Genomic DNA, 144179 nt, shown 5'->3' on the forward strand with positions numbered 1-144179 from the left:
AAAAAAAATGAACTGACCTGCGTTTTATAACCAAAAATTCGTTCTTTTTTTTTTTTAATAAAAAGGATTCGTGGTCGGTTACGTTTAGGGAAGGATTAGCACCCTACAACGCCCAAAAATTGGTACTTTTTAATTATAAATTGTCTCTATTATTAAAATTCAAAAATATATTTAATTTATAATCCTATTATTTCAAAATTATATAAAAAATATTTATTTATTTAAAAATATCAGAAAAGAACTTCTAGGTGCCTTAAGACAGCTCTTTTCTTTGATATTAATTTAAATAGAGAAAATCGCCTCAGTGACCAAAAAAAAGTTATAATATACGATTTTAACCAACTTTTTTTGGATTTGCCAAAATGACCAACAAAATCGCAACGCGAAATAAAAATCGCAACGCGATCCCCAGAATCGCAAATCAGTTTCCAGAATCGCAAATCAGTTTCCAAAATCGCAACGCGATTCTTGAAAATCGCGATGCGATAGTACAAATTCGCATTGCGATTTTCCATAATCGCAACGCGAATATGAAAATCGCAACGCGAACACATAAATCGCAACGCGTATCCGTAAATCGCAACGTGTATCCGTAAATCGCAACGCGTATGGGTAAATCGCAATGCGTATCCGTATATCGCAACGCGTATCCGTAAATCGCAACGATAATACATAAAATCGCAACGCGTATCCGTAAATCGCAACGCGATATTTAAAGCGCCATTATAATCGCTACGCGTATTTTATTTTCAAATTACAAAAAGAATATTAAGACAAAATCCCGTAATCGCAACTCATAACCTAAAACCTAAAATCACAACTCAGTCCCATCTCCATCTCTCACTCTCTACGGCGAAGAAATCCGTCCCCATCTCCGAAGATTTCCGTCCCCATCTCCGGCGAAATCCTCACAACCATTCACGGTCAGAAATCCCTCACAATATTCAGAAATGGAAAATCAACCTCCGAGGGTTAGTTTTTTAATTATTTTTATTTTGAAATGTTTGCATTATTGTAGGTTTTCATATTGAAACTGATGATAAGTTTACTGGTCATTTCAATAATAGATTAACCATTTCACTTAGATTTCATTTCGCGTTACGATTCTGTCGTTGCGATTTTCATTTCGCGTTGCTATTCTCTCGTTGCGATTTTCAAGTTAGTATTTGTCTTTGTCTTTGTTCTGTCTTTTGGTGAAGTAATGCAATCCATTCAAGTTTCAATTTGCAGAAGAGTCGCAACGAGATAAATGAAAATCGCAACGAGAGAATGACTGTCGCAACGAGAGAATCGCAACGCGAAATGGAAATCGCAACGAGAGAATCGCAACGCGAAACCAAAATCGCATTGCGATTTTCATTTCGCGTTGCGATTCTCTCGTTGCGATTGTCATCTCGCGTTGCGATTCTCTCGTTGCGATTTTCATTTCAACCAAAGACAAAACAGTGTTGCAAATTTTAGTTTAAAGAATAAACTACTACTTTTTATGTTTATTGTTTTGGTATATCTTCACAGTGTAGTTTTTGGTATATCTAACTTGGTATGTTTATTGTTTTTGTAGAAATTTTTTTCGGCTCAATTGACCTTGAGAAATAAAGTCAGCCTGGCCACTACAATTGCAAAGAAGCTTTCACCTGCTCAAGACAATTGTTTGAGGAAACCTGCTTCGGGCCATGGCTGAGAGTACAGCATCCGGGTGGAGATGCTAATTTGACCCATTTGTGGCTTCAGACCATGACATCAAATCTACCCGACAGTATACAACGTGGTGAGGAAGAGATATGGTTTCATTTTCCACCAGCGTATACTTGCTTTGGGCGGAAGGAGTTCTGCTTAATCACTGGTCTACGATTCGGACACGATGATGTAGGCCGGTACACTCGTCATATCGCCCGCCCATCATGGTTATCCCGGGTTTTTCCGGATGAGTCAATGGAGAAGCCGAACCTACATGTCGACGACCTGAAGAAATTATTTAATAAGAAAGCTGGTTTCACTCGGATGGAAGACGTCGATGTTGTCCGAGTATGCCTTCTACTACTTGTGTATGCCGGCTTTTTAGGCAGAGAGGCCAGACAACCTATTCATCGGGAGCTAATAATATTGGTAGAGGACCTGAATGCATGGAATCTGTTTCCGTGGGGTTCGTATATATGGAAAGCTACCTGGACTAAGTTGTCGTCTGCCTTTGATGACCGCAAAAGTTTGCGGGGCGATGGGTCCAAATACACTTTGTCAGGCTTTGTTTGGGCCTTTAAGGTAAGAATTTCTATATAATGTTTCTAAAATTATAATTAATTATTAACAATTACTAATTTGTTATTATATTGTTTGTAGATTTGGATATTCGAGGCTTTCCCCAGCATGCGTACATATGCAATAAAAACGTCAAATGATATTCCCAGGGCTATTTCCTGGAAGAGGAAAACTCTGTTGGATTGGGAAGACTTAATACCATATGCCACAATAAATAATGTAAGTTAACACAAATACTTTCATATAATATAAACAAGTTATTAATAGTAGACGTTTAACTTTGTTTGAGTTTTTATATTTTAGGAGGCCAACATTCCATTACAAAGACTGACACCCACGGAGGAAGAGCTTGCCACTGATTGGTGGCAAGCTAGTCAGAATTTTTTTGATGGCACGGATGATGCAGCATCCACTTCCTCCAATTCGAGAGCCATCACCTCACCTAGAGCCATCACCCGATCGACCCGACTATACATCTCTAGAACGAGAGCCATCACCTATCCCGTCACATCATCGAGCCTCTTCTCCACCATCACCTCATGATAGGCGACCGGCAAAGATGCCACGACTCCTATCTCCCTGTTCTCCACCTCCACCTCAACGGGATGAGTCAAGGGAGTTACGTGATGAGGTCAATGCCTTGCGTGAGGAGATCGGTACTCTACGCGATAACGATGGTGCATGGCGTGTGGAGGTGTCAACTTTACGTGGTGAGGTTGCCGCTCTACGTGAGATGATAGTATCGTTGCAGAATGAGGTTCATACTCTACGCAACGAGGTAAGTTTAAGATTTTCCATATTTAACTTAATGATAATTTACTCGTAATTTCACTTAGATTAGCCATTTCACTTAGATTGCTTAGTAAATTTGTTCGGTTGCTGCCAATTCTGCTAAACTGTGTATTCTTTAACACTGTGAAATAGTATTTGTCTTTGTTTTGTCTTTGGTTGAAAGTAAATTTGTTCGGTTGCTGCCAATTCTGCTAAACTGTGTATTCTTTAACACTGTGAAATATATTTGTCTTTGTTTTGTCTTTTGGTTGAAAGTAAATTTGTTCGGTTGCTGCCAATTCTGCTAAACTGTGTATTCTTTAACACTGTGAAATAGTATTTGTCTTTGTTTTGTCTTTTGGTTGAAAGTAAATTTGTTCGGTTGCTGCCAATTCTGCTAAACTGTGTATTCTTTAACACTGTGAAATAGTATTTGTCTTTGTTTTGTCTTTTGGTTGAAAGTAAATTTATCCATTCAAGTTTCATTTGCAGAAGAAGAATAGTTTACTTTCGCAACACGAAACTTAAAATCGCAACGCGAAACCAAAATCGCAACGCGAAATGAAAATCGCAACGACAGAATCGCAACGCGAAACCAAAATCGCAACGACAAGATCGCAACGCGAAACCAAATCGCATTGCGATTTTCATTTCGCGTTGCGATTCTTTCGTTGCGATTTTCATTTCGCATTGCGATTCTGTCGTTGCGATTTTCATTTCGCGTTGCGATTTTGGTTTCGCGTTGCGATTTTAAGTTTCGTGTTGCGAAAGTAAACTATTTCTTCTTCTGCAAATTGAAACTTGAATGGATTGCATTACTTCAACCAATAGACAAAACAAAGACAAATACTAACTTCAGGGTATTAGTTTGAAACATATTTTTCTTTGTTATCTGATGCATTTTGTGAACTATGATAGAATAATGACTTGGGTGAATACAATGCAAGTTTGAAACATATTTGTCTTTGTTTTCACTGTTTAAATATCATGTCTGTTTATTTACTGATTTTTGTATTTAATTATTAGCGGCCCGATAGAGTGGATGCTTTACGTCGGGTTATGCTTGCACGACGGAGTTCACGCATCAGACAGCGTGCACGTGCTATTAAGTCTCCGTACACCCCAATAGTGCGAAGACACCGCAAGAAGAAGCCCGACTCGCCTGTCATCCCTCAAGAGTCCACTCCTATCGTTGAAGAGGCCCCCCATATCATTCCTCGAGAGTCCCTCCCACCGTTCAAGAGGCAACTGTCATCGTTGAAGAGGTCCCTCCCACCATTCCAGAGCCCGATTCACATGGGTAATATATCGAAGTATTGAGAAACCCCCACCGGTTCCGGACATGATGGATGAGAGTTGGCTCTCGTATGAGTTACCGGCCAGTACCATACCGGTATCTGAAGAGGAGAGGGAACAACTACCGGACACAATTTTGGATAACACCCTTTGGGCTAAGACCGCATTTGATTTTTCTACATGAGCGGAGCAAGGGTGTTTCACTGACATATGCAAGCTCACCGATGATATCTTTTTGTTGCTTGAACGGCCTTGGTGGGGCGTATTATTAGGGGTCGAAGACATGGCTATTTCGATGGGGGGTAAGTCTTATATTTTTCTTATATTTCAATTTGATTAATTTTTTTTTAAATTTATAAGTCACTAATATATGTCTTTTTTGTAAAACAGCATATCGATGCGTGGGTGACACGTCTTCTAATAATAGAAAACTTAAGAAAAATAAAATATACGATATACAATAATGCCGACGTCTTTTCACGCCGTTCACTTGAAGAATGCACGAGATGAATCATTTGATTTGGGCAATGGACAAGCTAAACTTTATCCTGCATGGTGGGAGGTCGATAAGGTTAGTATTTATTTAGATTGAGTTTAAAGGTTTTATGAAATAAGTGCGCAAATGAATGAATTATTACTTATGATTGCAGGTGTTTATCCCTGTTTTGGAACGTAAACATTGGATTCTCGTCGAGCTTCAGCTCCCATCCCTTAAGACAATAGTGTATGACAGCATGATAAATTACATATCATTGGCTGATTTAAGAGATGTTATTAAGGGATGGAGCTCTCATTTGGCTAAATTCTTGGATGCGATCAATTATTGGACTCGTTCTGGAAACAAGAAGCCAAAGAAGCTCAATATTACAGTTATTAGAGACGAGACCGCGCCACAACAAACGAGCGGAGCCAGAGGAGATTGTGGTCCTCTCGTATGCTTGGCGTTGGAGCGTTTGACGACGGGAAGCATCAAGTATCTACCTCCCACCGATAGAGATAAAGCTGCAGTAGGCTTGTGGTTTCGGCATTATATGGCTAAATCGATATATACGAGACGCTGCCTACCTGCATCCGCGTTATAAAAATGTCCATAAACAATTGGTAAGTTTATATACTTATAAATGAAAATGTTTGGTTAAGTAATTAGAATTCAATAATTTGCGTAGAAAGTGTTGTTTGAACAAATGTTTGGTTTCTGCAGGTTAATCTCAGAAGTGAACTGCGTGAAAATGATGTCGAGCTGCAAAGTTGATTCAATAGTTTAATTGATTGTTTTTTGATTGTTTAATTGATTTGTAAAAGTTGATTCAATTTTTGATTGTTTAATTGATTTGTAAAAGATGATTTGTAAAAGTTGATTTGTGTAATTGATGCGAACATAATTCTTATTTGTGCTTGTTTAATTGATTGAAATGTAATGGTTGATTTTGTTGATTTCAATCTGCATTATGTTGAAGGCAAAAATGACTATCGCAATGCGAAATGAAAATCGCAATGCGAAATGAAATCGCAACGAGAGAATCGCAATGCGAAATGAAAATCGCAATGCGGAAATGAAAATCGCAATGCGTTTATAATTTCGCATTGCGATTATCTCGTTGCGATTTTCATTTCGCATTGCGATTTTCATTTCCGCATTGCGATTCTTTCGTTGCGATTTCATTTCGCATTGCGATTTTCATTTCGCATTGCGATTTTCATTTCGTATTGCGATTTTAATTTCGCATTGCGATTATGTCGGTTCGATTTTCATTTCGCATTGCGATTTTCATTTCGCATTGCGATTCTCTCGTTGCGATTTTCATTTCGCATTGCGATTTTCATTTCGCATTGCGATTCTCTCGTTGCGATTTTCATTTCCGCATTGCGATTTTCATGTTGGGATTTTCATTTCGCGTTGCGATTGTATTTTCCGTGTTGCGATAGTCAAATGCATGCCTAATAGTGATAACAACTGAATAACAAGAGTTGGTTAAGTCAAAATGGTTGGCCTGAGTCATTAATTCAACTGAAAATGTTAAAAGTTCACACATAAAATCCACATAATACAACGTTTGCATATGAGCTTTTGATGGCAACGTTTACATAATACACATAAAATGTTAAATGTTAAAACGTTTACATAATACAACTGAATAACAACGTTTACATAATACAAAGTTCACACCATATGAGCTTTGGATTTTGATGAGGATCCATATTTTGGTAGAGGAAAAGATGATTTTGATGGCACTGGTGATCCACATGTCAACCTTGTATGACCACTTTCCTTGCACCGACTACATGTCGATCTCTTCTTCTCTTCACCCTTAGACGGTATACGATCGTGACTTTTTGGTCGGCCAGGTAGCCTTCTGTCCATGGCTGGTGGCAAAACTGTTTGTAAGTCATCTGGTATGTCCCACTCAAAGGATGTGGAATAGGGTAGACAATCTCGGCATAAGTCTGTCGATAAACTTCTGTAGTGTAGCAATCCATAGCGTATGCGCTTGAATCATCTTGGTTTAAATGAAGAGCAACTTTTATAACATGGCCACACGGATAACCAGATGTTTGCCATTTCATACAACTACACGTCTTTGCATTTAGATCGACTAGCCCATTTAAGTTATTATCCAGTACTTGAAACAAAGTGTTTGAACATGGTTCAACTCTCCATGACGTTGACTTCACAACACGTTTCGTTATCTTTTTTTCAGTCCATGGTGTAACACGATGTTCCAATGTTCCTGTAAATTTAAATAAACAATACTTAGTAAAATATATAAATATGATAAGTTACGAATTCAAAGAAATAATACCTGCATGGTTTCTTTTCTTGTAGTACCACTGTTGAATAGAGGCTCGAAAAAACTCCATTAACATAGTAATGGGTAATTTCCGGGAATGACGACTTAGAGCGTTGATTGATTCTGCACTATTAGACGTCATGAAACCATATCTTGCTCCAAGTTGATGTACTCTTGACCATCTTTCAAACCCGACATCTTCTAGTGTTTGAGCACACTGAGGCAAAACACGTCTTAAACAATTTATATGCTTATTGAAATCCACTTCCCGATAAGCTTTTACAGCCTTCCAGTATGTCCATTTGTGCTTTTTATACCAGCAGACCTTGATTTAGATTTCTATACAAATGAACACCACAAAGTCCATGAAAAGCATCTGGGAAACACCTTCTAACAGCGTTGTCAATTGAGTTTGCCCTATCGGATATGATTGTCAGATTGCTAATAGGACCTATGCAATCCCTAAGATGCCCCATAAACCATGTCCATGAATCAGAGGTTTCAGATTTGCCAACCCCGTAAGCTATTGGCAATATCCCATTGTTAGCATCCATGGCTACTGCTAATAAGTTTACTCCAAGGTATCGACCTTTCAAATGTGCTCCGTCAACTATAATAACTGGGCGCATGCAAGTAATAAACGAACGAATCTACAAAATAATATACACAAGAAATATAATCATTTAAATGTGAAATGCATGTAACTAACAAAAATGAGTCAACAAAATTATATTGATTTACTAACCGTAGCACCAATGGCGATAAACAGCAACTCAAAGCGTCCATCTCTATCTGTTTTGATATGAGTTACCGACCCAGGATTTTTCAGCTTTAAATTGTGACAATAAGCCGGCAGTTGGGCAAACGATGCTTCTGGCGACCCCCTCAACAATTCCAAGGCATAACATTTGGCTCTCCAAGCTTGAGAATATGATATACTAATCTTGAACCGAGCATTCATGTCAGTCATAATTTCATGTCCCCGATATACCCTGCCATTCAAAAACATTAACTCAGCCAGAAAACCACCCAACACCTTTTTGTTTGCCTGTCTATGGTGAGGAAAAACTTGGGTTCTTGAACATGTATGTTTATCAATAAAAGTCCTAACTTGAAACATTTTGCAATCTTTTATTCTCTTTGCAATCATACGCCACGTACAGTTTTTGTCAATCATACACCTTGTTTCGAAACGATCTTTGCTTGATTTGTTAACTTTTAGTTGATAGCCATCTTCCACACATTTCGTATATAAAGCTATCTTCAAGTCTTCCTTTGTATCAAAACAATCATCTTTCTTGATACGAATAACTTTTGTGTAACAATCAACTGCTTTCTTTATCAACTCTTCTTCCGGTATCTGAAGTAATTCTGGCATATTCCAGTTATACGCCCGTGGCATTTTCTTTTCTTCGGGGACTTTTTCTTCTTCTTTTTCTTCTTCAGGATTATATGAATTACAGAATGGATGTTCAACATGTTCATTCATAGTCGTAACTTCCTCCTCATTATCATCAACATTACATTCTTCGGCAACGGCTGTTTCATCATCAAAATTCGGGTATTGACCAATATCAATATCATACACGCATGGTCTGTTTCTTCTTCTGAAACATCATCAAAATCCGTGTATTGACCAATATCAAAGTCCGGATATTGACCAAGACCAAATTTCGAATACTGACTAGTACTCACAATTTTTTCTGTTGGCTCATCATCGTCTAACTGGTCAATACGAAAACCGGAATTTGGTGCTGAAAGTTGATTGGGATTTGGATTAGAGAAAGGTTGTGGTTTTGAGAAAAACTTAGTTGATTACTACCCGCTACTGACCCAACAATACTACTTCTAGGTTCAACAACATACAATGTAACATCATCTTGTGAAACACTAATGTAAGCAATGAATCGTTCAACATCTTCATTGTCGGTTAACAAATAAACTTTACCATTTCTCTGATAAGATAGCCTAAATCCACTTAGGGGCTCTAAATTCAATTTATTTGAAACACGTAGCATTAGAGTTTCATAAGTTAACTTTTGTAAAGACAATTTTAGTTGAAGATTTATGGGTAAAGGCATATATTGTAAAACACCATTAACATTATCCCATGACCCTCCAAAACACAAATCTATCCAAACATGATCAACATTAGATGATTTCATGGTTGTAACTAAACAAACGAGATGCGAAACTAAGACCTGTTGCCGGATGGGGAAGGATGTCGTTGGATATAGGAACGGATGTCGCCGGAGAGAGTGATAGATGGAGATGGAATGAGTTGCGATTTAGGGATTTAGTTTATGATTTCAGTGTTATATACCCAAAATTTCAGTGTTGTGATTTACAGATTCTCGTTGCGATTTACGGATTATCGTTGCGATTTACAGATTCTCGTTGCGATTTACGGATTATCGTTGCGATTTACGGATACGCGTTGCGATTTACGGATTATCGTTGCGATTTACGGATACGCGTTGCGATTTACGGATACGCATTGCGATTTACGGATACGCGTTGCGATTTACGGATACACGTTGCGGTTTACGGATACGCGTTGCGATTTACGGATACGCGTTGCGATATACGGATACGCATTGCGATTTACGGATACACGTTGCGATTTACGGATACGCGATTTACGGATACGCGTTGCGATTTACGGATACGCGAATTTGCGATCGCGTTCGCGTTGCGATTCTTCATATTCGCGTTGCGATTTTCGCAATTTTGTACTATCGTCATTTTGGCAAATCCAAAAAAAGTTGGTTAAAATCGTATATTATAACTTTTTTTTGGTCACTGAGGCGATTTTCTCATTTAAATAATATTGTTTAATTTTAAAATATCTGAATAGGACATCCAGTTGTTTTAAGACTGTCCTGTTCTTTGATATTGAAAACTAAATATTAAAATAATTTATTTAAAATAAATATTTATTTATTATATACTTATAACAACATTTAAATATATAAACAAGTAAAAGAATACAATTCTAAATATATATTTAAAAGAAATAAAAAATACTTAAAATAAATGACTAAAATATAGTGAAATTAAAATTGACAAACCTAATTCATAATTAATCAAAATTACAGGGATTAATCAAGCTATTTTCTTATTTCATAATTTAGTGACTAAAATAAAATTATCTAAAATTCGGATATTATAATAAAATAAATTAAAAATATAAACTAGGGATTAAAATATTATTTATCAAAATTAAGGGATTAAATCTGTTATTTATCCTAAATATATTATTTTAATATGAAGGACTAAAATAAATAAAATTAAAATTTCGATATCAAATTAAAAGTATTATAAAATCGATTTAGTGACTAGAATGTAAAAATTACAAATTGGAATGGCTTCGGATGGGATTTACCCTTTGTGAAATTACAGAAATACCCTCCCCGAAACGACGTCGTTTGGGAGAGGGTATTTATAACCCAAACCGGCTGGCCCGTAGGGCCAGCTTCTCATTTCATTTTCCCTGTTCTCTCTCTAACAGAGAGAACAAATTTGTTCTCGGCCTTCTCTCTAGCTTCCCTCATCGGAGGGAAGCCGGTCACCAGACGGCAACCGTCTGCCGCCGTGACTGTCACCGCCGGCCACCGCATCCGGTGGCCGGAAAAATTTATTTTTACACTAATAGATAGATCGGACCGTCCTAAGGACGGTTCCGGTGGTATTTTCTCCTAAAAAGCTCCCAATCGGAGCGAATCTACAAAAGTACCTTCGGTGTTTCGAAGGTTCCGGTGAGATCCGGTGGTCGGGGCTTCCTCGGTAAGTTTCTCTTCTTCCTTTTTCCTTCTTTTTGTTTCTGGTTGTGGGATGTTTGACTGAGATCGTTGGTTAGTAGTTTTTTTTTTTCCGGTTCTGTCTCTCTCTTTTTTCTCTGTCTCTGTGTGTTTTTTTTTTCAGGTTGGGGTGGTGGCTTTTATAGCCACCACCGGTGTGGCCATCGGACCGGTCCGAAGATGGGGTCTCGGTGAGTCACCGGATACCAGTGGTGACTCACCCCGTAGCCATGGCGTGTGGAGGGCATCTGGTCTTCTGGAGTCTTCATTTGAGACGTGGCAGCGGCGGAGGCGGCGAAAGAGTGTCGGCAGCGGTGATTGGAAACTGGGGCGCGCCGCGTGGCCCTAGGGTAATGATACCCTAGGGTTTCTTCTGGCATATCTGAGGACCGTTGGATCTCTCAGATCCAACGGCTGTGATGAGGCGGCCGGCTAGATTAGGGTTAGGAAACCCTAACTGAAACCCCCAAATATTTAGGGTTTCTGGTTTGTTCTGGACCGGTTCTGGTTTGTTTGTAACTGGGCCGGTCCATTTGTAATTGGCCTGTAATTAATTATTTATATATATATTTAATATATATTTAATAATAATAATAATAATAATGATAATAATAATAATAATAATATAATAATAATAATAATAATAATATGGATAAAAAAAATTAGTATCTTCAGCTGCCCCTCTTTGCTCATTCTTATGTTAACAAGAATAGGACAAAGATGAAAAGATAATAAAATTTTTTATCCATTTGGCTTTACTTTGATCATAATGGATATATTGAATAAATTCTTCTCTCTCTCCAGATGAGTTCTTCTTATTATGAACTTTCTGCTGGGGATGATGATGACCTCCTTTCTGTGATAGAGTCATTCAAAAGGTTGAATAAGCTCTTGATGAGTTCTTCTCATTATGAACTTTCTCTAGAAAGGCTGATGCTAATCTATCTCATTCTGTGATAGAATTATGCAAAAAGTTGAACAAGTTCTTCTTATTATGAACTTCTTCTTTCTTCTTCAGATGAGTTCTTCTCATTATGAACTCTTCCTGGCAATGTTGATCCATCAAATGATGAATTCAAACCAAAAAGTTGAACAAGTTCTTCTCATTATGAACTTCTTCTTCCTTCTTCAGATGAGTTCTTCTCATTATGAACTTTCTCTGGAAAAAATAATCCATCCAGTGATGAATTCAGATAAAAGGTTGAACAAATTCTTCTCATTATGAACTTCTTCTTCCTTCTTCAGATGACGAGTTCTTCTCATTATGAACTCTTCCTGGCAATGTTGATCCATCAAATGATGAATTCAAACCAAAAGGTTGAACAAGTTCTTCTTATTATGAACTTCTTCTTCCTTCTTCAGATGATGAGTTCTTCTCATTATGAACTCTACCTGGCAATGTTGATCCATCAAATGATGAATTCAAACCAAAAGGTTGAACAAATTCTTCTTATTATGAACTTCTTCTTCCTTCTTCAGATGAGTTCTTCTCATTATGAACTTTCTCTGAAAAAAATAATCCATCAATTTGATGAATTCAGGTAAAAGGTTGAACAAATTCTTCTCATTATGAACTTCAATAGCCCTGGAGAAATGTGGTCCAGATTCATCAATTGCAGAATTGGCAAATTTTATATGTGCTGCTTAAATGACTAAGGCTGCTGATGCACTTCTTCTGGTAAAAGATAGGAAGTCATTATGCAATGATCCCAATTACAAGCAAAGGCAAAACTTGGGCTATGATTTTTGAAAAGGAAGAAGCAGAAGAAACTTGAAAAGAAGCTTCTTAATGAAGACAATCATGCATTTCATCTTTCAATTACAATGATTGGTTCTGTAATTCCTACCAACCCAGATCAGATAACTCAAAGAACACTTCCAGAAGATGCTATTGGCAAATTCATCTTCCAAATTCAATGATTGGTTCTGCCAAACCAGATCAGATAACTCAAAGAACACTTCCAGAAGATGCTATTGACAAATTCATCTTCCAAACTCAATGATTGGTTCTGCCAAACCAGATCAGATAACTCAAAGAACACTTCCAGAAGATGCTATTGAACACATTATTCTTCCAAATTCAATGATTGGTTCTGTCCAACCAGATCAGATAACTCAAAGAACACTTCTAAAAGATGCTATTGAGCACATTCATCTTCCAAATTCAATGATTGGTTCTGTAATTCCTACCAACCCAGATCAGATAACTCAAAGAACACTTCCAGAAGATGCTATTGGCAAATTCATCTTCCAAATTCAATGATTGGTTCTGCCAAACCAGATCAGATAACTCAAAGAACACTTCCAGAAGATGCTATTGACAAATTCATCTTCCAAACTCAATGATTGGTTCTGCCAAACCAGATCAGATAACTCAAAGAACACTTCCAGAAGATGCTATTGAACACATTATTCTTCCAAATTCAATGATTGGTTCTGTCCAACCAGATCAGATAACTCAAAGAACACTTCTAAAAGATGCTATTGAGCACATTCATCTTCCAAATTCAATGATTGGTTCTGTAATTCCTACCAACCCAGATCAGATAACTCAAAGAACACTTCCAGAAGATGCTATTGAGCACATTATATTTGTTCCAGTTAATGTTTGGACTAGGATATCATAATGCTTATTCGATGTAGAGCCAGAATTTGTAGATTCGAAGCATTTCCATCATACTACACTGAAAAGGACTATATTCATAATTCTGCCAATTAAGAACAGAGTTTCTCTTATTCTGCTTCCTCCATGTGCTGATGTTTTTCCATTGACAAAGAAATGATGGCTTTCATGTGATCCAAGAACAAAGTTGAATCGTTTATAAACATGTACAAGAAGTACCAAATTGACAGAAAGGATCTGTAAAGCTCTTGAAGCTTATGACAATGAGCCAACTTCGAGTGTTCAGAAGTATGTTCTTAATGAGTGCTGAAAATGGAATCTAGTATGAGTTGGAAGGACTAAAGTTGCTCCACTTGAACCTGATGAGGTGGAAATGCTTCTAGGTTTCCTTAAAAATCATATACAAGGATCTGTATAGAGACATGTTTCCCAGTAATATCAATGTCTTGTTTCTTTTTGCTGGAATCAGTGCTGCAAAGATCGCCTTCTACTGTCTTAGTATATCTTTGAAAACAAATGTGCAAGAACTGAATGGTGATCGGTTGGAGCAATTGATGAGTAGATTTGGCGGATTCGACCTTGTTGTCGGTAGCATCCCGTGTATCAATCTTAATTTTCATGGTTTTAAGATGGTGATGATTTGCTTACTTTATATTCCATGCTTTTAAAAGGTATTAACATAAAGTAATATTCAAAAATCTTTAAATTATTTCAAAATTATGTTAATTCAATATAACAGAATAAATTGAATTTTCAAAAATAAATTGAATCTCAAATAATTGAACTTGAAATAGATAGAATTGTATTCAAAGTTCTGGCAAGCATAATAATGATAAAAATTCAATGTCTCAAAAATTATAAGCATAAGTATTTCTAAATTAATCAGTTGACACAATTTAGAGAAATGATGTAAGCTTTTGTCTGGAAGATCTCAAACGTTGTCGAAATGCTTGTAGATGCGAAGTTTCTTCCAAACTGTCAAAATCTTAAGAGGGTTCAATTGCCAGATGCCTAATATCAACCTGTATTTGAGCCGCCTTTTCAGGTTTTCAACTCAAATCCTCCCTTTGGTTACAAGATGCCCTTTGCGGGTTTTCACCTTGACCCCCCTTTTTTCTTTTTTTTTTCTTTCTTTTTTTTTTCTTCATTTTTTTCTTCAAGCATAATATTTCTTGACAGAATCCGAGTTTATTGGATTTTTTAGAATTTTTCCATCCATTTCTGCTAAGATCAATGCTCCTCCGGAAAAGGCCTTTTTTACAACGTATGGTCCTTCCCAATTAGGCATCCATTTCCCACGGAAATCTTTATGTATAGGTAAGATCTTTTTTAGTACTAGATCACCCTCTTGGAATTCTCTTGGATGTACTTTTTTGTCATGAGACTTCATCATCCGTTTTTGATACATCTGTCCATGGCAAATAGCTTTCAATCTTTTCTCCTCAATAAGGTTCAATTGATCAAATCTAGCTTGGATCCATTCAGATTCATCCAATTTTATTTCTCTCAATATTCGAAGTGATGGAATCTCAACTTCAATTGGTAAGACTTCCATCCCGCTTCCATCCCGTAGACTAAAGAAAAAGGCCCCAGTAGATGTTCGAACAGTAGTTCGGTATGCATATAGAGCAAAAGATAACTTCTCGTGCCAATCTTTGTAAGTTTCAGTGGTCTTTGTAATGATTCTCTTGATGTTCTTATTTGCTGCTTCAACTGCCCCATTCATTTTTGGACGATATGCCACTGAATTTGAATGTTTGATCTTAAACTGTGCACAAAGTTCAGTCATCATTTTGTTGTTCAAGTTCAGAGCATTATCTGTAATGATCCTTTCTGGTAGGCCATACCGGCAAACTATCTCTTTCTTTATGAATTTGCAGACTGTGGACCTCTTAATATTGGTATATGAAGCAGCTTCAACCCATTTGGTAAAATAATCAATTGCCACAAGGATGAAGCAATGTCCATTCGATGCTTTTGGTGTGATTGCCCCAATGACATCTATTCCCCACATAGAAAATGGCCAGGGTGCTGTCATTACATGTAAAGGAGATGGGGGTACATGAATCTTGTCTGCATATATCTGGCATTTATGACATTTCCTTGCATAATCAATGCAATCTGTGTACATAGTAGCCCAATAATATCCATATCTCATTATTTTTCTGGCCATGGAAAGACCATTTGCATGTGTTCCACATATTCCACTGTGTACTTCTTCAATGACGTTTCGAGCTTCGCTGGTATTTAAACATCTCAATAACATTTGATCATTGCTTCTTCTATACATAATCTCGCCATCAAGAAAATATCCAGCAGCATTCTTCGCAAAGTTCTTTTATCAATTTCCGATGCATTGGTGGATAACTTTGATTTTTGATATATTGCAGAATATCATGATACCATGGTTTACCATCTACCTCTTCTTCCACACTATAACAATGTGCAGGAATTTCATAAACTTGCATTTTGATTGGCATCATATCAACTTTCTTAGTTGCCTGAAACATAGCAGCTAATGTAGCCAAAGCATCTGCCATTTGATTTTCTTCTCGAGGGAGATAATTGAAGGTAACTCTCTCAAATTCTTTCACTAATTCGAGGGTAAAATTTCGGTATTCCAACAATTTGGGATCTTTTGTTTCCCATTCTTCTCGCAATTGATACACCACCAAAGATGAATCTCCATATATCTTGAGAAATTTGATTTTTCTTTCTATAGCTGCTTTCAACCCCATGACACAAGCTTCGTATTCCGCCATGTTATTGGTGCAAAAGAACTCCAGTCTGCTTGTAAAGGGATAATAAATATTTTCTGGAGAAATTAACACTGCCCCAATTCCTCGTCCCAAAGCATTAGATGCTCCGTCAAAATAAAGCTTCCAAGTTGCAAATTCATCATTTGTTATGACTTCTTCATTCATGGATATGCACAACAGATCTTCATCGGGAAAATTGAAGTTCAAAGGCTGATAATCATTTGATACACGACTGGCCAGAAAATCAGTTATGACACTTCCTTTTCTCGCTTTTTGGTTGACATATACAATATCAAACTCAGATAATAACATCTGCCATCTAGCCATTCTGCCTGTCAAAGCTGGTGATTCCATTAAGAATTTCAAAGGATCAAGTTTTGATATCAACCAAGTAGTATGGTATAGCATATATTGTCTGAGTCTTCTAGTAGTCCACACTAAGGCACAACATAATTTTTGTATTGGTGGGTATCGAATTTCACAATCGGTAAATTTCTTGCTCAAATAATAAATAGCTTTTTCTTTCCTTCCTGATTCATCATGCTGTCCTAGTACACATCCCATCGAATTTTCGAAGACCGTCAAGTAGAGAATTAATGGTCTATCAGGCATTGGTGATACTAAAATTGGGGGCATTGGATAAATATTTCTTAATAATATCCAAGTTTCTTGACATTCTTCATTCCAGACTTCAGGATTGTTCTTTCGAAGTAATTTGAACACTGGATCACATTTGTCAGTTAATTGAGAAATGAACCGAGATATATAATTTAATCTTCCCAAAAAGCCTCGAACTTCTTTTTTTGTATTGGGTGGTGGAAGATCTTGAATTGCTTTGACTTTATCTGGATCAATTTCGATTCCTTTTTTGCTGACTACAAATCCCAAAAGTTTCCCGGAAGTTACCCCAAAAGTGCATTTAGCGGGGTTAAGCTTTAATTGATACTTCCTCAATCTCTGGAAAAGCTTCCTCAAATTTTGAATATGTTCTTCTTCAGTTCGGGATTTGGCAATCATGTCATCTACGTATACTTCAATCTCATTGTGCATCATGTCATGAAACAAAGTTACCATGGCTCTTTGATATGTTGCCCCTGCATTTTTCAATCCAAATGGCATTACTTTATAACAGAATGTGCCCCACATGGTTATAAATGTTGTTTTTTCCATGTCTTCAGGATTCATTTTTATCTGATTATATCCTGAAAATCCATCCATAAATGAAAACCATGCGTCCCCTGCAGTATTGTCCACCAGTGTCTATGTGGGGTAATGGAAAGCTATCTTTCGGACTAGCTTTGTTGAGATCTCTGTAATCCACACATTCGAACTTTCCCATTTTCTTTGGTACGGGAACAATGTTGGCTACCCATTCTGGGTATTTAGATGCCTGTAGGAAACCTGCATTGATTTGTTTCATCACTTCTTCTTTGATTTGCAACAACATTTCTGGCCTCATTCGTCTAAGCTTTTGTTGGACCGGTTTATATTCTGGATTGATTGGAAGCTTGTGTATCACTATATCTGTGCTTAAACCAGGCATATCTTGATAAGACCAGGCAAAGATATCTTTGAACTCTTGAAGGAGATTTATCAATTCTTTTATCTGGATTGTCAGAGTAGTACCAATTTTACCTCTTTTATTTCTTCATCTGTTCCCAAATTCACATTCTCAACCTCTTCTTTGTGGGGTAGAATTTGTTGTCTTCTTTTTCTACCAATCTTAATAGTTCAGTAGGAACATCACATTCCAGTTCATCCTCACCCATTGATTTCTTCCAGACATATAGGCTGCTCTAAATTTATCACTGGATTAAATCTAGGAATAAACATGCTATTAACACTGTGACACCTGCAAATTTAAGTCGGACATATTTCCGAAAGAATATAGTAAATTTATGAAATAAATAAATGTAAAAATGTAAGAAAATGTAAAGAATGATTGCCATCTGAAAATTTTAAAGAAAATTTCTTATATTTAACATAATTTCTTTTACAAGATAACAAAAAGTTTTCATATTTTTGAGCTAAACATAAAGATTAGTTCTGAATATTACTCTGCATTAATATTAAAAACTATAGGAAGATCTTCAGTGGTCCAATTGGTGAGTGTTTCTCCAGGAAGACATGGGCGAATCCTATCCAAGTATTTGCCAGTTTTGTTGTCATTCATGATCATGTTGATAAATAATCCATTCATAGCTTCTTCAACTATGTCTTGATCTTTCGTCAACTTTTCTTCTTTAAAGGCTTCAACAAGCTGCTGTTCTACATTAATTATTCCCCCTGATCTGAATGTGGTCTTCAACTGTGGGAAAGACATGTGTTTCCAAAGGATTTCTTCCCCTTTCAATTTTGCCTTTCTGTCTTCACATCTTCTTTTCATCTCTTTGTTCTTTTGCTGAAGATTGGGCTTAAACCCTAGCCCAAAACGGTCTTTTTTCATCTTTATACTGATATGAACTGAAATCCCCTGAAGATTCTTTCCTAGACCTTTCCCAGCTTTAGCTCCGATGCCTAAAGTTTGTTGTACCGTCATCTTGGTGCAATCAGACAATCTGGAATATGGAATTTTGCTTCTTTCTGCAATAAAGGTTGCATTTACAAATTCAAGAGCTCGGAAAGAGCATTCAAGAGCATCATCATTGGTGTCAATATATGGAACATCGCTTGTTACAGACGCAATGATTTCTTCTTCAGCACCGACGCATATTAGTTGTCCATCAACAACAAATTTCAGTTTCTGATGTAATGAAGAAGGAACGGCTCCTGCTGAATGAATCCATGGCCTCCCTAATAGACAATTATATGTGGGGTGGATGTCCATCACCACAAAGTCAATATTGTACACTACTGGGCCAATTAACAACGGTATTTCCATTTTCCCAAGCACTTCTTTTTGAGTACCATCAAATGCTCGTACTACATTCTGATAACTCTTCATGTGTGATTGATCCAGAGGCATTCTTTGAAGTGTGACTAGAGGCATCAAGTTGAGAGCAGATCCATTGTCAATCAATACTCCCGGCAACACATGACCATGACAATGTGTCGTGATGTTCAAAGCTTTTACTGACCCCATTCCGCCTTCCGGTATTTCATCATCTGTGAACGTTATGTAATTGTCGGCGACTATATGCCCCACAATTCTGTCAAGTTTATTGAGGGATATATCTTCAGGGATGAATGTTTGATTGAGAATTTTCATCAAAGCATTTCTATGTGCTTCTGAATTCATCAAGAGATCAAGAATAGAAATTCTCGCTTGTTGTTTGTGTAGTTGTTCAACCACACTATACTCACTATGTTTCAAGAATTTCAAAAATTCTTGAGCTTGTTTTTCTGTCACATACTCATTGAATGCTGGAGGGGATTCATCATCAAATACCTTCTGAGGTATTACCATGGCTTTTCCTTTTGCTTTAACTTGTTCTGAAGCATTGGATGTTTCGGGAGAGTAACATCTCCCACTTCTTGTAAAGAAACCGACCTCGCTCACTGCTTCAGACGTCGATGTTGTACTCAGACTTTGTATTTTCTCTTCTGTTTTTTCTAGAGAAACAGATCCTCCTACCATTGAAATATTGGTAGTATAATTCCAAGGTACCATGCGGGTATCTTTGTATGGAAATGGTAGATGAGTGGTGATAACTACTTTCGGCTTTATTGGTGCAGGAATCGCTGTAGATGATTTCACATTAATGATCACAGGATCATTTATTCTTTGACTTGGTTTAGAATCCTCTGATGAGCAAACATCATCTTCTTTTTTTTCCTGGTTCTTCTTCAAAGAATTCTATTTCTCTGTTGTTCATCAATTTTTGCACCAAATCCCTAAACTCAGGACATAGTTGAATTTTATGCCCTTTCTCCTGATGATATTCACAATAATTCTTGCCTTCATTCTGCTTTGGCTTGAATTGTTGTGGAATTATACCGGCTAAAGAGAGTTGTTGGAATACCCAAACAAACGGAGATTTAATTTCAGAAATGTCAGTCTTTGCTTTCTTTCTGTTCTCTTCCTGAATTGCATTTACGTTTTTATCTCCATGATTTGGCAATGGATGATTTGATGCAGATGGTGTATTGAATTCCAACTTCCCAGTGTTGATCAAATTTTGAACCACCCTTTTGAATGCTAAACAGTTTTCAATAGAATGACCTGTAATTCCTTCATGGTAAACACAGTGTGCCTTTGTATCATACCAAGGAGGAAATGGTGGTTGCATGGGAACCAAAGGATAAGGTCTTATGACATCTGCTTTTAACAGTGAATCATAGATCTCCGCATATGGTACTGGTAATGGTGTAAAAGACAACCTTTCATTTTCTTTTCGAGATCCTCTGGACTCTGTTCGATTAGTGTTTGTTTCCTCTTTCTTAACCCTTGGCTGGGTTATTGTAACACTTTTCGATGAATCCTTGCTGTAAGAATTTGCATTATTGACTTTATTCTCCTTTTTCCGGTACGTAGGTCTTTTGGAACTAGACCCATCATTTGATTCAATCTTTCCACTTTTCAAGACATTTTCAATGAGTTCTCCAGAAATGACCAAATCTGTAAAATTTCTGGTTGCATTCCCCATTAGATGATTTAAATAAGGAGCCTTCAAGGTATGAACAAATATTACTGTGGCCTCTTTTTCTGACAAAGGTGGTTGAACTTGGGCCGCAGTGTCACGCCATCTCTGGGCATACTGTCTGAATGTTTCGTTATTCTTTTTCTCCAAATTTTGGAGAGTCCATCTATCAGGGACCATGTCTGTTACATGGCGATACTGCTCTAAAAATGCTTTAGCCAAATCTTTCCAGGATCTAATGTTGGCTTTGGTCAATTGAGTATACCATTTTAAAGCTGGTCCTGTCAAACTATCCTGGAAGCAGTGAATTAACAATTTCTCGTCCTTCACATATCCTGTCATTCTTTGACAAAACATAGTCATGTGGGATGAAGGGCATGTAGTACCGTCATATTTATCAAATTCGGGAGCTTTGAACTTGATGGGGAGGATTAGGTCTGGAACCAAACTTAACTCACTAGCATCAAACCCATAGAATGATTCAGTTATTTCCACGGATTTCATTCGTTCTTCTAAGTTCTTGATCTGTCTGGTCAGTTCTTCATTTACTTTTTGTTTCTCATTCAGCTCATTCAAATCTGGGATCAAATGCTCAGTATTAAGATCCCCTATTTTCACATCGGATATAAGCGGATTTTTGCTTGAAGATGCAGGATCCACTTGTTGGTTTTCATGTGGTTTGGCTTCTTGAAATGCAGATGTACGAGCATTGATTTGTATAGATGTAGTACCAGAATGATAAATTGGTTCTGGTGGAAAACCTAGAGGATATATGGGTTCTTGGTCGAAAGATACAGGATTTTCATGCATTTTTCCACTGATAGCCTACCTTTTAAACAAGTCCTCTATTTTCTTCATCATACTGTCTTGTGAATTTGCAATACTGGCTTCAATTTTTTCCAGCTTCATTCTCATTTCTTCTTGTTCTTTATGATGTTGTTCCTCAATACGCTGTATTTTATCCTCCATAATTCTCTTAGTAGCTTGTCTAGTACCGTAGTGATGTTGTATTTCTCTTTTGGCCAGAATAACTGCGATTGAAAAATCTTTTAATATTATTATTTTTTTCTCAAATTTTAATTAATGAATTTTATCTTAATAAATAAAATAATAAAATTATTCATAAAGAAAATTATGAAATGAATGATGAATGTATGCAAAATGTATGTAAAAAACATTGATCCCAAAAAGTTAACTGTCATAGAACAACTTTCATCGGCATACAAAAGTTTCTTTATAATATTTCATAACTACATATAGGGCATAGCTTTCTTATTAAGCTCTATAACTTCTTTCATTAACCATGACACCTTCTTTCCGTACTTAGAAACTGGATCAACTTGATGCTCAATTATTTTGGCTTCAACAGCTAGTTCCCCAACATATCTAGCAACTTCGCTCATTTGAACCATGGCCTCGAACACCATATTGCTTCTTTCTTCACTTCTTTCCACATAGAACTCAGTTGACTTTTGCCACTGTTCATTCATTTCTTCAAGAGTCTGCTCTAATTCAGTGATTCTGACTTGACAATTGTGCAGAATTTTTTCAAGATCTCTAATGCGTCTTCGCAGTGAAGCATTTTCCTCATTACTTTCTTTGAGATCATTAGGCCCTAGACGAACCTTTTCTTGAAATAATGATTCTTCAAGTTGCAAAATGTAAGCGTTAAACTCTGAGTTTTTGTTTCTAGACTGATCCAGATCTTCTTCAAGTTTTGTTCGTGTTTCTTGCGTTCTTTGATTAAGCTTCTGGATTTGAACATCCTTGTTTCTGCATCTTTGCATCCAATTGCTAGCCACTTCCTGCTCCACCTCAAGTCTGGTGTTGAAATTTTTTCTTTCTAACTCCCATTTTTCTTTTTCAATATTGGATTCTTCCATCTTTTGGCCTCTGACTTCAAGTTCAGCAATTAACTGGTTCATTTCAGATTCAAATCCCTTGAACATGATATTTTTCTCACCTTCAAATTTAACAAAGATGTCATTCTTTATATCTTCTAAATCTTTGGCTCGATCTCTTTCTCTTTGCATTTCATTCATGATCTCGCGATGCTCAGCCTTGTGTTTTATAATTCGCTCTCTTCTGTCGACCTCAAAATCTTCCATTTTTTGCTTTCCTTTCTCAAGGCTTTTGAGTAGACGGCTATTCTTTCCTTTCAGATCTTCAACTCGTCTTTTCTCGATGTTCAACTCTCTAGTCATCTGTATTGTTGCTTGGCTTGATCCTGATGCTTTCCGGGATTTATATAACTCCTGGTAATTTTTCTGTAAGGCTCTATACTCATCCTCACCTTTTTCTTTATCTTTTCTCAACATTGCACATTGTGATGAATGAAATTCAATGTCAACCCCCAACATAGCTTTATCTTGTCTCATTTGCTCTAATTCTTTCGACCAGCCTTCTCTTTCTGCTTCAAACTCAGCTCTCAAGATTTCAATCTCTGACGGAACCACCTTAATGCGATCTTCCATAGAGATATCCTCATTTTGATCTGGTAAAGGAATATTTTCGTTTTTTCTGACAGATCTCCATTCTTCATAATCAGGAGTTAGCATTTCTTTTGCTGCTTTAGCTCGGATACAAAAAGTTGTTTTCCAAGCTGTAACGGCTTCCATAATACTTCTTTTATAATTTTTGCTGTGGAATGTGAATTCAGATGACTGTAATCCAGCAGTGACAGGTACAAATTGACGACCTTCATACTGTCTTATGACCAGAAGTGGTGCATATCCAATTCCTCCCCATAATCCGAGCAACATTATCCAGTTGTAATTTCCACATTTGTAAATGAATTCCCTTTGTATTTGCCACGGGGCTCGCCAAACAATGTCATTGCTTTGCAGATTTCGAAAGGGATTAATCCACATATCTTTCTTAATTTCTTTCGGCCATTCCTGCTCTAGAAATTCTTTTAATGGTGAGTAATCCGTATTAAAGCGTCGGTATGAAACCTTTTCTGTCCTCCAGAAATGACTACGGATCCAAACATATAACAACTGGGTACACCCTGAGAATCGTCCACCTCCTAACTTTCTACAAGCATTTAACGATCTGAAGGTCTCTGCTAGGATTGCAGAAGCAGGATTAATCTTTTTCGGTAGCTATTCAAACAAATCTACCACTGCAGCTTCAACATATCCCAATACTTTTGAGAAAATGACCATACCATATATACCCAGAGCAAATAAATCGAATCGTACTTTAATATCTGGATGGCTTTGAATAAGTTCTCTAATGTTGGTCCAAGCAATGCCTTCGCTTTCACCTTTTTGTTTTGTACGGGATGCCACTCATTCTTCTCGTACCCCAGCAATCTTTGCTAATTTAACTCGAAAGGGTTGAGTTTTAATTGACTTTGAATAGATTCGATTCTCCAAAGCCCCATCTATATGTAGCAAAGTTGTGTATTCTTCAATAGTAGGGACCAAATCCTCTTTATTGAGAGTGAAGCAATTGTACCATGGATTCCAGAATTGAATTAGGGCTCTGAGTAATTCATCATCAACTTCTACATAGAGCAAATATGGGATGTCTCCGTAAGTCTGATAAAACTGTAATTTTTTGTTTGAATCCCAACTTTCCCAAATGCTTCGCAAATCTTGCATATCATTTCTTTTTAGTGAAACTGGAGCATAAAACTGTATTTTCCATGGATCTGCCTTCAATTCCGGCGTAAAAATCCGGTCGACCGGCGGAATGCCCCGATGCCATTTCTCACTTGAGAGATCGGATTTAGAAACGAAAAGAAAATAAAAAGAAAGGAAGAGTTAACGAGAATCAGCTTTTTACGAAACGCGTCACATTAGATGAGAGTTTATGGCGAGGGGTTTGTCGTAACCGGTTTTCGTCCGGGCACGAAATATTTATTTGACGGAGAAATTGATGTGAATAAATAATTTTGAAAATAATTTGTGAGTCGCCATCGGCCTTTTGGATCAGGTAGGTCGAATACCTAAAAATTATTTTTTTTTAAAAGAGTTTTAAAAAACATCCATTTTAAAAAAAAATGAACTGACCTGCGTTTTATAACCAAAAATTCGTTCTTTTTTTTTTAATAAAAAGGATTCGTGGTCGGTTACGTTTAGGGAAGGATTAGCACCCTACAACGCCCAAAAATTGGTACTTTTTAATTATAAATTGTCTCTATTATTAAAATTCAAAAATATATTTAATTTATAATCATATTATTTCAAAATTATATAAAAAATATTTATTTATTTAAAAATATCAGAAAAGAACTTCTAGGTGCCTTAAGACAGCTCTTTTCTTTGATATTAATTTAAATAATATTGTTTAATTTTAAAATATCTGAATAGGACATCCAGTTGTTTTAAGACTGTCCTGTTCTTTGATATTGAAAACTAAATATTAAAATAATTTATTTAAAATAAATATTTATTTATTATATACTTATAACAACATTTAAATATATAAACAAGTACAATTCTAAATATATATTTAAAAGCAATAAAAAATACTTAAAATAAATGACTAAAATATAGTGAAATTAAAATTGACAAACCTAATTCATAATTAATCAAAATTACAGGGATTAATCAAGCTATTTTCTTATTTCATAATTTAGTGACTAAAATAAAATTATCTAAAATTCGGATATTATAATAATAAATTAAAATATAAACTAGGGATTAAAATATTATTTATCAAAATTAAGGGATTAAATCTGTTATTTATCCTAAATATTATTTTAATATGAAGGACTAAAATAAATAAAATTAAATTTTCGATATCAAATTAAAAGTATTATAAAATCGATTTAGTGACTAGAATGTAAAAATTACAAATTGGAATGGCTTCGGATGGGATTTACCCTTTATGAAATTACAGAAATACCCTCCCCGAAACGACGTCGTTTGGGAGAGGGTATTTATAACCCAAACCGGCTGGCCCGTAGGGCCAGCTTCTCATTTCATTTTCCCTGTTCTCTCTCTAACAGAGAGAACAAATTTGTTCTCTGCCTTCTCTCTAGCTTCCCTCATCGGAGGGAAGCCGGTCACCGGATGGCAACCGTCTGCCGCCGTGACTGTCACCGCCGGCCACCGCATCCGGTGGCCGGAAAAATTTATTTTTACACTAATAGATAGATCGGACCGTCCTAAGGACGGTTCCGGTGGTATTTTCTCCTAAAAAGCTCCCAATCGGAGCGAATCTACAAAAGTACCTTCGGTGTTTCGAAGGTTCCGGTGAGATCCGGTGGTCGGGGCTTCCTCGGTAAGTTTCTCTTCTTCCTTTTTCCTTCTTTTTTGTTTCTGGTTGTGGGATGTTTGACTGAGATCGTTGGTTAGTAGTTTTTTTTTTTCCGGTTCTGTCTCTCTCTTTTTTCTCTGTCTCTGTGTGTTTTTTTTTCAGGTTTGGGTGGTGGCTTTTATAGCCACCACCGGTTTGGCCATCAGACCGGTCCGAAGATGGGGTCTCGGTGAGTCACGGACTACCAGTGGTGACTCACCCCGTAGCCATGGCGTGTGGAGGGCATCTGGTCTTCTGGAGTCTTCATTTGAGACGTGGCAGCGGCGGAGGCGGCGAAAGAGTGTCGGCAGCGGTGATTGGAAACTGGGGCGACGCCGCGTGGCCCTAGGGTAATGATACCCTAGGGTTTCTTCTGGCATATCTGAGGACCGTTGGATCTCTCAGATCCAACGGCTGTGATGAGGCGGCCGACTAGATTAGGGTTAGGAAACCCTAACTGAAACCCCCAAATGTTTAGGGTTTCTGGTTTGTTCTGGACCGGTTCTGGTTTGTTTGTAACTGGGCCGGTCCATTTGTAATTGGCCTGTAATTAATTATTTATATATATTTAATATATTTTAATAATAATAATAATAATGATAATAATAATAATAATAATAATAATAATAATAATAATATGGATAAAAAAATTAATATCTTCAGGGTTAATGGACATTTCAAAATATATCCAAAGGGCACGTTTTCTTTCTTTCTTTTTTTAACCAAATTATGTTGACATCATGACGTGTATAATTTATTTATTTATTATTTGATATTTTTATTAGTATATGATTATTATAAGATAATATGAATTTTATTTATTAATTTGAGGTGAGTAATATTTATATTCCTGATATACATGGTGTTCGAATATGTGATCTTAAAAATATAATAATTCTTTAATTATTAAGATCGTTTAGTGTAATACACTTCATTAATTTGAATATAATACAATATATATTTAATATAAAATTGTTTTATAATTTTATATGTTTTGTTTATAAGATTAATTTAAATGTAATCTAGACTCGCGTTTATTCACCGCAAAGAATTCTCAACGCTTATGGGTATCTCATTTTATTCAGTTGAAAATTTTAAGTTTTTGTACACTTGAACTGTAATGAGTAACTTTTAATATTCTTATGGAATCTTGAAACCAAACGCGATAGAAAATGTCAATACAATACTCTTAGGGTGTGTTTGATTCACGGAATGTAAGATTATCAGTATGAATGTAAGATTACCAGGGAATAGGATTACTGGGAATATTGTATTTTGTGTTTGGTTGGTTTAGCAGGAATGTAATATTATCATGTTTGGTTAAAGGAATAAAAGATTATTAGAATGTATATTTAACCAAATTGTCCTTATTTTATAATTTTTTTTAACAAATTGAAAAATATTTATATATTTTCTTTAAAAATTTAAATTCATAAAATTTATATTTTTTTATAAAATTAAAAATATAAAAAGGTTTAATAAAAGGGTAAAATTTTATTTTAACCCCTGAACTTCATATAAAATTTTAATTAGACTTTTTTGTAAATTTAAAATAGTTTAAGGATAAATTTATGATTTAACCTTCATAGAATTTTTATTATTCAATAACAGAAGAATGATATTTTTGAAAAAAAAAATTAAGGGCAATCTAGTCCAAAACGCCGGTAATCCAACAATACCTAAGGAAATGGAGGTAATGACATTCCCGGTAATATACCCCAAAAAAATCTACTATTGATAATAAAACATTACCGGGAATGAGATTCCCGGCCAACCAAATATGAGAATGTAGATTTTATTCCCATTTGAATCTCACATTCCTTGATCCAAACACCCCCTTCGTAATAAATGGAAACGTGGAAAGAATATTTTTTATAAAACACCCGACTTAAATTATGCTAACAACACTTTGTATGTTCCATCATGTTGTTGATTAGAATTTAGAACAATAAATCCAGATAAAAATGTAAAATAATTCTAAGGGTACTCTACTGTAGCAACATGATGAGTAGTTAAGGAGGTAGTTTATGCTCCATCCATAGGCTGAAGTAACGAAAGGGAATGTACAAGTGAATTAGAAGATGCTTGTTACAGTAAAACTTCACACGGTAGTATGTAGAGATTTCAAGCATAGGATGATATTTTCTACATTGCCTTAGTTTAGCTGGATGAAGGAACTCAAACAAATTCCACATTGTAGGAGCAATATGAGAACCGAAACCTGAAGGCAATTTAGAGGTTCGAAAAGGTAACAAGTAATTAAGTTTGTCATGGCAATATCAGAACCTATGCATTCATCCCATTATTTTCTCATTTTTTGTGAGCAAAATACATACCATCAAAGCCCATGAAGCATCCATTTTCAATTAGGTCAGGATGGCCGAGTGGTCTAAGGCGCCAGACTCAAGTTCTGGTCCTCGTGAGAGGGCGTGGGTTCAAATCCCACTTCTGACATAGATTTTCAATGGGCCGTCATAATAATCCATTGAGCTTTTATTCTCATTGTTTAACTTGAGTTAAACACATGGCTTAGTTCAGCTAATTCGTGTAAAATTACATTTAATGATCAAATTTGAATCTAATAATTGTAAGAAAAACTACTTTATATATCATTAAACTTGACCTATTAACTCATTTATATCACCAAAATTTTAATTTTATCAATTACAACACTAAACTTTAGTTTTACATTCAATTATATCACTCCGTCACTAAGCTAGTAATGGGATGATGGCATGACTAACGGTTATTGATGTGACATGCCACACTAAAACGATGTCATTTTGATACGACTGTTCTGATGCCCAAATGATGTCGTTTTATACACTGAACTTTAGGAGTGTATCAATTTTACCATGGAAGTTTTAAACACTCTTCTTTTTTAGTATTGCACTTTCTAGCCGCTATCGGCGACCAAGCACCACCAATCATTAGTCAATATTTTGTGACAATATCAATACCAAAGCGTTCGTATTTCACTTATCTTTATTCTCATATGATTGATTTTCCATGAAATCTACTCATAATTGATGACAATCCATTTAAAAGTTCGACGTATTAATACTTCGATATCTTTCAATGACCATACGATACGACTAGTTTTGAGGAATGTTGCACGTCTTCTCGAAATAATGTTTTACATCGTTTGGATTTTCGAACAAACATCCAAATCCTGTAAATCTAAGAAAGTCTCTAAACATCTAAAAATGATAGATTTTTTGTTTAATTTCATTGATTTTGAGTGGGTTTCGAATAATACTAATCATATGAGAATAATGAGAAGTGAAATGCGAACATTTTGATACTAAATTTACCGCAAAAGATGATTAGTGACGAGAAATGATTGGTTGTCGGCGACGGACGGAAAGTGTAATGTCAAAAAAGTAAAATGTTTAAAAGTTCAACGGCAAAATCGATACATACATAAAGTTTAATGTCTAAAATGATGTCATTTTAGGTATCAGAACAGTTGTGCCAAATTGATGTCATTTTGGTGTGTCATGTCACATCAATAACCGTTGGCCATGTCATCATCTCGTTAGTGACTTAACGATTAAGTGACATAATTAAATGTAAAATCGAAAATTCAGTGTTACAATTGACAAAATTAAAAGTTTATTGATATAAATAAATCAATATTTAAAGTTTAATGATACATGAAGTAATTTAGATGTATGATATATGGAGATGAAAGTGGGCACAAACCTTTTGGGTTCCATCTCCCCCAAACTTCCATATATGTTGATGTTGACGCATGCAAACCTTTCCCATTATTCTCTCATTTTTGTAATTCAAATTCTTTCAATTAAAGCCCCTCGTTTATAGAACCATTCAGTCAGGATGGCCGAGTGGTCTAAGGCGCCAGACTCAAGTTCTGGTCCTCGTGAGAGGGCGTGGGTTCAAATCCCACTCCTGACATTTCATTGTACACTCCCTATCATCAACAATTTACATGAACCTGCACGACGCTATCCTGCAACACTTGGAAACCTTTCGTTGCTGTTGGCAATCTTCATGAGTGGGAACTGTTTCGATGGCGATTTGCCATCCGAGTTGGCCAACTTGCATTGCTTGTAACTCGTTGACTTGAGCCAGCTCAACATTTAACTTTGATGATATATAATTAATTTTTAAGTTACTATAGGTTTGAAACCATTACAATTAAGGTTTTGTCCCTCCCAATTTTTTTTGATATAATTATTTTTTAGGACACTGTCGATTTTAAAATTGATAAAATTAAACCTTGACCTCAAATTTATTTGGTTTAAATAATTATTTTTTAAGATATTTGAATTTTAAAATTAGTGAAATTAAACTCTTAATCTCTTAATTTCTTATGGTTTAATTATATTTTGAACCATATTTATTTTAAAGTTAAACAACTTACCCTCTAATTGTTCAATCCTAACCCTGTCCTTGATAGGAAGAAAACCTCATGAGATTTGTCAGCTTCAAATTTTCATGAGATTTGTCACCTGGATAACTCTATATATATGTATTTAGGAAACTAAGCCTGGTAACAACTGGACTTCTTTCCAATGTTGCAGACTTGCAGTCATAGATTATCTGCTCTTGAAGCCGTCGGAAGTTAGTTTCACCGGGATAACTACATATATGTAGTTTAGTCACCACAAATATTTCCTCTCAAAAAGTTCAGTCAAATATTCTTCTACTAAATATATACGAATGGTCTAAATGTCTTGAAGACTATCATTCCAACTGTTATAAATCATGTCAAAAAATACATAAAAAATCATCAATTCAATTATAATCATCAGTATTTTCAATCTGTGTAGAAAGAAATAATAATATGAGCAAGGTTTCTAATGTTTTGTGCGCGGTTGCACTATTGGTGGTGGTGTTTTCAGGTGTGGAGGTAGCAGCGGAACCTTAATGTGATAATGCGTTGGATTGATGAGTCCATGTTTGAATGAGTACAAGAAACCAGCCCCATCAGCTGCTTGTTGCGCCAAGACGAAGGAACATGTGTGGAGTTAAATTTTCCTCATGTTAAAAAATTAATTCGTTTCATTACCATCTTTGGATCAATGATTGATCTAATATGGTTGTGTACTCATAATTTGAAGTAATTATAATATTAGTGGTTTCTTATATTTTTAAAAATTTAGTGATTCTTTTAATATTTATTTTTATTATACTGATTTTCTTAACTTAACAATTGTCGAATTTTATCAAAGTTAAGTGAAAAAACACCTCACCGTTGAGGGCAATGGAAGCACCGATTTTATAAATTAATTAGGGTATAGTATGTAAATAGTTTTTTAGATTATAAAATATTTGTGTGGATTTTTTTAATATTAAAAATTATAAAATAATCAATCGAGTTAAAAAAATAAATCAATATTTGCAGATGATATTGTGATTAATAAGGGGGAAAAAGACAGTTTATATAGAATTGATATATGTTCTCACTCGATCAAATCGATTCTCGAATTTCCGGGTGTTACAAATCAAAGGTATTTAGTGTTTAGGAGTTGTTATTAAATCACGCGGACTTTATATGACCAACATGCCTTGATGACTAAAGTGCCTTATGTGATTAGGAGTATGACAAATCTTTACACCTTGAATAAACCTCTCGTATCATAAGATGAGTCTTACATAATGTACTAAAAAAGGGAACATGTTAAGATTGAGAATAAGTCCGTAAGGATTTGTGGGGGGAAGACATATGCCCTACATGATGTGTAATCAATATAATTGTGTAGTAACCTACAATGTTTGACATAAAGAGAATTTGTTGATATGTGTGATATACAGACATTTATATATGTATAATCGCAAAAACGATAAATTATTCAAATTGGTACATTTTTTCAGATTGATATATTCTTAATTAATCTTTATGGTCATTAGACATGAATTACAACTATTAGAATTAAGATTTTAAAATTCTATAAATGGAGCATACATATATTAATTTAATATTTACATCAAAGGTCAAGCTATTTATTCGGTTTAATAGACACATCTCATATTTTGTTACCACAAATATTTCCTCATCATATGTTTAGTCAAGTAGTCCTCCACTAAATTTACATGTATGGTCTAAATCTCTTGAAGGCTACCATTTCAGTTGCTATAAATTGCGTCAAATCATACGTGAAAAAGCATCAATTCAACTATATCATCAGTATTTTAAATTTGCGTAAGAAAAATAACAAAATGAGCAAGGTTTCCGTTGTCTTGTGTGTGGTGGCACTGTCGGTGGTGGTGTTTTCAGGTGCGGAGGTAGCAGCGGCACCGAAATGTGATAATGCGTTGGATTTGATGAGTCCATGTTTGAACGAGTACAAGAAGCCAGCTCCATCAGCCGCTTGTTGCGCCAAGACAAAGGAACATGTTGACTGCTTTTGTGGGTACATGAAAAGTGAAGATCTTAAACGAGTTTTTGATAGAATCGAGATCGAAAAGATGGCTAGCACGTGCGGAGTTACATTTTCGTCGTGTTAAAAAATATTCTTTTTATATTATTATCTCTGGGTCGATGATATCGGCATAAAAATGATTGTGTACTCATAATTTGAAATAATTATAATATACTGGTGATTTCTTTTACTTTTAATAATATTAACGATTCTTTAAACGGCACCGTTTAAGCTTTTGAGCTCGAGTCACTTTGCTTGAGAAACAACACGAACATCGTGTTTTGGCAACCAATGGCGCCCCTACTATTCTATCCTCCAGTGATGATACAACCTCCTCGAGCCCCTACCCCACTATACTATTGGTGCTGATCTATGAGTCTGAGCAGGGGTGACATTAACATCCTTTGGTTATTCTTTGAGAAAATGTTAAGGAACCCTATAAAAAGGTCATGTTCCTCTTCCAGCACCCCCTCCATTGTCTTTGCTTGCAGTACTCGTAAGTTTTCCGTAAAGAGGCTCTCATAAAACCTCTTGCACTTATCACCAAAGTGGTAGACTGTGGTCGTAGCTAGAATCTTGAAACTGATATTTGCATTCATCTCTAAGGTTGTGGCAGCATAGTGCTCTTTGTCGATTGGAGTCTCCTATGGTGCAACAAGTGGAGCAGGCTGGGCCCATAGGATAACTTGAACTAAGTTATAACAAAATAGAGTTTATAGAAGAATTATCAGTAAGAGTCCTACAACTACATATACCCAAAACTTAGAATAAATCAGTAAGAATCCTGCAACAAAATAGAGTTGACAGATTCATAAAATGTAATTTTTTTTTAATTGATACATTCTTAATTAATATTTGCGATCTTTGAAAATGAACTACAACTATTAAATTAATATTTTATTATTGAACCATATATATATATATATATATATATATATATATATATATAAATATTTACAGTGTTCAAAGATGAAGCTATTTACTCGGTTTTATAATATTTATTAATGTTTATATATGTGCAACAAAATTATCTAAAGTAAAAATGAGTTGTCTAGATCAAATTATTATATTTCTAAGATGGGTAAAATATACTATTTCTTATTGAACTTTACTCTCTCTCTTATTTTACTCACCGTACTTTTAAATTTTCTAATTTTCAACATTGAACTTTTGAATTGTTTCTGTGTTGTTCACTCTAAATTATTTTATTATTATTTTCGTATGACGTGATATTTTTATTATTATTTAATATAAAAATAATTTAAAACATAAAAAAAATTGATGGTGGTCGTTCGTTGGTTCGCCAGCGTTGGATGCCACCAGCAACAATTGTATATGGTAGTAGTTTCAGTCCCAAATTTCATAAGTCACTTCGCCTCGCCCTCTGAGTCCGAATCCAACCTTCATTTTGTCAGAATATGTGTCGAAGTCCACGAATTAGATATCAAAAGTGGGAAACCAAAATGTTTCCGTCGAGATTCACAGGTTTTGAGATATTTTCCGATAAAACATCCACCATATTTTTACTCATGGGACCGAGGCGAAGCAACCCATGAAATATGGGACCGAACAGTTACAACCTACGATGGCCGATGATGGCATCCAATGCCGGCAAACAGTGAACTACCATCGTTTGTTTTTATTATATTATTTTTATATTTTAATAATAATAATTCAAAAGTGAGCAAAACATGAACAATTTGAAAGTTCGGTGAGAAAATTGAAAAAATTGAAAGTACAATGAGTGAAATAGGAAAAAGCTCATTGAGGAATGGTGTAATTTACCCTTCTAAGATAAACTTTTTGTTATTTTTGTAACCCTAAATTTGATCCAAATATTATAATCAAACCTTAAATTATGCTAGTCACCGAAATGACCCATAAAATAATTACATATTTGGTTCTCAATATTTATACATTCTATCAATTTGATCATAATTTAATTCAATTAAAATAAATTTATTTTCTAATTAGATGATGACACATGTCACTACTTGATTATATGATATTTTCTTAATTTTTATTTATTTAATCGAATAAATTTTTTATCGAATGTCACCACCTTATTAAAGATAAAATAAAGAAACAACCTGCACTCAATAATTTAACCCATCCTGCCACCTTTGAAAAACAAAGCAACAAGACAAGAATTAAATCCACGGATAACAGCAACTAGTGGAAATGTATCAGATTGACCCATTCCATCACGCTAGCAACGCAAAATAACCCGCAGCACCAACATCTTCGCTCACTAATGCAAGCAGACGATCAATTTTGAATCTACAGCTAATCCTTGAAATATTTCCAGCCCCACAAACAGAGCAATCGGAACTAGAACACAAATCTGAAACAGTTTAAACCAAAACAGCGAGAATAACAGACCAACAGGCGGGCAACAGCCCAGCACGAGCCAAATCACCAACATTTACAGCAAGGAAGTCTAAGTCTACAATCCTCGATGCCAGAGCCCAACAAACGAACGCCTGCCTTACACTATACCATCGTTTCGAGCTATAAAAGAAACATTCAAACACTCCCGCAGGCCCCCATCATAATACTCACATCCTGCAAATAGAGACAGCATTCGGACATCGAACAAAATCTTGAATCGAAGGCAGACACAGTGGCCATTTACTTTTCATCCAGACCCCAATCCTAAGGGCAGCTAAAATAGGTTGTCAATAAGTAATGCAACAGAGTAAAAAATTAAAAATAGTTTATAAAATAAATTATAAAATATACTAATATTTATGTTATAAATATATTTATTAAGGGTTAGGATCTACTTACACAATGTAAAATTCTTTTAATATTACACAGATTTATGACCGTCTGACGAGTATTAAATTTTCATATTGAAATCTTTAGTTTTTAATTTTTCATAATGTATCATCATCTCGTTAGAAGAAACTAATTTAATAAAAATTTAGTAATATTAATTTAATAAAAATCATGTTGGATATATAGCAATACTACGTAAATAATTTGAACATGTGTCATGTCATCACTTTTCTCTTGGATTAATCTAGGATAAGTACAAGATAGTATATATTCAAATATAACTCTCAACCATTTGATATTAATCGCTCACCCCTCTGACATTCATAGTGCCCGAACCTGGGATCTAAAGGAATAACACTAATTCCTTTACCACTAAGGTCGCTTGGTTCGTTCGTGTCACGTTATCACTTATATACATATGATAATGTTATGCAAGTATTGTAGATACATAAGACTTTTCACATTAATGAAACATGATTTTTATTTATATACGCGTCATTTTAACTAAAAATGAAATGTTCAGAACTAAAGCGCTTCCAACAAAAGAATGAAAATGAAAATAATTATTAATTAAACATTAGTAGTTAAATGTCAAAATTCAATTAGTTATAAAAAAATACATTTTTTTTACTTTGTATATAATATACATGATCAGAATATAAATTTATATAGTTGCACTTATCCATATATGTATGTATTATTTATAATTATAATCAAACAACTTAATATTAGTAATGCCATTATATAAATAACATTAATATACAAATTTATTTACGAACAAACATATTAATATACATTTTAAGGCTTAAATACAAAAACCCTTATAGAATAAGTAAAAAAAAAAAAAACCAATTGAGTCCCTATTTAAAAACTTAATCAATTGAACCCTTCTTCTAAAGTTTTGAAAGTGTCAATTGTTTATTAAATAAATGTAATTATAATTTCAAATTAAATAAAAATTCAAAGGTCAATTAAAAATTTCATTTTAAATGGTCAATTTATGTACGAAACTTTCAAAGTTTTTATGAGAAGTGAGAACCTCTTTTGTATTTAGGAAACGAAATGGGTAAAAGGGTGTAAACCAGTAGAGTAGAGTTCGAGTATTGCTGAATTCGACTCGACTCAAACTCGAAATCCTGAACTGAAGCTCGTGAGCAGCTCGAAAAGGATGGAAATGAAAAAAAAAACTTAAACTTAACAAGATTAAATCCTCAAACTCAAACTCAAACCTGAACCTTAAATACATGAAAACCTTATTGTATTTTTTTAAAAAAATCAACACATAAATGTTAATATTATTAATAATTTATTTTAAAAAAATAAAATCTTAATATATTATATTTTTGAGTTGCTCACGAGCTTTTCGAGTCGAGTATCAAGTAGCTCGTTTCGGCTCGTTAAGAATTCAAGTCGAGCTCAAGTTCGAGTCGAGCTCGAGTTCGAGTCGAGCTCGAGTTCGAGTCGAGCTCGAGTTCGAGTCGAGTCCATTCGATCTTAGTATTTACCGAGCCTTGACCGAGTCGATCTCGAGTAGCTCACGATATGTCTCGTCTCATTTCCAACCCTAGATAAAGGTATATAATAGGAGGGCTAGAAAGATCATTTCACAATGTGAGAATCGTGTGAGCACTAGTTTATTGAATTTCATGACTTTTAAAATTTACAAAATGATCATCTCCTTACATGACATTATTTTGTTGAATCTCCAACTATTAAAAGTTACAAAATAATCATTCAATTATTTATATGTTTCAAATTCATCTTTTTCTACTAAGATATGATAAAATTATATTTTTAATGATTTCTACTAGTACCGTCATTACTTTCAAACATTGGATCGTCAATATAATATTTTAAACACTGACTCGACTACATGATATAAACATAGAACCAATCCAAAAATATTGGTTAAACGGTTTTAAGATCATATTTTATCATACCTCAATCGATATGTTAACATCCAACTAAGACTATCATCAATATTTTAATAAAAAAAGTATGAGTTTAAAACATATAAATAATTGAGTGATAATTTTATAACTTTCAATAAATAGAAAACTTAATAAAATAACGTCATATAATCAAAAAAATATTTTATAAATTTTAATAATTACGAGACATAACGAAGAAATATCTTATATAATCAGAGGTGATAATTTTTGTAATTTACCTCAAAATAATTGCGAGTGACGACGTGTGGGTACCTTACCCAACCAGACAGTGCCCTTATCGTAATTTCTATCAACTTCCAAGGGACATTTCTAAATGCCCGTCATTTTCAGTTTCCACTATGATGTCCGTGTTATTGCATAATTAACCGAAACTCCCGACAATAACAGTTTTCCGGTCCAATTTTTTGAATTATTGAGAGATTCTGCGATTTGGTATTTTCGGTGCCAAAAAGGAATTACTCCTCACTATTATTATGACTGCTATTTGTAGATTAAATTTCCAAATTTGAGCGTAAAAAGCAAAGTGCGAAATAGCGACCAAATTTTTCTAAGCCGGAATTGAAACGCTCGATTTTGAAGCTTAAAGAAGAGTAGGAATTAGGGTTTTTCGGTGTATGTGTGTCTGGGGAAAGATTCGAGACGAGAGAGAAAGAGAGGGGTTAGAGTTTTATAGAAGAAGAAGAAAGAATGGGTTTACAGAAAACGGATTCTTAATTTTCATTCATCGAGTTCATTTTTCTTCCATTACATTCTATATATTGCTAGATAGACCAATTATTTAGTTACAGCTGTAATATTCTTTCTAACAAAATAACTGTCTCTGTCCAGCTCAGTTTTGGCCCGTTTCATCCCTGCTTACTGACTTCCTTCAGCCCACTGGCACTCCTCAGCCCATGCCAATATCAGATAAAAATCAGGTAACAATTTCTAAATCCCCAATTCGTTCCTCATTTCCCCATTCTCTTCGTCAATCCCTAATTTATGATCCAAATTCCCTAATTTTCCTTCCAGGGCCATGACAATACCTCCTTCTACAGTCGATGCTTGTCCCCAAAGATCGAAGTCAGGAAATTGTGATTTCAACACTGTAAAGTCTTCCCAGGTAGCATTTTCTGGTCCCAAATTCGCCCATTGTATTAACTGTAACATCCTCAATACCGGGTTAGTGATCAAATTGTAAAGTTTCAGAATTTGATGACTAAAGTAGAAGGATGGAATAATTCAATGATTATTTGAATATATTATGAAGGTTATTTAGTAATTATTAAAGGAAATTAAGGTCTTTTCCTTTAAAAGATATTCTTCCCCCTTTTATAAGAGTGAAAAACGTAGGAAGAGAGCTATCTGGAAGCTTTCTTCTTCTTGCTTTCTCTTCTTTACGTGGAGCTTAGCTACAATAGGTAAGTTTAATTTCAGTTGGTTAATTCTTGAGTTTTAAGCTTAGTTTTGATTCTTTGGGTATTAAATAAGCTTAAGGAAAGCTTATATGGGATTTAAACAATAAGATAAAGGAATTAAGAAGGAATTTGTAATATGAATTTTAAGATGAAATTTTGATATGGTATGGTTGTTGAAGTTTTATGGATGAATTTGACTTGTCATCAATCTAATTAAGAAGTATGAAGTGTTAGAATTGGAATTAGAACACATTGAAAATTTGGTATGATTCTTGAATCTCATATGGAAGATAGGATTTTGAGGTTTAAGATGAAATAAATGAATATAGATTGGTTTAAGTATGTGTACTAGAGTTAAGAATGAAAAGGGGATGATATATGAAGTGTTTAAGAGGAAATGAAGTAAATTTCGAGTTAAAAATATGATTTCTGGGCAAGGGGAATCGGTACCCATTCAAGGGGAACCGATACCCCTTCAAACGAACAAAAATTTCCAGAATGTCATGAGGGAATCGATACCCCTTAGTAGGGAACCGATTCCCCCTAAAGGAAAAATGTGAATATTGGTTTAATAAGTTGCTAGTATCCAATTACAAGGTGTAGGTATCTAACGATTGCCTCAAAATGTACATTTATGTAGATTATGCGCGTAAAGCAATTCCGGAACATTTGGCAAGTAAGATCGATCAAGAGAAGATAAGAGATTGAAATTGACTAGTGAGGCCAAGGTGAGTGCATACTAGTGACATGTAGTTTAATGGAAATAAGACTTGCGATGAGTCTATTTTCTAGAGTAATATGCATGAAGTCATAGACATGATTATGTGGTTATAACTATATGTGATTATATGTATTACATTGATTGTATGTATGCATGACTAAAGATAATGATATGATTTGTATATGCTATATGATTTATGTAAGACTTTATTATGTAATAATGGAAGAACATGAGATAAGTTATATGATAGAGTCATAAGAAACGAAATGAACATGAGAGAATAAGATAATCAAGTATAAGTTATATGATATGGTATAAGTGATTATACGAGAAATGTTAGGAGACTCTAAGAGAATAGTATGAATTCGAAGGCATAAATAAGGATACATAAGTAATATAGGGAAGATTGATAGATTAAAGGAAACTATGATTTATGTATTATAGTGAAGAGCTACAAAGTTTTATTAAAGAGTATTGTGGAAGTCATGAGAAATTGAACTAAATAAATAGATGGTTAATGTGAATAAAAAGGGAAAATGATATAAAATAAGTTATGAAATTATAGGAATATAGAAGATAAGTCGAGAGATGTAGGGAAATAGAAATAGATGTTTATTAAGGGTCATAGGAGAACAAATATATGTAATATGATAATGAAATATAAGACTATGTGGATACATGGTTATGAGATAAAATATGTAATAATAGGAAAATATGATGAAAGTGAGTTTATAAGAAGTGATATGAACTAGGTAAACATGGGTAATAGTATATGCATAATGGAAACATGAGTTGGACAAGTACCTAGTGGTATGATTTATATTGGGAATTAGTATAATGGAGCTATATGAAAAGATTATAATGAATATATGAAATTGAATTAAGTAAAGAAATTAAATTAGTACCTAAATAAAAATACTATTAAATGATATAGTTTAGAAATACGGCATAATTTATAATCTAAGGGAATACAAAGAATAGAGCATAAGGTAGATAATATGATATCCGTTATTATATATCTATATATATGTCATCAGGTATATGAAAGGACTCTGAAATTGATATAAGCTAGGAGAAAGTGTTCTATGTGTTATATGAAGCATATATGATCATATGTGAACAAGATATGATATGTATGTTTATATGAATGATCTAAGCTATAGGATATGATATGTGTGATTATGTGCACTTTGTGATATATGTTATATGATATGGATCTATGTAACTACGTGAGAAAGTATATAAGCTATGTGACATGTAAATGTGACTCATATGAAAATGTTCTATGAGTAATTGAACTATGTGTTATGTGAAATGATAAGTATAAAAGAAAATGCCCATGTTATGTGTCTTGAGAGCTAGGGGTATAGTTGGCATGCCAAGAGTAGAGGGTCTACGCGGTCCTTCGGGACAATATTCTACGCGGTCCTTCGGGATATATATATATTCTTTGAAACATGTGTGAAGTCTGGTGAGACACATATATGATCCCTAGCATATGTATATGATTCTTAAGGAATTATATGTGGTCCTTATGGACATCATTATATGGCACTACGGTGCAATTCTACGCGGCACTTCGGTGCATTTATACGAGCTGTGGTGACAGCATAGTGCACAACCTCACAATACTCAGATACCTTAGGTTCTCAATATGATATCATGGGCCAATAAACTCATTGATACAAATTCATGAATGTTAAAGTAATATGCTTACAGGTATGGATATTGGTGATATGAGAACAATGTATGTGATATATGTATATGATTTGTAATATGATGTGTGCATGATATGATATATCTGTGATAGGGGTAATGGTATATGTTACATAGTATGCATGAATATATGTTGATGTATATGTAAATGAGTTGTATAATTTGATAGCATAAAACAGTCATGCATGATTAGTGGGTATGAATTCCATTAGATGTGTTTTCTTTATGCCTCACTAAGTCTTCGACTTAGCGTGTGATTGTTTCACACGTAGGTTTCGAGAAGAGTAAAGAGTAATGCGGAGCAAGACAGGTCAGTTCTCCTTACCAAATGTCAGATCAGAAAATATATGTCCTGTTTATAGAGTGTAGTTGGCATGTAGTCTAAAGATATAAATTGTATGAACTCTGATATATTTTGTAAACGTTTTGAATAAGTTAAATGTTATCAAAGTTTTTAAATTACTCACTATTTTATACGAATAAATATTTGAAAAGTCAATGTGACACTTCGGACTCGTATCCGGGTCGGATACGGGTTGGGGGTGTTACATTTAATGGTACCAGAGCTAAGGTTTAGCCGATTCTCGGCATAAACCGAAGTCCAAAGTGTCATAAAATGTGTACATGCCAACATAAAGTGAAAAAAAAAATCTGATCTGATTGTGTAAGGAGTATGTTGTCTTGCTAATAGAATAAGAACAGTTTAATACAGTAGAAATCCGATCGTGATAATTTCGAAGTAAGTGAAAGGTGATATTCCTGATTGTGATAGCTATTCACCTGCCCTGGCCAGGCAGGATGAAGAGCGGACACCTCAGGAAATGCCTAGTAAGATCAAAAGTTGATTTCAGAAAGCTGAAATCATATCTGAATAATGATAGAAAGTTTTCATCGTTTGGAATCGGAAACACGATATAGAGTAGTTTTGTTATTATGTGGATAAGATAGAATATGGTGAACATGTGTCACCATAAGAATGTTAAAAAGATCTAATGACGTGATGAGTATGTATAGAAGAACTCAAGGATAAGTGCATCAGTGACAAGTGTATAAGATGTATACAGTCAGAGCTTATGAGTTTGAAACGAAGTGATAGTATAGCGCATAAACAAGAGCAAGTTTATGATAAGGGTTTGCAGTGGAGATGGAAAGAGTTAGCATTGGCTAACTAGAGTATGTGATAAAAATATACTGGAATTATAAGATTATAAGATATTGTCAGGATATGATAACCAGATCTGCAATGGATCTGGATATAGTTGCATATTTGGATCATAGTAATGTGGTATAGTAAAGGAAAAGGAAGTAAGAATTTGTATATTTAAGTAAAGCTGAGGATTGATAAGAAGAGTTTGAGAATGTGTATATCGATGATCAGATTATAGGACACAGGAAGTCAGAATGTTGAGTTTGAGCAAAAGAAATTTCAGGATGTATGAGAATAGAGGTGAAATTGATAAGTTGAGTAAGCGAATGTTGAGATAATTTAGATTGGAAAGGATGTATATGATTGGTATAATAGGGCTTGTGCCCTAGATTGAACAAAAGTTATTATCTAGCTGTTAGAGTAAAGGTGCTAGAGTTATAAGATTGGAGGAAAGATAAAGTGGAGTTAATTGATTATGATGTGAATTTGAATATAGTTGTATATTCTGAGCAGATAGCTATGATGTAGAAACTGAGATAAGTATTTGCATGGAACCTTCAGGAAGGAAAATACAAGTATAAGAAATGATAAAGAATGAAGTTATGTATAAGAAATAGGTTATTAGAGTAATGAGGATGCAATGAAGATTGGTACATAAAGATGAGTATAAGTGATAAGACAAGAGTATGCGAATATGAAAGGAAATATATGATTTATGTATAAGGAAGAAGGAATAAAGAAATGAAAGGGATTGATTTAAAGGATCAGATACGATAAATATGGAAGTACAGAGGACAATTTTGATATAGAAATAAGACAAGTGTGCAAGGTGATGTGAAAATATTGTTTGACTCCTTAAAGTATATGTTTAATCACATTGAAGAATATTTAAAGTTGTGTTTTGGTCAAATGATGACGAAATACAAGTTTGGTATGGTTATAAGGTAATTAGAGAGTTATGAAGAAATAGATGGATTTATGATATAGAGATGAATGTATAAACGAAAAAGATTGTTGGAAAACTAAAGGATTGAAAAGTAAGTTTCTGATGATGACAAGAAAGAATAAGTCAGGGAAGCAACATAAGAACATTAGAAGATATGTTCCTATTAAGATGTGCAGTGAAAATTCGAGGACGAATTTTCTTATAAGGAGGGGAGATTTGTAACATCCTCAATACTGTGTTAGTGATCAAATTGTAAAGTTTCAGAATTTGATGACTAAAGTAGAAGGATGGAATAATTCATTGATTATTTGAATATATTATGAAGGTTATTTAGTAATTATTAAAGGAAATTAAGGGTATTATGGTCTTTTCCTTTAAAAGATATTCTTCCCCCTTTTATAAGAGTGAAAAACGTGGGAAGAGAGCTATCTGGAAGCTTTCTTCTTCTTGCTTTCTCTTCTTCACGTGGGGCTTAGCTACAATAGGTAAGTTTAATTTCAGTTTGGTTAATTCTTGAGTTTTAAGCTTAGTTTTGATTCTTTGGGTATTAAATAAGCTTAAGGAAAGCTTATATGGGATTTAAACAATAAGATAAAGGAATTAAGAAGGAATTTGTAATATGAATTTTAAGATGAAATTTTGATATGGTATGGTTGTTGAAGTTTTATGGATGAATTTGACTTGTCATCAATCTAATTAAGAAGTATGAAGTGTTAGAATTGGAATTAGAACACATTGAAAATTTGGTATGATTCTTGAATCTCATATTGGAAGATAGGATTTTAAGGTTTAAGATGAAATAAATGAATATAGATTGGTTTAAGTATGTGTACTAGAGTTAAGAATGAAAAGGGGATGATATATGAAGTGTTTGAGAGGAAATGAAGTAAATTTCGAGTTAAAAATATGATTTCTGGGCAAGGGGAATCGGTACCCATTCAAGGGGAACCGATACCCCTTCAAACGAACAAAAATTTCCAGAATGTCATGAGGGAATCGATACCCCCTTAGTAGGGAACCGATTCCCCCTAAAGGAAAAATGTGAATATTGGTTTAATAAGTTCGTTTAAGTTGCTAGTATCCAATTACAAGGTGTAGGTATCTAATGATTGCCTCAAAATGTACATTTATGTAGATTATGTGCGTAAAGCAATTCCGGAACATTTGGCAAGTAAGATCGATCAAGGGAAGATAAGAGATTGAAATTGACTAGTGAGGCCAAGGTGAGTGCATACTAGTGACATGTAGTGTTTAATGGAAATAAGACTTGCGATGAGTCTATTTTCTAGAGTAATATGCATGAAGTCATAGACATGATTATGTGTTGGTTATAACTATATGTGATTATATGTATTACATTGATTGTATGTATGCATGACTAAAGATAATGATATGATTGATATGCTATATGATTTATGTAAGACTTTATTATGTAATAATGGAAGAACATGAGATAAGTTATATGATAGAGTCATAAGAAATGAAATGAACATGAGAGAATAAGATAATCAAGTATAAGTTATATGATATGGTATAAGTGATTATACGAGAAATGTTAGGAGACTCTAAGAGAATAGTATGAATTCGAAGGCATAAATAAGGATACATAAGTAATATAGGGAAGATTGATAGATTAAAGGAAACTATGGTTTATGTATTATAGTGAAGAGCTACAAAGTTTTATTAAAGAGTATTGTGGAAGTCATGAGAAATTGAACTAAATAAATAGATGGTTAATGTGAATAAAAAGGGAAATGATATAAAATAAGTTATGAAATTATAGGAATATAGAAGATAAGTCGAGAGATGTAGGGAAATAGAAATAGATGTTTATTAAGGGTCATATGAGAACAAATATGTAATATGATAATGAAATATAAGACTATGTGGATACATGGTTATGAGATAAAATATGTAATAATAGGAAAATATGATGAAAGTGAGTTTATAAGAAGTGATATGAACTAGGTAAACATGGGTAACAGTATATGCATAATGGAAACATGAGTTGGACAAGTACCTAGTGGTATGATTTATTATGGGAATTAGTATAATGGAGCTATATGAAAAGATTATAATGAATATATGAAATTGAATTAAGTAAAGAGATTAAATTAGTACCTAAATAAAAATACTATTAAATGATATATGTTTAGAAATACGGCATAATTTATAATCTAAGGGAATACAAAGAAATAGAGCATAAGGTAGATAATATGATATCCGTTATTATATATCTATATGATATATGTCATCAGGTAATATGAAAGGACTCTGAAAATTGATATAAGCTAGGAGAAAGTGTTCTATGTGTTATATGAAGCATATATGATCATATGTGAACAAGATATGATATGTATGTTTATATGAATGATCTAAGCTATAGGATATGATATGTGTGATTATGTGCACTTTGTGATATATGTTATATGATATGGATCTATGTAACTACGTGAGAAAGTATATAAGCTATGTGACATGTAAATGTGACTCATATGAAAATGTTCTATGAGTAATTGAACTATGTGTTATGTGAAATGATAAGTATAAAAGAAAATTCCCATGTTATGTGTCTTGAGAGCTAGGGGTATAGTTGGCATGCCAAGAGTAGAGGGTCTACGCGGTCCTTCGGGATAATATTCTACGCGGTCCTTCGGGATATATATATATTCTTTGGAACATGTGTGAAGTCTGGTGAGACACATATATGATCCCTAGCATATGTATATGATTCTTAAGGAATTCTATGTGGTCCTTATGGACATCATTATATGGCACTACGGTGCAATTCTACGCGGCACTTCGGTGCATTTATACGAGCTTTGGTGACAGCATAGTGCACAACCTCACAATACTCAGATACCTTAGGTTCTCAATATGATATCATGGGCCAATAAACTCATTGATACAAATTCATGAATGTTAAAGTAATATGCTTACATGTATGGATATTGGTGATATGAGAACAATGTATGTGATATATGTATATGATTTGTGATATGATGTGTGCATGATATGATATATCTGTGATAGGGGTAATGGTATCTGTTACATAGTATGCATGAATATATGTTGATGTATATGTAAATGAGTTGTATAATTTGATAGCATAAAACAGTCATGCATGATTAGTGGGTATGAATTCCATTAGATGTGTTTTCTTTATGCCTCACTAAGTCTTCGACTTAGCGTGTGATTGTTTCACACGTAGGTTTCGAGAAGAGTAAAGAGTAATGCGGAGCAAGACATGTCAGTTCTCCTTACCAAATGTCAGATCAGAAAATATATGTATTGTTTATAGAGTGTAGTTGGCATGTAGTCTAAAGATATAAATTGTATGAACTCTGATATATTTTGTAAACGTTTTGAATAAGTTAAATGTTATCAAAGTTTTTAAATTACTCACTATTTTATACGAATAAATGTTTGAAAAGTCAATGTGACACTTCGGACTCGTATCCGGGTCGGATACGGGTTGGGGGTGTTACATTTAATGGTATCAGAGCTAAGGTTTAGCCGATTCTCGGCATAAATCGAAGTCCAAAGTGTCATAAAATTTGTACATGCCAACATAGAGTGAAAAAAAAAATTCTGATCTGATTGTGTAAGGAGTATGTTGTCTTGCTAATAGAATAAGAATAGTTTAATACAGTAGAAATCTGATTGTGATAATTTCGAAGTAAGTGAAAGGTGATATTCCTGATTGTGATAGCTATTCAACTGCCCTGACCAGGCAGGATGAAGAGCGGACACCTCAGGAAATGCTTAGTAAGATCAAAAGTTGATTTCTGAAAGCTGAAATCATATCTGAATAATGATATAAAGTTTTCATCGTTTGGAATCGGAAACACGATATAGAGTAGTTTTGTTATTATGTGGATAAGATAGAATATGGTGAACAGGTGTCACCATAAGAATGTTAAAAAGATCTAATGACGTGATGAGTATGTATAGAAGAACTCAAGGATAAGTGCATCAGTGACAAGTGTATAAGATGTATAAAGTCAGAGCTTATGAGTTTGAAACGAAGTGATAGTATAGCGCATAAACAAGAGTATGTTTATGATAAGGGTTTGCAGTGGAGATGGAAAGAGTTAGCATTGGCTAACTAGAGTATGTGATAAAAATATACTGGAATTATAAGATTATAAGATATTGTCAGGATATGATAACCAGATCTGCAATGGATCTGGATCTAGTTTCATATTTGGATCATAGTAATGTGGTATAGTAAAGGAAAAGGAAGTAAGAATTTGTATATTTAAGTAAAGCTGAGGATTGATAAAGAAGAGTTTGAGAATGTGTATATCGATGATCAGATTATAGGACACATGAAGTCAGAATGTTGAGTTTGAGCAAAAGAAATTTCAGGATGTATGAGAATAGAGGTGAAATTGATAAGTTGAGTAAGCGAATGTTGAGATAATTTAGATTGGAAATGATGTATATGATTGGTATAATAGGGCTTGTGCCCTAGATTGAACAAAAGTTATTATCTAGCTGTTAGAGTAAAGGTGCTAGAGTTATAAGATTGGAGGAAAGATAAAGTGGAGTTAATTGATTATGATGTGAATTTGAATATAGTTGTATATTCTGAGCAGATAGCTATGATGTAGAAACTGAGATAAGTATTTGCATGGAACCTTCAGGAAGGAAAATACAAGTATAAGAAATGATAAAGAATGAAGTTATGTATAAGAAATGGGTTATTAGAGTAATGAGGATGCAATGAAGATTGGTACATAAAGATGAGTATAAGTGATAAGACAAGAGTATGTGAATATGAAAGGAAATATATGATTTATGTATAAGGAAGAAGGAATAAAGAAATGAAAGGGATTGATTTAAAGGATCAGATACGATAAATATGGAAGTACAGAGGACAATTTTGATATAGAAATAAGACAAGTGTGCAAGGTGATGTGAAAATATTGTTTGACTCCTTAAAGTATATGTTTAATCACATTGAAGAAGATTTAAAGTTGTGTTTTGGTCAAATGATGACGAAATACAAGTTTGGTATGGTTATAAGGTAATTAGAGAGTTATGAAGAAATAGATGGATTTATGATATATAGAGATGAATGTATAAACGAAAAAGATAGTTGGAAAACTAAAGGATTGAAAAGTAAGTTTCTGATGATGACAAGAAAGAATAAGTCAGGGAAGCAACATAAGAACATTAGAAGATATGTTCCTATTAAGATGTGCAGTGAAAATTCGAGGACGAATTTTCTTATAAGGAGGGGAGATTTGTAACATCCTCAATACCGGGTTGGGGGTGTTACATTAACAATTGAGTTACTGCCTTTTTATCTTTCTTCACCATTCGTTTTTCTAATACCACATCTGGATAAACACGAAGTTGTCCATCCGCATTAACTTCTGGAGGATCTCGAGAGGTAACTATCTTGTTCCCAATCTTCTTCTTTAATAGACTAATATGAAAAACATGGTGTATCTTTGAACTGTCAGGCAATTGCAATTTATAAGCCACTGACCCAATCCTTTCGATGATTTTGTAGGGTCCATAGTACCTCGCAGACAATTTCAAATTTTTCCTGAGGGTCACTGAGGTCTGCTTATAAGGCTGTAACTTGAGGTAAACTTCATTACCAACTTGAAATTCTCTATCACTTCTCTTTTTTTCAGCATAATATTTCATGTGTTGATGTGCCTTATCTAGTTGGTCTTGTAAAACAGTATTCATGTTGTCCCTCTCTTGTAATAATTGCTGCACATCTGCTACTTTGGAGTCTGTTAGCCATGTCATAGTAGGGGGAATATATCCATACAAAACTGTGAATGGAGTTGTTCCCAAAGCAGTATGGAAACTTGTATTATACCACCATTCAGCTTGTGATAACCACTTACTCCAATTAGTAGGCTTCATAAAACACATTCCACGCAAATACTGTTTTAGGCACTGATTTAGTCTCTCTGTCTGACCATCAGTTTCTGGATGGTAAGCTGTAGTGAATAGGGCAGTAGTTCCTAGGAGCTTCATTAATTCTGTCCAAAAAAGGCTAGTAAAAATTTTGTCTCTATCAGATAGAGCTATCTTTGGTTGCCCATGTAGTTTATAAATCTGATCCAAGTAGATTTTAGCTACATCTGCTGCATTGAAGGGATGCACCAAGGGTAGAAAATATGCATACTTGGTAAACTTGTCAATAATAACCAGGATGCAATTATACCTGTTAGAAGTAGGGAGACATTCAATAAAGTCTATTGTAACAAATTCCCAAGCTTGTTGAGGAATTAGAAGAGGTTGTAATAGTCCTGGTTTTAACACATGTTCATCCTTTATTCTCTGACAGATATCACACTGCTGCACATAGCTTTTAACCATGTTCTTCATTCCTTTCCAATAGAAATAAGATTTCACCCTGTGGTAGGTAGCTTGTATACCTGAATGGCCACCTTGTGGTGAGTCATGAAGAGCTTGTAGAATCTGTTATCTTAAGGAACCAGTTTCCCCAATATACACCTTACCTTTATATCTCAAGATACTTCTGGAATAAGACCAATCTGATGCCTCTTGCCTGGAAATATCTAACTTAGTAACCATTTCAGCAACTAGGGAATCACCTTGATAACTTTGTTCAACCTCTTGAACCCAAGTAGGAATGACAATAGTAGCAGTCATTTGTTGTAGCTCTCCTTCCTCCTCATCTCTTCTGGATAATGCATCTGCTGCCAAATTGTGTTTGCCCTTCTTGTACTGAATAACATAATACAGTCCCAATAATTTTGTAAGCCCTTTTTTCTGTATTGAAGTAGTGAGCTTCTGTTCCAGCAAATGCTTAAGAGCTTCATGGTTTGTTTTAATAATAAATGGCCCTCCTTCTAGGTAATGTCTCCATTTAGAGATAGCCATGAGTATGGCTAGGTATTCTTTTTCATAAATAGATAGATCCAATTGCTTGGGTCCCAATGCTCTGCTTAAATAAGCCACTGGTCTGCCTTCTTGAGACAAAACTGCTCCTATTCCCCTAGAACTTGTATCTGTCTCCAAACAAAAACTTTTATTAAAATCAGGTAATGCTTGGACAGGAGCATGACACATTGCACCTTTTAAAACTTCAAAAGCAGCTTTACTTTCCTCTGTCCATTGAAACTGATTCTTCTTTAACATAGTAGTTAAAGGCTTAGCAATCTCTCCATATCCTTTTATGAATCTCCTGTAATACCCTGTCAGCCCAATGAAACCCCTTAAGGATTTAAGAGTTTTTGGCAGCTTCCATTGTTGCATTGTCTGTATCTTTGCTGAATCAGTAGCCACTCCCTGCTTAGATATAATATAGCCCAAATATTCCACCTCATGTTGACCAAAGAAGCACTTTGTTCTTTTAGCAAACAGTTGATTCTGCTTAAGGACTTCCAAAACAGTCTTAAGATGCATGGCATGTTTCTTTAGATCAGGACTGTAAATGAGTATGTCATCAAAGAAAACTAATACAAATTTTCTTAGGTAAGGACCAAACAACTTGTTCATTAATGCCTGAAAAGTGACTGGGGCATTTGTTAATCCAAAAGGCATAACCTTGAACTCAAAGTGACCATGATGAGTCCTAAAGGCTGTTTTAGGAATGTCTTCAGGAGTGATTCTAATCTGCCAATACCCTGATCTTAAATCCAACTTAAAAAAATAGGTTGCTCCAGTCAACTCATCCAACAAATCTTCCACTACAGGAATTGGAAATTTGTTTTTTATAGTTAAGGCATTCAATTGCCTATAATCAATACACATTCTCCAACTTCCATCCTTCTTCTTAACCAACAAACAAGGAGAAGCAAATGGGCTTTTACTGGTCTGTATTATGGAAGAGGACAACATTTCCTTAATTTGTTTTTCCACTTCTGACTTCTGATGATAGGGCATCCTGTAGGGTCTAATGTTCACTGTTTCTGTACCCTCTTTTAGTGTAATAGTTCTCTTAGAGGTGGCATCCCTTTTGGTTCCTCAAAAATAGCTGAATATTCCTCTAATAAACTCTGTAATTCCACAGGTACCATATTAGTTATAACTTCCCCACTTAGCATAAAAATTTCCCCTGTTATATCATTGTTCTTCCCCATCAATTTCTGCAATTTACTGTCTGATATCACTTTGACAGTAGGTGAATTCTGTTTTCCTCTCAAAGTAATCTCCTCCCCATCTTTTTTAAAACTCATGGTCATATTATTGAAATCTATCAGTAGTGGACTATACTTTTTCATCCAGTCCACTCCTAGCACCATATCACTTCCTTCTAGAGTTAAAACTCTGAAGTCATGTTCAAACTGAGAACTCTGCATTCCCCATTTTAACTTTTTACTCATGGCTGAACTGTACAACTTTTCACCATTAGCAACTGTAATGGTCAAAGGATGAGTTTGCTCCAATTCCACTCCTTCTTTGGACCATTGACCAGTTATAAAACTGTGTGTGCTTCCACTGTCTATGAGAATGCTTAGAGGTCTCCCAGATATGTGTCCTTGAATCCTCAATGTGTGGTGACCTGTCTGCCCTGTTATAGCATTTATAAAAATTTCCAGCTCTTCTTCTACAGGATTTGTTGCAATAGCCTCATTATTTCCTATTTCCAGAGTTTCAAACTCTCATGTATCCTCCAATTTCTCCATTAAATTTAACTGTTTGACCTTGCATTGATGTCCTGGACTAAATTTCTCTCCACATTTGTAACATAATCCATGTGTCCTTCTATACTCCACTAATGATTGTTTACTCTGATTCAAATTCTGAACAGCTCTTTTTTGTGATTGATTTAAATTAGTGTATGGGACCTTGTAGTTAAAGCTCTGTCCTGTAGATACTGCTCTAGGCTGGAACCTCAGTTTCTTGTTTTCTACTTCCCAAGTCAATTCCACTAATTTAGCCAATCTAAAAGCAGTGGCTAAAGTTATGGGATTATGAATTTTAACCCTGTGCTTAATTTCTTCTTTCAATTCACTCAGGAAACTAGAAACAAAATACCCCTCCTCCAAAAATGGACTATACTGCAGCATGTAAGACCTAAACTCCTCAAACTTCTCATGATAATCTTCTACAGAATTCTTTTGAATCAGCTTATTAAACTCTTCCACAATGTCATTACAATTTTGATCACAGAATCTATGACATATATCTGTTGTAAATTCATGCCAGTTTACTTTATGTTTCTGAGTTATATAGCCATCAAACCAGGTCTCAGCCTTTCCTGTTAAATACATGGTAGCTAATTCTACTTTCTGACCTTCAGGTACTCTAAAGATTGAGAAATACTTCTGACATTTTTTTACCCAACTTCTAGGATTTGTTCCATCAAACATTTGCAGTTCTATTTTTGGTCTGAAAACATAACCTGAATGAACATCTTCCCCAATGGATGATTCTCCCATTTCTGTTATGTTTTCCCCTATTTTTACTTTTTGCACATCCATTCTAGCATGAGGTTGATTTTCACAAAGTGGAGGTGTGTTAACAGGTTTAGGAGCTAATATTCCCGGTTCACCAGTCTTAAATGTATACTTCTCATGCTCACCAAGAACAGTAACCAAACATGGAAGCTTACATTCTTCTTTATTTTGTTTTGCAGCTGCTGGTGGTTGACTCCTTTCTGACCGAGGTGAATCTTTTTCCTCAGCTGCTTGATTGACCAGCTGTAGGATTCGCTGCAAATAACCTCTATTTTCAATCATCCCCTCTTACAATGTTTGTATCCTTCCCTCCAGCTCTGCCTTCTGTCCATCCCACCAAGATGGTAAGGCCTCTTCATCCTTAACCTCTACTGCTTGTTCTTGTACCTCCACGGTTCCAGTCTTTTTCATCTTTTTTGTTTTACCCAGCGTATAGATTTGTTTGGGATCACTGAATTGGCTCTGATTACCAATTGTCAGGTTTGCACCTGAAATTTGTGGGAAAGGATTATAGAAGAAGAAAAAAGAATGGGTTTACAGAAAACGGATTCTTAATTTTCATTCATCGAGTTCATTTTTCTTCCATTACATTCTATATATTGCTAGATAGACCAATTATTTAGTTACAGCTGTAATATTCTTTCTAACAAAATAACTGCCTCTGTCCAGCTCAGTTTTGGCCCGTTTCATCCCTGCTTACTGACTTCCTTCAGTCCACTGGCACTCCTCAACCCATGCCAATATCAGATAAAAATCAGGTAACAATTTCTAAATCCCCAATTTGTTCCTCATTTTCCCCATTCTCTTCGTCAATCCCTAATTTGTGATCCAAATTCCCTAATTTTCCTTCCAGGGCCATGACATTTTGAGGTTGAAGATGACGGATGTGATATTACATGTATATGATGTGACAAACAGTGAGTCCGATAAAACGAATAGCATCATTGTTCAAATCAACAAGATCTTCAAGGATGGAATCGGCCTCGGTGGCATCTTCCACAGTGCCATTCAGGTACCTTCTTTCTCACTCTCTTTTCTTTTTGGAATTTTAACATTTCTTGTTGCATTCTTTCTTGTTGTGATTAAATGGATCAAGGGTTTCTGGTTTAGAAATTTAGCCCATGTTTTGAATTACTAGAGTTTTTCCTTTTTATTATAGTTGGTATTAAACCCTGGACATGGGGAAGGGTAGGTGAACCTCTGCCACTAGGCCACTATGAGGGTTCAGGATTTTGCTTATTTTATCATTGCAAATATGGTCTGATGTTTTGATTGGCACATTCAAGGTATCTGACAAAGGGGGGGGGGAAATAACACTACTAAAATTTTGATGGTTACTGTGCACGAAGGCTTATAGTTTCAATGTTTCTTTTTCGGCAAGAGAATCATATTATTGTTTCTGAGTAACCTTACATAGATTAGTTGTTACTTGTTAATTTATTTTTGTCATTTTAATATATCAAGATTTAGCTATTGAGTTCTGATAGTTTTTGGAGTGTCCTCGTCAACACCTCACCGGCCAAAGTATTTTAGAGACTGAGGGCTATTTTAGTTCTTTTATACAAAGTTTTATGTGAAAACTCTGCTTCTATTTTACCATTTGGGTTTGTGTAACTAGATATTAGGTCTTCCTGGATTATTTATATCAATTTTTAGTTCTACTTTTTGAAGAATATATAGAAAATTTACCACCCTATTCCTCAATCTTGCAACTAAATCAGAAAGAAAAGAGAACGCGTTTTATACCAATTTCTTGTAGTTAGGTGTACTGGCAATGATTGTCATCTCATTTGAGTACTTTGGGTTTGTTTTGCCATTAATCTTGTTGCTCACACTTTACGTGTTCATTGTTGTTGATACTATACCCGTGGTACATCAGATGAAGATACCTATTTTGTTTAAGTATTCTTTTTCCTAAATATCATATTACATGTTGATTCTCCTAAGTTTTCAAACAGTATCAGATTTTGGGCGACTGAATAATGGGTATTCATGTTTATTGTCAACTTCTAAAGACTCTTTTGTTATTGTCTGATGCCATTTATTTGTCAAGCATAATAATTTTATTGCCGAGCTGACAGTTGTATGGAGAAGATGAATGGTCTTTTGGCTTCTGTGAGCAAGGGTCTGGAGTTTTTAGTTGTCCATCTGGCAGAAATCCAATGTATTCATATCGTGAGTCCATAGTCCTTGGAAGGACTAACTTTCCAATATTCAAGGTAAAACATATCTTGCGGGAACTCAGTAGAGAGTGGCCTGGAAGTTCATATGAATTGTTATCCAAAAACTGCAATCACTTCTGTGACGACCTCTGCGAAAGGCTTGGTGTCCAAAAGCTTCCAGGTAAACTTAAGTGCCATGTTCTTTCAGGGTTGAACGGATGTAGGTATCATTATTGATTACTGCTTCATCTATACCTTTTAAATTTGTAGCCTACTGGCAAATGGCCAAAATATTTAATATATCTTTTGAGTTGAATTTAAAAGAAAAACTCTTTTCATTCCTGATTCTCTTTTATTAATAGCATTATTCCGTTATTGGATACATTATTCAAATCTTCAGTGAACATTAAGTATGATCTAAACAGAACCATTTTCTCATCTCTTGAAATTTATGTCTGGTGTTGCTTGATATAAAGTAATTTAAAATTGTGATTCATACCAGCTATTAGCTTGTCAATGCTAATATGATCCGAGTTCTTTTGCTGCACTCTAGCTCCATCATCTATGTGCTTTGGTGATAAACCAGAACCTCTGACAGAAAACTATTTTAAGGTTTGTCTTGGGCTCTTGGCTACCGACCTTATGATGTGAAGGCTAAAGGCAACAATATCATTTGAATTCCACCAGAATGCAAACCAATGGCTGGCATTACTTGATGATATAAAACTTAGTCCGGATGAATGAATAGGCCATGTTTTTTGTCGCATCATTTCAGCTTATAGCAACTTTCTCATTCTTACAGTTTTTGTAACAGGTTGGGTTAATCGTTTTGCCAATACTGGTGATATTGCAATAGAGATAGCAGAAAACATTGCTGTTCGGGTGAGATTCCATTTCTTGGTTCATGATCATCATAATCTGCTAAAAGATCCTTCTTAGTATTCAGCAAGCAACACCTCTAAAGCTATAATCATCTGAACATTACAGAAACAGCTTTATGTGTATTTTATGTGTGGATGCATACATTTTTGCAGCTAGGCATGCATTATTAAGCTGTATTTCTGACATCACGTGATTCTTTCTATATATTTCTTAACTTGAGTTTGATCATTGCTATTATTTGTTCAGTTGTTATCAGGATTGTTGTCTGTTATCTTTTTGAAGGTGTTTGCCTTGAGACATTGTGAAACTATAAAAAAAGTTATTGTGAACTACGCTCTTGTCCAGAAGGATAGAAAGATACTAGCAAATTGAAATTTGCATTATTGTTCTTTTCTGCTTCTTTGTCACCCTTCCTGCTATGTTATGTTTGTGTTAAAATTTGCATTAAAACTTCCCTTGAAATTGGAACTACTTATCATGCTGAAAATGTGAAATATCCTAAAACTTAAAAGTTTAAACCCTAAATATGATGAGTGCTTAAAATTGTTGTGTTGGTCATTGCAGTTGAGACAAGCCAAGACTGAGATAGTGTCGGCTAGCAAAGTGGTATATCGTTTCCTTGTGGGCGTTACCTCTGTTTCTGGTGGTGGAAAGGACTCCCCTAGCAATTCAAATAGAGGGGGCCCCAGATTTAAAGCAGCTTGGTTTAAAAACATTATCAATGTCTGCGATAAACCATCGATCAGATCTGAAATTGAGACTCTAGGAAACAATGCCCTTCAAAAGCATCATCCACAGAATTCTGCGCTGACAAAGCTACAAAATTTTCAAGATCCAGAAAGACAACGGCAGAGTGTACAAGATTTCAAACAACCAATGGTCCCGTGTTCACCAGAATCAGAACAACCTCTGCTACAGAATTAATGGCTGGATATTTGATGGAAATGCTTACCAGGAGCATCCTCTATGTTGTGGTACTACTTGGAAACTCTGCACAGCCAATCAAAGAAGATATTCATTGTGCATGAATGTGAAATTGTTAATTTGTTCTCCCGAACAGATATTTACAAATCTTTATACCCCACTTTGAAAAGACTCAATCCAACATTGTTTTCTTCAGCATTCTCTGAAATCTCTCATGTGGTGCTTAGGGCAGTCTTAGATTGTTAGGTAATATTGAATACTTTCTATGGTGAAACCTTTTAATGAACTGATTTTGATTCTCTCTTTTTTTCCTTTGTATGTATATTTGTGTCATGTGTGTATATATATGTAGGGCTTGATCTTCAATGCCGGAAACTATGTACATGTACTTGGATTCCGGTTACCAATTACTTACGTATCTCGTGCAACGAATGCTTGGATCAAGCACCCCCAAGGTTAGGGTTAAAAATTAAGGAGTAGATTACTGTTGATATATTCTATTTGGTGCCTAAAAGATTTGTTATGGAAAATATTTCTTCAACTGTGATGTATAAGTTCTTTACATTTATGATATTTTACTCAAAGTCAACACCTTTTTCTATTGGCTAAAGTTTCTAATAAATTGATCAAAATGGTCCGACGCATTAAACATGAGCAAATTTTAGTTGAATCAAATCAAATTGGAGTTAATAATTACGAAAATTATTTGATACATCGTTTTGGGAGGATTGTTCAGATCTAAAATGTCATTTTACCAGATTCAACCCATGTCCTGGGGCAACAAATACAGGACTTGCAGCACAGTATGTTTCAGCACTCCAGATTACCGAGGATACAGCGGTAAACACGATTGTTCTCGATGTTATGTTGAGGCTAAAAATGAAAAAGAGATGAGCAAATACGACTAACGGTCATTGACATGGCAACATAACTATAATTCCATTTATAACGATATTGTTTTGTACCAAATCGGTCACATACGTTATATAACAAATTGGTCATTCGGCATTAATAGCCATTAATATGGGTGACGGAAATGTGATTTTGATTGTTGACGGCTTACATAGTCCGTTGACTGATCACTTCTTTGACTTTAAATAAAAATTTAATCTCATTTTATTTATTTTTATTTTAAAGTTATCTTCAAGCTCCAAAACACCATGGATCTTTTCAAACTCCACCGCCCGCTCTCCTCTACCACTGCATCGCTTCTCTTCATCGACATGACACTAACTTGGATCATTATAAGAAGGATGGGCACTGTGTTTAGGCCGATCCTTTCCTATTAATGTGGTTGACAGATCATTACCTGCGCTAGGACCATTACCAGCATGCTCGGACATACAATCTTCATGAGCAAGATGCAAACTTTCAGACTTAATTTTCTTGAACACCTTTAAAGAATTTTGATCAGAGGTCCTTCTTCTTTTCATCTTTGAAGTTTTGGCATCACCTAATTGGATGTGTTTAATAAAAGCAACATATTATATAATTTCAAAAAGAAATTCTAGATGTACAAGTTACAACAAATGTATGTTTAAAAAAACGTACCTCCATTAGATCTGTGTTCTGCATGTTCTTCTAGTAATTGGCTCGTCTTTATATATTGCATTTGATATTTCTTTTGAACCATATTTCTTCTTCAAGGAGGAATAGCATGTGAACCAAAACATTGTTGGTTTCGTTCAGGTTGCAGAGCATCAGCTGATTATAATCTGGACATAGTACTGTCGAGATTACTTTGCATATTCTTTCGACTTGCTACATTAAGAACTTGATACAACGCAAAAACAACTTTTGTAGTTTCCTCCTCGTCAACATATTAGTGGTTCATTGCAAAGACAAACAATATCAGAGAAGAAAAGGTACCTCTCCACAATCCATCACAAAGTTGACCACCATAACCATTTTAACAATGTATATGTATGAAAATTTTGGGAATCTGAACTATGAACCATTAAATTATATTGAATTTTTTTTTAGAAGGGATGATAAAGAAATTTACAGCCAGTTAAGTATACTGCATGACCACTTCTCGGGTAAATTAATAGGCTTTATGCTTATTGGAAGAAGGCAAGCACCGGTGACATTCACATCGTATTTCGGAGCTTGAAGATGACTTATTCTTTGTCCTTGGATACCGTCCTGTCAATGAAGAGAAGCGATGTAGTGTTAAAGGAGAGCAGACGATGAAGTTTGAAGAAATCCACAGGGTCGGGATAAGACGTTGTAAGCCCTGTGCAAATTCTTAAAAATATGTCATTTTTCGTAAAGTGAGTTAGACAAAAAAAATGAGATAAGCTTTACAGCTGTAGCATAGTACTAATTATTGGTATTTCTCATATCTTCCTTCGAATAAACTTTTTGGGCTCCCTTTTGATAGTTTAATTATCTACGGTAATACCAATAATCTCATTGTGAACTTTTTGGGGCCCTTGCTATTCCGAAATCATGTTCCTTTGCGCACATTGCACATGCCTAGCCCCGCCTCTGGAAATCTATCGTGTTTCAGGGATGTTTTAGAGTTTAAAGATGGGTTTAAAATAAAAATGAATAAATTAAGGTTGAATTTTTATTTAAAATTAAAAAGATAATCGGTCAACGAGCCATGTAAACGGTCAACAGTCAAACTTAACTTTCTCACTCATGTTAACAACTATTAACATTGAGTGATCAATTTGTTACAAATCGATAATATTAATAATTAATTTATTATAAATCGATAACGTTAATTACCAATTTATTATTTTAAAAACTTCATTGGAAAAAAAATAATAACTTATTCAAACATTAATGATCATTTGTGTAATTTACCCTAGTTTTTATTATAAATTTCCAAACGTATTTAAAAACAATTAAATTACTAAAAAAATAACTATTAATTAATTTAACTTTTAACTGACTAATGAAATAAAAAATGATTATACTAACTCTTAGAAATATTAAATTACCAAAAATATTAATTTCCAAACGACTAATAAAACTCTAAATGATTATACATAGTTTTATAATCACGACGCTTTGCTTAATTTGATTCTCCTATTGATCTCTTTCTCCAGTTCTTCAAGTCCTCCCACCTCCTCTAGTTCCTGCATTTGCATTCACACACTAATTCATATTATTTTGACGGATTAAACAAGGTCACGAGTTTAAATCTTGATATCGTAAATAAAATAAATTAAGTATAATAAATAAAATAAATTAAGTCGAGTGTCCCCGTAAATAGATATCTATAATACTCGATCTAAATTAATTAATCAATAGATGAGACGTGGATAATTAAATTTTAAAAAAAGTTGAAAACAATAAATCACCTTAGGCCCTAGAAACAACCCATACGGGACACCGTTGAATTTTTCTGAATGGTGGAGCTGAAAAAACAAAGCATGGCCATTGGACACAGTTGGAAGAAGACAACCCCCAAATGTGCAAAAACTGTGTAGTATATTATTAACCTGGTGAGCCGCAGCAACCTTCCTGAAGTAAGGCACGTCGGCGATCGGCCCTACGGGGAACCTCTTATGGACGAGACCATCATGCACGAACATGTAAGCCATTCCGAACAACGTAATGCCAAGCCCCTGCTCATCGAAATGAACCGAAATTAGTACCAAAAACAAGCAGACAATATAGTTAAGGAGACTAATACTGTGTCCAAACTTACAGCACCGAAACATAGACCAGGAACAAGGCCTTTGTTGAAGAAACCATAAGACAGAAGTGCAATTGCTGGGACTGCGTTGATTACGGCGAACACATCGTTTAGCTCGAACGCTCCTTCCCTCGGTCGATGGTGAGACTGCATAATTATAACCAGGACAGACACGAGATTTACGAACAGATTATCAATACAATATACCAGAATTATATGAAAAATACCTCGTGCATGTCCCACAAGGAAGCATGCCAGAGAGCTCGATGAGCCCATCTAGCCCAAAACTCCATGCCCACCTGAAAATAAAACAATACCCAGTTTCCGATTCAACACTCGAATTAACTTTCAAAAATGCAATGATATAAACGTCGATGAACGAAATCGAACTTACAGCGGCACCGACTGATAAAGTAAATGTACCAAACATTTCAGAAAGAGGCACTTCTCCTCCCTTTTGAAAAAAAAAACCCAATTTCAGATATTGTTCATACTGTTAGAACGAAGATAAATTGTGGGGGGGGGGGGGAATGGTGAAAAGGGGGGAAGAAACGAACCTCCATTTGCCACCAAAACCTGTAATAAACGGCCATGACGGACATGGAAGTGATCCCAAAACTAGACATGACAGCAGCGACGAGGTAAGTAAACCTCTCGGATTTCTTCCTAGCTAACTTCTCCGACACACGCGCCGGTATCAAGATCTGACGGTCGATGACATCATCGGATCCTTGTTCTACGATCTGGGGAACAGGACAACCACTATGCTTCTGTTCATCTTTCTCAACCACAAAGCGAACGGTGAAGCTCTTCTTTCGTCGAGCTCCGAACGTTGTTGTTAGTAAAGGGCGGGAAATTGGGGTTGGCTTCGGCGCGTGGTGTAAGGATGAGAATGGACGGAAGGGTTTAGGAGCTATGGCGGCGGATAAGCCTACCGCCATGGAAAGAAAAGAAAAACTCAGCTGCGAGAAGCTAAACTTTGATAATCGGATGCTTACAACCTTAAAATAAGCTCCCGGAATGGGGACACGGACAGAGGAAAACGAAGGAGGAGGAGAAGATGGACCTCGAATTTTATGGAGTGGTTGGTCGGTTCAGCGGGTTAACGCACTGAGACCACAATTATTTCTGCAACTTGTCGTGGCCTCCTGAGATGGCTTTAGAATCTATGGAGTTGTTTAAAACACCTTGGTTGATGCTAACAGTAAAAGGTAATTTTTATAGGGTAAACTATATGTTTACTATCTCGATTATTACTTTTATTTCATTTTAGTCAACTAATTATTTTAAAAAAAAATTATGACTAACGTTTAGTTTTGGTTTATTTTAGTCACCCGCTATTAAAAAATTAATGGTGATGCTGACGTATCACTATAAGGTAATATCACGTCATCATTAAAAAAAAATATCACGTCAGCGGATTTGTTAATTTTTTAATGATGAATAACCAAAATAAAATCAAAACGTAACATTATATATGATTTTAGAAACAAATATAGTTAATTAACCAAAACAAAACAAAAATAATAGTAGAAATACTAAATTTATAATCTATCCTTAAATAATGTTTAATTTTGTACTTAAAAGTCTTGAAGTTATTGTAAGGGCAAATGTGAGAATTAAAAAATCTATTTTTATTAAGGTAATATTGTGGGAAAATTAGCATTTAATTATATTTATTTAAATAGCACTCGAGCAATTTATTTAATAGAGTGCATCTTTTCGATATAGTAAGTTTTTCTAGCGAAATTTTCTCTGTTAACTTCGTCTAGGAACAAAAATAAAAGAAATGAGATATATTGATTGTGAATATAAAAAAATATAAGTTATATTAAAAATAAAATATAAGTAAGGTACATAGGTATTTATACGAGCATAAATTGATCGGATGATATATAGATATTGTCCTCAATCACTTGATAAATATATATTTAGAAAGCCATATTTAAAAATTTAAAGAAACTTATATATAAATAATATGGGATTTGAGAATTTAATAAAAAAAATTATTGATTTTAAATTGTCAAATACAATTTTTGAATTTGATCGGATTCGTATTTATACGGTGAACAAAAACAATTATTGAATTAAAATTCTGAATATGTCAAAAGAAAACAATTATTTTTTAGTAAAACATATACAACTTAAACTCCTAATATCCAATTAAAATATTTTAAGATACATTAAAAAATATCTGATTAATTATTTGTGATTATATTAACCAAGAAATATCATCTCATTTAAGAAGATATCACAAATTAACAAATATGTTAACTTTTAAAACAACTCTAATGATATATTCAAATTAATTATATTTACCTCTATGAACGTATCAAATGTTATATTTTGATATATAACTATCCATGCGTTTTGTCGATGTATAATTATTACTATTTAACAAATTTTAAATCTAATCATAATCTTATTTGAAGGAGAGGGAAGAAGACTCTAGAGGAAGAAATAAGGATATTTTTAACGGTTAAAAGCACAATTTAAGAAAATGTGAAAAAATAGATACGAGCATAATTAAATATATTTACTTGATGTACGATTATTTTTGTATTTTGATATCATGTGGTGTATGATATGAACAGAAAATAATATGAAAGCTTAGTAAGGAAGGAGGTGGGTACTATGGCGATTGAGGGGAAGAGAAGGTGGGAGGAGGCGACGAGTAGACGGGCGGAGGGCAGGGGAAACGGACAACCAATCAAATCGTGGTCTTCAGAAAAATGAATTGACAAATCCTTAAATTTCTGCATTTATTATTATACATCCTATCCACGTTGGATTTCCTCATTGGGGATTTTTCAGCACACGTGTCCTGCTTTAGCCGCTCAGCATCCCACCCGGTGAATGGTTGTGCAACCACTGATTTCCTCTGGATCACACTGGGGTTACGCTGTTGCCACAGATATCATATGCTGAAAGGATACAAAATTTTAGTTTTTGATGCTCAAATCATACTACAAATTCAACCGATGTTATTTTTCTTTTAATCAAACACAGAAACTTACATGTATCAAGATAACAATAACAGTGAATTACTAACCACAAACTATGACCAGCTTTTGTAAGCATTTTTAACACCACCTGGCACCTACCTCTCGGGATAAAAAGACATTGAGCCTGGTCGCTTATAAGATGATCATAATGGTCTGAAGACTTCCGGCACGATCATTGCACAGACATTCGGTAGTATACGCCCTGCCAAATCAGATTAAACGATAGACAGCTGATCTTCGCTGCTTATATTCCGGTATCATGTGAATTCGATAGCAGTTTTCCAAAAATCGATTCACCAGTAATCTCCACATGAGCAAACACCGGTCTGGAAATGGTGAAACCGGTACGTATCCCTGACTATGATCTCGCGTTCGGTGATTTGCGAAATGAGCTTAGCAGCGACATGGCAATCGCCGCAGATACGGAGATTCTTCGTGATTCGAATAGGTGTCCCGGGTTTAGTATTTAAAATGGCAAAGACAATAGCCAACTTCTCGCTGTGAACAACCAGATGGCCTTCCTTATCTTCTTCCTCAACATCATGAAGTGCGGACAGAGTTTCCGGGACATAACCAGCCTCTTTCATTTTCCTCACCAGAAAATCTAACTTCTTGTAGATTTCCCTAGACTGTGGATGCGACTGATCACCAGCAAGAAAGGTATAAATCTGATTGTCGATCTCGGTGTTGCTAGCACCAGCCATTTTCTTGATCCCTTTACTCTTCATGATTGATCTAACAGTTGTAACATCTTCCCATCTACCAGCCTTCGCATATATGTTCGATAACAAGACATAATATCCAGATGGCTCGGATGCTAACCGAAAAAGATGATCAGCAGCAAGGAGTCCGATGTTCATGTTACAGTGCATCCAACAGGCACCCAACAAAGTTCCCCATATCCTCTCAGTAGGTTCGATTGGCATTTTTCTGATGAAATTATAGGCTTCTTCTACTTGCCCGGAACGTCCAAGTAAGTCAACCATACAAGCAAAATGCTCTACCCTCGGAAAAATCTTGTGTTGGTCTGTCATCAAATTAAAGAAATGCCAACCTTGTTCCAGTAACCCTGCATGGCTACAAGCTGAAAGAACTGACACAAATGCAATAGAATCTGGAGGCAGACCCGAGTTTTGCATATTAGAGAAAAGGGACATAGCTTTGTCACCTTGGCCGCTCATCCCATAAGCTGAGATCATAGAAGTCCATGACACAATATCCCGAAACTTCATCTGATCGAACACCGCCTTCGCTCCTTTTAAGCATCCACACTTTGCGTACATGTCAATCAATGCATTCTCCAGTGCCAAATTCGGAAGGAGATTCTTCCTATTGATATTCATGAATTCGTCTTCCGAGAAAAATAGCCGAAAGATCACCACAAGCAGGAAGGATACTAGCAATGGTGAAAGAATCTGGTTCGATACCATATGCCTCCATCTGCGAATACAAATCAACGGCTTCACTTGACAATGAATTGTTAACAAAAATCGAAATCATCACATTCCAAGAAACAATGCTCTTTCGAGCCAACTTCGAAAACATTTCTTTAACAAATGAAATATTATCAGAGGAAGTGTTGGTCACTGCTGGTAATAGGCTGGACATAGTCCCAGCATCGGGCTTTATCCTCAATAACTTCATTTCCCTACAAACATCCAATGCTTGATCAAAGCATTCATTCTGTGCGTATCCAGAAACCATTGAATTCCAAGAAACAACATCTCTAATCGGCATCTCATCGAAAGCTCGCCGTGCTTGGACCAAACATCTACACTTGGAATACATAGCAATCAGCCCATTCCCTATAAAAAGATTCAAGTCAAGACCAACTTTAACCACATCACTATGGATTTGCAAACCAACCTGCAAATTATCTGATCTAGAACATGCCTTTAAGAAGCAAGGGAACGTATAGTGATCGGGGCGCAAACCATGGCTAGATACTTCTTTGAACATAAGAAGAGCATCATGATAGTAACCGTTGCCTACATAGCTTCTTATCATGACGTTAAAGAAAACGATATTCTTTTCTGTCATTTCATCGAATATGTGGCGTGCAACTGCTGGTTCTCCTCTAGCAGCATAGGCTCTCATTAATTTGATGGCTATAGATGGGTTGAAACGAAGATGTCGGACATTGATTATCTTGGAATGGAGTTTCTTCAATGTTCTGATATCTGGGTATTGGTTCAATATTTCACCGCATAAATCTTCACTGAGAATGGGCTGAAGAAATTCAGGCTTTGGGGTTGATGATGATGAAGCTAAGTCTTTCAGTTGCTTGGTAGATGAGAAATGGCGGCAACGACGAGTGATGCCTCTCATTAGCAAAGATTGGTTTTTGAAATGTTTAACTACGCTAAATGCAGAGCTGCGACTCCAGAGAGAGTTTGGGCCTATGAAATAAATATATAAAAGGAACTCTTTTTCCTCATACGGGGAGAAAAAGAATAGACGTCTTAGTTAACGTTTAAGGCTGTAAGTTTACAGGAAATTAACCATATGAACAGTTATGACAATCAAGTTATATAACTACTTCACAAACAATCAGAGTCTGATTGAGATTAAACCAGTCTGGTTAAATTATATGGCAGCAAGCAACTTCCTTTTGAGGAGCTCGGGCTCGGCGTCCTTCGCCGTATTATGGCTGCTGGCGGGAAACCATAATTCTTATTACATGTCATCTTGGAACAGAGCCTTTGAGACAGGACCGTGAGGGTGAGCTCTGCTATCTCTATGGTCTTCATCATCAATGGTGCTTCCGTAGGGGCTTGGCAGCTTCTTTTCTGTCATTGGAGTCTCACATACTGTGTCATAGCTTGCCTTGCTATGGTTTTTCGTTTTTGATAGTTTTCGAAGATGATCGGACTTGCGTTTCATTGAATTCGGCTGCTTTGGAGCCCAAACTCTCTGCAAATCTGGCATCCAACTTGTAAAAGATGAAAAGCGCCGAGCCCTCTCCCTCCTCTCCTGAGCCTGAATCAGTTTCAATTCATCCTCCTCGGTCCTCATTACTAGGGGACTTCTTTTGTTATCATATTTCTGCAGTTGGGGGCACTCCTCTTCCATTGAAACTGATTCAGGATTTCTGGTGTGTACATCTTCCTCTGGTTTTCCTCTCCAGGATCGGGTACTGTCCTCGCTGTTCAGTACATGATTAGGCAATTCATCCTCATCATCAAACAGTAACAGATCCATCTTCGTATAGATTCGATCGACAACATCTCCAATAGAGAGATAATACCTGAAATTAAATGTTGCAAAATTTATTAACAGTATACTTGGAACTTCTCTAGAAAGCAATAATTCATTTAACATCAGGTTTTTCCCATACTCCTGTCCAAATATGTATGGACATGGGTGAGAGACACTGAATATTAAACGAAAAATGAAAAAGTCGGAGCAATATAATTTGTACCTGCTCTTTATGATTTTCTCCACATACTTGTCAAGCCTCCAATCGCCGAAAAAACCACCCTCAAGATGGCACTGAATAGACTCCAACAGAGAGCAAATATGTTTTACAAATTTCTGCTTCATAGGCTCCTGGAGAATTGCACCAACTTCCGACTGAAGAATCTCCATACGAAACAAATCTGCAATTCATATCTTTGTCTTATTAAGGAAATGTGTGGAACCTAGAACCAATTGTTCACTTTCTAAGAGCAAAAGAAGTCATGCATAGAATCAAGAAAAGAGAAATTGTCATAAGTGAAACAAAGAAATAGTGAATCTTATGGATATGAAGGGGAATAGAAAAGGATACTCTCTAACTACACTAACTGAAGCAGATCCAGTAGACCTTGAATCCAATGCCTGAGAAGATGGATCCTTCTTTTATGCATAGCAGCCAAGTCCTTCGGCTCCCTCAATAGAAGTTTGATTAGTTCAACAGCAACTTTGTTAGCACAAGCATCACTGGTTTTCACCGGAGCGGTTTGACTTTCTGAAACCTTTTCCGTCTCATGCTTTTGGCACAACCAATAAATAGATGATTGTACTAGCCGTTCTGCAAAAGGCCCTAATTCCACTTCTCCAGATTCTAGCCCTTGTTTAATTTTATTAGGGCAACTACTGAAGAAATTTTCCGAAGATCCGAACAAAAATCATTACCAGCTTCATCTAACACTCTTGAGAAACCTTCTCCAGCTATTGCAGAATAAGGCACCAGTTGTTCACTATCGCGAGGAAACTCAATTGGTCTATGATTGATTTCTTCTTTAGCATCCTGATCTGGCATGGCACTCTCTGGTATCTCAAAGCTCAAAGGACTGCGTTTGTGAACCTGCTTCATCCAGCATTTCAGAAATTTTAACTTCTTCGAGTTACCGTTCCTAGAAAAGTAACTTGCTTCTAAATCCATTTCCAAATGTTCAGCTGCTGCATCACAGAAGGCACTCCAAGTGAAGTCATGAGGCAAGGGCAACTTCTTTTTGGCCTTCTTCCTTTTTGCAGGTAACTTGTGGGAAGGTGAGGACTGAGATTGAGAATCCAAAAACACAAGAGCATGTTGAATCAACATGGAGGTTGCAAGTTTTGTCATCTCCTTTTGCAACATATGCAGCCGAATCCACCTTACCATATTCTAAAAACTTCTTGTTGGGGAAGAACTCATCACCAATTATACAAAGCATAGCTGAAAAAACAGTGAATGGCTTCAGGATTCCGGCATGTAAATCGGAATCGCCATTCGAAAGAGATACCAATGCCAGTAACCTTCCTACAAAGAAAACTCAAGAAGATTTGCCAAATCCCAAAAGGTTTTCTCACCAATGATTCACTCATATCCCTTGCAAGTAATGAAGAACTCTATCAGCACAAAACTCGCCCAAATCATCTTTTCGACCTTTCCTAGATTTTCCCAAGGATTCACAAACGATGATCGAATTCGATAAGCGCCCCTCGAATTTCTCACACTCATCATACCTCCTCAGGGCTCTAACATGTACTTCAGTTACTCCATCCAAATACTGATCCAACAAGGAGCTATTCCTATGGTTATCAGCTCTCATTTGTTGATTACTCGAACAGGTCTTGAAATTAACAAACTCAAGCTCACATAACTTACAGTCTAATGGTTTCCCATTGGCATCTAATATCTCAAGACTTAATTGGGCATTGCCCATACCAGATGCATCGGCATGAAAAATGCTCAATGAAAAAACAATATTGGGGTAAATCAAACCAAAAGGAACAAGAGCAGAACCTAAAACAATAGAATCCGAAGAAAGAAATCCCCACCCTAAACTCCTAATACCACTCTCCAAAAACCCAAACCCCGAATTTTCTAAATCTCCATTTTCCCAAGGCTGAAACTTTAAATCAAACCAACAACAATGAATATCCCTACTAACAAACGCATCATTGACACACTCAAAAACCCCACAAAACTCTTTGACAGAAGCACCCAAATCATTCAAACATTCATTATCCATTCCCACATCGAAGAATTCACGTAGCAAATTCAAGTCCCGATAAACCGGAGACAACAAAACCACCAAATTAGACCTAATCAAAAGGATGCCATCAGATTCGAACAACGCACCAGCCACCGGATCGGGGATCAGCGGGTCCCAGGCGTAGTCATGAACGAGCTGACGCAAGGAGGCGGCGATATTCGAAGCCCGAGAAGGGCACAAAGGGAAGGAAGCTCTGTCGATTGTGGTGGGGATAGAAGTGATGAAATCCGTGAGGGAATGGAAGGTGGAATCTGGGTGGTTGAACGAGAGAGAAAGGGAAGGAAATGGGAGCTTAGAGGAGGAAAGGAGAGGGGAAAGAGAGGAAAAGAATGGTTTGAAAGAGAAGAGAGAAGAGGATAGAGGAGGGAAAGAGAGGAGTATTTTGGAAGAAGAAATGAGGGCTTTGAGATAAGGATTTGGGTCTTGGAGATGGAGAAGTGGGTTTAAGTCTATTAGGAAGACGATGCGTTGGGTTTTGGTGTAGTAGTTTGGGAATGGGACTTTGGCTTCTGCCGCCATTGATGAAGAATCAACTGCGAAACAATCAAATTATCAGTTTGATTGCACAGACACGAAGAGAAAAGGTGGGAGAAAATGTAGACTTGGAACAAGAGTTGCTTGCTGATCTAAATCACAAACCGCTTCGTCTAGGGCTTGCCTTTCGTGTTTGTAGGCGGGAAGTGGCGGCAAACAATGAATAAAACACGCAATCAAAACAAAAACAAAAGTATAGTTTTAGGATAAATTGCTTATTTGGTTATTCACCTATTACTTAGTTTCTGTTTTTGTCATTAAACTATTATTTTTTCACAAATATATTTAATATTACGATTTGGTCATTCACAGTTAAAAATTAACAATAATGATAATATTACATTTTTTTATTATTTTTTAATGCTAGCATGACATTATCTTATGTTGATACATTAACATCACTGTTATTTTTTTAACGGTAGATAACCAAAATACAAAGTTGAGTAGGATTTTTTAAAACAATAATTAAATCATCAAAATAAAAGTAAATAATAGATAGATGACCAAATAAATAAGTTATCCTAGTATTTAAAGGAAAAGTGGACGATTTTATTAATATGGTATCCTTTTTATTTGTTTTTACGCAATGAACATTTAAACAACATTATTAACGAAAAATATATTGTTAGTAAAGGCGTGATTATGTGAAAACATTGTTTAAAAGATGTGTTTGTATACATGATAGATCATTCGAGCAGTTTCTCTGACGCTAACGTCATTCAATGTAAAAATAAAAGAAATTAAAATAATAGGTTAAAAATTGAAAAACTTTTATTTTAAAAAATAATATGTGAAATATTCGTCAAAGACATGTAATTACACAAGCGTAAATTGGATGATGACGTTAACATTGTATAGGTCTTATCTTCAATTACTCAAGTAAATGTTTAAAAGATTACACTTATACTTTAAAAAACTCGTATAAACGATGCATAATTTGATAATTTCATGATAAAATTTTATTGATTTTAAGTTGTCAAAGATCAATACAACAAATAAAGAACAGTTTTTGATTACAGAAATTCCAAATATTTCACAAGAAACTGTCCTTAATCTCTTTAGTTTTATGTTTGAGTCAATATTCTCCAGAACAATTAGATTGAGAAACACTAAATCCATGCATATTAAGGATCTCCGAATGTTTCTCCTAAAATAAAAATTTTACTATGACCTAATGACCTCAGTATAAGGCAGGGCTCTTCCACGCAGTCAAAACCTGCTGAATTTTGAGACATTTGAATCAGATTTTATTCATGCATTAACAGAGTTAAATATACAGCGCCATTGATGCATGGCCACTACAGATTTAATTTCAATAATTTAAACCAAACTAACTATGAATACTAATATCATTCTAAGTTTCTAACACAACATAAGGTGGTACAGAGACTAGCCATGATAAGTCACAGGCCAAAGATAGGGTCATTTCCGAACATGGCAGCACTGAACTGTCTGGTGTTCAAGTCGCCTCCATCCAGAGCAGAACCGAACCGATCAAGCCACTGCGTCGGGCTTGGGTTTTCGCTTTCCTCTACCCACTCTGAAGTCATATCAATATCGTCAAACTGAATGGGGTCGGATTCCATGGACATTGTTTTCATCTGCCTTGCTAACTTGAGGTTGTAGTTAATATACACAACATCATTCAATGTTTCCTTGTCTATCTTATTCCTTTTCTCCGTGTGAATCTGTTGGAATGTGCTCCAATGCCTCTCGAATGTAAAAGTGCTGCAAACTTGACTAAGAATTCTAACAGCAACCCGTTGCAACACAGGCGCCGAGTCCCCGAACTGCTCCCACCAGAGCCCTACAAGTGATAAAAGTAGCCGTAGTATTGAACTTCAGCCGCACCAGAAAATTAATCCTTGAAGAACGAATAGCTAATAATTCATTGGATATATGCATTTTAATAAGAGAACTGTTTCAATTGCCTAGCAAAGGAGGAAAATTGTAAAGGGTGGAAAAGCCAAAAGACTAGGGGCTGCTCAGACACATGCACACCCAAAAAACAAGTAATGGCGAAACAGAAAACTGCATACATACATGGAGAAACTGTATCTCGTGCCTCCATTGCTAGATTACAAGCAAACATCCCCTTTGCCCTGGTAAAAGTAAAAATTTGATTGGTGATGTCAAGTCTTAACTCGGGAGTGGGAAGTAGTTTCTCTAGAACTTTGAAGAAGTCTTCTTTTATGGATCCCAGAAATTTTACTTCTGGATTATACTGGATACTAGGATTTAAAAATGCCCCATCAGAATGTAAAGGTGAATGAAGTTGGTCCCTCCATTGTCTGTCAACTATGTCCAAAAATGTCTTCGACTTACTCTCATCCATTATATAGTATGTCCTTATCGATTCCTTGGCTCTGGTCATTAGTTCATATATAGAACCGACAGCAGGTTTCCCTCCAGATACTTCCCTCAACACCTTCAAGAAAGGCTCGGATATTGCCACACATTCTTCTACTGCTCTTCAGAAGTCGTTGTCCTCAATAATGGCGATGCAAGAAACGCTCAGCGGTTTATTTGAATACGAGTATTCAGGACTATTGAACATATGCTTCAATCTTGACCTCTGTTTCAAAATTGATTGCAGCGATGGAAAGCTGGAAACGGACTTTGTTATTCCAGTTCTTATGAGCTCCTGTCCCCCGGTTTCATTAAATCAAGCATTGATGCATTGTTGTATAGAAACTTGGACAATGTTTGTGCTTGTAAAATACACCGGTTCACCCAATCTACCCTAGAAAATTCTTCCAATATTAGATTCATACATTGAGAAGCACAAGGAGAAACAAAAATGGTTCCATAATTCTGCAAAATACCAGTGTGGTTGAAACTATTACCCATGATAATTTGCACCACATTCTCCGGGCCAATATCTTGAATAACGGAATCAAATAAATCAGCAAGGCACTTTGTAGTCTTGAAATACGAGGAAGCATCTACAGACTTGTGGAAAAAGGTCCTCGAGGGCGATGAAACTAAGAAGTTGATTAAAAGCTTTAGATTTATTGTCTGACCATATGTCTGCAATGATTGTACATCCGGTGGTAGCCCATTCTTTCTCCGCATCTTTCGATTGCAAACTCACCTCAGACTTTATCCTTTTCAACCATGTCGTCTTCAGGGTTTCCACGGAGGGACCAACCAATCCAGGACCAAACTTTCCAACTGCATCAATCATTGCTTGATACGACGAAGAACGAGCTACACTAAAATCCAACTTATTCTCAAAAAAGAACAAAGCAATGCTTCTTTCCACGTTTTCCAGGTCGCTCAACGTCGAAGCAGCAATAGATAAGGCCACAGGGAAAACTTTTGAAAAAATGTGTTTGAAAAAATTTAATTATTTTTCTATGATTTCTATAATTTATTAATGTAATATTAAATTAATTATTTAAAGTAATAGAATATACTTTACTTATATAAAGGTTTATTTTTGAGTTTTCATTCAAAACTCTGGAAATATCTGTAATGAGTATGATCTTATGTATTATTTTTAAATATTAAAATATTTATCAAAATTAGATATCGTCAATATTTAAATTTGAATGTCGAATATTACGATATTAATATAAATGATTCATTGAACTAATATTATAATCTATAATGCTAATGTAACAACCTACTATGGATGATGACGAGACATAAAAATACTTTATATTTTTTTCCAAGTCCAAAACCCAATTCTCTCCTCTACTATGCGAAGCAAAATGGCAGTGAAGTTTGCTTGGTAGGCCATTCTGATTGGACCTATAATGGTTGGTTTCCTCTGTAAGACGTGAATATTTTTCTCTTATAATGCGTGGGTCAATTTCCACTCTCAACAAATTTGTTTTAGATTGCCTTCACATGCCATCCCCAAGCAATTGTCAAATTTTAAAATTGGTCCGTAAAGTTCAAGTTATTCTAGTTAAATCCTTAGTCATATGTTTGGATTTTAAAAGAACAAGGGAAAGGAAAGAAAGTTGGACATCTCTTTATTTTTCTTTAAATCCACAGTTTTTAATTATTTTAAATCAAGGGAAAGATAGAGAAACCATAAAAAAAAAATTAAGAAATAACTAATTTTATTTAAGAAAAATATCCTAAATTATAATAAAAAATTATAATCATACTCGTAAATTAAGTACATAATTAGGATAATTTCCTATAATCACATAAACAAAACTAGCAACTTAATATGACATAAAGACCATACAAGAAAAGATTAAAATCTAATAAAAAAAACTTGAACATATATATATATATATAAACAGATCTAATCGCATCGGCAAACAAACTACAAAAGGAGATCAGGCTATTGAAAACCCACCGACAATACCGCAAATCATACTTAAGCGACGTGAAAAACTATCCATAAACGCATAACAGGTATCCAAATGAGAGTCCAGAGCAGATAATGTCAACAATATAACATATAAAATCATCTAGATCAGTCGTATCGATGTCTAATCAACCCTTTGAAAAAGATAAGTGAAACCAATGGTCAAACAACCTAAAAATGTGTCAAAAGAAATAAGAAAATGTATCATAAGAAAGAAGAAAACGTGTCATAAAGGTAAATTTATTGAAAAAAACAATAGAAAATAAAAAGACAAAAATAATATCAACGGTCGACAATCAACATTAAAGTTTGTGCTACAGTCGATCAATAAAAACATAGATTAAAAACTTACCAACGAAAGAAAATTAATTTACATATACCCTACGGTATGAGTGGCGTCATTGGATTCACAATGAACATATCGAACAACAACTACGGTATTAGTATAAACTAATAAATTATAAACTAAATTGAAAAAAATAGTTATTAAATTTATCATTTTACCTTTATAAATAAACTACAAAAATAAATATTCGACTTCTAAGATATTAACGTTTTGATATGGTGATTTTCTCAAAAAATCACCGGTGATCGGTATATATATTGATCTAACACCGGTCAGATTATATTTCTCGATCTAACACCCGTAACAATAAAGCGCGCCCCTGAACTGCGCTATATGCTGATTTTGGCGCCACGTGGAGTATAACGCACCCCCTGTACCACGCTATACGCTGACTAGGTTACACGTAGGGTATCGCACCCTCTGCTTCGCGCTATACGCCACGTAGGGGTATAGCGCGGATCAGTAGCCGCGCTATACGTCGTACCAAAATTATATTTAACGTGGTCCCTGATCCGCGCTATATAACAATTACATATGCAATTATCGCGCCTTATATGTTTATAAATACCTCCCGTTCTTGCATCTCTCCTCACATCTCCTCGCGTCTCTCCTCTCTTATAAATTAATACAACAATTCCGTCAACGAGTAATAATTCTGGCAATCTTCTTATATTTGATTTAGAAGTTTGTGCGATTTTTCGTTATAAGGTAATTTTGTTATAATTTTTTAATTATACTTATTGTTTATTATCATTATTTGAAAAAATATTATATTAATTATTTTTAATTAATTTTTATGTTTATAAAATTGAAAAGCGGGAGCATACGTCGAAATAGTTTTGCGGTGCAGGTAATAATATAAAATTATATTATTTAAATTATTTACGTTGATGTGTACAAAAAATTTTGTGTTATATTTTCGTTCATATATAATTTATTTAATCAGGTTTGTTTAAGTTATTTTTTTTTGCAGATATAATATTGTCGCACTTTTAAACTCAAAGAATGGCGCGACTTTCAGCTATTGTTTATTATGATGGTGAAATTCGAGAAGATGAAATCGGCGTTGTATTCGTATCAAATGAGCATGTTAAAATATCATTCAAGAGAAACATAAACTCTTGAGGAGCTGATGATGAAGATTTCGAGGAAGATTCATGTTGGAAGTAACAGAAAAATATCGTCGTTGCAGTACAGATTTCCAACATCATTGTTGCCATTAACTTATACAGTGTTCGAACTTTCGAACAATGATGATGTTCAAATGATGGTTGAAGCTCAAAGTAATTATTCAGACGCCGCTATTGAGATGTATGCACATTTTGTTTAAGTGCGTGTTGTTCGGGGTCAATCTTTAAGCACACACTATGGGCTGACTGAACAAGTTGATCAAGTTGACAGCCCGACTACAGTAATGTGTAATGATTTTAATGCCATAATGTGGAGACATTCATCTGCAACTCCTTACGATATGTACCGAGGTGGATCCACGAACAATCCGTATGGCAATACCGCGTCCAGTTCGAGGGGAAGACATTCATCTGCAAATTTCTTTGACCATATGGAGATGCCATCGACGCAACCATCTGTGCAGTTTTCATTTGACACGATGGCTTCAAGCTCCAGGGGAAGACATTCGACTGCTACGGGTAGACCGCCTTCCATTATATATCTGCAAAAGAATTATATTAGTAAAATATTAAATAAAGTAAATACATAATAGTAAAAATATTATAAAATATACCTTAAAAAGATAGAGCATTTAAGAGAAATTTAGAGAATTTGAGAGAATTTGGTGTGATAAAAGTGATTGAGGATGAGGGTATTTATAGGGAAGATGGGGACGTGAAGGGATGGGTATTTAGGGGTATAGCGCGCCCCCTGCACCACGTTATACCCCACGTGTCAGATACCCAGGTATAGCGTGGATAAGGGGCGCCAGATCACCGTATATCGCGGGATAGGGGGAGCGCTATACCCATGTGGCGCCAAATCAGCGTATAGCGCGGTTCAGGGGCGCGCTTTACTGTTACGGGTGTTAGATCGAAAAATATAATATGACCGGTGTTAGATCGATAAATATACCAATCACCGATGATTTATCGATAAAATTGCCCTAAAATATGATTCCAATTTAATCATTTAATTTCTAAAACACTACTATTTTGATTAACAAAACGTTACTCTCCTCGTAAAGATTAATGTTTTATCCCCTTTTTTTTTAATATTTTAATTATTCAATCATGGAATCTCTGAATAAATATTGTTGTAACATTTAACTAAATAAAAATTATTTTGACCTATTAAAGTAAATTAAATATTAATGATTTTATTGTTAATTGTATTCATATGTCCCCAACTATAACTCTCGTTTTAAATTGATCCTTAAACTTTTATATATTCCAATTTCACCCTCAAACCATGAATCCTTTCTAAATTAGTCCTTAAACTTGTAAACATTATAATTTCATATCTGAAATATTACTTTCTTTCTAAATTAGTCCCCAAACTTTTAAATATTTTAATTTCATTCTCAAATTCATACAAATAAGTATTTGGTTTCAACCACAATTTGACTTAAATTTTTTCAAACATATAATAATATAACTTGGTCTAACGATTTTATTAACAAGAGAAATGATTAGTATATATGTATAGTTTGTGATGAAATTAGAATATTCAAAAAGTTAGGGGACCAATTTAGAATGAAGGTCATAGTTTGGGGATGAAATTGAAATATTCAAAAGTTTAAGGACTAATTTAGAATAATAACCATAGTTTAAGGATGAGATTGAAACATTTAAAAGTTTATGTGCCAATTTGAAATAAGGGTCATATTTTTAGGATATGCGATACAATTAACTTATGATTTTAATATAATTAAACCAACCAAATGAATAACCATTTTCCTCAAACGACAACAGAGGGATCCGAGAGGCCACGCGTCCGTCAATTCCGTTCCACTTCGATACAATTAGATAATTACTGGCGGGTCACTTTCTGGAACAATCGGCTGACTTTTCGTATAGATAACGCTACAGCATGGGACCCACTAAAGAATGGCATTTACCCAATCGCGGATGCCGGTCCACCAATATATAAATCACCGCCCCATCATCCAATAATAAATTCTCCTCGCAATTTTATTATTTCGTTTCGTCCACCTTCGAAGGTCTTCGAAGTAGCTTTCCTCTCCAAATTTTATCCAGGCATTACAAAGGAAAAAACCAAAAGGAGGATCAAATTCATCTTCTCTGGTTCGTTCTCTTCGGTTTCTCACTTTTAATTGTTGCTTTATTTATTTATTTATTATATTGTTTTATTTGCGTTGTTTAAACTTTTTTTTATTCTACGGGGGATGGATTGTAGGTTAAGCTATGGCATCAAAGCGGATCTTGAAGGAATTGAAGGATTTACAAAAGGATCCTCCAACATCTTGCAGTGCCGGTAATGCATTTTCTATATAAGACATTTCTTTTCGATGTTTATTATATTTTATTTTTCAAAAATTGATGTGTTATTTGTTTTGAACTTATTGTAAAATATAGATTTATTGGTATATATGTTTTTTTTAAATTTACGTGGATTAAAGATCTGCTCGACATGATTATCATATATTTTTTTAAAGGAACTGTTAATTTTTTGTTGGACAATTGATTTTTTTGTTTCAAAATTCTAGACTTGAGGATTCATGTATATCTGTTGTTTTCCTGTATTTTCCCAGTCAAAATTGTGTTTGAAATATTTTGTACTAACGTAAATTTTGATTCCTTGATAATTATGTAGATTTTTGAGATATTTATGCATTTTTGTGTTATTTTTTATCGTGTTCGCAGCCAACCGTTTGATACACAAGTTCAATCGAATAGAGTGAAAAGGTTTAGTAAAAAATGAAAAAAAAAATTAATCGAAGAGTCTTATTTTTTCGGTCAAATTCAATTTGAATTTCTTGTCAATTAAATTAATTGAGATAAAATTTAAATAAAATGCTCAGTTAGTAGAGCACAAGGTTCTTATCCTTGAGGTCGTGGGATCGAGTCCCACGGAGGGCATTTCATAATTCGGAGATTTTCTACGGAAGTTGCTCTCAACTTAGTGTTGGGGGCAGCATACCATCTTACCTCCCTCTTACCCCATTACATATGGGAACAAGGGACAGTCAAACATGTTATATTAAAATTTGTTGATTGAGACGAAAACTTTTTCCAATGTAATCTTACGATAAACTTGATTTAGTAATTTTATGACTATATAATTTATTTTTTAAAGAAATTTTAAAATCTTTTCGGATATTATGAAGTTTTTGTTTGATATTTTTACCCAAATATGAAGATAATACGTGCAATATTCCAAACATTTAGTTCTTTGAGCTCCAATCATGCATTTTTTGTATTAAGAACAACTGCTCAATTAGGACTGTAAATGAGACGAGACAGATCGCGAGCTGTTTGAGTTTGACTCTATTAAAGTTCGGTCAACATTTGTATCGAATAGACTTGAATCGATTCGAGTTCTTAACGAGTCTAAGAGAGTTACTTGATGCCTAACTTGAAAAACCGGCAAGCAACTCAAAAAAAATGTATATATCAAAATTTTGATTTTTTTAATTAAATTTTTATTAATATTAACATTTATATATATATTTTTAAATACAATACAAGGATTTATGTATTTAAGGTTTAGGTTCAAATTCAAGTTTAAGCTTCAATTAGGCTAAGTCAGGGAATGTTTCGTGTTCAAGTTTTTTCGAGTTATTTTTTATTTTGAGTTGAACTTGAAATTTTTAGCTTGTGACCTTTCGAATCGAGCTTTAATTTTTTATTTTAAGTTCAAGATGAGCTTGACAATTTTAAGCTTGCTAGTTTTCGAGTCGAGTTCAGTTTTAAACTTTTGAAGTCGAGTCAAGATCAGCAGTACTCGAGCTCATCTCGGTTTATTTGCATGCCTACTCTTAACTCATTTTGGCACCTATAGCATTGCCTTCTCTAACCTGCCATAGAAAAGCTGAGCATGGTTGAACTGTTTCTAGATTTTTTTTTGGTAAAACAATTAAAGAACACTAAAAATTTTGTAAACTGAAGATAGCTTCTGGATTAGTTACAAATGTCTTCCTGCTCGATTGCTTATTCTTCTATATATTTCATGCATCCATGGATGTTTATTCCAAGCCTGGTAGGCTGAACCAGTAATATTTTAGATGTTGTAGAATAGTATGATTAACATTCATTACCCCAAAGGTTTTCAGATTTTTATTCCAAGCCTGACATTTTTAAAAGGACATTCAATCTGGCATAACCAAGAACTGATTTTAACGTTTATCTTCAATTAGGAAATTATTGTAATTTCACTTTTGCTGCTAACCCATGGAAAAGACAGTTGACTTGGATTCTTTTTTGCATGATGCTGTTGGTTTCACGAATTGTCTTTTTATGAAGACAAAATATAATTATACGGTAAAACATAAAAGAATACCAATATGGTTGTAAAACGTTAAAAGCATACATAAAACATTATAAGTTCAGGTGAAGCATTTATGAATTGTGTGTTGAACTGGAAGTGGTCCTCATTTTTCATATTTGGTATTAGATTATAGCATACCTAAACTATAGTTCATTTACATTTTTGTCTTATTGTGCTTTCAGTTAATGTTGAAAAGGCATCTGTTACTTATATTAGGCTGTTGACATCAATGATGTTATTCATTGAAGTATTTTATTTTATTTTTCATGAATTTATCTGTTTGGAAATTTTCGCTTCCGTAGCTAAAAGACTGGAATGATGTGTAGATTCATTTATCTTTTATATCGGTTGGAATGCAGATGAATGATTTTCACTTTGTTCTGTCAGCTGACCCTCAGACCATTATGTATATGTCATGTCCAAGACATGCATAAAAGGGAAAGTAGGAAGGAAATGTCCCGTGTGCTACAACCCCTTCTTCTAATTCAGTTTGTCACTGTAAATTGCTGGTGTCTTAATGTCTGGAGTGTACAAAAGTTGATGAACTTTAGAGCAAAGTTATGTCTGTTGTGTGGTAGATTGGGACAACCATTTCTAGAGATTCCTTTTTTTGTAACTTTTTATTGTTATATCTGCCTCTTGAATTAGCTAACCTTTCTGTTTGTGCTTACATGTTGCATACTAGATTACTTTGTCTGCATGATGATATTGATATTAATGCAAGATGATATTGTTTGCGTTTGTTTTGCACTTTGCACTCATTTTCAGCAGTTGCTTGTGTAGAGGTCCTCAAGGAGTATCATCGAACTTTTACACGTGCATGTGCTTATTGGTTTTTCGGCAACGTTGCAGGTCCTGTTGCTGATGACATGTTTCATTGGCAAGCAACAATCATGGGTCCACCAGATAGTCCTTATGCTGGGGGTGTTTTCCTAGTGACCATCCATTTTCCTCCAGATTATCCCTTTAAGCCACCCAAGGTACTTTTATGTAATTCTGCTTTTCATATAGGCAGGTTCTTTACACTGATGCATGCTCGCATGCAAAGTTTCCCTTGTTATTTCGGGTTACTTGTTACGTATAATATATGCCCTTGAAGAGCGACAGACGCTTAACGAGGATGGTTGAAGCCTTATTTCCATATGATAAATGGGTTTTGCAGGTAGCATTTAGAACAAAGGTATTCCACCCCAACATTAACAGCAATGGAAGCATTTGCCTAGACATCTTGAAAGAGCAGTGGAGTCCTGCACTAACGATTTCCAAGGTGATTGTCCTCTAGTTATCTGTGATATTATTTTGTACAACTCTTCTCGTTCATTTGGATATTCAATGTTGTGGCACAAAGGAATCCACAATCTGAATTAGCCAAGCCTTATGTCCTTCTCCAATTACCTAAAATGAAAACTCATTCTATAGCTATCCATACGGTTTTTATTCAAAACTTGTTTGTTTCATTTTCGGTTGGTTTGTTCATTTAGGTATTGCTATCGATATGTTCCTTGCTGACGGACCCAAATCCGGATGATCCATTGGTGCCAGAGATTGCGCACATGCACAAGACAGACAGGAACAAGTACGAGACAACTGCAAGGAGCTGGACCCAGAAGTACGCCATGGGCTAAAGGAGCTTTGGTTTGTGAGGGGACGGGGGAGGCTCAGTGTTTCTTTTCTTTTTGTTATATTTTGGGTTATTTTTCAGTATGAACGGTTGTGCTCCAATGGCTAAATCTGGGAGTTTAAGATCCCCAATATTCCCTTGGTTAAAAGAAGAAACGCTTCTGTTCTATGGATAATGTAACTTTGGAGCCAAAAAAGTGTTCCAAAATCAACAAAGCATCTGCATTTGTAATTTTTTTTGTCTTCATATTTTTCTATAATATTTAAATAATTAAAAATTAAACATAATATTAGTAAATTCAAATATAAATCATTTATCATTCTACTTATGTTCATTCCATAAACTAATTTTATAATTTGTAATAGTAATGTTTACCTAATTCACTCTTAAACTATGAATGAATTCCTGACCAAACTAATTTAAGGATGAGGTCAAAGACATGAGCATTAAACAATCTAAATATTAATAGTTTAACACTTGGGCCACATGTGATATACTGGCTAATGGAAATATTGTTCATTAAACAATCTAAATGGTTCAACGAAAATATTGTTCATTCTAGAGGTCTTAGGTATCAATTCTCCATCCAAACAATTTCTTCTTATAAAAAACAAATTTGTAACCACCATCATGGTAGATATCACCATCCTCTACCACTTTCATTTCCCTCAATATACCATGAATTTATAAAAGTTTTCAGCAACAATCAAAATATTTTAGGATTTAGGGTTCGTAAAATCAATAGTTACTTATATTATGTGTTGTATATTGTATTTTAATAATATATTTTAAAATATATTTTTTTAAATAGTATAGAATAATTACAATATATCATCGATTTAGAATTTTTTTTAATAATTAATAACGTACACACAGCTTACAGATCCAGTTGTTCGAACCTAAGACCTCTAGAATGAACAATATTTTCGTTGAACCATTTAGATTGTTTAATGAACAATATTTCCGTTAGCCAGTATATCACATGTGGCCCAAGTGTTAAACTATTAATAACAATAATAATATTTTATTATTAATGGGTTTAATAAATATTTATACACTTTAATATAATACTCTTACAACCCCACTTTAATATAATACTCTTATAACCACACAACTTTAATATAATGGGTTAAAATAATTATAATGATATGATAAAGCTTAAGAAGGTTGACTTTCTTAAAATATGTGCATTATGAGAACAAATATAAAATTGAGGGAATATATAATATGAATCATCATCCATGGGTGTTTCCAGTAAATGATTATTTTCTAACTACCTCCAACCGTGCATGCAGAACAACGCCGAGCGTGCATGGCGACCTACTTCTTCGCCCCGACTGCATGGCGACCAATACCTGCTTCGCCCCGACTGCATGGCGACAAATCTCACCCCTGTAGCATTCGCACCATCTCAAGAATTAATTCTTGGAGAGTATTATGCTGTGAATAAATTTTTTTCACAGTATTATTACGTGAGTTCAGCCGACGGCAAATGGGTCGTGGGCACGAGTGGAAGTAGGGGTGTTCAAAATTCGGTTTTAACTTAATTAATCGATCGAATCGAACTAATTCGGTTAATTCAGTTGGTCACCGAATTAGTTCGGTCAGAGAATGGTTAAGGTTTTTTTTATATTCGGTTAAGGGTTAATTCGGTTCGAAATCGGTTAATTAACCGAAATAAAATTTTAAATTTTAAATATATTTTATATAACATATGGGCTCAACCCAAACCATTTAAAACTCAATTAATAATTTAAGATCCAATAACTTTTAAACATAAATCAATATTAATTAATTAAAAAATTTATATAAATTTTTATTTTATAATTATATATTATTTAAATTAATTGTAAATTTTTTTTTCTGAATTAAAAATATTAAAAATATTATATATAACATATAAGCTCAGCCCAAACCATTTAAAACCCAATTAATAATTTAAGATCCAATAACTTTTAAACCTAAATCAATATTAATTAATTAAAAAATTTATATAAAATTTATATTTTATAATTATATATTATTTAAATTAATTATAAACTGTTTTTTTAATTATAAAATATTTATTTTTTATATAAATTAGAAAATTTTAAAAAAATTCGGTTAATTCAAAAATTAATCGAATTAACCAAAATTTATTCGGTTCGATTAATATTTTCAAAAAAAATTCGGTTCGATTAACGATTAAAGAAAAAAAATCGATTAATTCGATTAATGATAGTTCGATGAACAACCCTAAGTGAAAGAGAAGCAATGTCCCTGAAAATCTGGTTCAATAAATAACACTCAACCTAATCTCTATTTTTCAATGCAACTCAAAAAGCCTGTCTCAACTCGGCACAGACAATCACAATCTGCCAACTTCCCATACCACTACCAATATAATTTTAATTTAACAATACGATCCAATTTTAAATTAGAGGTTTATAGTATCTGTTAAAAATCATTCATGATAATTGAAACGACATACACATATACTATAAATACAACTACTCAAACCTAAATTATTAAAGAAAAATAATATTTTTTTATCACTAATATCATTTAATGAAATTAATTTAATATTAATTATTAAATAGTCGTACATTCCTTAACAAAAATAGTTTATTTGTTTCGAGGAAAACTTAGGGGATCGAGAAATGAAGTGGTGCTGGTGCATGTCGGGAAAAAGTAAGTAAAAGCTGAGTCATAGATATTTAGTTTTAATCCTTTCTTAATCATACCTTAAATCATTGCTGATATATATTCTCTTCACTCTAATTGGCTTTTCAGAATATATATGTGTGATACTTTGATTAGCTTTATATAGAAAATATTATTCATAAAGTTTTGATCATTTTCCTTAAAATATGAAATTGGTCTCATGGGAGCCATTAATGTTTCCCCTCACAGGTTGGTCACTTAATTTCGGCTACATTACTTGGATTATATACTAAACATGTAGCTTTTGTATTAAATAGGTATTAATAGTAATTAGTATAGTTTTTATCATAGTCAACATGTTAACGTTCAATTTAGACGACCACCAATTTTTTAACGAAAAATGACGAGTTTGGAACATATGAATAGTCAGTTGACTATTTTGTAACTTTTAATAGTCGAGGGACTCAATAAAGCATCGCCTTATAATCATAGACTATTTTATAACTTTTAATAATCGATGGACTCAACAAAACAATACCCTAAAGTCATGGACCATTTATATACTTTACCCTTCAATTTAATAGCGGAATGAACATCAGTTAGCTAGCGGTGTACAAATTTAGATTTTATAAAAAGAATAGAATGGGTCGAGGAAGTTTTCCTCATAATAATTTTTTACAATATTCAATTGAGATTAATGAGTTAATAAATTAAATATCGATAATTAAAAAATATTTGTATTAAAAAGAAAAAGAAAATTCCGATGACACGAGTTGTCTCATAAGTAGAAAAGAAGTAAACAAAATTGAAATGGAGAGACATGTTTATTTCTTGGTTGGAAGTTGGTAGTGGCGGATTTAGAAATTAAAAAATGAGGGTTCAAAATTTTAACACTTTATTCTAAAAAAATTTGGATGTGCAAATTTTCTTATTTTTTCCTATTTTCATTAGTAAACTAAACTAAATTTAATACATTTCTCAAAATAATGAGTGTGTAATGGCTCCCCTATGGAGCCATGTACATCTGCCCCTGGAAGTTGGACCAGCTAGCATACTTAAATAATTAAGGTATTCACCATTGTTATTACTGATTTATTCCTTTATTACAATAATTGTACTAAAGAATAAATAATTGTTCTTAAGATATATTTTATTTTTATTAAGTAAAAATTAGGCCATCAAGTATATATTTAATGGACTAGATAAATTATCACCACGTTATTTTTCATAATTGATGAAAAAAATTAGATCATCAAGCATATTATTTAAGTTTCAGTGGAGTCGACGACGGAGAAGTGAGAACTGATGAAAAAGTAGCTACGAAATAAGCAACAGACAAAGGACACGCGCTGCAGCTGGGTTGACGGGAGGAGCGTGTTTTTCGCCACTTTGGACCGTAAAATAATTTCATATAATAATTTGAAGTTAATTTATAATCCGATCAATTTAAATGGAAATTATAAAATAACGCCAAGGGTGATGAATACTAATGCTAACACGTGTTGCAACGTTGGCCACGCGTATGCTAAATCCGTCAACGTTTTCCTTTGAATTGTCAACAAACTTATATTTAGGAAAAATAGATTGTCACCGCAAGGAAAAACAACAATTGACTTTTGTTTCAAATATCGTTGTATTTTCACTTGCACATCAATTTGTTGGTACCAAAATTCTAACACCAAAGATCGCAGCCACAGAATAGTATATGTTAAGAATATAGTTTCAGTACATTAATAGCTTATAGATCATATAAATTGAAGGTCATTAGCATCTTGAAGCCGATAGACATCAGTCATTCCTTACGCCGACAACAGTAATTAAGCGCCAGATAAAAAGGAACAAAGTGTGGTTTAATACCAGAGTTTAGAGTAGGGTGTAAACGAGTCGAGTCGAATTCGAGTATTGTTGAATTCGATTCGGAAATTCTGAAATGGAGCTCGACTTGACTCGAAAACTCGTGAGCTTAAAATTTTTAAGCTCGACTCGAACTCGAAATCCTGAACTGAAGCTCGTCAGCAGCTCGAAAAGAAAAAAAAATCTTAAACTTAACAAGATTGAATCTTCAAACTCAAACTCGAACCTGAACCTTATATACATGAAAGCCTTATTGTATTTTTTTTAAAAATCAACACATAAATGTTAATATTATTAATAATTTATTTTTAAAAATAAAATCTTAATATATTATATTTTAGAGCTACTCACGAGCTTTTCGAGTTGAGTATCAAGTAGCTCGTTTTGGCTCGTTAAGAATTCGAGTCGAATCTATTCGATCCAATTATTTATCGAACCTCGACCGAGTCAATCTCGAATAATCACGATCTATCTCGTCTCATTTACCTCTCTAGTTTAGAGTTTGATCGGTGAAATGTGTTTTGCTTTTGCCTTATAAAGATATTATGTTTCATGATTTTTCCGATTTCGGCTGTTGGATGCTATAAAAAGGCAAATTGAGTGTGAACATTTACACTTCAGTCTGCCCCACTCTTCGTTGACAATAGTTTTGTTGTTTTTCACTTTTTCTTCCTACACTTTGTTTTAAATACCACACAGTCTTTCCTTCTGCCCTCTTAGTTGTTTCGTTTTGAAGCTCTTCTTCTCCAAAACATGCAACTTTTCAACAATTTTATTACTGTTTTTCTGCATGCTTTGATTCCCTTTTTGTAGATTTATGATTCAGCCTTTTTTTCTTTGATCTAAGCTTCTTCTTCACTCTTCCTTGTCCTTTTACTCACCGTTGATACCAAAAACATCCTCGAAATGGAGCAAGATTTGCTATTTCCGATCACTTGCACCCAGCACAATACCCTGACAAAAATGCTCAGAAAAGATTCTTCCAAGCCCACGAAAGTTGTTCGGGTATCGGTGACGGACCCTGACGCAACGGATTCTTCAAGCGACGACGAAGACGATTTCTATTGTCGTCGGCGGAGAGTGAAACGCTACGTCAATGAGATCAGCATCGAGTCCGCCGTTTCCAAAACCACCGTTCCCGGTAATACCCGGAAAAGGAAAGCAGCAGCCGTCGATGTCTCGGGGCCCAACCGTAGACCACCCAAGCTTTCTTCATCGAACGGGAACGGGAGGAAGTTCAGAGGTGTACGACAACGACCGTGGGGGAAATGGGCGGCAGAGATTCGAGATCCCGCTCGACGCGTACGGCTGTGGTTGGGTACTTACAACACTGCTGAAGAAGCTGCCTTGGTTTACGATAATGCAGCAATCAAACTTCGAGGACCAAACGCTTTAACCAACTTCATTACTCCTCCAACTGAAGATATTACCGGAAATCCAGAAAACATCGACAAGCCATCGGTTTCCTGGTACCAATCGGGAGACGACTCACCTCGCAACCTTTCGTCTCCGACTTCAGTCTTCAACTTTCAAACTCAATCGAGTGAAGAAGAAACATCGGTGGAACCCGAAAGACCTGGTCATGAACTTCAAGAGGAAGAAAGTAAACCGTCGCCGCCGGTTCAAGAACCGGCAACCAGTGATTGTGGAGATCATTTGCCTCTCGATTTCCCTTTCCTCGATGAGTTCTTCAATGATCCAGTTCCGGTATTGCCACTCTTTGATGATAGTTCATCGATTTTGTCAGACAGTAAAGTGTTCGATGACATTTTACTCGATACGTCTCTAGAGTTTGAGTGCTACTCCTCGCCTTCATCTACGTCGTCTATTTCTAGAGGGGATGATCAAGTGGACGATTATTTTGAAGAAATTGATGATCTATTCTTGTTAGATCCTCTTGTATCGAGTGTTTAGCTTTCCTTTTGTTTTTTTTTTCCCGAGCTGTTGTCGTCGGTGAGTGGTCGCCGGCAGTTTTGTTCGACGGCGACGACTAATGAGCTGTTTTTTCAAACGTTGTAATACCTTTATATGTTTAATTCCTCCGTTAAAATAAACGGACAGTTGAGTGGGATTTTGATGGGTAAAAGAGTGTATGTACTACAGTTTTGACGGAGAAATTGCCAAATGGGAACTCAAAACTCAAAAGAAGTCATTTCGTTTTCTCGTAATTTTAGTGAATGTTTCGGTAGATATTATGGAACACGTGTGGAATTTTCCTAATGCTCGCGCGCAATTAACGGTTTGGGCCGGTCAAGTGAGTACGAGTTGTGTCGCTCGTGTGTGAATGAAATCCAGACTCCTTTTCTTTTTTTCTAAACAAAAAATCAGGCTACTACAAAGGACAGAATGGGTTCAGCTGTTTCAGGATAACCTAGTGATGTCTGAAAAGGGAAATGATAAAGCATATATTATACATCATTCTTTTTAGATATAATGATAAAATTAATCTTAAATGTTTGTATATATAATTATTAAGATCTTTATTTTTTTATAATTTATAATTTTATAATTTTAATTTTTAATTAAAATAGTTCATATTACAAAAATTGTTTATTGATTAATGACCAACATATGTGCTACATCACTTAAAATAATAGTATGATATATGTCACATCATTAATTAAATATAAAAATATTACATCAATAATATGTTATTTATTAGTCAATTAATGATTTTCATCTATAATAATCATTTTGAAAAAAGATTAAATCACTAAAATACTCTAAAAATAATATAAATCAAAATAATTATTTATATAAATATTGAGAACTATTTTTTTATAATAATTATTTAAAGAGTACATGGCTCTGGCTAGGTGTAACGGAGGATCACCCTACGAGTGCATTTGGTTCATGAAATGTAGCATTATCTCCGGGAATAGGATTACCGGAATGTAAATTACCTAATACATTACTGGGAATGTTGTATTGTTGTGTTTGGTTCGTTTAGCAGGAATGTAAGATTACAATGTTTGGTTAAAGGAATAAAAGATTATTGAAATATATATTTTACTAAATTGTCCTTATTATATATTGGTTTTTTTAACAAGTTGAATTCTAAATATTCAAATGAAAATATTTGTATACAAGATCATAAAAAATATATAATTTTACTATTTTTAATTTATATATTTTCTTTAAAAATTTTAAATTCATAAAATTTATATAATATTTTTTTTACAAAATTTAAAAGATAAATAGGTTTAATGAAAGAGTTTAATTTTATTTTAACCCCTGAACTTCATATAAAATTCTAATTATGGACTTTTTTGTAAATCTAAAATAATTTAAGGATAAATTTGTAATTTAACCTTCGTATAATTTTTTTATCCAACGACATAAGAATGATATTTTTGAAAAAAAAAATATTAAGGGCATTTTAGTCTAAAACACCAGAAATATAACAATACCTAAGGGATTGGGGGGAATCACATTCCCAGTAATAAGCCCTCAAAATGCTACTGTTGTGAATGACTTATTACCGGGGTTGAGAATTTTTACAATCCAAACGAGAGAATCACATTCATGTGAAAAATTCCCCCTGATAATCTCACAATCCCCCTCCAAACTCACCCTACATGTCTGATAATAAGAGTGAAGTGTGTGCAAGTGGGATTTAAGACTGATTAATTACATGTACGTTATGTTGGTATTCTTTTGATGAATAATTAGAGTTACGTATGTATTTTATAATGATTTATGGATATGTGATTCAAATTCAATTAAAATAGATTTAAAATAAAGAAGAAATTGAAGAAATAAATAATTTAATGATTAAATTGTAAAATAATCAAGTTTAGATTTTTCGGTTTTCAAATTGATAAATACGAACTCAACTAGAACTTAAAATTAAAATTGAAATTTGAGTAAACTCAAATTCAAATAAATCGATTCGATTAATTTAAAAATTAAAAATATTAATTTCTTAATCAAATTGAGTTTTGCTCACCCATAGTGATAACTTTCTCAAAGTCACCAACATTTATTGACAATTTTTTCAAAATAGTCCGTAGTAGATAATAACTTCCTAAAACCACATTTTCTTTTTTGATAAATACGAGGTGAATGTAAAATAATATATGTTTAAAGGCTCTTGACTCTTTGATAACGAACATTCATACATGTGCATACACAATGCTTGAACTCCAGACCTCAAAAGATAATAATAAATTCCATAACTAATGAGATCGCTTAATTCGTACACCAAAACTTAAATATAAGTTCACACAAAATTATAGTCAATTGTAGATAACTTTATTAAATACTACAAAAATATTTTTTTTAATTAAAACTAAATCACTATATTTATCTTTTACAATATTTCCCTAATTTTACCTTTATATACATAAATGATTAATTCTTTTTAAGAAAACTTTTTCTTTTCCCCTCAAAAGAAAATTTCTGGTCTTTAAAGCTAATTATTGCTTTCTATTTGTTTGTAGAAGTAATTAATTGGATTTTGCAACTCGGCTCATGGGTGCATTTTGAATGATGATTATCAACTTCAAAACAATGATGAAAGATTATATCTGATCAATCACTTTAATTGATTTTTAATTCCATCTAAAATAATGGTTATCAAATCAAAGGTTAGAGAATTAATAAACCTCACCTTCTAAATTTTAATTCCATCGAATAATTTTAATGACAAAAAAAGAGCGTTATTTTTATTGTATATTCTATATTCGAGTAATTGCGTCTACAAGATATATATATTATTTGTGATTAAAAAATATTATGAACATATATTATTTTATAGTTATCGCATATTATTAAAAAAAATAACAAATCGAAAGTTAGAGAATTAATAAATATATAATAATTGAACCAATGAAAATAAAGAACAATAGTTTGAACTTATTATTTAATTATAGGGTAAAGTATACAAATGTCCCTCAATTATAAGCTGTTGTTTTGTTGAGTTCACTGACTATTAAAAATTACAAAATAATCCACAAACTATATGACATTGTTTTGTTTAGTCCATCAACTATTAAAAGTTACAAAATTAACACTTTAGTTATGTTTTGATCACTCAATTATTATTTTTTAAAATCAACACTAACTTTATTTTTGGTTTCATTTTGGTCACTCATCATAAAAAAAATAACAATGACACTAACATGTCACTATAAGGTAATGCCACATCATCATTGAATAAAATAAAAGATGTCACGTCAACAATTTTTTTAATTTTTTAACGATGAGTGATTAAAATGAAACCAAAACGTAATGTTAATTGTGATTTTAAAAAATAGTTTGGTGGTCAAAACAGAAATAAAATTATAGTTAGATGACTAAATATGTAGTTTACCACAAAGTTTTAAATAAAATTTAATTTACTTTATTTTAATTATTACACCACCTGATATGCACACGTTTAGCCTAGTGGACATCAAACCTCAACTTATTTTTCTTCCCAATAATTATGTCTGCAAAATGTTTTACTTTATTCCCCCCACCCAATCAAAGTTGATTAAATTGGAATATATAAATTAATAACTTAATAGAAATTAACACATTTTTAAAATAAATTTAATTTTATACTGAAATATATTATAATTTTTTATATTTTTAAAAGTGAAAAAATACGAGAGCTGTTATATAAGTATTTTTACCCATTATAAGATCTAAACTAGTAAATAAAATACTTAATAAATTAAATATCTCATAAGGAACGAAAATGTGATTGATAAAATTGTATCATATATTTTATTACACATGTATTTTTTCATTAAATAAAATTCCATAAATATATTTTCTAAAGTAAATCATTTTCTTTAATAAATATCATGAGTGTAACATAATATATTATAAAATGAGTTAATTGCATCACATGTCCTTAATATATGATCTTCATTCTAAATTAGTCTCTAAACTTCTAAACATTCCAATTTTATCCTGAAACTATGATTGCCATTCTAAATTATTCCTCATACTTTTGAATATTTCAATTCCATCCCCAAACTATGACCTTCATTCTACATTAGTCCCCAAACTTTTTGAACATTTTAATTTTATCCCAAACTACATGTATATACTAATCACATCCATTGTTAATAATTATTCAAAAGTTTGGGGACTAATTTAAAATGAGAGTCATAATTTGGGGATGAAATTAGAATGTTCAAAAATTTAAAAACTAATTTAGAATGAGAGTCATATTTTAGAGATGAAAATAGAATATTCAAAATTTAAAGACCGATTTGAAATATGAGTCAGTTTGAGAACATATGACATATTTAACTCTTATAAAATCAAATTCAGTTGATAGAACTTTTTCGAAACTTCGATTCCATCTAAAACATGGGAAGAGTTGACCTATTACAGATATGAAAATAAACCGTGGGAGAATTTTTATTTTGTAACTTATATTTTGCGAGTCCAATTAGGTGTTTAACATTATGCACCGAAAACACAAGGATTTGCATGTCCCACTTAAGATTACGAGGAAACCAAATTAGACATGAGAAAGGAGGATGTTCTTCTCTTGTCCTCTAATTGGATGCCTAAATGAAGCTTTTCTAAGGTCAAAGAAAGTGTTTAAAACACAGCTGCAAATCATAGTGTTAGTTATGTGTTCAAATTGTCTCAACTTCTTTTGGGGGTTTCTTCCAACTAAAAAGCTTCGTCAAAAAGCCCTAAATAAAGCTCATCCCGACATTCCTTGCATGTTTGATATAATAATTTGAATTTACCAATGTAAACGTGACCTGATGTTAAGGTCCAAATTTACCAACTTTGATATTTTATGTTTGGGTTTTATCAAATATTGCGTGTGAATACTTTTTACATTTGTTTTCATTTTAATTCCGAAATGTTTTTAGGGTAAACTACTTATTTAGTCACTCAATTATTCATGCAGTTTCATTTTGATCACTTAACTATTATTTTTTAAATCATACACGACTTTACGTTTTGATTTCATTTTGATCATCGTTGTTTAAAAAAATTACTGATGTGACATTTTTTTTATTTTTTTATTCTCTTGTGAGAATAATAAAGTTTTGAGATATTTTATCTATCTCTTTGTGTTATTTGTTCTTAAGTTCTCCTTGTGCTTGCTATGGCTTGTGTGGCCACATTGGTGTTAAAGCTTCTGCATCCATTGAAGCCTTGAGGGCATGGTTCCAACCTTTGTTGAGTTTGCATGCTCACAAGGCTTGGGTAAGACTTACTTAGTCGTGTAAACGACCCAGAAGCGTCAAAGAGCATCTAAGGCCGCACGTATTGACGAATCAAAACTTTGATATTGCGACAATTAAGGCTTGAAGGTTTTGAGGGCGTTTATCACAGTTATTTTGACGAGTGACCAAAATAAAACCAAAACATATCTTTAGATATGATTTTGAGAAAAAAAAATTGAGTGACTAAAACAAAATCGCTTGAATAATTGAATAACTAAATATTTAGTTTATCCATATTTTTTTATTAATCTAATAAATATTATCACATGCATTGACAATAGAAAAATATTTCATAAATGAGATTATAATGTTATTAGATGTTTTATTTACGCTTCAGGGTTTAGAATTAAAAGTTGTATAGTTTAAGAAAACGCTCTACGGTAGTTACCAAAACTGCTCTTTCTATGCGGCAGTTCAAGAGTTACAAGCAAATTGACGAGATCTTTGGGGCAGTGGTGGTTGCCGTTCACGACCATCTTTCTACCCTTTTAATCCCATTTTTCATTATTTCCTTTTACTTTTACTACTTTTCAATTTTAGTTTTATCATAGTTTAATATTAATATTTTCTCTTGACCCCATTTCTAGTAAATGATATCATAGCTACCGGTGTTTGTGGACTTCCAATGCTGGTTTATTTCTTGGTTTGTATTTCAACATTTTTCCATGGATGGGATTGCCTTAAGGGGAGATCGTCTTCTCCGTTTGTCGTTTTGGATATTCTTCAAGTTTTCTCCTCCATAATTGGTGCGATCAGTTTTTATACGTCTTTGCTTCATTTGTTCATACTTTTGCTTAGCAAACATCACTAGGCGATCATTGTAAGATTATATGATAATTCAGACTATATTTATCCAGTTTGTAATTGACAAGACGTTGTTGATATGATTTTCGATAAATGAATATTTCCCTGTATTACTTTAAAAAATAAATTTAGGATTTATATTTTAGAAATTAGAGTTTAAGGTTTATGATCATTTAAATATGTGAAATAACATTCAAATAAACATGTGTGTCACCTTGTATGAAATAATAACTTTAATTTAATAGTATATTATAATAATTAATTTTAATTTTATTTATTTTTTAAAACTAAAGATGATACTCAAAATACCCATTACGTGTGAGGTTTTTCTTTTCAAAATATTTACATGTCAATTGTGAAGTAAAGCCAATACTATAGGTCAATAACCTAACATTCCAACTTTCTTATTTTATTTTAATTCTTTTGTTCTTATTAAAAATATTGAAAACATTTAAAAAAAATTAGGAAAAAATATCAGAAATAGGAAAAGTAATAAAACACTATGTATTAATAAATAAATAAGCATGATGTCCGGATATTCATAGACATAAATTGGCCCATGAATTATTTTACAGGTTGATCTTAGTATATGATGAAGCGATTATGGAGCAGCTTGTTCCCATGACATTTGACACAAAAATGATAAAAACAATTCATACTGTTGACCTAATCATCTTAGGGTAATAGATCGATGAAAGATTCAGTTTTTATCTGTAACCATGGATGGATTGAGAGCGCGTAAGGCAATCGTCTCTCTAAAATTTTGGAATTTTCATATATTTTATATTGATAATTTGTTTACTCTTTAATATTTTATAAGTTTATTTACTTCTAATTTTTTTATAAATTTATCATCTAATATAAAATATTGTATCCGTCTCAGTTTGTAATCTTATTTGAGGTGACCGTCGAAGATGATAAATTCAGGTATTAGACCTCAAAATTATTTCAAAAGATGTTTTTTAGGTATTCAACCTACTTAACTCAAAGGTCGATGGTGACTCATAATCAATTTAAATTTTAAATTCAAAATTCAAAATTTTCCAAATAAATCATAAATGAGGGTTTTCTTTTAACATCGAAACCTTTGTTTTAAAAAATGTTAAGAGAGTTTGGTGACTACGTTGAAAACACTTTAAAGAGTCATGGTATTAGTCGCTTATATATTGCCGTGATGGTAGAAATTATGAGTTCGATCTCATAGTTAACTTATGATCCTTTTATTAATTTTTATTATTATTATTATACATTCTTTATCCAAATAGTTGTATTGATATTTAAATTCAACTCAAATATCTCTGTACATAATAAAATCTTAAGCTTTGAACAGGTTATAGTAGCGACACTTTATTCGACCAATTAATTAACACTTTTAAAAGAATTTAGAAATTTTCATAACGTGTGTAAAATATTTTTCTAAAGAGTTATTTTTTTCAATGCGGACTACTCTCTCTGATAATAATGATGGGCAATTCATAATTTGGAGGTCTCTCACGGAAGATGCTCTCAGCCTGGCGTTGGGGGCAGCCTACTATCCTACCTCCCTCTTACCCCATTACATATGAGAATAAGGGTCAGCTAATTTATAATTTTATATTTAATATGAAATAGTAAATTTTCAAACCTTAAAACAATAAATAAAATTATTAAATTATTAAACATAAGTTTCATTTAAGCATCTTTAAGGTTAATGTAAGTTAAGAAACTTAGATCAATCAATGTTTCAAAACTTTTTATAATCAACACTTCAAAGAAAATTTTTTATTAAAAAATTAATTCTTGAGTTAATTAAATTAAATTATTTGACACGTTAGGATTATTTAATCAAGTTGTTTTATTTTTTTAGTTTGATTAGATTCAATTTTACAATGCAAATAAACTTAATATCAAATTAGGGTAAGTACCCCTAGGTCCTATTAGTTTTAAAATGTATAAATTGATCTCTATTAACAAAAAAAAAATCAAAACAAAAATAAAGGTCCTAAAAATACTTTAAAATATTAAATTATAAAAAACATTTTTCCAAAATAATAAATTTGAGACCATTAACAAATAAATGATCAAACCAAGTGTATTATAGTAAAGTATTTTGTTGTGTTATTTGTATTAAAAGAATTTTCAAATATATATAATCCAAAATTCAGTTATTCTAGCTTGAAAGTAATCACATTTTCAACAACTTATTATTTAATTTAAATCAAATAAATTTATTCAACTATATTCTATTCCAGGTAAATATCATTTAACTTGATATAATTAAAAAGAATTAATTTAAACTACAATAAAAAAACCTGTTACTAAGTTAAAACTTCATCCCATGTAAAACGCTCACTTTTAGGGATTACCAGCTACATAAATCTATATAAACTCTTCTAAAAAACATCATCAGAAAGATCACCTCTCTCTCTCGCTCTCTCTCTCTCTATATATATACATATACAAGTTCATATTGCTAAAGAAAAAGAGAAGGAAAATGGCGGAGAAAATAAGGGTGTTGATGGTTGGTTTGGTTCTAGGGAGTTTTGCAGTTAAGGCCACATCTGAAGTTACAACCGGTGGGTCTGTTGATTTCTCAGAATGCTTCTATCATTGCTTGAACAAATATCCTTACATCGGGCTCTTAATATGTCGTAAATTATGCAATTCAAAAAACAACCTTTCAAAATCTACGATGAAAACAGTTAGGAATACTCACTCTTTACACTCTAATCGTACCATCAGACAGAATTTCTCAGCTAAAAGGAAGTTGAAAGCAATACAGATGGGAATTGATGAACCATTTATGAATCAATAATAAAAGCCTTAATTTACATTTTAGGTTATTATGAATGTAAAACATTTGGCTGTTATGTTTTCTTTCATACTGCCTATATAGATATGTATAAATATATTTCTTCAGGTTTATACTATTATCAAATTCGTTATTATTCTTTTTTTAATTATATTAAATCATCGATTTTTTATTATCTTTGTTTTTTTTAAATTAAGTTTCTTACTTTTTTATTTTTGACATTTTTTTTAATAATTTGATTAAATATTAACATCAAATTTTCTAAAATTCAATTAAAAACTTGAACTTTGTAAAATAATCAATTAAATTCTTTTATTACGTCATCATTTACGTGTAAACCATCAAAATAACACTATCGATTGTCACATCAATATCATACTATGTCGACATTTTTAGCTATCACGTCATATTGTAACGATCAATTACGATTTTCATCAATCTAAATATAATATTAAAAAAATTAGAATGCGAATACAACATTAATAAATTTTAAAAGAGAGACAACATCAAGTTCTTGATGCACTTTTATTTTGTTCACATTTCATTACTTTTAATGATCCCTCCTTTAATTTTCGAGACAGTGTCCAATACATCAATTTTCATTTCTAATTCTTTTATCAATCTTCCTAAGTTTCCTCATAACTTCTCCCCCACCTGTATAATTTTAATTTTTGATGTTTTTAATCTTTTGCTTGAATATTAAATAAGATACTGAACTTTCTAATGGCTAATTAAGCCCTCAAACATTTTAAAATAATCAATTAAGTTCTTTGGTTACGTTATCATTCACATATTATGGCACCCTAAAGTCGTATCAGACTTAATGTACCATATTAAACCACCAAAACAACATTGTTTCAAAATTTTACCATTTATCAATCATAATACGAAATCATTATAAATAAAAATCATAGAGTAATAAACATTTTAATAATTTTTATAAATCAGAGCTCTATTTCATTAGTTCATAAAATAAATCCTAAAATAATCAAAGGGTTTATAGACTAATTACAAATAAGTGACTTGTAGATACATATGTCTACAAAGGTATTCAGATATTGAACCCTAAAAGCAGATGTTGAAATCTTATGATGATAGTGTCTTTTATTATTTTTAATTAAATTTTAACATTAATAAATTTTGAATAATTTTAATTTCCTTATTTTTTATAATTTACAATTTTATAAAATTAATTTGGTCAAAATTAATTTAATAAACACAAATTTGTTGTAGGCAAAACTCCATTAATTTTAAATCGTAAGAAAGAATATAATAAGTCATTGCTGCTCTAATACAAGGCTAAATACAAAGTATACTACATAAAAGTCTTTGTTTTTAAAATTTATTTAAAAAATAAGTTTCTTAATTTTTTCTTTTATTTTTAATAGTATTTAACATTTTATAAAAAATATTAAATAAGTCATCAAACATCTAAAAATCAATTAAGTCCTTAAATTTTCAAAAATAATCTAATAAACTTTTTAATCACGTCATCATTCACATATAGACCACCACATTAGTACCACCGATTGTCAAATTGGCAAAATGAACTATCACACTAATACTTTTAATTATCACGTCAACATTATAATGATCAATGATAACTCCGTAAAAATGTCATATTTTATGTTCTTTTACTTAGGTTATTGGTTGTTTAAAAGTCCATTTAACTACATATAGTTCCTTTTGCTGCAATATTTTATTGTTGAAATTGGTGTTGCGTAGGGGGCAAGGTTGTGTTTTGTTGATGATGTGCAGGTAACTGATGCTAAAGGACTAAAGAAGAATTGGAGAAATTCTACAACATTTTAGAAGACATTTATGGGTGCCAAAAAGACAAAAATGACGAAGATATTTTTAATCGCTGCCAACTGTCCACATGTGAAACCTCTGCCAGCTGCTTAACCCAAGAATATGAAGAGAATATGTCCTTAGGTTACAAAAGGAATTAAAATCTCATATTTAAGGGGGAATTAAAGAGTCTATTGGGAGTTAGAGTGTTTTATTATGAATTTAAGAGTTCTTGGAAGTTGGAGAATTTTTTATTTTATTTTTGAGTATAAATAAGATAAGAGAGGATGAGAGAAGTGTGTGGAAAAAAGAGGCAAAACAAAGAGCTTCATTATTTTCTTTATCCTTTTGTGGTGTTATCCATAAATAAGCTCCAAGGGGATATCAAGTTAGGTATTTGAGAGAAGCTAGCTTGCTAAGGTAGTTCACAGTGGTTCAAGAAAGCTCACAACAACATTTGGGAGTTCTCTTCTCCTTCGTTGTTTTTCAGTTATATTTATTTGTGGCTCTTGTAATAGAACAAATGATTATTCTTGTAGATGATTTGTACCCCACCATGAACTGGCCTTATTTGGTGTGGGTTTGCTTTGGAAAATTATATTTTGTTTTTAATGAATAGTTTATGCTTCTATGTTTAAATGTTCTTTTGTCAATTGTTTAAATGTTAATAGCTTAGACTTGTAAGAGCTTTCGAGAGTTAGCTATTTTCTAAGTTTTGATGTCTAATATTGAGAAAGTTAGGTTAGATCGACGTGAACAATGGAGCTAAGATGGGATGGTAAGGCTTTAACTCGTCTTAGAGATAAGTAAAGGGTTTTAACGACTAAAAGGGGTAGAACTTAACCAATGTGATTATGTTGCAGTTTACGCTGAGAGGTATTGCCATAGCATTTTCTCTATCAGGTTTCTTATAGATAGCCTAGGAACACTTTAATAAATCCTGTCGAGCAGCATACTCATTGAAAATTGAACCATTCTAGAGACAAGGTATAAGATTCCTTAGTAAACCCTATCATTTATCCCTATTATAGTTTGTTTGTGAGAGATTCTCAAGTTATCTTATTTCATACTCCAATGCTCAACTTTATTTTGTCATAGTAATTCTTTGATTTTATTGTTTTCCATAGCATTTCACAATCCACACTTCAATACTTTGCCACAACATTCTTACTCATTTGTTTATACTTCAACATAGACTATATTTAAGTTATATATTTTTGGTGCATTAGCTTAACTTGAAAATCCATTCAATTCCTGTAGAGACGATACTCACTCACTACTATATTACTTGTTCGATTTGTGTATACTTGCACATATTTACGTTTAAGACAATTGATTTTAATTTTAGTTATTACACTATTTTCTTTCTTTATTTTGTATAGATTTTTTGTTATTTTTTGTTTACCATTTTTCAGGTGTTGTACTAATGTATGACCTGAAAATGACATGAAGGACCCTTATTACCTTTGGTATCGAAAATCGAACAACTTTTTCATAAAATGAGACGTTTCAAAGAGTGCAAAGAATCATGCAACACGAAAAATCAACAAGTAGAGGATCCTGAAGATCTAAATGTTGTAGCAATTCATAATACTGGAGTTATAGTTCACCCACGTGCGATTAGAGATCATTTAGCTCCTTTCTTGGATGATCTCAACCCTAGTATTGTAGCTCTCAAAATTCAGAAAACCCACTTCGAGCTTAAACTGGTAATATTCAACATGTTAAACTCGATCGGATAATTTAGTGGTGTGCCTCACGAAGATCCAAGGCAACACATTCGTGCATTCTTTGAGGTTTGTCATTTATTCAGAAAACAAGGTGTGCATTAAGATGTACTAAAGCTCAAGTTATTTCTTTATTCATTGTGTGACCGAGCAAGGGCTTGGTTGAGTAGAGTTCCATCCGGTTCGATGTAATCGTAGGCAAATCTATGTACAAGCTTTTTTTTACGGTATAATCCACCTAACTTCTAAATGACATAGCATGTTTCATCAAGCTGATGATGAATCAATGTATGAATGTTGGGACCGATATAAAGGATTGCTTCATAAGTGTACTAACCATGGATTCCACGATTGGACGCAAGTTGTGATGTTCTACAATTGTGTGAACGCTCCCACAAGGATAATGTTAGATACTTCAGCAAATGGAACTTTGCTGGATAAGTCACTTGAAGAAGCTTTTGATATCCTTGATAGGATAACAAACAATGACTATCAATTCCCCTCTTCAAGGCTAGGAACGGGGAGGAGAAACCAATGAACATTTGAGTTGATTGCTAAGGATTTAGTTTCAGCTCTATTTTCGGCTATCGCTAACACGTTGAAAAATCTTCAGTGCCCTAGCGAAGTGAATGAAGTAAAGGTGGCTAGTTCTGCATGTGTTTTATGCCATGACAATAATCATGTGAGCGAATGCCCCATTGATGTTCTGTTGGTAACAATCGAAGGTCAAGATGTGCGGCTTGTTTTCATTGATGTTTTGCATTTGGTAAGGATTAAGGAAGAGCTCAGCCCTTTTTATCTTTTTTTGGTTTAGAAGGGTGTGAAATTAGTGTTTCTAGGTTGTTGTTTGATACTTGCTCTTCATTTGCTTAAAGTACTTGTGTCCAACACATGTATGGGAGATGATCTTCCAAGGATCCTTCAAATACATGAAAAAACTTAGGGAAAATTAATCATAACCATGTTGGAACATGTCCATATCAAACTCTTAAACCTGAGTCTGATAAACATAGGTTTGGCATGAGTTTCTGTAATAACTAGTTTTTTTCTTTTTCTTTTATTTTTTTTGTAAAGAATAGATTTTTCAGTTTTGACATGAATGTGAATGGATCAACAGAATCATGGCAAGTGAATTATCTCCAATGGAAGTTTGGTGTAACGAGAGAAAGAGTACATGTGTGTTTGTCTCCTTTGTCCTTCCCTTGTCTTACTCACTTAATTCATATTCTTACCATTTAGGATGTTTCTTTCTTCTCTTATTTCATGTAGATCTGTCTCCCTCCTTTCAGTGTTTTCTGTGTAACACCTATGACCTATGCGGGTGACCCGATCCGATCCGAGGTGTCACATTAAGGTCACCAGAGCGACCTATAGTAAAAATCCCGGAAAAATTAAAATTTATGTTAAAACGCGAAAAATCATAAAACAATTTATAAATAATACAAATTCAGAAAACTGTTCATATATTATAAACAAGATTAAAATATGCAAGTTTCAGACTCTGATACAAAAATAGAATACAACCTACATGTCCCCTAATCATATGCACCGTACTCTGCAAGAAAAGCCGGTGGAACTCTTTTACTGATATCAATAGCTGCACTGGTACGATTCTTTTAACCTGAAATGGTGAGTAAAAGAGTGAGCTTTGAGAAGCTCAGTAATACAAAACTATCAAGTGAATGCTGAAGGGCATGCAGATAAAAGGAAATCAATAATTTTTTCCTTATTGACTCAACCATCTACAGGTTTTCGTAATGAGCTGAGGTTCCACTAATATTTTATCGAGTAAAAGCCATGAAGATTTCAATTCATAAGAAACATTCAGAGTACCAAGTTTTTAGGAGATCAGAATAGGATGTCTAGCGTGTTCCAACCAAAACCAGTGAAAAGGTACAGATCCTTTTAAAATAGTAATAATTTAAAACATATTTTTAAAACCATAGTAGAACCCTCCAACCAAACACCTTTATGCAGTTCCCCAGAACTGCATCCATAAGGACTTTGTAATACCCCAACCCGTACTCGACCTGAATACGAGTCCGAGATGTCACATTGACTTTTTAAAACCATTTTCTTACAAAATAACAAACATTTGAACTCATATTAAGAAAATATAATAATATACTATTAAATTATGCTTCATTATAAAATATTAAAGGCAAAAACATATTTATGAACAGTACTATACGGTATGAACAGTACCGTGAACAGTAATGAACAGCGTCATGAACAGCGTTATGAACAGTGTTATAGTGCATCGATGCACATAAATTTCGAATGCAAATTGTGCATCGATGTACTGCTATAGTGATTTTCGTAAAATGTACATAAAACTCGTAAAAATTTAACCGTTCATTACTATGCATTTAATTTACATAAATATGTTTAAAACATTACAAAACTCAATCAGAGCATAAATACTTAATTTACCGACTTTGTTTACATGCCAACCTATTTTCACATAATAATACATACTATTTAATCTACTTCTGATCTGACCTTCAAGTGGAGTTATGTTGTTTTGCTGAGCTTATAATGGATCTCTCTACTTTTCGACACCTACGTGTAAAACACTTACACGCTAAGTCATAGACTTAGTGAGGCATAATAATAATGACAATAAAATATGATGAAAATGTCATAATTAAATGCAATATCATGAATTCATATATTCAATTCATACAAATTGCATAATCATGTACCTTACCCATAATCTGATCAAATTAACCATCATGAATTCATATAATAAGTTCAATAGATTCGATAGCCCATGATATAATACTGAAAACCCGAGGTATGTGAGTATTGTGAGGTTGTGCACTATGCTGTCACCACAGCTCATATAAATTTGTACCGAAGTGCCACGTAGAATTTGTCCCGAATGACCAAATAAAAATTTACACCGATGTGCCACGTAGAATTGCACCGTAGTTCCATATAAGATTGTCCATAAGGACCACATATAAATTCTTTAAGAATCATATACATATACCAAGGATCAAGTAGGTGTCTCAAAAGACCTCATACATGTTTTAAAGAATACATATATGTCCCAAAGGACCACATAGAATTGTCCCGAAGGACCGCGTAGACCCTATACTCTTGGCATGCCAACTATACCTATAGTTCTCATCTACATAACATGGGCTTTCATAGTTCACATAGTGTATCTCATAGACATATTATTTACATACCTTTATCACGTAACTCATATAACTTTTACTGCATATTCATGTCATATAATTCATATAATATGAATCCATGTCATATATCATAATATGGAATGTAATCATATATCAAAATATTGAATCTAGACTTATCACAAGTCTAGAACTGAATATAATATTATATTCATGCTATGCATATGCACTCACCTATATCTCTTTGCCTTTTCCTTGATCGATCTTACTTGTCACTTGTTCCGAAACTTGTTTAGGCTCAATATCTACATAAATATAATTTTCAAGATAATTATAAGAATCCTAAACCTTATAATTCGATACTATTAACTTAAACAAATTTAATAAACTCATATTCCTAATTTCCTTTAGGAGTATACCGATGCGCTATGGGTGCATCGGTTAGGTTCGAAATTCTCATGCATCGATGCACCCCTTAATGCATCGATGCACCTTCAAATTTTATCGTAGTGCATCGGTGCCCATTCATAGTGTATCGATGCACATGCCAATAATAAACTAGTTTCACCCGAAAATTCCATAACTTTTCATTAAATTTCCTCATATAAAACTCCTTTCATACTACTAAACTCAACTAAAACCATTTAACTAACTTTTATCATTCCAACACTTTAGAATTTCCCATATCTCATTCAAATTCTTAAAACTAAGAATCATACCAAAATTTCCATGTAATCCAAACTTATTTCTAACACTTATAACTTATTAGTCACACCTATGACAAGTCAAATTCAACTTCTAAATCCATTTGTATATCCTTATTCAAAATTTCACTTATCCACTTCCTGTCTTTAATCTTTCATAACTTACAAATCTTTGAGTTTTTATGACCTTTTTCATCTCCAGCATCTTTCCTAAAGCTTCATGAATCAAAACCATACTTTAATTTGAAGGATTAACCAAAAGAAATCAAACTCAACTTGAGCTTGAGGCTTCACATTTGGGAGAAGAGAAGAAGAAGATGAAGATGAAGATGAATAAATTGTCTGGAAACTTTTGTTTCCCACAATTGTGCTCCACGCGGGTTGTAAGATAACCCAAACAATATTTATTCATTCACTTGTTCAATGACCCTTTTATCTTTTTACTCTTTCTTCATTTGCTAATTAATCCTACACCAACTTCTTTCAATTAATTCATTCACTTTTCAATTATTTAATTTGGTCACTGAAATTTTAAAATTTCACACTTTGGTCACTAACCCGGTATTGAGGATGTTACAGACTTACCCTAAGTATACAACAAATGAGCCACCCTAAGGGAATGCCTTGGGGCCTATGGGCCTACCCAAGGATCTCCTTATGTCCGTAATGATTTATCATCTTGATCAGAGCTGAACCTCCATATTCCAGAATACTACCTATACAGTATCCAGTAGAAATTAGATTTAACAATAAATAATAATATTTGGATCGTGGTCCAGTAAAATCTCGTAAGTGTAACAATGAAATAAACCATATAACTGCCCTCCATCCGTACACCATATGCAGTCACATGATTTACCCAAGGGATGCCTTGGGGCCTTAAAGCCTACTCAATGTCACTTTAGGTCCGTAAGGATTTACCAGCTTGATCAGAGTTGAACCTCCATACTTCATCCTACCCAGATAATGTCCCAATAAAACAGTTCAAGCAGTAACCAGTAGATTTCATGATCCATAAATCATGAACGATCATATTTTCTAGTGAAACAGGAAATCAGATAACACATTTCAGGTTACCGTAATTCATAAACAAATAGATTTCATGATCCATAAATCAGGAACTATTATATTTTCTAATGAAAACATGTAACCAGAGAATATACCATGTAGCCATAGTTTATAAGACAGTAAATTAGTGATTTCAGAAAATCACATTTAAAAACAAGTAAAACATTTACATGTCACATAATGAACACACTAGAGGATCCAGATATTATTCAGAGATACTTGGTATTTATCAGATAGGGAAACATGAATCTTTTGTAATTTAATATGATTTCAGAATCAAGATCCCTATAAAAAGGGGTTTGATAGTTAACTGATTCATCATTCATTCGAGAAGTGATTTATCAAGACCATACATGTAACATCCCAAATCATGGTCAGTGACTAAATTGCAAATTTTGAAAGTTTTGTGTTCAATTTAGAAATGAAATTTAAAAGTCTTGGGATTTAAGTAAAGAATTTTAATATTGGATTAAATAGCAAAGTTGGATGAACTAAAGGGGCAAAATGGTCTTTTCATGGGAAAGATTTTTATCTTTCCTTTTTGAGTATTATAAACGTGGGAAATATGAGAGAGTTCCAGACTTCTCTTCTTCATTCTCTTCTTTTCCACCGTGAAGCCATAAGCAACGGTAAGTTTCTTCATTAGTTGATTATTTGTTCAACTAAAGGTTTGGTTATGATTATTGGATGATAATTAAGCTTAAGGAAAGCTTAAATCATCTTAAAAACAAATGATGGTGGAATTAGGAGAGATTAAAGATTTTGAGTTTTTGAATGAAATCTTGAAATAAAGTTGATAAGTTGAATTTTAAGTTGAATTTGACTTGTCAATAGTTGAATTAAGAGATTTAGAGTGATAGAAAGGAATTTAGAACATGTTGAAATTTGAGTATAATTCTTGAATTTCATTAAGAGGAGAGGATTTTAAGAATTAAGATGGATTAAATGAGTACAAATGGGCTTAAGTATGTGTGTTTGAGTTTAGTATATAGAAGAGGTTGAAATATGAAGTGTTTAAGATGAAATGAAGTAAATTTCGTGCTGAAAATATGATTTTTGGGCAAGGGGAATCAGTACCCATTCAAGGGAATCGGTACCCATTCAATGGGGAATCGGTACCCATTCAATGGGGAATCGATACCCCCCTCAAACGAACAAGAAATTCCAGAATCTCATAGGGGAACCGATTCCCCCACAGGAGGGAACTGATTCCCCCCTAAAGGAAAATTGTGAATATGGGTTTAATAAGTTCGTTTAAGTTGCTAGTATCCAATTACAAGGTGTAGGTATCTAATAATTGCCTTAAAATGTACATTTATGTAGATTCTGAGCATAAGGAAATTCTGGAACATTTGGCAAGTAAGATCGATCAGGGGAAAGATTAGAGATTGAGATTGACTAATGAGACCAGGTGAGTGCATATTCAATAGTATATGGTGTGTGATGGGAATAAGACTTGCGATGAGTCTATTTCCTGAAGTGCTACATATGAATTCATGATTAAAGGCATGAGTTGAATATGAGTGTATGTATGTTTGATTATTTGAATTGATATGTTTTGTATGTTCCATGTGGTTTATGTAAAAACACGATTAAGTGTTATTAAGAGAATATAAAATAAGTTATGAAATTATAGGAATATAGAAGATAAGTCGAGAGATGTAAGTAAATAGAAATAGATATAGGGAAATAGAAATAGATGTTTATAAAGAGTCATAGGAGAACAAATATAAGTAATACGATAATGAAATATAGGACTATGTGAATACATGGTTATGAGATAAAATATGTAATAATAGGAAAATATGATGAAAGTGAGTTTATGAGAAGTGATATGAACTAGGTAAACATGGGTAACGGTATATGCATAATAGAAACATTGAGTTGAACAAGTACATAGTGGTATGATTTATTAGTATAATGGAGCTATATGAAAAGATTATAATGAATATCTGAAATTGAATTAAGTAAAGAGATTAAATTAGTACCTAAATAAAAATACTATTAAATGATATATGTTTAGAAATACAACATAATTTATAATCTAAGGGAATACAAAGAAATGGAGCATAAGGTAGATAATAAGATATCAGTTATTATATATCTATATGATATATGTCATCAGGTAATATGAAAGGACTCTGAAAATTGATATAAGCTATGAGAAAGTGTTCTAGGTGTTTCTATGTGTTATATGAAGCATATATGATCATATGTGAACAAGATATGATATGTATGTTTATATGAATATCTGAGAAATGATCTAAGCTATATAATATGATATATGTGATTATATGCACTTTGGGATATATGTTATATGATATGGATCTATGTAACTACGTGAGAAAGTATATAAGCTATGTGACATGTAAATGTGACTCATATGAAAATGTTCTATGAGTAATTGAACTATGTGTTATGTGAAATGATAAGTATAAAAGAAAATGCCCATGTTATGTGTCTTGAGAGCTAGGGGTATAGTTGGCATGCCAAGAGTCGAGGGTCTACGCGGTCCTTCGGGACATATATGTATTCTTTGGAACATGTGTGAAGTCTGGTGAGACACATACTTGATCCTTGGCATATGTATATTATTCTTAAGGAATGATATGTGGTCCTTCGTGACATATATGTATTCTTTGGAACATGTGTGAAGTCTGGTGAGACACATACTTGATCCCTAGTATATGTATATGATTCTTAAGGAATGATATGTGGTCCTTATGGACATTATTATATGGCACTACGGTGTAATTCTACGCGGCACTCCAGTGCAATTCTACGTGGCACTTCGGTGCAATTATACGAGCTGTGGTGACAGTATAGTGCACAACCTCTATAGACTCACATATCTATAGTTCTCACATGTGTACATGGGCTTTGAAAAGAGAACATAATTTGATATAATGATATGTGTATTTCTCTTGACATGGTAGAAGTGCATATATGTCATGGTGATATGAGATGCTATGCATTTATGTATTATATGATTATAGAAATTAGTAACGTATTGTGGCATATTAAAATATATATAATATGTTTATATTCATTATATGCTCATATGACGGAATTGAAGTAATGACAAGGGAATTAGTAAGGATAAACAGGTTGGTGATATGAGAACAATGTATGTGATATATGTATATGATGTGTGATATGAATTGCATGATATGATATATGTGTGATAAGGGTTATGGTATCTGTTACATAATATACATGAATATATGTTGATGTATATATAAATGAGTTGTATAATTTGATAGCATAAAACAGTCATGCATGATTAGTGGGTATGAATTCCATTAGATGTGTTTTCTTTATGCCTCACTAAGTCATCGACTTAGCGTGTGAGTGTTTCACACGTAGGTTTCGGAAAGCTAGAAGAAAAGTGAAAAGGAGCAAGACCGGTTAGTTACTTCTTACCGAAGATCATATCAGAAAAGATGTCTTGAATTAGATGTATTTTGTATATTGAAAATAGTTAGCATGTAATTAATGTTTTGAATTGTATATACTCTGATTGGTTTTGCAAAAACATTTAAGCTCTGAATAGTTCTGGAAATCTTTTAAATAAGTTACATGTATAAAAGTTTTAAATTACTCACTATTTTATACAAGTAAACGTTTTGAAAAGTCAATGTGACACCTCGGACTCGTATCCGGGTAGGGTACGGGTTGGGGTATTACATTTAATGGTATCAGAGCTAAGGTTTAGCCGATTCTCGGCATAAACCGAAGTCCAAAGTGTCATAAAATGTGTACATGCCAACATAGAGTGAAAAATTTATGATCTGATAGTGTAAGGAGTATGTTGTCTTGCTAATAGAATAAGAATAGTTTAATACAGTAGAAATCCGATCGTGATAATTTCGAAGTAAGTGAAAGGTGATATTCCTGACTGTGATAGCTATTCACCTGCCCTGGCTAGGCAGGATGAAGAGCGGACTCCTCAGGAAATGCCTAGTAAGATTAAAAGTTGATTTCAGAAAGCTGAAATCATATCTGAATAATGATAGAAAGTTTTCATTGTTTTGAATCGGAAACACGATATTGAGTAGTTTTGTTATTATGTGGATAAGATAGAATATGGTGAACAAGTGTCACTATAAGATTGTTAAAAAGATCAAGGGATGTGGTGAGTATTTGTATAAGAATTCAAGAATAGATGCATCAGTGACAAGTGTATAAGAGATATGGAGATAGAGTTTATGAATTTAAGACAAAGGGATAATATTGTGTATAAGCAAGAGTGTGGCTATAATAAGGGTTTGCATTCTAAATGAAAAGAGTTAGCGTTGACTAACCAGATTATGTGATGAAAAATGTATGTGAATTATAAGATTTTGAGATATTGTCAGAACAGAAAAACCAAAGATGAGGTGGATCTGGATACAGTTGTATATTTGGATCATAACAAATGTGGATTTGATAAGTTAAGTAAACTATTGCTGAGATAATTCTGACTGGAATGAATGTATATGAATGGTTCGATGAAGGTTTATGCTTTAGATTGGAATAATTGGTGGTGACTAACAGAATTATGTGATGGTAAGTGTATCAAAGGTAAAGGATTAGAAGATGATGTCAGGGTAAATTAATTAAGTAGGGTGTGAATTGAGACACGATTATGTATTTTGATCACGGAAATGTAAGGTAATAGAGGAAACAAGAGAATAATATTGTATACGGATAAGAGTGTGGGCTGGATAAGTGAGTAAATTGCACTGGTTGAATTTCAACTGAGAAGATGAATATGATTAGTCTGATTAGGGCTTATGCCCTAAATTGGAAAAGTTGTGACTGATTAATTATAATAGTATGGATAATAAAGTTCTAAGATTTGAAGAAAATATAAAGTTAAGTTAATCAAGTATGATGTGGATTTGGATATGGTTTTGATCATATAAATATGATGTAGGCAAGGAAATAAGTATTGGTATGTTTAAAAATGAGCTTTGAGGAAGAAAATACAAGTATAAGAGATGGTAAAGAATGAGGTTCTGTATAAGTAAAGCAGATTATCAAAGTTATGAAGATGCGATGAAGATCAGTAATCAGGGATAAGTATAAACGATATGAAAAGAGTATGAGAGCCTGAAGAAAAGATGTGATCTATGTTATAAGGAGATTGTGATGTTGGAAGGAATGAAAGAATAAAGGGATAGGAAAAGACAAAGATGGAGGTTAAACGATCAAGTAAGACAAGAGGTATATTGAGATATAAGTTATAAGTTGATATTGAAATAATACAATTTTCAATTATTAGAAGAACGAGAATGGGTGATTATTCTTTGAACAAATACGTAAGGGTTATATGAAAAGATTGGGTGTATAATAATACTTACAAGGATTAAGAAATGAGCAAAAGCTTGATTTATGTGCAAAGCACATAGAGAATAATGAAAAAGATCAATTGATCTATAATAGTGAGGATTAAGGATTTAGGGTTGCTATCTATATAATGAATAATATTATATGGACTTATAAAGATGTGGATGTATATGAAGAATTGAGTATGAGAAAATGGTAGGTTGTAGCGGTGACAGGAAATATTAAGGGAAGCAACATGAAAATATTAGAAGACGTGATATTATAAAGGCATGCAGTGAAAATTCGAGGACGAATTTTCTTTAAAGGAGGGAAGATTTGTAATATCCCAAATCATGGTCAGTGACTAAATTGCAAATTTTGAAAGTTTTGTGTTCAATTTAGAAATGAAATTTAAAAGTCTTGGGATTTAAGTAAAGAATTTTAATATTGGATTAAATAGCAAAGATTGATGAACTAAAGGGGCAAAATGTTCTTTTCATGGGAAAGATTTTTATCTTCCCTTTTTGAGTATTATAAACGTGGGAAATATGAGAGAGTTCCAGACTTCTCTTCTTCATTCTCTTCTTTTCCACCATGAAGCCATAAGCAAAGGTAAGTTTCTTCATTAGTTGATTATTTATTCAACTAAAGGTTTGGTTATGATTATTGGATGATAATTAAGCTTAAGAAAAGCTTAAATCATCTTAAAAACAAAGGATGGTGGAATTAGGAGAGATTAAAGATTTTGAGTTTTTGAATGAAATCTTGAAATAAAGTTGATAAGTTGAATTTTAAGTTGAATTTGACTTGTCAAACGAACCAGAAATTCCAGAATCTCATAGGGGAACCGATTCCCCCACAGGAGGGAACCGATTCCCCCTAAAGGAAAATTATGAATATGGGTTTAATAAGTTCGTTTAAGTTGCTAGTATCCAATTACAAGGTGTAGGTATCTAATAATTGCCTTAAAATGTACATTTATGTAGATTCTGAGCATAAGGCAATTCTGGAACATTTGGCAAGTAAGATCGATCAGGGGAAAGATTAGAGATCGAGATTGACTAATGAGACCAGGTGAGTGCATATTCAATAGTATATGGTGTGTGATGGGAATAAGACTTGCGATGAGTCTATTTCCTGAAGTGTTACATATGAATTCATGATTAAAGGCATAAGTTGAATATGAGTGTATGTATGTTTGATTATTTGAATTGATATGTTTTGTATGTGCCATGTGGTTTATGTAAAAACACGATTAAGTGTTATTAAGAGAATATAAAATAAGTTATGAAATTATAGGAATATAGAAGATAAGTCGAGAGATGTAGGGAAATAGAAATAGATATAGGGAAATAGAAATAGATGTTTATAAAGAGTCATAGGAGAACAAATATAAGTAATATGATAATGAAATAAAGGACTATGTGAATACATGGTTATGAGATAAAATATGTAATAATAGGAAAATATGATGAAAGTGAGTTTATGAGAAGTGATATGAACTAGGTAAACATGGGTAACAATATATGCATAATGGAAACATGAGTTGGACAAGTACATAGTGGTATGATTTATTATGAGAATTAGTATAATGGAGCTATATGAAAAGATTATAATGAATATATGAAATTGAATTAAGTAAAGAGATTAAATTAGTACCTAAATAAAAATACTATTAAATGATATATGTTTAGAAATACGACATAATTTATAATCTAAGGGAATACAAATAAATGGAGCATAAGGTAGATAATATGATATCAGTTATTATATATCTATATGATATATGTCATCAGGTAATATGAAAGGACTCTGAAAATTGATATAAGCTATGAGAAAGTGTTCTAGGTGTTTCTATGTGTTATATAAAGCATATATGATCATATGTGAACAAGATATGATATGTATGTTTATATGAATATTTGAGAAATGATCTAAGCTATATGATATGATATATGTGATTATATGCACTTTGGGATATATGTTATATGATATGGATCTATGTAACTATGTGAGAAAGTATATAAGCTATGTGACATGTAAATGTGACTCATATGAAAATGTTCTATGAGTAATTGAACTATGTGTTATGTGAAATGATAAGTATAAAAGAAAATGCCCATGTTATGTGTCTTGAGAGCTAGGGGTATAGTTGGCATGCCAAGAGTCGAGGGTCTACGCGGTCATTCGGGACATATATGTATTCTTTGGAACATGTGTGAAGTCTGGTGAGATACATACTTGATCCTTGGCATATGTATATGATTCTTAAGGAATGATATGTGGTCCTTCGGGACATATATGTATTCTTTGGAACATGTGTGAAGTCTGGTGAGACACATACTTGATCCCTAGTATATGTATATGATTCTTAAGGAATGATATATGGTCCTTATGGACATTATTATATGGCACTACGGTGCAATTCTACGCGGCACTCCGGTGCAATTCTACATGGCACTTCGGTGTAATTATACGAGCTGTGGTGATAGCATAGTGCACAACCTCTATAGACTCACATATATATAGTTCTCACATGTGTACATGGGCTTTGAAAAGAGAACATAATTTGATATAATGATATGTGTATTTCTCTTGACATGGTAGAAGTGCATATATGTCATGGTGATATGAGATGCTATGCGTTTATGTATTATATGATTATAGAAATTAGTAACGTATTGTGGCATATTAAAATATATATAATATGTTTATATTCATTATATGCTCATATGACGGAATTGAAGTAATGACAAGGGAATTAGTAAGGGTAAACAGGTTGGTGATATGAGAACAATGTATGTGATATATGTATATGATGTGTGATATGAATTGCATGATATGATATATGTGTGATAAGGGTTATGGTATCTGTTACATAATATACATGAATATATGTTGATGTATATGTAAATGAGTTGTATAATTTGATAGCATAAAACAGTCATGCATGATTAGTGGGTATGAATTCCATTAGATGTGTTTTCTTTATGCCTCACTAAGTCATCGACTTAGCGTGTGAGTGTTTCACACGTAGGTTTCGGAAAGCTAGAAGAAAAGTGAAGAGGAGCAAGACCGGTTAGTTACTTCTTACCGAAGATCAGATCAGAAAAGATGTCTTGAATTAGATGTATTTTGTATATTGAAAATAGTTGGCATGTAATTAATGTTTTGAATTGTATATACTCTGATTGGTTTTGCAAAAACATTTAAGCTCTGAATAGTTCTGGAAATCTTTTGAATAAGTTACATGTATAAAAGTTTTAAATTACTCACTATTTTATACAAGTAAACGTTTTGAAAAGTCAATGTGACACCTCGGACTCGTATCCGGGTCGGGTACGGGTTGGGGTGTTCCATACATTATTCAAAAAAAATTCATAGGTAATTGAGTATCAGGAAGGCATTCCAAATATTTTACATCAGAGTTATTGAAGATTTCGACATAACATGAATGTCCCCATTATTCAAGCAAATCAGGGGAATTTTAGACATTTGGTTCTTGGAGAATTCTTAGTAATTTAATCTAATAAGAGTAGAGCGATGATTTGTGGTATTTAAGATTATATATTGAATTATCAAGATTTTGAGACCAATTGAACCAACGATCCTAACATTGCGATACTTGTCAACATTCGGACTGTAATACTTCTCTATTATTCACTTCTTAACACTGACTGCACTAGTTGAACTGATTAATATCAGGATCATCGTTGAATGGATCTTAGGGAGACAAACAGGTATTCACTTCCATTTCTATGTTGCAACGGTATCACGAACGGTCGACGTGATGGATTCCAGTGCTTGGACGTTGTCCGCTCTTTGTGAGTACTATAAAAGAGTGTGGATATGTGTGCAAGTATACACAATCGAACAAGTAATAAAGTGATAAGTTGAGTATCGTCTCCACAGGGAATTGGGGAAATCAAATAGGTTTGTCATGGCACTTTACTTTGTCACCTAAGTAAAGTTAGTTATGGTATGTACAAATGATAATGTTGTGGCAAAATGAGATGGATGTTGTGGAAATGGAATAGTGGTATGGTAGCAAATGGATATGTTGCGACAAATTAAATTGACGCATGCAAACAAATGGAAATGTCAAGGCAAAATAAAAATACAAATACTAAATTTAATATATATAGGACTTTAGCTTTCTCACACGACAAGCTGCTATGGGAATGAGTGGTAGGAGTTACTAGGAAAATCTAAATCTATTTCTCTGAATGGTATTTCTTCTATGCCTAACCTTCCCGACAGAGTCTACAGAGGTTCCCTATGCTATCTCTAGTAAGGGACTCGATAGATTAAAGATGCCCTGACAAATCCGATTGGCGTAAACCCCTGCAGTGATCCTCTTGGTTCAGATAACAGGATATGCCTCGGCAATATCTTTTTGCGGCAACATTAACATCTAACCTATCATTTTTGTACAACTCCTTTTAGTTAAATGAAATCCTAGCCTTATCTCTAAGGTGGATTAGGCCTAATTACTACATAGAACCCCTTGTTTATGTAATTCCTCCTTAGTTTCTCTCGAAGACTAAAGATAAATTGCCAAGGCATTCTCTCGAACCCTCAAGCTCTCCTAAGGAAAGGCTACTCTCGTAGCTCCTACAACCTTAAGACATTAAGTTTCACAAACAAAACAGAATAAAGCATAGAAAATCAACCATTCATTGCAATAAAAACTTAAACATCCAAGCGAACTCCCACCAAATAGGATTAGTTCATGGTAGGTTCGAAATAAACAAGCACAAAGCAAGTTTCATTCATTCCTTACAATCCAACAACAAAATATGAAAGCAAGAACTAAAGGGAAGAGAAAAAGCCTTCAACGTGCACTGCCAAATGCCTTCCTCAACCAACAAGAACTGCTCCCAGCGAACAAGCTCCTCTCGAATGCTTAGAACGCCACTCTCTTCGGCTTGTCAATGAGAAATGCCACGGCAAGTAGGATTGACGGAGAGAGATGAGACCTTCTCTCTCTAACTTTTTAAGCTCAAATCTGTGTGGAACCAAAGTCTTCTTATATGTGGCTTTATCCTCTATTTATAGGGGAAAACAAATCCTAGGACTTGATATTAACTTTCCTAGCAAACCCTAAAAACCATGGTTAAGTGCTTGGGAGTCGAGCAAGACAGGCTATGTTGCAGCCTCGGTAGCTGGCTGATGGACCTGAAAAATCCTGTTGCAGGCGCCCAAGGACAGACAAAATCTGAGAATCTGCAGGGTCAGGCGGTGTCATCAGTAGAACCGGCGGTAGCAGCGCCAATTCCTCCAGGCAGATCTTCGAGGTAGATTTCTCGGGCAGAGCTCTCGGGGAGTCGGATACAGCTGGCTTCAAAAATATCATCTCGCAATGTGAGCACTTTCGAAATACCGGTTGAACTCGGCAAATTCATTTTGCTTAGCCATATACTTATGTCACGACATTTTCTTTCCTCTTTTCCTTGCTTTCAAAACCTGCACATCATCAGACAAGTACCTTTCCCATAAAGCAACACTGCAGTAAAAATAAAATGTCGTGAACTGAATTCCACCATATACAACTAAATGCTTCTAAATGGTCCTAAATGAGCTATTAAACACTCAATAACTTAAGTGAAAAAGTCTCAAAATGTGACATTTTACGGAGTTATCACACCCCCAAACTTAAGCTATTGTTTGTCCTCAAGCAATGGATAGGAATAAGCAAAACAAAAATATCATGACAAGTTTAGAAGCCAAATAGTTTTATGGAATAAAATTTTAGCCCTCAGCACATATGGTTTTAACATGCTAGACTAGGTTTGAGAATTCAAGTATTGTCCCCTAAAACAAGATTCTTTGTGTGGGTGTGTGCGTGTTTGTATCCAGTCCATTCTTAACAAACTTAAAAATTTTATACACAAGCTTTCTTAAGTTGCCATGACAATTTCCAAATCAGCTTCCATCTTGCCTTTTTTTTCTTTTATTAGTTATGCTACGAGGGGAGTCAACATGTCACTCTATCATCCCACACTCTAGGTGAAAGGGAGCATACCTTCCACCCCCGAGCTAGTCAGGTAGAGTCATCCCTTGACATCTTTCATTCACTCATATGCCATGGCATAGCGGAGTGTCTCTCTACAGATATGCCGAGGCATTTATTCACATATTCATTTCATAAGTTTTTTTTAGTAAAGCATAAACGGAGCTTTCAACAGTCAAAGTTTTATGCCACGACATTTTAAGAATTCTCTTATAAAAAATTTCTAAGTTTCTTACGCATGGAAAACATACAATCGTGTATTCAAGAATTTCAGAGAAACAAGTCCTAGGGTTGGTTCTATCATCCTCAACCAGTCATGTAGATTCTATCTTAGCCATCACATTCATCATCATCGAGCATCCTTGACTAATTCCAGAAAACTATTCAGGTAATTACTAATGTCATGGCATATGTATTTTATTACTACTATCATGCAGTGATGTGAGAACCCTACTTCCCCCAAACTTGAGAGAATCATTATCCCCAATGCTTACTAAAACTAAAGAAAATGAAACTACATGCTATAAATGCAATGCAGATGCAAGATATCTTGGCTTTACGTGGTTGGTGGTGCAGCGATAGCACGACGAGTGCGCTTGCTTAGTTTTACGGGGCTAGAATGTTCAGAGTCAGACGCAGGTGCAGCTGGAGGAGTGCTGGGTCCTTCTGGAATAGCTGGGAGCAGAGGCTCCCGATGTTGAGATGACTTCCTAAGGCGACGTCGGCTCCTACGCAAAAGAGCTTGCCGTAGCATCTCGAATTGTGACTCCTCGATTGACTCTGTGGGTTGTGGTGCCTCAGGGTGTTCTTCTTCCATTGGTGCAGCAGGTTACGGAATATCAGGTTGCTCTACCACCAAGGGTTTAACAAATTGTTCTGGTTCCAGGATATTAGCGAGTTGGAGGTTGGCTTCTCGGTCTGTATCAGGTGACACAACATGGACTGGATCAGGGTCAACAGGCTCTTCTGCTTCAGCGGTCTGGTGATTATCTCCATTGGATGAGTGCTGATCATCAGTTGGAATGGGGCGGGGTATTTCTCCAGATGCCTCGACATCCTTATTTGGTGGCACCAGTGATTTAGGGAAAATAAGGATGGTGAAGTTTGTGTGTGGTAGAAACTCCATCAAGGCATTAGTGAGAAACGCATCTCGACACTTAGCATAGGCAAAATATGTCATCAGTTTGTCGGACAGCTGCCCGACATGCTCTTGAGTGCGCTGGACTACCTGCTCCAGGGTGTTTAAAGTTGCCCTGGCATGTGAAAATTGTGTAGTATGAGCTGTGGTTGCCTCTTTTTCCTTCCCTTTTAATTCTTTGTAACCCAACAACAGAGGGATTTTTGCTTTGGTAATGCCAGCAATACCCGGTAAAAGCTCATCAAACAATTCTTCAGGAACCTTCTTTTTACGACATAAAGCGATGATGAGATTTGGAAATACCAGAGCACTTGCAGGTAGCTTCAGGCACAGATGAACCTGGTCCACAATAATTTTCCCTACATCGATGGCTTGCCCGAATATGATGGAATGTAGCAAGATCATCCGCTGGCAGGACACGGTGGTGTTGTGGGAAGTGGGTAAGAGTTTGTGCTTCATGAAATGATTCTACAACTTCACTTGTGGAAGTAGCCTCTTCTGGTCCATGGTCTTACGGCTCATTTGCTGACCATTCCATTGCGTGTCGGGAAGATAAAGGTCTTCCAGGATGCCTTGGTAAGTTTCGTTGTCAGCTTCTTGAGCAAAACTAGCATGGTGGTCTTCAGCAATCTGTAGTTTAAAATAGTGATTAATGGCAGAAGGAGTAAAACGAATAGAAATACCGCGAACCACCACGACATATTGATTTGGCTCGGTGATGTTTGAATAAAACTCCTTCACTATAGTTGCATTGACGGCGGCATGATGTTTGACAAATATTTGCCACTTATGTTTGGTGACCACATCAAGCACTTCGCTCCCTAAATCGACATCCTCTTTCTCGGGGAAGACAAACCCCAACTCAAAAAAAGACTCGCCGATTTTTGATAGTTTGGAAATGATCGCGGGCAGCAACATCAATAAACCGAGACGACAAGGGTGGTAGAGGGGGTCTTGATCGGACCATTGTTCAAAGAGAAAACAAAGAAAAGTTGAAAAATCTTGGAACTTGGCGGCGGTTATGGCAGTTTCGGCAAAGGAGGGCAGAAGAAGATGAAAGAGAAAGAAGAAAAATTAAAGTGAAACAAAAGAAGAAGATAAAAACAAAAGAGAGATTTTGTGGGGTATAAAAGTGGATATGGTGGGGTCTAGGCGGGAATAAAACAAAAAAAATAGAAGAAATTTTAAGCTTAAGTGAAAATGAAAAGTGAAAAAGTTTCATTCCTTTTAATATTCAAGTTTATCGTCCAAAATTTGCACAATCTTCCTCCACACACTTCACGTGCTCTCCATGTGGGTTAATCATTACAAAATTAAAATAATAATAAAAATAAAAGAATAGTAAAATAAAAATTATTTATGTTCATGAGTAAATTTAAAATATCATGGCATTCTTAAGATGTCGGACCAGTGTCGACATCGTGCAAGAGCAGTGCCGACTTGTCACGCGCTGGTGGGATTCCTTGGTAAGCCTTCAGGCGATGGACATTGACTTTAAAAATGAATCCATCGTCCATGTTCTTGATATCAACAACGTCATATGGGTAAACATGGTGAACTTCAAAAGATCCCGACCATCGTGACTTTAGTTTACCAGGGAAGAGTTTGAGCCTTGAGTTGAAAAGCAACACTTTCTGACCCACATGAAAATGATGTGGCAAAGGATTTTTGTCATGCAACTTTTTAGTCTTTTCCTTGTAGAGCTTAGCATTTTCATATGCTTGCGCTCTAAACTCCTCCATTTCATTCAAGTCGAGCAATCGTTTCTCCCCAGCAAGTTGTGTGTCGAAGTTTAATTTCTTGATTGCCCAGTATGCCTTGTGTTCTAACTCAACTGGAGGTGGCAGGCTTTTCCATATACCATCTTAAAAGGCGACATTCCCATAGGCATTTTGAATGCCGTCCTATAGGCCCATAATGCTTCGAGGGTTTACCACCTTCTCAAGGATTTGCTTGACTTCTCGATTGGACACTTCAGCTTGCCCATTTGTCTGCGGGTGATATGCCGTGACAATCTTATGTCGCACTCCATACTTCTGCAATGCCTTGGCAATTAATCTATTGTCGAAGTAGGTGCCTTTCATCACTGATGATGGCTCTCGGTACTCCAAATTGAGTGAATATATTCTTGTGAAGAAACTTGAGCACCGTCTTCGAATTATTCCTTGGCGTAGCAATTGCCTCAACCCACTTCGAAACGTAATCCACCGCAAGCATAATATATAAATCACCAAAAGAAGATGGGAATAGTCCCATGAAATCAATACCCCAAACATCGAAAAGTTCTATCTATAGAATATTTTACAGCGGTATTTCATGTCGTCTGGAAATGTTTCCAATGAGATGGCATCGGTCACACGCCTTGCAAAATTCGTGGGCATCTTTAAATAACGATGACCAATAGAAGCCTGATTGGAGGACCTTTGCAGCAGTCCTCGAACCTCCAAAATGCCCTCCACAGGTTGATGTGTGGCAATGGTATAAGATATTGCGTTGCTCCTCTTCGAGGACACACCATCTTATCATTTGATCGGCACATTGCTTGAATAAGTACGGCTCATCCTAAAAAATAGAACTTGGCATCATGCAAAAACTTCTTCTTGCCTTGGCTGTTTAGTTCTTAAGGAAAAACACCACTAACAAGAAAATTAACGAGGTCAGCGTACCATGGAATTACCATGGCATATAAAATTTTCTCGTCAAAGAATTCTTCTTTAATATAAAAAATGTCATGGCATTCTGAAATGTTCTCTAGCCTAGATAAGTGGTCTGCAACCTGATTTTCAGTACCTTTCCTATCAACTACCTCTAAGTCGAATTCTTGCAATAGTAATATATATCTAATCGGTCTAGGGTTGACATATTTCTTGTTCACTAAATATTTTATCGCTGAATGATCAGTGTGAACTATAACTTTGGTGCCTATCAAGTATGGTCTAAACTTGTCAAATGCAAATACCACGACAAGTAATTATTTCTCTGTGGTCGTGTAATTTAACTGTGCATCATTTAAGGTACGGCTAGCATAATAAATCACATGAAAAAATTTACCTCTACGTTGCCCAAGCACAGCTCCCACGACAAAATCACTTTTGTCGCACATTAACTCGAACGGTGTCGTCCAGTCTGGGGAACTACGATCAGAGCAGATATAAGTTTTTGCTTCAGCTCTTTGAATGTGCCATGACATTGTTGATCGAACACAAATGGTTGGTTATGTTGCAACAGGGTACACAAGGGCTTGGATATTACGGAGAAGTCGTTGATGAATCTTCGATATAATCTAACATGTCCAAGGAAACTCCGAATGCCCTTGACAGAGTTTGGTGGGGGAAGTTTCTCGATCACCTCGATCTTGGCCTTATCAACCTCAATGCCCTTTGCAAAAATCTTGTAGCCTAGAACAATGCCTTCTGTTACCATGAAGTGGCATTTTTTTCCAATTTAGTACGAGGTCGGCCTCTTCGCACCGCTTCAGTACCTTTTCCAAATTGCCGAGGCATTTTTGAAAGTCGTCACCAGAAACAGAAAAATCATCTATAAAAATTTCAAGATAATCCTCAACCATGTCAGAGAATATGGCTTGCATGCAGTATTGAAAAGTTATCGGGGCATTACAGAGTCCAAAAGGCATTCTTCGGAAAGCATAAGTGCCATACGGGCACGTGAACGTGGTCTTCTGATGCGATGGCAATCTGGTTATACCCCGAGTAACCATCCAAGAAACAATAAAATGCCTTGCCAACAAGTCGATCTAGCATTTGATCGATGAACGGCAAAGAGAAGTGATCATTCTTGGTGGCCTTGTTAAGCTTACGGTAGTTCATGCAAATTCGTCACTCGGTGATCGTGCGAGTAGGTATCAACTCGTTGTCTTCACTTGTCACCACGGTCATGCCTCCTTTCCTGGGAACACATTGAATGAAACTCACCCACAAACTATCCGAAACGGGGTAAATTACTCCAGCATCAAGCCATTTGAGAATCTCATTCATCACAACTTGCTTCATGATTGGGTTCAATCTACGCTGCGGCTCTATGGATTTGTCGTGGCATTCTTCCAGCAAGATTTTGTGCATGCAGATGATTGGACTTATTCCCTTCAGATCTGCTATTGTCCACCCTAACACTTTCTTATGTTGTGACAAAACACTTAGCAAACTCGTTTCTTGGTTAGGAGTAAGGGCATAAGAAATAATCACAGGCAAAGTTTCATCATTACCCAGATAAGTATATTTAAGATGTTGTGGTAAATTCTTAAGTTATAGGGTAGGAGCATGCTGTAATGAGGACTTGGGAGGAACAAACTCTTCAAAGTGTAAAGGTTCAAAATGCGTACCTGGGCTAGCCTTGAGAAAGCTAGCCTGTTGTTCCTCGGATGAAACTTCATTAGGCTCTTCAGCCTTTAAGTCTTCAAGTAGCCCAACATCAGGTCCCAGCTGAATGAAATTGTCCTGTCAAAATTGATCTGTTGCTGTTGTTATTACTGTATCTACTTCAAAAATACTCTGGCATTCTTCAGAATCATCCATGTACTTGAGATATCGGAAGACATTCACAGTGACATGTTGATCGGCCACTCGCATGGTTAGCTCACCCCTCTCACAGTCGATGAGAATTCAACCGATAGCTAGAAAAGGTCTCCCCAAGATGATGGGTGCTGTGGCGTCGAACTCACAGTCCAGAATCAGAAAATCGACAGGAAAATCGAACTTGTCGATCCGTACGATGACATCTTCAATTTGCCGCTCTGGTCGAACGTGTGAACGATCGACTAATTGCAGGATGACCAAGGTGGGTCTCACATTTCCTATCCCAAGCTTGACGAATATTGACTTAGGCATCAAGTTCACAGGCATCAAGTTCACACTTGAACCAAGATCACATAATGTCTTTCCAACAAATTTGTCTCCTATCGAACATGGGATGATGAAGCTGCCTGGATCATGTCTCTTTGGTGGCAGCTTACTTAAGGAAGAGCAAAATTCTTTTTCCATGGCAATTGTTTCATACTGCTTAACCTTTCTCTTTTTGGTAACAGTCTCTTTGAAGAATTTGGCATATGTCGGCATTTATTCCATAGCCTCTAGAAAAGGAACATTGATTTGCAGTTGACTCAGAATGTCAACGAACTTCTTAAACTGGATATATTCGTTATGTTTCTTCAGTCTTTGCGGAAAAGGGGGTGGGGGTCTGGCTTCCTGTACTGATGGGGTGCGAACAGAAGTTGCCTTTGCATTTTTATTTGCCCCCTCAGTTTCTTTACTTTACGAATCCTCAGTCTTTTCCTCTTCCACTGGTGCTTCTTCTTGCACTTTTGGATCAGCTTGCTTGGTTACAGGGGGTGAATCATCCTTCACTCTTCCCCCAAACTTGTCTTCAACATTAATTTGAGTACTACTTCGGAGAGTCAACACACTGTAATTCTTCTTGCCATGAGGTTTAGTGACTTCAGTGTCACTCGGTAATTGTCCTGGTTTGCGTTCTTGTAATGCCATAGCAATTTAACCAACTTGACTCTCCAACACCCTCAGCGACGAACTATGGCTCTGAAGCAGAGCTCCTTGATTTTTGAAGGAGGTTGCGTGGTCTTGCAGCGTGGTCTTTGTTGTCGCAATAAACTCTTGCATTGTGGCCTCCAAAGAACTGGTATTTGATGAAGATGACCCTCTCTTGTTAGAATTATGCCATGGCATATTCGATTGATAACCCTGGGAGTCATTGTAATTCTGCGTCGAGCTGGTTGATGGGCATTGTTGGATCCTTTATTTCCCCACGAAAAGTTTGGATGCTGGCGCCATCCAGGATTATACGTGTTAGAATAGGGGTTATTGTTACCTCGATTAAAATTGCCCACAAAGTTTATGGATTCTTGATTGGTCGGGCAGTCACTCTCATTGTGATTGTCATGCCATAATAGACAAGCTTAATGGGCTGCCTTCACTTCTCTTACTTCACTTGGCCCTTGTAAATTTTTCAGCATGTTGGTGATAGCAACAAATTGGGCGGACACGTTATCTTTAGAATCTAGCTCGAAAGCTCAGTGTGACTTGCGCCCAGCTCCAAGCCGTGTGGATGGAAACTGATAATCATTAGTGGCAATCTTATCCAGAATGTCAAATGCCTCTGCTCGTGATTTATCAAGCAGCGTCCCATTTGCCGAGGCATCTAGCATTATCCTTGTGGGCGCGTTAACTCCATTGTAGAACATCACCACTTGTGTCCAATCTTGAAAACCGTGGTTTGAACACTTGCGGAGCAATGCCTTGTATCGATCCCAGCATACATACATCGACTCGTCATCAGCTTGACGGAAGGAAGCAATGTCGTTCCTCAATTGGGTGTTATATTCGGAGGATTATATCGCAGCAAAAATTTTTTGCACATATCTGTCCACAACTCCATTGAACCCGCTAGAACGCCACTCAACCATGCCCTTGCTTGGTCGCACAGGGAGTACGAAAATAACTTTAATTTCAGAACATCTTCGTGCACCCCTTGTTGGCAGAAAAAATCGCATACCTCCAAGAAGTTACGAATATGTTGCCTGACATTTTCATTTGGCATGCCCCCCAAACTGTCCTATGGAGTTAATCATATTGAACATGATGAGTTTGAGCTCGAAGTGGGCTGTCTGAATGTCTGGGGCCACAATTTCAGGATTTAAATCCTCTAAGATCGGATTTAGGTGATCACGAATGACACGTTTAAATTTGCCCCAGCATTCTGATCCTCCTCATGACCAATACCTTGATTTCTGAGTTGGTACATGTTTACACGTTGAGCGCGTCTTCATTGCCTAAATAGCCTCTCGATTTAAGGATCAATCGGTTCTAATGGCTCTTCAGGGTTGCTTCGGGTCATGTACCTAGAAAAATAAATGAAGAAAAATTAAGGACAGTAAAAAAAATAAAGCTAACTCAAAAGAAAATATGAACAAGTAAAATAAAAATGCTATGACAAATCAATTTAACTTCCAGTTGCCAACTCCCCGGCAACGGTGCCAAAAACTTGTCCGCTCTTTGTGAGTACTATAAATGAGTGTGGATATGTGTGCAAGTATACACAATCGAACAAGTAATAAAGTGATAAGTTGAGTATCGTCTCCACAGGGAATTGGGAAAATCAAATAGGTTTGTCAAGGCACTTTACTTTGTCACCTAAGTAAAGTTAGTTATGGTATGTACAAATGATAATGTTATGGCTAAATGAGATGGATGTTGAGGAAATGGAATAGTGGTATGATAGAAAATGGATATGTTGCGGTAAATTAAATTGACGCATGCAAACAAATAGAAATGTCAAGGCAAAATAAAAATGCAAATACTAGATTTAATATATAAAGGACTTTAGCTTTCTCACACGACAAGCTGCTATGGGAATGAGTGGTATGAGTCACTAGGAAAATCTAAGTCTATTTCTCTGAATGGTATTTCTTCTATGCTTAACCTGCCCGACAGAGTCTACAGAGGTGCCCTATGCTATCTCTAGTAAGGGACTCGACAGATTAAAGATGCCCTAACAAATCTGATTGGCGTAAACCCCTGCAGTGATCCTCTTGGTTCAGATAACAGGATATGTCTCGGCAATACCTTTTTACGACAGCATTAACATCGAACCTATCATTTTTGTACAGCTCCTTTTAGTCGAATGAAATCCTAGCCTTATCTCTAAGGTGGATTAGGCCTAGTTACTACCTAGAACCCCTTGTTTATGTAGTTCCTCCCTAGCTTCTCTCGAAGACTAAAGATAAATTGCCAAGGCATTCTCTCGAATCCTCAAGCTCTCCTAAGGAAAGGCTACTCTCGTATCTCCTACAACCTTAAGGCATTAAGTTTCACAAACAAAACAGAATAAAGCATAGAAAATCAACCATGCATTGCAATAAAAACTTAAACATCCAAGCGAACTCCCACCAAATAGGATTAATTCATGGTGGGGTTCGAAATAAACAAGCACAAAGCAAGTTTCATTCGTTCCTTACAACCCAACAACAAAATATGAAAGCAATAACTAAAGGTAGGAGAAAAAGCCTTCAACGTGCATTGCCAAATGCATTCCTCAGCCACCAAGAATTTCTCCTAGCGAACTAGCTCCTCTCGGATGCTAAGAACGTCACTCCCTTCGGCTTGTCAAGAAGAAATGCCACGGTAAGTAGGATTGACGGAGAAATATGAGACCTTCTCTCTCTAACTTTTTAAGCTTAAATCTGGGTGGAACCAAAGTCTTCTTCCATGTGGCTTCATCATCTACTTATATGAGAAAACAAATCCTAGGACTTGATATTAACTTTTCTAGGAAACCCCAAAAATAATAGTTAAGTGCTTGGGAGTCGAGCAAGACAGGCTATGATGCAGCATGGGTAGCTGGCTGATGGACCGGCAAAATCTCGTTGCAGGCGCCCAAGGACAGACAAGATCTGCAGGGTCAGGCGGTGTCATCAGCAGAACTTGCGGTAGCAGCGCCGATCCCTCCAGGCAGATTTTCGAGGTGGATTTCTCGGGTAGAGCTCTCGGGGAGTCGGATACAGATGGCTTCAAAAATATCATCTCGCAATGTGAGCACTTTCGAAATGTCAGCTGAACTCGGCAAATTCATTTTGCTTAGCCATATACTTATGTCACAACATTTTCTTTCCTCTTTTCCTTGCTTTCAAAACATACACATCATCAGACAAGTATCTTTCCCATAAAGCAGCACCGCAGTAAAAATAAAATATCGCGACAAACTGAATTCCACCACATGCAACTAAATGCTTCTAAATGCATCTATATGGTGGTCCTAAATGAGCTATTAAACACTCAATAACTTAAGTGGCAAGGTCCCAAAATGTGACCTTTTACGGAGTTATCAGACGTACTTCGGGTTATTTTACACTTCAGGGGCATTCCAAATAGATCAGGAATTTAAGCGGTGACTCCAAGGTTCAAGTGGATGAAAATATAAGTTCTCAGGTCGTCTCCATTATCATAGTCATCCATAGTTCTTTTTATATTTTAAGGGTATTATCATCATTTCATTCAATTCTGTCAATGGCATTACTTTTGATAAATTAGGCTTCAAGTGTTTATTCAAGAATCAGAGTTTATAGGCCTTGTGCTTTCTCTGAGGTTTATAACTAATTAAAAGATATTTTCTAAATAAATTAGGAGTTAACAAGTGCATCATAAATTTTATAAGGTCAAAATATAGATTCTCGAGGTAATTCTACTATCATGATCAATACACATTAATTTTACAACTTAAGGGTATTTTCATAATTTCTTAGTCACGTGATACTCGAGTTTAACCTTTAAAGAAATTAATCACAATTTTGGATTCTGAGATCAATTTATTTCCACATAATCCAAGAACTTAGAATTATTTACAATCAGTCTACCAATTTCTTTTAAGACTCGTATGAGCCTTAAACATTGTTCATTTTCATTCATATTTTTACCAATTATCAATGTGTTCCGAAAAGCATACAAAAGGTAATAGAGTATTACCTCAATTTTCGTGCTCCACCGATTGAACATTTAAATTCCATTCGATCACTATCGAACTTAAATTCAACGACCAATAATTTATCGGATACATAGAAAATGAATTTACGTCAGAAACTAAATTTAATCAAAAAGCCAAATTTGATTCCGATGCTAAATCATAGAAAAACGGCTTACCAAGTGCGAATTTGGCAAAACGGACTTCGGATTCAGACTCAGGACGTCGAAAAACATAAAATATGACTTTTCGGAAAATTTGGCTTTTTTGGTCAAAGTCAACGGTCAGACCGGTCAATGGATCAAAGTCAAATTCTAGTTGACTCGGTTTGGGTCGGGTTGACTCGGTTCGGACCGATTCAATCCGATTGGACCGTTTCTAGAAGAGTTCTGGGGCGTGAACGAGCCCCACACGCGTACGGCGACGAGGACGGCTCGGGGCACATGGCAGTTTGTGTTTGTTTGCTTATCTTGAACATTTCATTTATCCTTGCCTGCTTTACTGTTTATTGGACTGCTGCTCTTCTCTTTGCTAGTTATCTCCATTTTCTCTATTCTACATTAACTAAGTGTACTCTTTGGTCACTTTGTTTCTTTTATTTATTTATTTTCAGGGACCACCAATCCCTATCTTCCTGTTTCACCTTCAGCTATAGATGGAAGCAGCCAGGTCAAGAAAATGTTGACTATTGAATTTCTTAACAGTTGTTAGAATTTGAATATAGATGTGTGAATTATTTACCATGTACAAATTAGAGCACAAAGCCTTGGTGGTTTTAGCTAATTTTCCATAAGTATATTGATATATATATATATATGTGTGTGTGTGTGATTTTTTCCCATGAAAGGTGTCCCGTGCATCGAAATCAATTCTTGTGAACCTGTATTTCTACCAAGAGATGAATAATACTGCTTTACGCTGCAGGATTCTGCAGTGTATGTTTACCCTTTTGCTTGTTTATTAATGGGATTCATTTGTTTGCAGTTAAGTTTAGGCCTTGATGGGGAAAAACTAGAACCCGAGAGTAATGTTTTACTGGCATCTTCGAGAACATGCAGTATGCTGTTACCTTGGATGTGCTGCATATGGTATTGACAATTACTGGAAACCATTTTTATATGACAATCTAGTACTTCAACTCATACCGAGTATTTGCTTTTTTTCTCTCACCTACATACAGGTCTTCTCTGCTTTTGGCTCCGTTCAAAAGATTGCCATGTTTGATAAGAATGGGGGAATGCAGGCTCTAATTCAATATCCGGGTAATGTTTAAACATGTTTAATTATCCCGTTTAAAATTAGGCCTAAAATATATGTTACCGGTAAGAATATAGAAAAGAGATTAGGCACACCATCTTGTTATCCCTTAATCTAAACATTAATGGTTCCGTGTTTTACAGATGTTCACACTTCACACAGCTGTTGTTGCCAAGGAAGCCTTGGAAGGGCACTGCATATATGATGGAGGATTTTGCAAACTGCATCACCGATTTCAGTATAAAGGTATTTGGAGTTTTGGACAATACAATTTATGTAGCCGTTTAAATGATTCATTTCAATTCCGTAGTTTACATGACTACATAATACATTCACAGCTAGAGAAGGAACAAACAAGATTTTCTCTGAAGTCATTGACAAAATGATGGCCTCTTCAGAACCGTGCTATGTCACATTACATTGATCTATTTTGTAACTTACACTGACGACTTGATCGATTTTTTTTAAGACTCCGTTTGGTCAGAATGAAACAGGAGCAAATGTTTATTCCAAAAGTTGAGCTATAAAATTGTACATGTTGTGTAGGTCAACCATTAGACTAGATTAAAGTTACTTGGTCCAGGTGTGAGTGTCCAGGATGGATGTGTTTTGCCATGGATATGCTCGTATTCCCGTAGCCATATCCTGTTAAAGAGTCTGAGCAACAGAAGAAGAGCATTTAAAGTTTATAAGCCCTAGTCTATTTCTAACATTGTGGTTTATTCATTACAGGTCAGCAACGATCGCAGCAGAGATTATACAGTCCCACAACCTTGGTTTTCAGGCAACAGCCAGTTCAAACAATGGGCCTCAGGTGTTCCAGGAGTACCTCAATCCACACCGGTAGAAATGGCTAATGGACCAACAGCCTCGATGCCACAAATGACTCCCGGAACGATGCAAATGCCGGGCAGCTACAGTGGCATACCACCAGCTGGGTCAGTGCCTCCTTATGGACCAAATCAGATGTAATATCATATTGTCTACCATACATGAAAACCGAGATAGGGTCAGACTGGTGTCTCAGTTGTTACACAGGTTGCTCACCACCGCATTTCTTGGAGAGGCAGATTTTGAATGTTTTATTAAACACGTGCAGCTAAAAAAAGATATTGCATTACTTGAGGATATTAAATTTTGGTTAGATCATTCAAGTTTGGCTTTTTAATTCATCATTAGTATTGATTGTTTGATCATCTTGTTAAAAAATGGATGAATGTGCACCATTCGTTTGAAAAAATATATATATTTAAACGTCGAATTTGGGATTTATATTAATTGAAGATTTGACATCATTTTTTGGGGTTAAACCCATGACTCAATAGACATTATTCAAAAATTTTGAACTAAAAAGTTATTTACAAAAGTTAATTATAATCTCAATCAGACATCCGAATAAAATTTATTGATAAAACTTACCAGATCCACATAAATTTTAAATTTTATGTATTTGGTAATTTTCCATGTTGAAGACCATGGATTATGACTTTAGAAATTAAAAAGGGTAATTTCTAATTTTTTATACTAAATTTTTATTTTTTTTTATAAATGAGCGTTATATTTATAGAATTAATTTATTTGAAGTATTATTTTTAAATAAGGAAAATAATAATATAATTTACATAAAGTTGCCGATATATTAACCCTTCAATTATTATTACTTGAACTCTCGAATCCAAACTAAAGAAATGTTTTGTATATTTTGCGATTATATATATATTTCAGTTTCATATGAACAAAATTATGAAATTGACAGAAGAAGCGGGCGCCATATTCAATGGAGGATAAGGTTTGAGCCTGACTTGCCTTCACTCGTTCCTTTTCCTCCTCTTTCTTCTCCTAATCTGGTGGTTTTGGGTGGCTCTTAAATTCATCTGCTAATTATTAATATTATTCAAAAACCTGAAAAGGAAGAGGAAGAGGAAGAGGAAGAAGAAGAAGAAGAAGAAGAAAGAGCCCCAAATCCTTCTCTCCTTAAACCCCAGAAAGTAAATTAAGCAATGATCCTCTGCCTTCAACCTTCCCTTCTCTGCAACCACCCTTCTCCTTCTTTTTCTCTTATTAGGCCACGCTTTCACCGTTTATATTATCCCCTCTCTCTCAAGCTCAAACCCTTTTCCCCTTCACCGGTTTTCATCTTTTCCCGATTATATCCCCGCCCTTTCTCAATCCCTTCTTCTTCATTGCACCCCGACAATGTTACCTCCGATTTCAATGGTGAAGATTCCCAACCTTTGGTTTCAGATTCCCAGCCTTTGGTTTCAGATTCCGATGTCGTCGTCGATGGATTCGAGAATGTGGACGAGGGTGTCGAAGTTAATAGCGTCGATGGGGAATCTGAGAATGCGGTGGACAACGGGCAGAGTGATGAATTGGTGGTGGGAAACGAAGGGTCCAAGAGCAAAATTCCCTCCATGTTGTTTTTTATGGGAATTTGGGCTATGATAAAGAACGGAATGGACAAATTGTTGGCTTTGGATTGGTTCAGTTGGTGGCCGTTTTGGCGTAAGGAGAAACGGCTTGACCGTTTGATTGCCGAAGCCGATGCCAATCCCAGAGATGCCGCTAAACATAGCGCTTTGCTAGCCGAGCTTAATAAGCACAGGTTTTTTTTCTTCTTTCTTTCAGTTTTGTATTGTTTGATTAATTTCGAAACGTTTTTTCCTTTCATTTTTATCCCGTTGATTATTATTGTTATTTTAAAACAGTCCTGAGTCTGTGATTAAGCGATTTGAACAAAGGGATCATGCGGTAGACAGCAGAGGAGTTGCCGAATATCTTCGAGCATTGATAGTCACTAATGCCATTGCTGAATATCTTCCTGATGAACAAGCTGGAAAGCCTTCTAGTCTTCCTACTTTGGTAACAAGACCCTACTTTTACTTTCTGCTTGGACCTATGAATTGGTGAATACGTAGTTATATACTTATATTAATCTATCTGATCCATTAAATCTTAAAATTCAGTTGCAAGAATTAAAGCAGCGTGCATCCGGGAATGTGGATGAGCCCTTTTTAAGCCCTGGAATTTCTCAGAAGCAACCGTTGCATGTTGTGATGGTAAGACCCCGTAGTTTACTGTTTGTATTGGAGTCATGGACTATGATAACCTGTCCATAACTTGGATTATTCTCCTCTCCCCCAAGAACCCCTTATCAACTATTTTGATAGCAATGATGTATTCTTTGTTAGGTTGATCCTAAATTTGCAAACAGATCAAGATTTGCACAAGAGCTTATTTCAACTATCTTGTTCACTATTGCTGTTGGATTGGTTTGGTATGGATTCTGTGATTACTGTTGTACTCTCTCTCTTTTTTTTCTTTTCATTGTTGAATGGCCAGTCCTTGCTTTAATTTCCTGTTGTCAATTTTGTTAACACGAAAGTTGTTTTCAGGTTTATGGGTGCTTCTGCACTTCAGAGGTATGTAGGAAGCTTGGGTGGAATAGGAACTTCAGGTGTTGGATCAAGTTCCTCTTATGCCCCCAAAGAACTGAACAAAGAAGTGATGCCTGAGAAGGCAAGTATTGGATGCCTCTGCTTGCTGTCTATATTGAGTAGACTATGAAATTTAGCTGCATCCGAAAACTGCATTTCGGTTTTCAATATGCTGGATGGAATGAATTAAGTAGACTATGTTGAACCAGTTGAGTAAGAAATGCAAACTTTGAGTAGTGCCTTAATAATAGAAAAGCATTCATGTCTAAAGGAAAAATATTATAATTTGGTATCCTTAGTAGATAATCGATGATCAAAAGACTATTCTGTTGACCATGCAAGAGAAATGACGCTTTAGTTTTGTTATGAATAATTCTAGAACTTGTTTTCTTTTCCTCATTAATTATTTTATTTGCAGAATATTAAAACATTTAAGGATGTCAAAGGCTGTGATGATGCAAAACAAGAGCTTGAGGAAGTAGTGGAGTACCTTAAAAACCCATCAAAGTTTACTCGCCTTGGGGGAAAGTTGCCAAAGGTTTGCACAGATAATATGGTTTTGAAATATGTCTCGTTCTTTCGGTCTCCATTTGTTGCACTTGCCTGTATATATCTATATTTCAGATTTTATCAAGGGCATCCTATAAAATAGAAAATATAGAAGTGATATCTATGCCAGGAAAACCAAATATATCAAGAAATTGCCTGAAGTCATGTCAGATTAGTATTAGTTCGGGTGTTAGGTTGGGAAGGGATTGGCTACAGATTCTAGGTTGTGCTTTTCAAGCTTTCCTTCATGAGGGAGAGAAAATAACAAGCAGTTATCGAGTCTTTAGTCCATAAAGAATGATTGTGCATTTATGTGAACAATAAGGGATGAAATTTGTTTCCTTTAGTTCTTTCACTTCTTGAGTTAATGCCTTTTTGCTTTGATCTTAATTTTGTATTATCTTATTCACTATAAAATTGCAGGGAATCCTTTTGACTGGAGCACCTGGAACTGGAAAAACTTTGCTGGCCAAGGTAAGGTTTTCTTTTATATTCACTTACGGTCACTTAAATATGTCAAGGATTTTTGTTTCACTGTTAGAAGATAACAATAAGTATAGTGATCGCATAATAAAATAGACACTAAGATTTTATGTGGAAAACCTTTTCGAGAAAAACCATGGGCAGAAGAAGAGAATTTACGAATTCTGAAAGTGCAAAGAATTCGAGACAAAATCTCAAATTCGATTAAACATCCGAATTTAAAAAAAATAATTTCATCATAATGAGAGGGCCCTTGTAAATTTTCATACCTCCACCTCTCATAATGCAAATTTGATGTTGCGATCTAATAGCAAAATTTCATATTTCAAGGATGTCGTTATCGTGATTGAGACAAGCAACTCGGACGCTATGATACCAATTTGTTAGAAGATAACGACAAGTATAGTGATCGCACAATAAATATACATTGAGATTTTACGTGAAAATCTCTCTGAAAAACAGGGACAAAAGAGGAGGATTTACACTCATGCTGGAAATAGAAGAATAAAGGAGGAATCTTCATGAACTACTTGACTTATAATCCTAATCCCTAATATCTATTTATGGGGATAGTTGATTGATTATAAAACAACTTATATGGCAAGAAATCTACTCAAACTATGTTTGCTACTATCAATTAACATAAAATAGAATAAACTTCCTACTTTCAATAAAATTAGGTTTTTTTACTTCCTCCAATAAATTAAAATCAAATCAAATTCAGGTCAAGTTCTAACACTCATTACAACTCAATTTAGCCGCAGTAAAACAGCCCATTTTGCTGTAAGTGGTTCCAGAATATATTTCGAAGTGTGTTATAATGAAATTTGGTTTCTGTGACCTTGAAGGCTATAGCTGGGGAAGCTGGGGTACCTTTCTTTTATAGAGCGGGATCTGAATTTGAGGAAATGTAAGCCACCCTCTTATTTCATCTTTGCTTGGCCACTCTCGTCTATGGATTTCCATGCGGATATTGTATACTATTGGTTGGTTCTGGGGATTATGTGGTGATAGATATCTTGTTTGACATTCTCTATTTCTATGGCAGGTTTGTCGGTGTTGGTGCTCGGCGTGTGAGATCCCTTTTTCAAGCAGCTAAAAAGAAGGTTGATGTTCATTATTACTAGGTTGAGGGACTTATTTTGATTGATTGATATATTGCCCTTCATACCTTCTAATCATGCCAATCAACAATGTTTCATATTTTATAGGCTCCTTGTATCATTTTCATTGATGAAATAGATGCTGTTGGATCCACACGGAAACAATGGGAAGGCCATACCAAAAAAACGCTGCATCAGCTGCTTGTCGAAATGGATGGTTTTGAACAGAATGAGGCATATTAAAACAAGCTTCATATATCAATAATTCTTTTTTTTACTTTTGGAATTTGTTTAACCTTTATATATCTCTCAGGGAATAATTCTGATGGCTGCAACAAATTTACCTGACATTCTTGATCCAGCTTTGACAAGACCTGGTAGATTTGACAGGCATGTAAGTGCTCCAATTATTAGTGTTTTGTTGAGTCTTGGGTGTTTGATATCATATACGGTCAAAGTTGTTCTTAGAGGAATCAATAATGACAAACAGTGTTGGTTCCTTGAGGCTTAAACAGAGTACACCCCCTCCCTGCCATCCATCTGCCTGGCAGCATGCCCTGAAGATTTTTTGCACTTCATCATAGATAAGTCGGTGCATCAGTTTGTGATTGCTTATATAACTGGATTGTTGAGTATAATCTAATTTTGGCTGTGGACTATTGTTAGTCTTACAAGATAGATATTTGCTTTTTTCATGTTCTGTTTTCTCTATAGAGAAGACTTACACAGCCCATCTTCTAGATTGTTGTCCCTAATCCAGATGTAAGAGGTCGTCAACAGATTTTGGAACTCTACCTACAGGATAAACCTTTGTCTGATGACGTGGATGTCAAAGCAATTGCTCGTGGTACTCCTGGATTCAATGGAGCGGGTAACATTTTCTGCATAAACTGAAAAAAGTTCCCGGTTCCTGTGAACATTCTTATTTTCTTTATAATTTTTCCCTATTACTCTGTCAATCAGATCTGGCAAACTTGGTGAATATTGCTGCGATTAAAGCTGCAGTTGAAGGTGCAAATAAACTGACTGCTTCACAGTTGGAGCATGCTAAAGATAGGATTCTCATGGGTACCGAACGTAAAACAATGTTTCTATCGGAAGATTCAAAGAAGGTATCAAATTTTCTTAGTATTACTTTAGGCAGGAGCAAAAGCGGATGTTTAAAGTAAGATGTCCCTTATTTGCTGATACTGTTGCACATAACTTCAGCTTACTGCTTATCATGAGAGTGGTCATGCAATTGTTGCTTTCAATACCGAAGGCGCACTTCCAATCCACAAGGCTACAATCATGCCCCGGGGATCTGCTTTGGGAATGGTTACCCAGCTGCCATCAACCGATGAGACTTCAATCAGTAAGAAGCAATTATTAGCTCGCCTTGATGTTTGTATGGGAGGAAGAGTTGCAGAAGAACTCATCTTTGGTCAGGACCATATCACAACCGGTGCAAGCAGTGATCTGCATACAGCTACAGAGCTTGCTCAATATATGGTATCTTTCAAAGTGTTTTCTTTAATCCGTAATTCTCCATTTCTATATTTGTCTTTCCAGTTCATAGTAAACTATATATGAACCAATAAGGAAAAGAATTTTCCAAAGCTAGGGCAATTTCTTATGGCTTTGATTTACAATGCCAGGTATCAAGTTGTGGGATGAGTGATGCAATTGGACCAGTTAATATTAAAGAGCGACCAAGTTCAGAAATGCAATCTCGCATTGATGCTGAAGTATGTTTCTGCAAGGTAGATTTATGATTGGTAAAGGTGTCTTCTTAATTTGTTTTAATTTTGTTATGCAGGTTGTAAAGCTTCTAAGAGAAGCATACGATCGTGTGAAAGCCCTGTTAAAGAAGGTATGTTCATGAAACCCCTCTTGTAATAAGAGTATGCGTCCAACTTTGTGTATGTTAAATTTCTGCGAAGTATTTCCATATGCACATTGGAACTAAAGATCGATCATTCTATCAAAAAATTCAATCAACACTTTGACATTTTTTTCAGCAAGAGAAGGCATTACACGAATTAGCAAATGCTCTTTTGGAGTACGAAACACTTAACGCAGAAGAAATAAAGCGCATTCTTCTCCCGTTCCGAGAAGGACCTTTTCCCGAACAACAAGAAGCGCAGGAAGAGGGGGAGCTGGTATTGGCCTAAACTATATAACTCGATATCCGTAACCTGAGATCTAACTTGATTGTAGGGGAAGCTCTGTACAATGTATTTTAAGCAGCACAGGTAATTTATTTTACATAATTTCTTGCAATTCTTTCCCCACCATAATCATAACAAAAATAAGATGTGTTATGGAAACTGTGGTTAAGACAGGAGGGACCATTCGATGCTTCGTGTTGAATCCCACTTTGAAATGTACCATTCCGGGGCGAAATTTTGAACTTAGGCCTAAGGTGACTATAATGAAGTCTTGATCTATTTTGAGTGAAGTGCATATATAGTTCCAAAGTCTCATTCTTCAATGATTTTGGTTCAAGTATTAAATAGTTATTGTATTTAAAAAGCTTAAAATGTGTTGGTCGTATGCTTTAGTGAAATTATCATTTGGGTAAACTATACTATTAGCCATTAAACATTTTAGGTTGTGCATCAATTTTAGCATTAAATTTTAAAACGTTTCAGTAGTACCATTGAATTTTAATTTGTGTTTCAGTTGGGGCGTTGTATCATTAAATCCTTAACGGTGATAATGGTGTGGCTGCTTGTTTTTCTATTGAAAACCGTCAACTCTTTCAGTTATCATCATCGGTAATTGCTTCTTGTCTCCAGTCACTATTTGTTGCAAGAACAATATCAAAATGATCGTCTTTCATTCATCTTTTTTTTTTTGGTTTGGTTTGAATCAACGTTGTTAATAAAAACGATGAAAATTGGCCATCACATCATTAACTTTCATGTCAGTATAAAAATGAGGCATTAACTGGTTGTTAATTGACCATTTGATACTTTATCCTATTTAAAACAGTAATTTAATGTGTAGTATCGAACTGAGTAATCATTATCCGAATTTTTTCTTAGTTTATCGATAAGACACTTTGTAGATACATCTACTCTATCTTAGATCGAGCAACATTTCATTTTACCAATGAAGCTGCTCAATAAATTCAACTTGTGAAGACACAAACCAATGATTCTTATTGCTTTGCGTTAAATCAGCAACCAGCAAACGAACGCTTTAAATTGCTTTGTGTTAAGAATTAAAGGAGATATATGGCAAAGGATAGAGAATAAAAAAGAGAAACCTGAAGTATGTGATCCCCACCAATAATCCTCATGCTTAAGATATGCTCGTCATCATCAAGGAATTCCAGTCTTTCGGTACTTGTAGTCGCCGGAAGCCGGGACTTGACATCAACTTCTCTAAGACTCCCGATCTCAAGGTCTCCTCGTGCCACACACCGGCTCACAAAAGGTTTATACTTCTGGGGTTGATCAAATATTCTCACCAAAGACCAAACCTGTAAAGAGACACATCAATACAAAGTTGGGAGAAGAAAATTATGCATATTCTTGAAAATAATGAGTTCTAACGCTTAAATAAATAAGTAATTATAATGCCTGTGTATGAAGATTAAAATTCGAGTTCAGATGACAGAAAAGTAATCCGACCAAAGTGAAATAGATATCAAATTCACACACAAAATATAAGAAACAAACTCTAGAAGTGTGGACAAAATGCGTTGTTTCTAATCTACATGATTTGAATATTCATTATTAATTATCTGTTGTTGTGGATATTTCAAAAAAAAATCATACATTTCTATTATAAGCTCTTAAATTTCTAGTGTTTAAATATAAACACTAGTTTTTTTGTTGAATTTATACTAAACATTTCTAGTATGTCCAGAATTTGAACTCAAAGTCTAAATTATGACTCTCTATTTGCTCTCTCTCGTCAACTACTTCCTCTAAAAATCGAGTGTTCACTTGTTACTTCCTCTAATTTTTCAACATCTATTACCCAGGGATTGAATTTTTTTCAGCATAATGTTGATAATAATAGGAATAACAATCGTGCATTTAGCAATACAAAAGAATCTAAGACCTAAATAACTTTACCCAAGCTTGGAGTAATTTTTGAGTAATAGATTTCAAGATAATATTATCCGAGGACTCAGAAAAAATAAAAATATGGGAGAGTTCCATCAATTGAGTGTAGGCAATTAGATTCAATCTTCTCTTGTTTTTACAAAAGAAAATCACCACAGATCAAGAGATTAATCCTTCTACAAAACGAAAACATCTACAAAATCCAAAACGAAACGTAAAGATAGAGAAAGAGAAAAAGAGAGAGTAACCAGAGGGACAGGAGCTTTGATGAGCTTAACAAGAGCTGATCTACACTGATTCTCTCCGGTTTCATGCCTATGATGTCTCTTTAAATACTCTGCCGGCGCCGGACTCCCAAATCCATAGCTATTCTCATCATTTTATGCAAACAAGAAAAGAAAGCACACAGAGAGAGTCAGCCGCATATCGTCCGCCGGAGACGAGCACTCCGATCACAGACCGGACAGAATCTCAGGCCAAAGCTTCCAGAAATCGTTTTATCTCAAGAGAATTAAAGAAGAGGCTGTGAATCACTGCACATTAAAAATTAAAAAAGCTAAGCCCTCCATATCATCTCTCTCTTCATATGACAAATGATCAATATAAATATTGATGTAATAAAGAATCGAAGCTCGTTTTTTATGAAAAAATCGAATAGGAAGGAAAGAAAATGCTTGAATTTAATTAATTTATTCTCAATCATATCATTTTCACCTGCTGGAGCGGATGATCAGCAGCATTCAGCTTTGAGATGTTTATTTACAAGAGTTGCCATTGATTTTGTTTGCTTCTGCTTTTTGTCTTTTTCTCCTTCACTAAACTGCCTTTTTATTTCCTTTGCGTTCACTGTTCGCTCGCCGCCTCAAATTTTATTTTTAAGTTTAAATATAATTTTTTTCATAGTTAATTATGTTCGAATTTGATCTGAAATTCATTGTTTTATTTAATATTTTAATATTAATTTTTAAAAGAATAATTAAAATTAAATGAAATAAAATAAAAAATGTAGTATATTCAAATCCATCTTAGTCGATTATAAACATGCAGTTTTAAAAGGGTAAACTACTCCAATGGTCACTAATGTTTGGGTAAGTTTTCGTTTTCACTACTGATGTTTCAAAAGTTATAAATTGGTCACTACTATTATCATTTGTTATAAATTGGTCACTCTCCGTTAACAGTCGTGAAGGAAAACACATGTGGCCTGTTAACAGCAGTTAACAGGCTTATCTAGATGGTATAATTACACAAATAGTCCATGTAACACCCCAACTCGTACCTGACCCGAATACGAGTCTAAGATGTCACATTGACTTTTTAAAACAATATTCGTATAAAATAACAGAACATTTGAACTTATATTAATAAAATATGATCATATATTGTTGAATTATATTTCATTATAACAAATTTGAAAAAAATATGTTTTCATGAACAGTACTATACAGTATGAACAGTAATAAACATTACCATGAACAGAGCTACAGTGCACCGATGCACTGCTACAGTGTACCGATGCACAAAAACATCGAATATAAATTGTGTATCGATGCACTGCTACAGTGTACCGATGTACTGCTGCAGTAGCTTCAGCTCAATTCTTATAAAATTCATAAAAATTAAACTTTCATAATTATACATTTACCATTTACATATATATGTTTAAAACATTACAAAAGTTTATCAGAGCATATATATTAAGCGACTCTATTTACATGCCAACACATATTCTACACAAACAGACATACTATGTAAGGTTCTTCTGATCTGATCTTCAAATGATGATATGCTGATTTGTTGCTCTTAAGATCAATCTTCTTGCTTCTCTGTACCTACGTATAAATCACTTACACGCTAAGTCATAGACTTAGTGAGACATAACATATAATAATAATAATGCATTTCATATACATGTGAACGTATCATCTACTTATTCAATCATGTCATATATAATTACATGTAAATAATAATAACATGATAACATGTAATAATGCAAACACTTTTTATACATTTTGTAAGCCCGTGTACATTACTGAGAACTTAAGGTATTCGAGTATATTGAGGTTGTGCACTATTGCTGTCACCACAGCTCATATGGGATCCCACTAGGGGCATGTGAAAGTTGTCCCGAATGACCTATATATTTATCCCAAAGGACCTCTGTATATGTCCCGAAGGACTGCGTAGACCCTCGACTCTTGGCATGCCAACTATACCTATAGCTCTCGTATCATATAACATGGGAATTATTTTTATGTTTCATATGTTCATGTACTCATGTCATTTCTCTTGTGATCACATATACCTTTTCTTCTGTCACATACCACATGTATGTGTAAACATCTATGTCATTTCATATAACATGTAATACTGTCAATTGATTTGTGTGGTTTATGCTTTTATCCTTTGGTGAGTTGTTCTATTGAGGTGTATTTGTTTTTTGGGTTTCAAATTTACGTGTGGTAGGGGTGAATGGATGGTGTCTGTTGGTTGTTTAGCAAATCGCTTTCCAAGTTTTTGGAGGTTTTTGATGTGTTTGCGTTGGGTTATTAAGGTTCTCATACCGGTAGTGGATTCGTGGAGTTCTACTTTGGTGCGTTTCTGTAGGAGATTATGTGGATAGTTGTATGCAGCCCTTCATTTTGTGTTCTTCTAGGCTGGTTTATGCCTATGTTTTGTGGATGTTTTTATATCTGCAAGTTAGACGTTTCATTGTAGTCTCCTGCAGTCTCTCAGGAGCTCGTTCATGACTCATGTTCTTTCCACCTCATGGTTCACTCTTTTTCCTCCAATAGGTTTAGGGAGGTTTTTTAATGAGGTCAATGGGGTGGTGTACCTTGTATCCTAATCAATACAAAGTACCCATTTTTCAAAAAAAAATATATATATAACATGTAATACATATTGCATATTCATGTAAGCATGTATATCATGTCACATATAATATCCTATACTCATTTTTATGTATTCATGCACATATAAGAATCACAAATCAAATAACATTTTAGAAGTTTGTTCTTACCATAGTAACTCCATCACTTACTCATCGCAAGTCAATGTTTGTTTAATAACATAAGTAATATTAAAATTGCACTCACCTTAGCCTTGTTTGCTTTGAATAAATCATAATCCTTCGATTGTTCTAGAATTTGTTTAGGCTCTGTATCTACATAAATATAATTTTCAAGATGGTTATCAGAAGTCTAAACCTTATACTTCGATGCTATTAACTTAAATGAATTTAATAAACTCATATTCCTAATTTCCTTTAGGAGTGTACCGATGCACTATGGGTGCATCAGTACCCAAAATAACTTCGAAATTTTCATGCATCGATGAACTCCTTAATGCATCGAAGCACCTTCAAAATTGATCTTAGTGCATTGGTACCCATTCATAGTGTACCGATGTACATGTCCAGAATAAACTGATTTCACCCGAAAATCATCTACACTTCACCCAAATTTTCATGTATACATCCCTTATTATGCTACTAAACTCATCTATAACAACTTTAACTAATTTCTATCATTCCAACACTTTATAATCTCTATTTCATCCAAATTCTTAAGGCTAAAATCATACCAAATTTTCCATGTTATCCAAACTTATTTCTAACACTTATAACTTATTATTCTCATAGATGACAAGTCAAATTCAACCTCCAAATTCATTTAAACACTCTTATTCAAAATTCACTTTGAAACCCATTCTCTTTAATCTTTCATAACTTCCTCATCTTTTGACTATAATACAACTTAAGCTTTCCTTTAACTTAAGTATCACTTAAGGATCAAAACGCACTCTTGAATTTTAAGGATTAACCAAAATAAATCAAACTTACCTTGGCTTGTGGCTTCACGTTGGAGAAGAGAAGAAGATGGGAAATATCTGGAAACATTGTTTCCCAACATGCTCCACATGGGTATTATAATACCCACTAATTATTATTTAATTATTTTCCTTATTCAATGACTCATTTACCCTTTTACTTATCCTTCATTTATTAATTCATCCTACACCAACATCCTTTAATTAATTTCTGAACTTTTCAATTTATTTAATCTGGTCATTGAATTTTAAAATCTTACACTTTAATTTCTAACCCAATATGAGGATGTTACAGTCCATGTTATTTATATATTCTTTCAATTTAATCCTAATTTTAATAAATTAAATATATTTATTTTTAATTCTTATAAATAATGATATATTTTAAAAAAATAAAATCAAAAATTTAAAATTAGTTATAAAACAAAAAAAAAATTAAATTTTAAGGTAAACTAATAAAAACAAAAAAATTAACGCTTTTTTTAATAAAATAACATTTTTTTCTTCCCCAAACTGGAACCTCTTATCAAGATATATGTGGCTTACATGCAAAGGTTATCAGTTGCTGAGGAGATCGACCAGCCCATCTGGAAACTCTTATCAAATTATCAGGGTTTACCTAGAGTTAAATCTCTGTTGTGGCTTATTTGCAAGAACAGATTGCCATCAAACGAAGAAAGGGTGCGACGGTGCATGGCTTTGGATCCAGGCTGCTCAATATGTGGTGTTGCGGTTGAGTCTATTTCACACATTCTCCAGGACTGTGTGGTAGCATGTAAGACGTGGGTTAATGTAATTAAATCGGAACTCATGGGTGAGTTTATGGAACTCGACATGGTTAGTTGGATCGAGCAAAACTTACGTGGTCGGTCGCGCTTTCCAGTCGTGTCGGTTGATTGGGATTTATAGTTTGGAAATGTCATTTGGTGTTTATGGAAGATAAAAAATTGTTCTATTTTCGATCCTGGGTTTTCCTCTTATGAAAGAGTGCTCCATGAAAGTTGCAGACTGACAACAGGGACTGTGCGTGCTAGGGAGGCAAGGAGGGAAGCCATCATCGATTATCGTCTATGCGTGGATAGGTCTCGCTGCTGGGAACCTCCACCGGTCTGATGGATTAAACTCAACTCTGATGGGTCTCGAAGAATGGATTTTGGTTTTAGCGACGTACAGAGGCGTAATTAGGAACCACTTGGGTAATTGGGTTTTACCAAGGCTATTGGGTGTTAAAAAAAACGTTAATTTTTTTGTTTTTATTAGTTTATCCTAACATTAAAAAAACGTTAATTTTTTTATTTTATAACTAATTTTAAATTTTTTATTTCATTTTTTATAAAATATATCATTATTTATAAGAATTAAAAATAAATATATTTTAATTTATTAAAACTATGATCAAATTGAAAGAATATATAAATAACATGGACTATTTGTGTAATTATACCATCTAGATAAGCATGTTAACTGTTGTTAACAGGCCACGTGTGTTTTCTGTCACGCCTGTTAATAGCGAGTGACCAATTTGTAACAAATGATAATGCTAGTGACCGATTTGTAACTTTTGAAATATCAGTGATGAAAACGAAAATTTACCTAATCATTAGTTACCATTAGAGTAGTTTACCCTTTTTAAAAATGGAAAAAAGGAAAACAATGGCCGTGAATGAAGTTTTATCGTACGACAACTTTAATTTAATGTTAATAAATGATGTTATTGGTTTTGTTATTATTTTTTTAATAAAATTGGTAAAAAATTATCTAAAACATTATTATTTCTATCTAAAACATTAATGATTTTTAACAATTCCAGTAAAGTGTCCAATAATAATAAAATCAGTAGAAAAAATAATGTTTTAGGCAGCGCTTTACCGGATATGTTAACAAAACTAGTAAAACGCCCAATAATAACAAAACCGGTAGAAATAATAATGTTTCCAGTAATTTTTTACCAATTTTATTTAAAAAATAATAACAAAACTAATAACATTTTTCCTTAATTATATATTAAGATTGTCGCACTTAAAACTTTCCCAACGTAAATACTGATATTTCTCAACAAAGATTCGAGAGTGTGACCCACGCTTTTGTAAAGAAAAGTGAGTACTATTTTGTCTATTTTTTTATATTTCAAAAAAAAACTTCAAATAGTTACACCATACAACAACTTAGGGCTAATTTAAGATGATTTTAATTTTAAATATTATCATATTTAACCTAAAAATTATATAAATTTATAACATTTTTCGTCGCAACTGAAAAGATATATTATGATAGTTTAGAGCATACAACAAAAATTGTTATGAAAAAATTAATATTTTTTATTACAATTTATCCAATCTAAAAAGTTATTCTATTCAATTTAAAAAGTTACGTTTTTAGTAATATTTTTTTATTGTATCTGATTGTCATTTTTAACCTTATATTAACAAGTATTTTAGAATTTCCTGAAAATTTTGATAAATTCATCAAACAATCTCAATAGTAAAAAATATTGTTATTTCTAAAAATCTTGAGTTAGAATAATTATCGATTAAAATATATATCATTCTTTATTAATTGATTAAAAAATTATGAATAAATGATATTTTTATAATATCCCCGTATTATTAAAAAGAACACTTTGATTTGTGCTTGAAACATGAGAAGTTTCCTCAAGAATTATGAAGCAGGTTAAAAGGAGATAATTGTTTTGTCATATGGAATTGAAAGAGAAAAGTTAAAGAAAAAAACAGATAATAATTTTTAAAAATAAATACTCTAAATATTTATTAAAAAGTAACCACTTTTAAAAAAATATTTAATACACTTAAAGTAAACGAATATGAAAAACATCACTAAAATAAATACTAA

General features: G+C 34.3%; 7 protein-coding genes, 2 non-coding genes and 3 pseudogenes across 10 annotated transcripts; 7 read left to right on the top strand and 5 right to left on the bottom strand.

The window, feature by feature from the left end:
* The first annotated feature begins 28494 nt into the window (after nt 1-28494).
* TRNAL-CAA lies at nt 28495-28578 on the top strand. The gene has a single exon. It is a non-coding gene; the product is annotated as a tRNA-Leu (tRNA).
* A 1380-nt stretch (nt 28579-29958) lies between these two features.
* Nucleotides 29959-30042, top strand: TRNAL-CAA. The gene has a single exon. It is a non-coding gene; the product is annotated as a tRNA-Leu (tRNA).
* Nucleotides 30043-37873: 7831 nt separating this feature from the next.
* LOC120204634 lies at nt 37874-56647 on the top strand. Its single transcript, XM_039204700.1, has 5 exons — nt 37874-37912; nt 53439-53589; nt 54659-54917; nt 55551-55618; nt 56183-56647. Exons 2-5 carry the CDS (start codon nt 53452-53454, stop codon nt 56540-56542), a joined length of 825 nt encoding a protein of 274 aa, XP_039060631.1. The 5' UTR covers nt 37874-37912; nt 53439-53451; the 3' UTR covers nt 56543-56647.
* A 2902-nt stretch (nt 56648-59549) lies between these two features.
* Nucleotides 59550-61284, bottom strand: LOC120204632 (beta-carotene hydroxylase 2, chloroplastic-like). 2 transcript variants are annotated; one of them, XM_039204698.1, is made up of 7 exons: nt 60752-61284; nt 60589-60651; nt 60422-60493; nt 60207-60341; nt 59998-60123; nt 59857-59913; nt 59550-59631 (listed from the first exon to the last, which is right to left on the bottom strand). In XM_039204698.1, exons 1-7 carry the CDS (start codon nt 61133-61135, stop codon nt 59554-59556), a joined length of 915 nt encoding a protein of 304 aa, XP_039060629.1. In that variant the 5' UTR covers nt 61136-61284; the 3' UTR covers nt 59550-59553. The 2 variants fall into 2 exon arrangements, with proteins under 2 accessions (XP_039060629.1, XP_039060630.1); XM_039204699.1 differs by having other exon boundaries at nt 60589-60648; nt 60752-61135.
* Nucleotides 61285-63304: 2020 nt separating this feature from the next.
* On the bottom strand, nt 63305-65566 carry LOC120204635 (putative pentatricopeptide repeat-containing protein At3g49142). The gene is given in 2 exon segments (XM_039204701.1): nt 63305-64534; nt 64536-65566. Coding segments are annotated over 2 exon segments (2034 nt in total). The 5' UTR covers nt 65528-65566; the 3' UTR covers nt 63305-63492.
* A 78-nt stretch (nt 65567-65644) lies between these two features.
* On the bottom strand, nt 65645-69276 carry LOC120204663 (annotated as a pseudogene).
* A 1149-nt stretch (nt 69277-70425) lies between these two features.
* LOC120204636 lies at nt 70426-72411 on the bottom strand (annotated as a pseudogene).
* A 4605-nt stretch (nt 72412-77016) lies between these two features.
* On the top strand, nt 77017-80960 carry LOC120204637 (ubiquitin-conjugating enzyme E2 10-like). The gene is made up of 5 exons (XM_039204703.1): nt 77017-77128; nt 77241-77318; nt 80184-80311; nt 80494-80598; nt 80813-80960. The coding sequence occupies exons 2-5, from the start codon at nt 77249-77251 to the stop codon at nt 80954-80956; spliced, it is 447 nt and encodes a 148-aa protein (XP_039060634.1). The 5' UTR covers nt 77017-77128; nt 77241-77248; the 3' UTR covers nt 80957-80960.
* A 5269-nt stretch (nt 80961-86229) lies between these two features.
* LOC120204638 (ethylene-responsive transcription factor CRF4-like) lies at nt 86230-87570 on the top strand. Its single transcript, XM_039204704.1, has one exon. The coding sequence runs from the start codon at nt 86356-86358 to the stop codon at nt 87361-87363; it is 1008 nt and encodes a 335-aa protein (XP_039060635.1). The 5' UTR covers nt 86230-86355; the 3' UTR covers nt 87364-87570.
* Nucleotides 87571-125483: 37913 nt separating this feature from the next.
* On the top strand, nt 125484-128093 carry LOC120204664 (annotated as a pseudogene).
* A 1721-nt stretch (nt 128094-129814) lies between these two features.
* On the top strand, nt 129815-135706 carry LOC120204639 (ATP-dependent zinc metalloprotease FTSH 11, chloroplastic/mitochondrial-like). Its single transcript, XM_039204705.1, has 17 exons — nt 129815-130470; nt 130574-130727; nt 130832-130924; nt 131057-131142; nt 131261-131384; nt 131721-131840; nt 132275-132325; nt 133183-133244; nt 133383-133440; nt 133546-133671; nt 133751-133831; nt 134179-134308; nt 134401-134549; nt 134647-134928; nt 135075-135164; nt 135236-135289; nt 135438-135706. The coding sequence occupies exons 1-17, from the start codon at nt 129866-129868 to the stop codon at nt 135588-135590; spliced, it is 2418 nt and encodes an 805-aa protein (XP_039060636.1). The 5' UTR covers nt 129815-129865; the 3' UTR covers nt 135591-135706.
* Nucleotides 135707-136645: 939 nt separating this feature from the next.
* Nucleotides 136646-137878, bottom strand: LOC120204665 (abscisic acid receptor PYL5-like; the record flags this gene model as incomplete). The annotated part of the gene is made up of 2 exons (XM_039204720.1): nt 136646-136906; nt 137747-137878. Coding segments are annotated over 2 exons (393 nt in total), but the record flags the coding sequence as incomplete, so codon positions are not given.
* Nucleotides 137879-144179: the final 6301 nt, after the last annotated feature.

This window comes from Hibiscus syriacus, unplaced genomic scaffold (assembly GCF_006381635.1).
Source record: "Hibiscus syriacus cultivar Baekdansim isolate YM2019G1 unplaced genomic scaffold, ASM638163v2 tig00011079_pilon, whole genome shotgun sequence".
Lineage (NCBI taxonomy): Eukaryota > Viridiplantae > Streptophyta > Magnoliopsida > Malvales > Malvaceae > Hibiscus > Hibiscus syriacus.

Coding starts and splice junctions, on each gene's coding strand:
- LOC120204634 (XM_039204700.1), top strand. CDS start 53,452: ATGACGGATGTGATATTACATGTATATGATGTGACAAACAGTGAGTCC. Junction 53,590..54,658: donor TCCACAGTGCCATTCAGGTA/CCTTCTTTCTCA, acceptor AGCTGACAGTTG/TATGGAGAAGATGAATGGTC. Junction 55,619..56,182: donor CAGAAAACATTGCTGTTCGG/GTGAGATTCCAT, acceptor TGGTCATTGCAG/TTGAGACAAGCCAAGACTGA.
- LOC120204632 (XM_039204698.1), bottom strand. CDS start 61,135: ATGGCGGTAGGCTTATCCGCCGCCATAGCTCCTAAACCCTTCCGTCCA. Junction 60,124..60,206: donor CTGGTCTATGTTTCGGTGCT/GTAAGTTTGGAC, acceptor TTCGATGAGCAG/GGGCTTGGCATTACGTTGTT. Junction 59,632..59,856: donor GGTTGTTTCTAGGGCCTAAG/GTGATTTATTGT, acceptor ATGCAAATGCAG/GAACTAGAGGAGGTGGGAGG.
- LOC120204637 (XM_039204703.1), top strand. CDS start 77,249: ATGGCATCAAAGCGGATCTTGAAGGAATTGAAGGATTTACAAAAGGAT. Junction 80,312..80,493: donor ATCCCTTTAAGCCACCCAAG/GTACTTTTATGT, acceptor TGGGTTTTGCAG/GTAGCATTTAGAACAAAGGT. Junction 80,599..80,812: donor CTGCACTAACGATTTCCAAG/GTGATTGTCCTC, acceptor TTGTTCATTTAG/GTATTGCTATCGATATGTTC.
- LOC120204638 (XM_039204704.1), top strand. CDS start 86,356: ATGGAGCAAGATTTGCTATTTCCGATCACTTGCACCCAGCACAATACC.
- LOC120204639 (XM_039204705.1), top strand. CDS start 129,866: ATGATCCTCTGCCTTCAACCTTCCCTTCTCTGCAACCACCCTTCTCCT. Junction 130,471..130,573: donor GCCGAGCTTAATAAGCACAG/GTTTTTTTTCTT, acceptor ATTTTAAAACAG/TCCTGAGTCTGTGATTAAGC. Junction 130,925..131,056: donor AACCGTTGCATGTTGTGATG/GTAAGACCCCGT, acceptor ATTCTTTGTTAG/GTTGATCCTAAATTTGCAAA.